Source organism: Staurois parvus, unplaced genomic scaffold (genome assembly GCF_062004578.1).
Source record: "Staurois parvus isolate SC_StPar_1 unplaced genomic scaffold, SC_StPar_1.0 ptg001574l, whole genome shotgun sequence".
NCBI lineage: Eukaryota > Metazoa > Chordata > Amphibia > Anura > Ranidae > Staurois > Staurois parvus.
Genome location: NW_028319370.1, coordinates 156,111 through 299,251, shown reverse-complemented (window position 1 = coordinate 299,251; position 143,141 = coordinate 156,111).

Here is a 143,141-nt window from a genome sequence, read left to right as displayed (position 1 = left end):
ATTCACTGACAACATTCACTCACTGACAACATTCACTGACAACATTCCCTCACTGACAACATTCACTCACTGACAACATTCACTCACTGACAACATTCACTGACAACATTCACTCACTGACAACATTCACTGACAACATTCACTCACTGACAACATTCACTGACAACATTCGCTCACTGACAACATTCACTGACAACATTCACTCTCTGACAACATTCACTCACTGACAACATTCACTCACTGACAACATTCACTGACAACATTCACTCACTGACAACATTCACTGACAACATTCACTCACTGACAACATTCACTGACAACATTCACTCACTGACAACATTCACTCACTGACAACATTCACTGACAACATTCACTCACTGACAACATTCACTGACAACATTCACTCACTGACAACATTCACTGACAACATTCACTGACAACATTCACTGACAACATTCACTCTCTGACAACATTCACTGACAACATTCACTCTCTGACAACATTCACTGACAACATTCACTCACTGACAACATTCACTGACAACATTCACTCTCTGACAACATTTACTGACAACATTCACTCACTGACAACATTCACTGACAACATTCACTCACTGACAACATTCACTGACAACATTCACTCACTGACAACATTCACTGACAACATTCACTGACAACATTCACTCACTGACAACATTCACTGACAACATTCACTCACTGACAACATTCACTCACTGACAACATTCACTGACAACATTCACTCACTGACAACATTCACTCACTGACAACATTCACTGACAACATTCACTCACTGACAACATTCACTCTCTGACAACATTCACTCACTGACAACATTCACTCACTGACAACATTCACTGACAACATTCACTCTCTGACAACATTCACTCACTGACAACATTCACTGACTGACAACATTCACTCTCTGACAACATTCACTCACTGACAACATTCACTCTCTGACAACATTCACTGACAACATTCACTGACAACATTCACTCACTGACAACATTCACTCACTGACAACATTCACTGACAACATTCACTTTCTGACAACATTCACTGACAACATTCACTCACTGACAACATTCACTGACAACATTCGCTCACTGACAACATTCACTCACTGACAACATTCACTGACAACATTCCCTCACTGACAACATTCACTCACTGACAACATTCACTGACAACATTCACTCACTGACAACATTCACTGACAACATTCGCTCACTGACAACATTCACTGACAACATTCACTCTCTGACAACATTCACTCACTGACAACATTCACTGACAACATTCACTCACTGACAACATTCACTGACAACATTCACTCTCTGACAACATTCACTCACTGACAACATTCACTGACAACATTCACTCACTGACAACATTCACTGACAACATTCACTGACAACATTCACTCACTGACAACATTCACTGACAACATTCACTCACTGACAACATTCACTGACAACATTCACTCACTGACAACATTCACTCACTGACAACATTCACTGACAACATTCACTCACTGACAACATTCACTGACAACATTCACTGACAACATTCACTCTCTGACAACATTCACTCACTGACAACATTCACTGACAACATTCACTCACTGACAACATTCACTGACAACATTCACTCACTGACAACATTCACTGACAACATTCACTCACTGACAACATTCACTCACTGACAACATTCACTGACAACATTCACTCACTGACAACATTCACTCACTGACAACATTCACTGACAACATTCACTCACTGACAACATTCACTGACAACATTCACTCTCTGACAACATTCACTCACTGACAACATTCACTGACAACATTCACTCACTGACAGCATTCACTGACAACATTCACTCACTGACAACATTCACTCACTGACAACATTCACTCACTGACAACATTCACTGACAACATTCACTGACAACATTCACTCACTGACAACATTCACTGACAACATTCACTCACTGACAACATTCACTGACAACATTCACTCACTGACAACATTCACTCACTGACAACATTCACTGACAACATTCACTCACTGACAACATTCACTGACAACATTCGCTCACTTACAACATTCACTGACAACATTCACTCCCTGACAACATTCACTCACTGACAACATTCACTCACTGACAACATTCACTGACAACATTCACTCACTGACAACATTCACTGACAACATTCACTCACTGACAACATTCACTCTCTGACAACATTCACTCACTGACAACATTCACTGACAACATTCACTCACTGACAACATTCACTGACAACATTCACTCTCTGACAACATTCACTGACAACATTCACTCACTGACAACATTCACTGACAACATTCACTCACTGACAACATTCACTCACTGACAACATTCACTGACAACATTCACTCACTGACAACATTCACTGACAACATTCACTCACTGACAACATTCACTCACTGACAACATTCACTCACTGACAACATTCACTGACAACATTCACTGACAACATTCACTCACTGACAACATTCACTGACAACATTCACTCACTGACAACATTCACTGACAACATTCACTCACTGACAACATTTTCTGACAACATTCACTCACTGACAACATTCACTGACAACATTCGCTCTCTGACAACATTCACTGACAACATTCACTCTCTGACAACATTCACTCACTGACAACATTCACTGACAACATTCACTTACTGACAACATTCACTCACTGACAACATTCACTGACAACATTCACTCACTGACAACATTCACTGACAACATTCGCTCACTGACAACATTCACTGACAACATTCACTCCCTGACAACATTCACTCACTGACAACATTCACTGACAACATTCCCTCACTGACAACATTCACTGACAACATTCCCTCACTGACAACATTCCCTCACTGACAACATTCACTCACTGACAACATTCACTGACAACATTCACTGACAACATTCACTCACTGACAACATTCACTGACAACATTCACTCACTGACAACATTCACTCACTGACAACATTCACTGACAACATTCACTTACTGACAACATTCACTCACTGACAACATTCACTGACAACATTCACTCACTGACAACATTCACTGACAACATTCGCTCACTGACAACATTCACTGACAACATTCACTCCCTGACAACATTCACTCACTGACAACATTCACTGACAACATTCCCTCACTGACAACATTCACTCACTGACAACATTCACTGACAACATTCACTCACTGACAACATTCACTCTCTGACAACATTCACTCACTGACAACATTCACTGACAACATTCACTCACTGACAACATTCACTGACAACATTCACTCACTGACAACATTCACTCACTGACAACATTCACTGACAACATTCACTCACTGACAACATTCACTCACTGACAACATTCACTGACAACATTCACTGACAACATTCACTCACTGACAACATTCACTGACAACATTCACTCACTGACAACATTCACTGACAACATTCACTCACTGACAACATTCACTCACTGACAACATTCACTGACAACATTCACTCACTGACAACATTCACTGACAACATTCACTCACTGACAACATTCACTGACAACATTCACTCACTGACAACATTCACTGACAACATTCACTCACTGACAACATTCACTGACAACATTCACTCACTGACAACATTCACTGACAACATTCGCTCACTGACAACATTCACTCTCTGACAACATTCACTCACTAACAACATTCACTGACAACATTCACTCACTGACAACATTCACTGACAACATTCACTCACTGACAACATTCACTCACTGACAACATTCACTGACAACATTCACTGACAACATTCACTCACTGACAACATTCACTGACAACATTCACTCACTGACAACATTCACTCACTGACAACATTCACTGACAACATTCACTCACTGACAACATTCACTCTCTGACATTCACTCACTGACAACATTCACTGACAACATTCACTCACTGACAACATTCACTGACAACATTCACTCACTATCAACATTCACTGACAACATTCAGTCTCTGACAACATTCACTGACAACATTCACTGACAACATTCGCTCACTGACAACATTCACTGACAACATTCGCTCACTGACAACATTCACTGACAACATTCACTCTCTGACAACATTCACTCACTGACAACATTCACTCACTGACAACATTCACTGACAACATTCACTCACTGACAACATTCACTGACAACATTCACTCACTGACAACATTCACTCACTGACAACATTCACTGACAACATTCACTCACTGACAACATTCACTGACAACATTCACTCACTGACAACATTCACTCACTGACAACATTCACTGACAACATTCACTGACAACATTCACTCACTGACAACATTCACTGACAACATTCACTCACTGACAACATTCACTGACAACATTCACTCACTGACAACATTTTCTGACAACATTCACTCACTGACAACATTCACTGACAACATTCGCTCACTGACAACATTCACTGACAACATTCACTCTCTGACAACATTCACTCACTGACAACATTCACTGACAACATTCACTTACTGACAACATTCACTCACTGACAACATTCACTGACAACATTCACTCACTGACAACATTCACTGACAACATTCGCTCACTGACAACATTCACTGACAACATTCACTCCCTGACAACATTCACTCACTGACAACATTCACTGACAACATTCCCTCACTGACAACATTCACTCACTGACAACATTCACTGACAACATTCCCTCACTGACAACATTCACTCACTGACAACATTCACTGACAACATTCACTGACAACATTCACTCACTGACAACATTCACTGACAACATTCACTCACTGACAACATTCACTCACTGACAACATTCACTGACAACATTCACTTACTGACAACATTCACTCACTGACAACATTCACTGACAACATTCACTCACTGACAACATTCACTGACAACATTCGCTCACTGACAACATTCACTGACAACATTCACTCCCTGACAACATTCACTCACTGACAACATTCACTGACAACATTCCCTCACTGACAACATTCACTCACTGACAACATTCACTGACAACATTCACTCACTGACAACATTCACTCTCTGACAACATTCACTCACTGACAACATTCACTGACAACATTCACTCACTGACAACATTCACTGACAACATTCACTCACTGACAACATTCACTCACTGACAACATTCACTGACAACATTCACTCACTGACAACATTCACTGACAACATTCACTCACTGACAACATTCACTCACTGACAACATTCACTGACAACATTCACTGACAACATTCACTCACTGACAACATTCACTGACAACATTCACTCACTGACAACATTCACTGACAACATTCACTCACTGACAACATTCACTCACTGACAACATTCACTGACAACATTCACTCACTGACAACATTCACTGACAACATTCACTCACTGACAACATTCACTGACAACATTCACTCACTGACAACATTCACTCACTGACAACATTCACTGACAACATTCACTGACAACATTCACTCACTGACAACATTCACTGACAACATTCACTCACTGACAACATTCACTCACTGACAACATTCACTGACAACATTCACTCACTGACAACATTCACTCTCTGACATTCACTCACTGACAACATTCACTGACAACATTCACTCACTGACAACATTCACTGACAACATTCACTCACTATCAACATTCACTGACAACATTCAGTCTCTGACAACATTCACTGACAACATTCACTGACAACATTCGCTCACTGACAACATTCACTGACAACATTCGCTCACTGACAACATTCACTGACAACATTCACTCTCTGACAACATTCACTCACTGACAACATTCACTCACTGACAACATTCACTGACAACATTCACTCACTGACAACATTCACTGACAACATTCACTCACTGACAACATTCACTCACTGACAACATTCACTGACAACATTCACTCACTGACAACATTCACTGACAACATTCACTCACTGACAACATTCACTCACTGACAACATTCACTGACAACATTCACTCACTGACAACATTCACTCACTGACAACATTCACTGACAACATTCACTCACTGACAACATTCACTGACAACATTCACTCACTGACAACATTTTCTGACAACATTCACTCACTGACAACATTCACTGACAACATTCGCTCACTGACAACATTCACTGACAACATTCACTCTCTGACAACATTCACTCACTGACAACATTCACTGACAACATTCACTTACTGACAACATTCACTCACTGACAACATTCACTGACAACATTCACTCACTGACAACATTCACTGACAACATTCGCTCACTGACAACATTCACTGACAACATTCACTCCCTGACAACATTCACTCACTGACAACATTCACTGACAACATTCCCTCACTGACAACATTCACTCACTGACAACATTCACTGACAACATTCCCTCACTGACAACATTCACTCACTGACAACATTCACTGACAACATTCACTGACAACATTCACTCACTGACAACATTCACTGACAACATTCACTCACTGACAACATTCACTCACTGACAACATTCACTGACAACATTCACTTACTGACAACATTCACTCACTGACAACATTCACTGACAACATTCACTCACTGACAACATTCACTGACAACATTCGCTCACTGACAACATTCACTGACAACATTCACTCCCTGACAACATTCACTCACTGACAACATTCACTGACAACATTCCCTCACTGACAACATTCACTCACTGACAACATTCACTGACAACATTCACTCACTGACAACATTCACTCTCTGACAACATTCACTCACTGACAACATTCACTGACAACATTCACTCACTGACAACATTCACTGACAACATTCACTCACTGACAACATTCACTCACTGACAACATTCACTGACAACATTCACTCACTGACAACATTCACTGACAACATTCACTCACTGACAACATTCACTCACTGACAACATTCACTGACAACATTCACTGACAACATTCACTCACTGACAACATTCACTGACAACATTCACTCACTGACAACATTCACTGACAACATTCACTCACTGACAACATTCACTCACTGACAACATTCACTGACAACATTCACTCACTGACAACATTCACTGACAACATTCACTCACTGACAACATTCACTGACAACATTCACTCACTGACAACATTCACTCACTGACAACATTCACTGACAACATTCACTGACAACATTCACTCACTGACAACATTCACTGACAACATTCACTCACTGACAACATTCACTCACTGACAACATTCACTGACAACATTCACTCACTGACAACATTCACTCTCTGACATTCACTCACTGACAACATTCACTGACAACATTCACTCACTGACAACATTCACTGACAACATTCACTCACTATCAACATTCACTGACAACATTCAGTCTCTGACAACATTCACTGACAACATTCACTGACAACATTCGCTCACTGACAACATTCACTGACAACATTCGCTCACTGACAACATTCACTGACAACATTCACTCTCTGACAACATTCACTCACTGACAACATTCACTCACTGACAACATTCACTGACAACATTCACTCACTGACAACATTCACTGACAACATTCACTCACTGACAACATTCACTCACTGACAACATTCACTGACAACATTCACTCACTGACAACATTCACTGACAACATTCACTCACTGACAACATTCACTCACTGACAACATTCACTGACAACATTCACTGACAACATTCACTCACTGACAACATTCACTGACAACATTCACTCCCTGACAACATTCACTCACTGACAACATTCACTGACAATATTCACTCACTGACAACATTCACTGACAACATTCACTCACTGACAACATTCACTGACAACATTCACTCACTGACAACATTCACTCACTGACAACATTCACTCACTGACAACATTCACTGACAACATTCACTCACTGACAACATTCACTGACAACATTCACTCTCTGACAACATTCACTCACTGACAACATTCACTGACAACATTCACTCACTGACAGCATTCACTGACAACATTCACTCACTGACAACATTCACTCACTGACAACATTCACTGACAACATTCACTCACTGACAACATTCACTGACAACATTCACTCACTGACAACATTCACTCACTGACAACATTCACTCCCTGACAACATTCACTCACTGACAACATTCACTGACAACATTCACTCACTGACAACATTCACTGACAACATTCACTCTCTGACAACATTCACTCACTGACAACATTCACTGACAACATTCACTCACTGACAGCATTCACTGACAACATTCACTCACTGACAACATTCACTCACTGACAACATTCACTGACAACATTCACTCACTGACAACATTCACTCACTGACAACATTCACTGACAACATTCACTCACTGACAACATTCACTGACAACATTCACTCACTGACAACATTTTCTGACAACATTCACTCACTGACAACATTCACTGACAACATTCGCTCACTGACAACATTCACTGACAACATTCACTGACAACATTCACTCACTGACAACATTCACTGACAACATTCACTGACAACATTCACTCACTGACAACATTCACTGACAACATTCACTCACTGACAACATTCACTGACAACATTCACTCACTGACAACATTCACTCACTGACAACATTCACTGACAACATTCACTCACTGACAACATTCACTGACAACATTCACTCACTGACAACATTCACTGACAACATTCGCTCACTGACAACATTCACTGACAACATTCACTCCCTGACAACATTCACTCACTGACAACATTCACTCACTGACAACATTCACTGACAACATTCACTCACTGACAACATTCACTGACAACATTCACTCACTGACAACATTCACTCTCTGACAACATTCACTCACTGACAACATTCACTGACAACATTCACTCACTGACAACATTCACTGACAACATTCACTCTCTGACAACATTCACTGACAACATTCACTCACTGACAACATTCACTGACAACATTCACTCACTGACAACATTCACTCACTGACAACATTCACTGACAACATTCACTCACTGACAACATTCACTGACAACATTCACTCACTGACAACATTCACTGACAACATTCACTCACTGACAACATTCACTGACAACATTCACTCACTGACAACATTCACTGACAACATTCACTCACTGACAACATTCACTGACAACATTCACTCACTGACAACATTCACTGACAACATTCGCTCACTGACAACATTCACTGACAACATTCACTCTCTGACAACATTCACTCACTGACAACATTCACTGACAACATTCACTCACTGACAACATTCACTGACAACATTCACTGACAACATTCACTCACTGACAACATTCACTGACAACATTCACTCACTGACAACATTCACTCACTGACAACATTCACTGACAACATTCAGTCTCTGACAACATTCACTGACAACATTCACTGACAACATTCGCTCACTGACAACATTCACTGACAACATTCACTCTCTGACAACATTCACTCACTGACAACATTCACTGACAACATTCACTCACTGACAACATTCACTGACAACATTCACTCACTGACAACATTCACTCACTGACAACATTCACTGACAACATTCACTCACTGACAACATTTTCTGACAACATTCACTCACTGACAACATTCACTCACTGACAATATTCACTGACAACATTCACTCACTGACAACATTCACTGACAACATTCACTCACTGACAACATTCACTCACTGACAACATTCACTGACAACATTCACTCACTGACAACATTCACTGACAACATTCACTCACTGACAACATCCACTCTCTGACAACATTCACTCACTGACAACATTCACTGACAACATTCACTGACAACATTCACTCACTGACAACATTCACTGACAACATTCACTCCCTGACAACATTCACTCACTGACAACATTCACTGACAACATTCACTCACTGACAACATTCACTCACTGACAACATTCACTGACAACATTCACTCACTGACAACATTCACTGACAACATTCACTGCCAACATTCACTGACAACATTCACTCACTGACAACATTTTCTGACAACATTCACTCACTGACAACATTCACTGACAACATTCGCTCACTGACATCATTCACTGACAACATTCACTCTCTGACAACATTCACTCACTGACAACATTCACTGACAACATTCACTGACAACAGTCACTCACTGACAACATTCACTGACAACATTCACTCACTGACAACATTCACTCACTGACAACATTCACTGACAACATTCACTCACTGACAACATTCACTTACAACATTCACTCACTGACAACATTCACTGACAACATTCGCTCACTGACAACATTCACTGACAACATTCACTCCCTGACAACATTCACTCACTGACAACATTCACTCACTGACAACATTCACTGACAACATTCACTCACTGACAACATTCACTGACAACATTCACTCACTGACAACATTCACTGACAACATTCACTCTCTGACAACATTCACTCACTGACAACATTCACTCTCTGAAAACATTCACTCACTGACAACATTCACTGACAACATTCACTCACTGACAACATTCACTGACAACATTCACTGACAACATTCACTCACTGACAACATTCACTGACAACATTCACTCACTGACAACATTCACTGACAACATTCACTCACTGACAACATTCACTCACTGACAACATTCACTGACAACATTAACTCACTGACAACATTCACTGACAACATTCACTCACTGACAACATTCACTGACAACATTCGCTCACTGACAACATTCACTGACAACATTCACTCTCTGACAACATTCACTCACTGACAACATTCTCTCACTGACAACATTCACTGACAACATTCACTCACTGACAACATTCACTGACAACATTCCCTCACTGACAACATTCACTCACTGACAACATTCACTGACAACATTCACTCACTGACAACATTCACTGACAACATTCACTCACTGACAACATTCACTGACAACATTCACTCACTGACAACATTCACTCTCTGACAACATTCACTCACTGACAACATTCACTGACAACATTCACTCACTGACAACATTCACTGACAACATTCACTCTCTGACAACATTCACTGACAACATTCACTCACTGACAACATTCACTGACAACATTAACTCACTGACAACATTCACTGACAACATTCGCTCACTGACAACATTCACTGACAACATTCACTCACTGACAACATTCACTGACAACATTCTTTCACTGACAACATTCACTGACAACATTCACTCACTGACAACATTCACTGACAACATTCACTCTCTGACAACATTCACTCACTGACAACATTCACTCACTGACAACATTCACTGACAACATTCACTCACTGACAACATTCACTCACTGACAACATTCACTGACAACATTCACTCACTGACAACATTTTCTGACAACATTCACTCACTGACAACATTCACTGACAACATTCGCTCACTGACAAGATTCACTGACAACATTCACTCACTGACAACATTCACTCACTGACAACATTCACTGACAACATTCACTCACTGACAACATTCACTGACAACATTCACTCACTGACAACATTCACTGACAACATTCACTGACAACATTCACTCACTGACAACATTCACTGACAACATTCACTGACAACATTCACTCTCTGACAACATTCACTCTCTGACAACATTCACTCACTGACAACATTCACTCACTGACAACATTCACTGACAACATTCACTCACTGACAACATTCACTCTCTGACATTCACCCACTGACAACATTCACTGACAACATTCACTGACAACATTCACTCACTGACAACATTCACTGACAACATTCACTCACTGACAACATTCACTGACAACATTCACTCACTATCAACATTCACTGACAACATTCACTCTCTGACAACATTCACTGACAACATTCACTCACTGACAACATTCACTGACAACATTCACTCACTGACAACATTCACTGACAACATTCACTGACAACATTCACTCACTGACAACATTCACTCTCTGACAACATTCACTGACTGACAACATTCACTGACAACATTCACTGACAACATTCACTCACTGACAACATTCACTGACAACATTCACTCACTGACAACATTCACTGACAACATTCACTCACTGACAACATTCACTCTCTGACAACATTCACTGACTGACAACATTCACTGACAACATTCACTGACAACATTCACTCACTGACAACATTCACTGACAACATTCACTCACTGACAACATTCACTGACAACATTCACTCACTGACAACATTCACTGACAACATTCGCTCACTGACAACATTCACTGACAACATTCACTCTCTGAAAACATTCACTCTCTGACAACATTCACTCACTGACAACATTCACTCTCTGAAAACATTCACTCACTGACAACATTCACTGACAACATTCACTCACTGACAACATTCACTGACAACATTCACTGACAACATTCACTCACTGACAACATTCACTGACAACATTCACTCACTGACAACATTCACTCTCTGACAACATTCACTAACTGACAACATTCACTGACAACATTCACTGACAACATTCACTGACAACATTCACTCACTGACAACATTCACTGACAACATTCACTCACTGACAACATTCACTCACTGACAACATTCACTGACAACATTCACTCACTGACAACATTCACTGACAACATTCACTCACTGACAACATTTTCTGACAACATTCCCTCACTGACAACATTCACTCACTGACAACATTCACTGACAACATTCACTCACTAACAACATTCACTGACTACATTCACTCACTGACAACATTCACTGACAACATTCGCTCACTGACAACATTCACTGACAACATTCACTCTCTGACAACATTCACTCACTGACAACATTCACTGACAACATTCACTCACTGACAACATTCACTGACAACATTCACTCACTGACAACATTCACTCTCTGACAACATTCACTGACTGACAACATTCACTGACAACATTCACTGACAACATTCACTCACTGACAACATTCACTGACAACATTCACTCACTGACAACATTCACTGACAACATTCGCTCACTGACAACATTCACTGACAACATTCACTCACTGACAACATTCACTCACTGACAACATTCACTGACAACATTCACTCACTGACAACATTCACTGACAACATTCCCTCACTGACAACATTCACTCACTGACAACATTCACTCACTGACAACATTCACTGACAACATTCACTTTCTGACAACATTCACTGACAACATTCACTCACTGACAACATTCACTCACTGACAACATTCACTGACAACATTCACTCACTGACAACATTCACTGACAACATTCACTCACTGACAACATTCACTGACAACATTCGCTCACTGACAACATTCACTGACAACATTCACTCCCTGACAACATTCACTCACTGACAACATTCACTGACAACATTCACTCACTGACAACATTCACTGACAACATTCACTCACTGACAACATTCACTCACTGACAACATTCACTGACAACATTCACTCACTGACAACATTCACTGACAACATTCGCTCACTGACAACATTCACTGACAACATTCACTCCCTGACAACATTCACTCACTGACAACATTCACTCACTGACAACATTCACTGACAACATTCACTCACTGACAACATTCACTGACAACATTCACTCACTGACAACATTCACTGACAACATTCACTCACTGACAACATTCACTCACTGACAACATTCACTGACAACATTCACTCACTGACAACATTCACTGACAACATTCACTCACTGACAACATTCACTCTCTGACAACATTCACTCACTGACAACATTCACTGACAACATTCACTGACAACATTCACTCACTGACAACATTCACTGACAACATTCACTCACTGACAACATTCACTGACAACATTCACTCACTGACAACATTCACTCACTGACAACATTCACTGACAACATTCACTCACTGACAACATTTTCTGACAACATTCACTCACTGACAACATTCACTGACAACATTCGCTCACTGACAACATTCACTGACAACATTCACTCTCTGACAACATTCACTCACTGACAACATTCACTGACAACATTCACTCACTGACAACATTCACTGACAACATTCACTGACAACATTCACTCACTGACAACATTCACTGACAACATTCACTCACTGACAACATTCACTCACTGACAACATTCACTGACAACATTCACTCTCTGACAACATTCACTCACTGACAACATTCACTGACAACATTCACTCACTGACAACATTCACTGACAACATTCACTCACTGACAACATTCACTGACAACATTCACTCACTGACAACATTCACTGACAACATTCACTCACTGACAACATTCACTCTCTGACAACATTCACTGACTGACAACATTCACTGACAACATTCACTGACAACATTCACTCACTGACAACATTCACTGACAACATTCACTCACTGACAACATTCACTGACAACATTCACTGACAACATTCACTCACTGACAACATTCACTGACAACATTCACTCACTGACAACATTCACTCTCTGACAACATTCACTCACTGACAACATTCACTGACAACATTCACTGACAACATTCACTCACTGACAACATTCACTGACAACATTCACTCACTGACAACATTCACTGACAACATTCACTCACTGACAACATTCACTCTCTGACAACATTCACTCACTGACAACATTCACTGACAACATTCACTCACTGACAACATTCACTGACAACATTCGCTCACTGACAACATTCACTGACAACATTCACTCCCTGACAACATTCACTCACTGACAACATTCACTCACTGACAACATTCACTGACAACATTCACTCACTGACAACATTCACTGACAACATTCACTCACTGACAACATTCACTGACAACATTCACTCACTGACAACATTCACTGACAACATTCACTCACTGACAACATTCACTGACAACATTCGCTCACTGACAACATTCACTGACAACATTCACTCTCTGACAACATTCACTCACTGACAACATTCACTGACAACATTCACTCACTGACAACATTCACTGACAACATTCACTCACTGACAACATTCACTCTCTGACAACATTCACTGACAACATTCACTGACAACATTCACTCACTGACAACATTCACTGACAACATTCACTGACAACATTCACTGACAACATTCACTCACTGACAACATTCACTGACAACATTCACTCTCTGACAACATTCACTGACAACATTCACTCACTGACAACATTCACTGACAACATTCACTCACTGACAACATTCACTGACAACATTCGCTCACTGACAACATTCACTGACAACATTCACTCCCTGACAACATTCACTCACTGACAACATTCACTGACAACATTCACTCTCTGACAACATTCACTGACAACATTCACTCACTGTCAACATTCACTGACAACATTCACTCACTGACAACATTCACTCACTGACAACATTCACTGACAACATTCACTCACTGACAACATTCACTGACAACATTCACTCACTGACAACATTCACTGACAACATTCACTCACTGACAACATTCACTCACTGACAACATTCACTGACAACATTCACTCACTGACAACATTCACTGACAACATTCACTCACTGACAACATTCACTGACAACATTCACTCACTGACAACATTCACTGACAACATTCGCTCACAGACAACATTCACTGACAACATTCACTCTCTGACAACATTCACTCACTGACAACATTCACTGACAACATTCACTCACTGACAACATTCACTGACAACATTCACTCACTGACAACATTCACTGACAACATTCACTCACTGACAACATTTTCTGACAACATTCACTCACTGACAACATTCACTGACAACATTCGCTCACTGACAACATTCACTGACAACATTCACTCTCTGACAACATTCACTCACTGACAACATTCACTGACAACATTCACTCACTGACAACATTCACTGACAACATTCACTGACAACATTCACTCACTGACAACATTCACTGACAACATTCACTCACTGACAACATTCACTCACTGACAACATTCACTGACAACATTCACTTACTGACAACATTCACTCACTGACAACATTCACTGACAACATTCACTCACTGACAACATTCACTGACAACATTCGCTCACTGACAACATTCACTGACAACATTCACTCCCTGACAACATTCACTCACTGACAACATTCACTCACTGACAAAATTCACTGACAACATTCACTCACTGACAACATTCACTGACAACATTCACTCACTGATAACATTCACTGACAACATTCGCTCACTGACAACATTCACTGACAACATTCACTCTCTGACAACATTCACTCACTGACAACATTCACTCACTGACAACATTCACTGACAACATTCACTCACTGACAACATTCACTGACAACATTCACTCACTGACAACATTCACTGACAACATTCACTCACTGACAACATTCACTCACTGACAACATTCACTGACAACATTCACTCACTGACAACATTCACTCACTGACAACATTCACTGACAACATTCACTCACTGACAACATTCACTGACAACATTCGCTCACTGACAACATTCACTGACAACATTCACTCTCTGACAACATTCACTCACTGACAACATTCACTGACAACATTCACTCACTGACAACATTCACTGACAACATTCACTCACTGACAACATTCACTCACTGACAACATTCACTGACAACATTCACTGACAACATTCACTCACTGACAACATTCACTGACAACATTCACTCACTGACAACATTCACTGACAACATTCACTCACTGACAACATTCACTGACAACATTCACTCACTGACAACATTCACTGACAACATTCACTCACTGACAACATTCACTGACAACATTCACTCACTGACAACATTCACTGACAACATTCACTCACTGACAACATTCACTGACAACATTCACTCACTGACAACATTCACTGACAACATTCGCTCACTGACAACATTCACTCTCTGACAACATTCACTCACTAACAACATTCACTGACAACATTCACTCACTGACAACATTCACTGACAACATTCACTCACTGACAACATTCACTCACTGACAACATTCACTGACAACATTCACTGACAACATTCACTCACTGACAACATTCACTGACAACATTCACTCACTGACAACATTCACTCACTGACAACATTCACTGACAACATTCACTCACTGACAACATTCACTCACTGACAACATTCACTGACAACATTCACTCACTGACAACATTCACTCTCTGACATTCACTCACTGACAACATTCACTGACAACATTCACTCACTGACAACATTCACTGACAACATTCACTCACTATCAACATTCACTGACAACATTCACTCACTGACAACATTCACTCTCTGACAACATTCACTGACTGACAACATTCACTGACAACATTCACTGACAACATTCACTCACTGACAACATTCACTGACAACATTCACTCTCTGACAACATTCACTGACAACATTCACTCACTGACAACATTCACTGACAACATTCACTCACTGACAACATTCACTGACAACATTCGCTCACTGACAACATTCACTGACAACATTCACTCTCTGACAACATTCACTGACAACATTCACTCACTGACAACATTCACTGACAACATTCACTCACTGACAACATTCACTCACTGACAACATTCACTGACAACATTCACTCACTGACAACATTCACTGACAACATTCACTCTCTGACAACATTCACTCACTGACAACATTCACTGACAACATTCACTGACAACATTCACTCACTGACAACATTCACTGACAACATTCACTCACTGACAACATTCACTGACAACATTCACTCACTGACAACATTCACTCACTGACAACATTCACTGACAACATTCACTCACTGACAACATTCACTGACAACATTCACTCACTGACAACATTCACTGACAACATTCGCTCACTGACAACATTCACTGACAACATTCACTCCCTGACAACATTCACTCACTGACAACATTCACTCACTGACAACATTCACTGACAACATTCACTCACTGACAACATTCACTGACAACATTCACTCACTGACAACATTCACTCTCTGACAACATTCACTCACTGACAACATTCACTGACAACATTCACTCACTGACAACATTCACTGACAACATTCACTCTCTGACAACATTCACTGACAACATTCACTCACTGACAACATTCACTGACAACATTCACTCACTGACAACATTCACTCACTGACAACATTCACTGACAACATTCACTCACTGACAACATTCACTGACAACATTCACTCACTGACAACATTCACTGACAACATTCACTCACTGACAACATTCACTGACAACATTCACTCACTGACAACATTCACTGACAACATTCACTCACTGACAACATTCACTGACAACATTCACTCACTGACAACATTCACTGACAACATTCGCTCACTGACAACATTCACTGACAACATTCACTCTCTGACAACATTCACTCACTGACAACATTCACTGACAACATTCACTCACTGACAACATTCACTCACTGTCAACATTCACTGACAACATTCACTGACAACATTCACTCACTGACAACATTCACTGACAACATTCACTCACTGACAACATTCACTCACTGACAACATTCACTGACAACATTCACTCTCTGACAACATTCACTCACTGACAACATTCACTCACTGACAACATTCACTCACTGACAACATTCACTGACAACATTCACTCACTGACAACATTCACTCACTGACAACATTCACTGACAACATTCACTCACTGACAACATTGTCAGTGAATGTTGTCAGTGAGTGAATGTTGTCAGAGAGTGAATGTTGTCAGTGAGTGAATGTTGTCAGTGAATGTTGTCAGTGAGTGAATGTTGTCAGTGAATGTTGTCAGTGAGTGAATGTTGTCAGTGAGTGAATGTTGTCAGGGAGTGAATGTTGTCAGTGAATGTTGTCAGTGAGCGAATGTTGTCAGTGAATGTTGTCAGTGAGTGAATGTTGTCAGTGAATGTTGTCAGTGAGTGAATGTTGTCAGTGAATGTTGTCAGTGAGTGAATGTTGTCAGTGAGTGAATGTTGTCAGTGAATGTTGTCAGTGAGTGAATGTTGTCAGTGAATGTTGTCAGTGAGTGAATGTTGTCAGTGAATGTTGTCAGTGAATGTTGTCAGTGAGTGAATGTTGTCAGAGAGTGAATGTTGTCAGTGAGTGAATGTTGTCAGTGAATGTTGTCAGTGAGTGAATGTTGTCAGTGAGTGAATGTTGTCAGTGAATGTTGTCAGTGAGTGAATGTTGTCAGTGAATGTTGTCAGAGAGTGAATGTTGTCAGTGAATGTTGTCAGTGAGTGAATGTTGTCAGTGAATGTTGTCAGAGAGTGAATGTTGTCAGTGAATGTTGTCAGTGAGTGAATGTTGTCAGTGAATGTTGTCAGTGAATGTTGTCAGTCAGTGAATGTTGTCAGAGAGTGAATGTTGTCAGTGAGTGAATGTTGTCAGTGAATGTTGATAGTGAGTGAATGTTGTCAGTGAATGTTGTCAGGGAGTGAATGTTGTCAGTGAATGTTGTCAGTGAGTGAATGTCAGAGAGTGAATGTTGTCAGTGAGTGAATGTTGTCAGTGAATGTTGTCAGTGAGTGAATGTTGTCAGTAAGTGAATGTTGTCAGTGAATGTTGTCAGTGAGTGAATGTTGTCAGTGAGTGAATGTTGTCAGTGAATGTTGTCAGTGAGTGAATGTTGTCAGTGAATGTTGTCAGTGAATGTTGTCAGTGAGTGAATGTTGTCAGTGAATGTTGTCAGTGAGTGAATGTTGTCAGAGAGTGAATGTTGTCAGTGAATGTTGTCAGTGAGCGAATGTTGTCAGTGAATGTTTGTCAGTGAGTGAATGTTGTCAGAAAATGTTGTCAGTGAGTGAATGTTGTCAGTGAATGTTGTCAGTGAGTGAATGTTGTCAGTGAATGTTGTCAGTGAGTGAATGTTGTCAGTGAATGTTGTCAGTGAGTGAATGTTGTCAGAGAGTGAATGTTGTCAGTGAATGTTGTCTGTGAGCGAATGTTGTCAGTGAATGTTGTCAGTGAGTGAATGTTGTCAGTGAATGTTGTCAGTGAGTGAATGTTGTCAGTGAATGTTGTCAGTGAGTGAATGTTGTCAGTGAATGTTGTCAGTGAGTGAATGTTGTCAGTGAATGTTGTCAGTGAGTGAATGTTGTCAGTGAGTGAATGTTGTCAGTGAATGTTGTCAGTGAGTGAATGTTGTCAGTGAATGTTGTCAGTGAGTGAATGTTGTCAGTGAATGTTGTCAGTGAGTGAATGTTGTCAGTGAGTGAATGTTGTCAGTGAATGTTGACAGTGAGTGAATGTTGTCAGTGAATGTTGTCAGTGAGTGAATGTTGTCAGTGAATGTTGTCAGGGAGTGAATGTTGTCAGTGAATGTTGTCAGTGAGCGAATGTTGTCAGTGAATGTTGTCAGTGAGTGAATGTTGTCAGTGAATGTTGTCAGTGAGTGAATGTTGTCAGTGAATGTTGTCAGAGAGTGAATGTTGTCAGTGAATGTTGTCAGTGAGTGAATGTTGTCAGTGAATGTTGTCAGTGAATGTTGTCAGTCACATTGTCAGTGAGTGAATGTTGTCAGAGAGTGAATGTTGTCAGTGAATGTTGTCAGTGAGCGAATGTTGTCAGTGAATGTTGTCAGTGAGTGAATGTTGTCAGTGAATGTTGTCAGTGAGTTAATGTTGTCAGTGAATGTTGTCAGTGAGTGAATGTTGTCAGTGAGTGAATGTTGTCAGTGAATGTTGTCAGTGAGTGAATGTTGTCAGTGAATGTTGTCAGTGAGTGAATGTTGTCAGTGAATGTTGTCAGTGAATGTTGTCAGTGAGTGAATGTCAGTGAATGTTGTCAGTGAGCGAATGTTGTCAGTGAATGTTGTCAGTGAGTGAATGTTGTCAGTGAATGTTGTCAGTGAGTGAATGTTGTCAGTGAATGTTGTCAGTGAGTGAATGTTGTCAGTGAGTGAATGTTGTCAGTGAATGTTGTCAGAAAGTGAATGTTGTCAGTGAATGTTGTCAGTGAGTGAATGTTGTCAGTGAGTGAATGTTGTCAGTGAGGGAATGTTGTCAGTGAATGTTGTCAGTGAGTGAATGTTGTCAGTGAATGTTGTCAGTGAGTGAATGTTGTCAGTGAGTGAATGTTGTCAGTGAATGTTGTCAGTGAATGTTGTCAGAGAGTGAATGTTGTCAGTAAATGTTGTCAGTGAGTGAATGTTGTCAGTGAATGTTGTCAGTCAGTGAATGTTGTCAGAGAGTGAATGTTGTCAGTGAGTGAATGTTGTCAGTGAATGTTGTCAGTGAGTGAATGTTGTCAGTGAGTGAATGTTGTCAGAGAGTGAATGTTGTCAGTGAATGTTGTCAGTGAGCGAATGTTGTCAGTGAATGTTGTCAGTGAGTGAATGTTGTCAGTGAATGTTGTCAGTGAGTTAATGTTGTCAGTGAATGTTGTCAGTGAGTGAATGTTGTCAGTGAGTGAATGTTGTCAGAGAGTGAATGTTGTCAGTGAATGTTGCCAGTGAGCGAATGTTGTCAGTGAATGTTGTCAGAGAGTGAATGTTGTCAGTGAATGTTTTCAGTGAGTGAATGTTGTCAGTGAATGTTGTCAGTGAATGTTGTCAGAGAGTGAATGTTGTCAGTGAGTGAATGTTGTCAGTGAGTGAATGTTGTCAGTGAATGTTGTCAGTGAATGTTGTCAGTGAGTGAATGTTGTCAGTGAATGTTGTCAGTGAGTGAATGTTGTCAGTGAATGTTGTCAGTGAGTGAATGTTCTCAGTGAGTGAATGTTGTCAGTGAATGTTGTCAGTGAGCGAATGTTGTCAGTGAATGTTGTCAGAGAGTGAATGTTGTCAGTGAATGTTGTCAGTGAGTGAATGTTGTCAGTGAATATTGTCAGTGAATGTTGTCAGTCAGTGAATGTTGTCAGAGAGTGAATGTTGTCAGTGAGTGAATGTTGTCAGTGAATGTTGTCAGTGAGTGAATGTTGTCAGTGAATGTTGTCAGTGAGTGAATGTTGTCAGAGAGTGAATGTTGTCAGTGAATGTTGTCAGTGAGCGAATGTTGTCAGTGAATGTTGTCAGTGAGTGAATGTTGTCAGTGAATGTTGTCAGTGAGTGAATGTTGTCAGTGAATGTTGTCAGTGAGTGAATGTTGTCAGTGAGGGAATGTTGTCAGAAAATGTTGTCAGTGAGTGAATGTTGTCAGTGAATGTTGTCAGTGAGTGAATGTTGTCAGTGAGTGAATGTTGTCAGTGAATGTTGTCAGTGAGTGAATGTTGTCAGTGAATATTGTCAGTGAATGTTGTCAGTTAGTGAATGTTGTCAGAGAGTGAATGTTGTCAGTGAATGTTGTCAGTGAGTGAATGTTGTCAGTGAATGTTGTCAGTGAATGTTGTCAGTGAGTGAATGTTGTCAGTGAATGTTGTCAGTGAGTGAATGTTTTCAGAGAGTGAATGTTGTCAGTGAGTGAATGTTGTCAGAGAGTGAATGTTGTCAGTGAATGTTGTCAGTGAGCGAATGTTGTCAGTGAATGTTGTCAGTGAGTGAATGTTGTCAGTGAATGTTGTCAGTGAGTGAATGTTGTCAGTGAATGTTGTCAGTGAGTGAATGTTGTCAGTGAGTGAATGTTGTCAGGGAGTGAATGTTGTCAGTGAATGTTGTCAGTGAGCGAATGTTGTCAGTGAATGTTGTCAGTGAGTGAATGTTGTAAGTGAATGTTGTCAGTGAGTGAATGTTGTCAGTGAATGTTGTAAGTGAGTGAATGTTGTCAGTGAGTGAATGTTGTCAGTGAATGTTGTCAGTGAGTGAATGTTGTCAGTGAATGTTGTCAGTGAGTGACTGTTGTCAGTGAATGTTGTCAGTGAGTGAATGTTGTCAGTGAATGTTGTCAGTGAGTGAATGTTGTCAGAGAGTGAATGTTGTCAGTGAATGTTGTCAGTGAGCGAATGTTGTCAGTGAATGTTGTCAGTGAGTGAATGTTGTCAGAAAATGTTGTCAGTGAGTGAATGTTGTCAGTGAATGTTGTCAGTGAGTGAATGTTGTCAGTGAATGTTGTCAGTGAGTGAATGTTGTCAGTGAGTGAATGTTGTCAGTGAATGTTGTCAGTGAGTGAATGTTGTCAGTGAATGTTGTCAGTGAGTGAATGTTGTCAGTGAATGTTGTCAGTGAATGTTGTCAGTGAGTGAATGTTGTCAGAGAGTGAATGTTGTCAGTGAGTGAATGTTGTCAGTGAATGTTGTCAGTGAGTGAATGTTGTCAGTGAATGTTGTCAGTGAGTGAATGTTGTCAGTGAGTGAATGTTGTCAGTGAATGTTGTCAGTGAGTGAATGTTGTCAGTGAATGTTGTCAGTGAGTGAATGTTGTCAGTGAATGTTGTCAGTGAGTGAATGTTGTCAGTGAATGTTGTCAGTGAGTGAATGTTGTCAGTGAATGTTGTCAGTGAGTGAATGTTGTCAGGGAGTGAATGTTGTCAGTGAATGTTGTCAGTGAGTGAATGTTGTCAGTGAATGTTGTCAGTGAGTGAATGTTGTCAGTGAGTGAATGTTGTCAGAGAGTGAATGTTGTCAGTGAGCGAATGTTGTCAGTGAATGTTGTCAGTGAGTGAATGTTGTCAGTGAATGTTGTCAGTGAGTGAATGTTGTCAGTGAATGTTGTCAGTGAGTGAATGTTGTCAGTGAATGTTGTCAGTGAGTGAATGTTGTCAGTGAATGTTGTCAGTGAATGTTGTCAGTGAGTGAATGTTGTCAGTGAATGTTGTCAGTGAGTGAATGTTTTCAGAGAGTGAATGTTGTCAGTGAATGTTGTCAGTGAGCGAATGTTGTCAGTGAATGTTGTCAGTGAGTGAATGTTGTCAGTGAATGTTGTCAGTGAGTGAATGTTGTCAGAGAGTGAATGTTGTCAGTGAATGTTGTCAGTGAGCGAATGTTGTCAGTGAATGTTGTCAGAGAGTGAATGTTGTCAGTGAATGTTGTCAGTGAGTGAATGTTGTCAGTGAATGTTGTCAGTGAATGTTGTCAGTCAGTGAATGTTGTCAGAGAGTGAATGTTGTCAGTGAGTGAATGTTGTCAGTGAATGTTGTCAGTGAGTGAATGTTGTCAGTGAATGTTGTCAGTGAGTGGATGTTGTCAGTGAATGTTGTCAGTGAGTGAATGTTGTCAGTGAATGTTGTCAGTGAGCGAATGTTGTCAGTGAATGTTGTCAGAGAGTGAATGTTGTCAGTGAATGTTGTCAGTGAGTGAATGTTGTCAGTGAATGTTGTCAGTGAATGTTGTCAGTCAGTGAATGTTGTCAGAGAGTGAATGTTGTCAGTGAGTGAATGTTGTCAGTGAATGTTGTCAGTGAGTGAATGTTGTCAGTGAATGTTGTCAGAGAGTGAATGTTGTCAGTGAATGTTGTCAGTGAATGTTGTCAGAGAGTGAATGTTGTCAGTGAATGTTGATAGTGAGTGAATGTTGTCAGTGAATGTTGTCAGTGAGTGAATGTTGTCAGTGAATGTTGTCAGTGAGTGAATGTTGTCAGTGAATGTTGTCAGTGAATGTTGTCAGTGGGTGAATGTCAGAGAGTGAATGTTGTCAGTGAGTGAATGTTGTCAGTGAATGTTGTCAGTGAGTGAATGTTGTCAGTGAGTGAATGTTGTCAGTGAATGTTGTCAGTGAGCGAATGTTGTCAGTGAATGTTGTCAGTGAGTGAATGTTGTCAGAAAATGTTGTCAGTGAGTGAATGTTGTCAGTGAATGTTGTCAGTGAGTGAATGTTGTCAGTGAGTGAATGTTGTCAGTGAATGTTGTCAGTGAGTGAATGTTGTCAGTGAGTGAATGTTGTCAGAGAGTGAATGTTGTCAGTGAATGTTGTCAGTGAGTGAATGTTGTCAGTGAATGTTGTCAGTGAGTGAATGTTGTCAGTGAATGTTGTCAGTGAGCGAATGTTGTCAGTGAATGTTGTCAGTGAGTGAATGTTGTCAGTGAATGTTGTCAGAGAGTGAATGTTGTCAGTGAATGTTGTCAGTGAGTGAATGTTGTCAGTGAATGTTGTCAGTGAGTGAATGTTGTCAGAGAGTGAATGTTGTCAGTGAGTGAATGTTGTCAGTGAATGTTGTCAGTGAGTGAATGTTGTCAGTGAATGTTGTCAGTGAGTGAATGTTGTCAGTGAATGTTGTCAGTGAGTGAATGTTGTCAGTGAGGGAATGTTGTCAGTGAATGTTGTCAGTGAGTGAATGTTGTCAGTGAATGTTGTCAGTGAGAGAATGTTGTCAGTGAGTGAATGTTGTCAGAGAGTGAATGTTGTCAGTGAATGTTGTCAGTGAGCGAATGTTGTCAGTGAATGTTGTCAGTGAGTGAATGTTGTCAGTGAATGTTGTCAGTGAGTGAATGTTGTCAGTGAATGTTGTCAGTGAGTGAATGTTGTCAGTGAGTGAATGTTGTCAGTGAATGTTGTCAGTGAGTGAATGTTGTCAGTGAATGTTGTCAGTGAGTGAATGTTGTCAGTGAATGTTGTCAGTGAATGTTGTCAGTGAGTGAATGTTGTCAGTGAATGTTGTCAGTGAGTGAATGTTTTCAGAGAGTGAATGTTGTCAGTGAGTGAATGTTGTCAGAGAGTGAATGTTGTCAGTGAATGTTGTCAGTGAGTGAATGTTGTCAGTGAATGTTGTCAGTGAGTGAATGTTGTCAGTGAATGTTGTCAGTGAGTGAATGTTGTCAGTGAGTGAATGTTGTCAGGGAGTGAATGTTGTCAGTGAATGTTGTCAGTGAGCGAATGTTGTCAGTGAATGTTGTCAGTGAGTGAATGTTGTAAGTGAATGTTGTCAGTGAGTGAATGTTGTCAGTGAATGTTGTCAGTGAGTGAATGTTGTCAGTGAGTGAATGTTGTCAGTGAGTGAATGTTGTCAGTGAATGTTGTCAGTGAGTGACTGTTGTCAGTGAATGTTGTCAGTGAATGTTGTCAGTGAGTGAATGTTGTCAGAGAGTGAATGTTGTCAGTGAATGTTGTCAGTGAGCGAATGTTGTCAGTGAATGTTGTCAGTGAGTGAATGTTGTCAGAAAATGTTGTCAGTGAGTGAATGTTGTCAGTGAATGTTGGCAGTGAATGTTGTCAGTGAATGTTGTCAGTGAGTGAATGTTGTCAGTGAATGTTGTCAGTGAGTGAATGTTGTCAGTGAGTGAATGTTGTCAGTGAATGTTGTCAGTGAGTGAATGTTGTCAGTGAATGTTGTCAGTGAGTGAATGTTGTCAGTGAATGTTGTCAGTGAGTGAATGTTGTCAGGGAGTGAATGTTGTCAGTGAATGTTGTCAGTGAGTGAATGTTGTCAGTGAATGTTGTCAGTGAATGTTGTCAGTGAGTGAATGTTGTCAGAGAGTGAATGTTGTCAGTGAGTGAATGTTGTCAGTGAATGTTGTCAGTGAGTGAATGTTGTCAGTGAATGTTGTCAGTGAGTGAATGTTGTCAGTGAGTGAATGTTGTCAGTGAATGTTGTCAGTGAGTGAATGTTGTCAGTGAAAGTTGTCAGTGAGTGAATGTTGTCAGTGAATGTTGTCAGTGAGTGAATGTTGTCAGTGAATGTTGTCAGTGAGTGAATGTTGTCAGTGAATGTTGTCAGTGAGTGAATGCTGTCAGGGAGTGAATGTTGTCAGTGAATGTTGTCAGTGAGTGAATGTTGTCAGTGAATGTTGTCAGTGAGTGAATGTTGTCAGTGAGTGAATGTTGTCAGAGAGTGAATGTTGTCAGTGAGCGAATGTTGTCAGTGAATGTTGTCAGTGAGTGAATGTTGTCAGTGAATGTTGTCAGTGAGTGAATGTTTTCAGAGAGTGAATGTTGTCAGTGAATGTTGTCAGTGAATGTTGTCAGTGAATGTTGTCAGTGAGTGAATGTTGTCAGAGAGTGAATGTTGTCAGTGAGTGAATGTTGTCAGTGAATGTTGTCAGTGAGTGAATGTTGTCAGTGAATGTTGTCAGTGAGTGAATGTTGTCAGTGAGTGAATGTTGTCAGTGAATGTTGTCAGTGAGTGAATGTTGTCAGTGAATGTTGTCAGTGAGTGAATGTTGTCAGTGAATGTTGTCAGTGAGTGAATGTTGTCAGTGAGTGAATGTTGTCAGAGAGTGAATGTTGTCAGTGAATGTTGTCAGTGAGCGAATGTTGTCAGTGAATGTTGTCAGTGAGTGAATGTTGTCAGTGAATGTTGTCAGTGAGTGAATGTTGTCAGTGAATGTTGTCAGTGAGTGAATGTTGTCAGTGAGTGAATGTTGTCAGTGAATGTTGTCAGTGAGCGAATGTTGTCAGTGAATGTTGTCAGTGAGTGAATGTTGTCAGTGAATGTTGTCAGTGAGTGAATGTTGTCAGTGAGTGAATGTTGTCAGTGAATGTTGTCAGTGAGTGAATGTTGTCAGTGAATGTTGTCAGTGAGTGAATGTTGTCAGTGAATGTTGTCAGTGAGTGAATGTTGTCAGTGAGTGAATGTTGTCAGTGAATGTTGTCAGTGAGTGAATGTTGTCAGTGAATGTTGTCAGTGAGTGAATGTTGTCAGTGAATGTTGTCAGTGAGTGAATGTTGTCAGAGAGTGAATGTTGTCAGTGAATGTTGTCAGTGAGTGAATGTTGTCAGTGAATGTTGTCAGTGAGTGAATGTTGTCAGTGAGTGAATGTTGTCAGAGAGTGAATGTTGTCAGTGAGCGAATGTTGTCAGTGAATGTTGTCAGTGAGTGAATGTTGTCAGTGAATGTTGTCAGTGAGTGAATGTTGTCAGTGAGTGAATGTTGTCAGTGAATGTTGTCAGTGAGTGAATGTTTTCAGAGAGTGAATGTTGTCAGTGAATGTTGTCAGTGAGCGAATGTTGTCAGTGAATGTTGTCAGTGAGTGAATGTTGTCAGTGAATGTTGTCAGTGAGTGAATGTTGTCAGTGAATGTTGTCAGTGAGTGAATGTTGTCAGTGAGGGAATGTTGTCAGTGAATGTTGTCAGTGAGTGAATGTTGTCAGTGAATGTTGTCAGTGAGTGAATGTTGTCAGAGAGTGAATGTTGTCAGTGAATGTTGTCAGTGAGCGAATGTTGTCAGTGAATGTTGTCAGAGAGTGAATGTTGTCAGTGAATGTTGTCAGTGAGTGAATATTGTCAGTGAATGTTGTCAGTCAGTGAATGTTGTCAGAGAGTGAATGTTGTCAGTGAGTGAATGTTGTCAGTGAATGTTGTCAGTGAGTGAATGTTGTCAGTGAATGTTGTCAGTGAGTGAATGTTGTCAGTGAATGTTGTCAGTGAGCGAATGTTGTCAGTGAATGTTGTCAGAGAGTGAATGTTGTCAGTGAATGTTGTCAGTGAGTGAATGTTGTCAGTGAATGTTGTCAGTGAATGTTGTCAGTCAGTGAATGTTGTCAGAGAGTGAATGTTGTCAGTGAGTGAATGTTGTCAGTGAGTGAATGTTGTCAGTGAATGTTGTCAGTGAGTGAATGTTGTCAGTGAGTGAATGTTGTCAGTGAATGTTGTCAGTGAGTGAATGTTGTCAGAGAGTGAATGTTGTCAGTGAATGTTGTCAGTGAATGTTGTCAGTGAATGTTGTCAGAGAGTGAATGTTGTCAGTGAATGTTGATAGTGAGTGAATGTTGTCAGTGAATGTTGTCAGTGAGTGAATGTTGTCAGTGAATGTTGTCAGTGAGTGAATGTTGTCAGTGAATGTTGTCAGTGAATGTTGTCAGTGGGTGAATGTCAGAGAGTGAATGTTGTCAGTGAGTGAATGTTGTCAGTGAATGTTGTCAGTGAGTGAATGTTGTCAGTGAGTGAATGTTGTCAGAGAGTGAATGTTGTCAGAGAGTGAATGTTGTCAGTGAATGTTGTCAGTGAATGTTGTCAGTGAGTGAATGTTGTCAGTGAATGTTGTCAGTGAATGTTGTCAGTGAGTGAATATTGTCAGTGAATGTTGTCAGTGAGTGAATGTTGTCAGTGAATGTTGTCAGTGAGTGAATGTTGTCAGTGAGTGAATGTTGTCAGTGAATGTTGTCAGTGAGCGAATGTTGTCAGTGAATGTTGTCAGTGAGTGAATGTTGTCAGAAAATGTTGTCAGTGAGTGAATGTTGTCAGTGAATGTTGTCAGTGAGTGAATGTTGTCAGTGAGTGAATGTTGTCAGTGAATGTTGTCAGTGAGTGAATGTTGTCAGTGAGTGAATGTTGTCAGAGAGTGAATGTTGTCAGTGAATGTTGTCAGTGAGTGAATGTTGTCAGTGAATGTTGTCAGTGAGTGAATGTTGTCAGTGAGTGAATGTTGTCAGTGAATGTTGTCAGTGAGCGAATGTTGTCAGTGAATGTTGTCAGTGAGTGAATGTTGTCAGTGAATGTTGATAGTGAGTGAATGTTGTCAGTGAATGTTGTCAGTGAGTGAATGTTGTCAGTGAATGTTGTCAGTGAGTGAATGTTGTCAGTGAATGTTGTCAGTGAATGTTGTCAGTGAGTGAATGTTGTCAGTGAGTGAATGTTGTCAGAGAGTGAATGTTGTCAGAGAGTGAATGTTGTCAGTGAATGTTGTCAGTGAATGTTGTCAGTGAGTGAATGTTGTCAGTGAGTGAATGTTGTCAGTGAATGTTGTCAGTGAATGTTGTCAGTGAGTGAATATTGTCAGTGAATGTTGTCAGTGAGTGAATGTTGTCAGTGAATGTTGTCAGTGAGTGAATGTTGTCAGTGAGTGAATGTTGTCAGTGAATGTTGTCAGTGAGCGAATGTTGTCAGTGAATGTTGTCAGTGAGTGAATGTTGTCAGAAAATGTTGTCAGTGAGTGAATGTTGTCAGTGAATGTTGTCAGTGAGTGAATGTTGTCAGTGAGTGAATGTTGTCAGTGAATGTTGTCAGTGAGTGAATGTTGTCAGTGAGTGAATGTTGTCAGAGAGTGAATGTTGTCAGTGAATGTTGTCAGTGAGTGAATGTTGTCAGTGAATGTTGTCAGTGAGTGAATGTTGTCAGTGAATGTTGTCAGTGAGTGAATGTTGTCAGTGAATGTTGTCAGTGAGCGAATGTTGTCAGTGAATGTTGTCAGTGAGTGAATGTTGTCAGTGAATGTTGTCAGTGAGTGAATGTTGTCAGTGAATGTTGTCAGAGAGTGAATGTTGTCAGTGAATGTTGTCAGTGAGTGAATGTTGTCAGAGAGTGAATGTTGTCAGTGAGTGAATGTTGTCAGTGAATGTTGTCAGTGAGTGAATGTTGTCAGTGAATGTTGTCAGTGAGTGAATGTTGTCAGTTAATGTTGTCAGTGAGTGAATGTTGTCAGTGAGGGAATGTTGTCAGTGAATGTTGTCAGTGAGTGAATGTTGTCAGTGAATGTTGTCAGTGAGAGAATGTTGTCAGTGAGTGAATGTTGTCAGTGAGCGAATGTTGTCAGTGAATGTTGTCAGTGAGTGAATGTTGTCAGTGAATGTTGTCATTGAGTGAATGTTGTCAGTGAATGTTGTCAGTGAGTGAATGTTGTCAGTGAGTGAATGTTGTCAGTGAATGTTGTCAGTGAGTGAATGTTGTCAGTGAATGTTGTCAGTGAGTGAATGTTGTCAGTGAATGTTGTCAGTGAGTGAATGTTGTCAGTGAATGTTGTCAGTGAGTGAATGTTTTCAGAGAGTGAATGTTGTCAGTGAGTGAATGTTGTCAGAGAGTGAATGTTGTCAGTGAATGTTGTCAGTGAGTGAATGTTGTCAGTGAATGTTGTCAGTGAGTGAATGTTGTCAGTGAATGTTGTCAGTGAGTGAATGTTGTCAGTGAATGTTGTCAGTGAGTGAATGCTGTCAGTGAATGTTGTCAGTGAGTGAATGTTGTCAGTGAGTGAATGTTGTCAGTGAATGTTGTCAGTGAGTGAATGTTGTCAGTGAATGTTGTCAGTGAGTGAATGTTGTCAGTGAATGTTGTCAGTGAGTGAATGTTGTCAGGGAGTGAATGTTGTCAGTGAATGTTGTCAGTGAGTGAATGTTGTCAGTGAATGTTGTCAGTGAGTGAATGTTGTCAGAGAGTGAATGTTGTCAGTGAGCGAATGTTGTCAGTGAATGTTGTCAGTGAGTGAATGTTGTCAGTGAATGTTGTCAGTGAGTGAATGTTGTCAGTGAATGTTGTCAGTGAGTGAATGTTGTCAGTGAGTGAATGTTGTCAGTGAATGTTGTCAGTGAGTGAATGTTGTCAGTGAATGTTGTCAGTGAATGTTGTCAGTGAGTGAATGTTGTCAGTGAATGTTGTCAGTGAGTGAATGTTTTCAGAGAGTGAATGTTGTCAGTGAATGTTGTCAGTGAGCGAATGTTGTCAGTGAATGTTGTCAGTGAGTGAATGTTGTCAGTGAATTTTGTCAGTGAGTGAATGTTGTCAGTGAATGTTGTCAGTGAGTGAATGTTGTCAGTGAGGGAATGTTGTCAGTGAATGTTGTCAGTGAGTGAATGTTGTCAGTGAATGTTGTCAGTGAGTGAATGTTGTCAGAGAGTGAATGTTGTCAGTGAATGTTGTCAGTGAGCGAATGTTGTCAGTGAATGTTGTCAGAGAGTGAATGTTGTCAGTGAATGTTGTCAGTGAGTGAATGTTGTCAGTGAATGTTGTCAGTGAATGTTGTCAGTCAGTGAATGTTGTCAGAGAGTGAATGTTGTCAGTGAGTGAATGTTGTCAGTGAATGTTGTCAGTGAGTGAATGTTGTCAGTGAATGTTGTCAGTGAGTGAATGTTGTCAGAGAGTGAATGTTGTCAGTGAGCGAATGTTGTCTGTGAATGTTGTCAGAGAGTGAATGTTGTCAGTGAATGTTGTCAGTGAGTGAATGTTGTCAGTGAATGTTGTCAGTCAGTGAATGTTGTCAGAGAGTGAATGTTGTCAGTGAGTGAATGTTGTCAGTGAGTGAATGTTGTCAGTGAATGTTGTCAGTGAGTGAATGTTGTCAGTGAATGTTGTCAGTGAGTGAATGTTGTCAGAGAGTGAATGTTGTCAGTGAATGTTGTCAGTGAATGTTGTCAGTGAATGTTGTCAGAGAGTGAATGTTGTCAGTGAATGTTGATAGTGAGTGAATGTTGTCAGTGAATGTTGTCAGTGAGTGAATGTTGTCAGTGAATGTTGTCAGTGAGTGAATGTTGTCAGTGAATGTTGTCAGTGAATGTTGTCAGTGGGTGAATGTCAGAGAGTGAATGTTGTCAGTGAGTGAATGTTGTCAGAGAGTGAATGTTGTCAGTGAATGTTGTCAGTGAGTGAATGTTGTCAGTGAATGTTGTCAGTGAGTGAATGTTGTCAGTGAATGTTGTCAGTGAGTGAATGTTGTCAGTGAATGTTGTCAGTGAGTGAATGCTGTCAGTGAATGTTGTCAGTGAGTGAATGTTGTCAGTGAGTGAATGTTGTCAGTGAATGTTGTCAGTGAGTGAATGTTGTCAGTGAATGTTGTCAGTGAGTGAATGTTGTCAGTGAATGTTGTCAGTGAGTGAATGTTGTCAGGGAGTGAATGTTGTCAGTGAATGTTGTCAGTGAGTGAATGTTGTCAGTGAGTGAATGTTGTCAGAGAGTGAATGTTGTCAGTGAGCGAATGTTGTCAGTGAATGTTGTCAGTGAGTGAATGTTGTCAGTGAATGTTGTCAGTGAGTGAATGTTGTCAGTGAGTGAATGTTGTCAGTGAATGTTGTCAGTGAGTGAATGTTGTCAGTGAATGTTGTCAGTGAATGTTGTCAGTGAGTGAATGTTGTCAGTGAATGTTGTCAGTGAGTGAATGTTTTCAGAGAGTGAATGTTGTCAGTGAATGTTGTCAGTGAGCGAATGTTGTCAGTGAATGTTGTCAGTGAGTGAATGTTGTCAGTGAATTTTGTCAGTGAGTGAATGTTGTCAGTGAATGTTGTCAGTGAGTGAATGTTGTCAGTGAGGGAATGTTGTCAGTGAATGTTGTCAGTGAGTGAATGTTGTCAGTGAATGTTGTCAGTGAGTGAATGTTGTCAGAGAGTGAATGTTGTCAGTGAATGTTGTCAGTGAGCGAATGTTGTCAGTGAATGTTGTCAGAGAGTGAATGTTGTCAGTGAATGTTGTCAGTGAGTGAATGTTGTCAGTGAATGTTGTCAGTGAATGTTGTCAGTGAGTGAATGTTGTCAGTGAATGTTGTCAGTGAGTGAATGTTTTCAGAGAGTGAATGTTGTCAGTGAGTGAATGTTGTCAGAGAGTGAATGTTGTCAGTGAATGTTGTCAGTGAGTGAATGTTGTCAGTGAATGTTGTCAGTGAGTGAATGTTGTCAGTGAATGTTGTCAGTGAGTGAATGCTGTCAGTGAATGTTGTCAGTGAGTGAATGTTGTCAGTGAGTGAATGTTGTCAGTGAATGTTGTCAGTGAGTGAATGTTGTCAGTGAATGTTGTCAGTGAGTGAATGTTGTCAGTGAATGTTGTCAGTGAGTGAATGTTGTCAGGGAGTGAATGTTGTCAGTGAATGTTGTCAGTGAGTGAATGTTGTCAGTGAATGTTGTCAGTGAGTGAATGTTGTCAGTGAGTGAATGTTGTCAGAGAGTGAATGTTGTCAGTGAGCGAATGTTGTCAGTGAATGTTGTCAGTGAGTGAATGTTGTCAGTGAATGTTGTCAGTGAGTGAATGTTGTCAGTGAATGTTATCAGTGAGTGAATGTTGTCAGTGAGTGAATGTTGTCAGTGAATGTTGTCAGTGAGTGAATGTTGTCAGTGAATGTTGTCAGTGAATGTTGTCAGTGAGTGAATGTTGTCAGTGAATGTTGTCAGTGAGTGAATGTTTTCAGAGAGTGAATGTTGTCAGTGAATGTTGTCAGTGAGCGAATGTTGTCAGTGAATGTTGTCAGTGAGTGAATGTTGTCAGTGAATTTTGTCAGTGAGTGAATGTTGTCAGTGAATGTTGTCAGTGAGTGAATGTTGTCAGTGAGGGAATGTTGTCAGTGAATGTTGTCAGTGAGTGAATGTTGTCAGTGAATGTTGTCAGTGAGTGAATGTTGTCAGAGAGTGAATGTTGTCAGTGAATGTTGTCAGTGAGCGAATGTTGTCAGTGAATGTTGTCAGAGAGTGAATGTTGTCAGTGAATGTTGTCAGTGAGTGAATGTTGTCAGTGAATGTTGTCAGTGAATGTTGTCAGTCAGTGAATGTTGTCAGAGAGTGAATGTTGTCAGTGAGTGAATGTTGTCAGTGAATGTTCTCAGTGAGTGAATGTTCTCAGTGAATGTTGTCAGTGAGTGAATGTTGTCAGAGAGTGAATGTTGTCAGTGAGCGAATGTTGTCTGTGAATGTTGTCAGTGAATGTTGTCAGTGAGTGAATGTTGTCAGTGAATGTTGTCAGTGAATGTTGTCAGTCAGTGAATGTTGTCAGAGAGTGAATGTTGTCAGTGAGTGAATGTTGTCAGTGAGTGAATGTTGTCAGTGAATGTTGTCAGTGAGTGAATGTTGTCAGTGAATGTTGTCAGTGAGTGAATGTTGTCAGAGAGTGAATGTTGTCAGTGAATGTTGTCAGTGAATGTTGTCAGAGAGTGAATGTTGTCAGTGAATGTTGATAGTGAGTGAATGTTGTCAGTGAATGTTGTCAGTGAGTGAATGTTGTCAGTGAATGTTGTCAGTGAGTGAATGTTGTCAGTGAATGTTGTCAGTGAATGTTGTCAGTGGGTGAATGTCAGAGAGTGAATGTTGTCAGTGAGTGAATGTTGTCAGTGAATGTTGTCAGTGAGTGAATGTTGTCAGTGAGTGAATGTTGTCAGAGAGTGAATGTTGTCAGAGAGTGAATGTTGTCAGTGAATGTTGTCAGTGAGTGAATGTTGTCAGTGAATGTTGTCAGTGAATGTTGTCAGTGAGTGAATGTTGTCAGTGAATGTTGTCAGTGAGTGAATGTTGTCAGTGAATGTTGTCAGTGAGTGAATGTTGTCAGTGAATGTTGTCAGTGAGTGAATGTTGTCAGTGAGTGAATGTTGTCAGTGAATGTTGTCAGTGAGCGAATGTTGTCAGTGAATGTTGTCAGTGAGTGAATGTTGTCAGAAAATGTTGTCAGTGAGTGAATGTTGTCAGTGAATGTTGTCAGTGAGTGAATGTTGTCAGTGAGTGAATGTTGTCAGTGAATGTTGTCAGAGAGTGAATTTTGTCAGTGAATGTTGTCAGTGAGCGAATGTTGTCAGTGAATGTTGTCAGTGAGTGAATGTTGTCAGTGAGTGAATGTTGTCAGTGAATGTTGTCAGTGAGTGAATGTTGTCAGTGAATATTGTCAGTGAGTGAATGTTGTCAGTGAATGTTGTCAGTGAGTGAATGTTGTCAGTGAATGTTGTCAGAGAGTGAATGTTGTCAGTGAATGTTGTCAGTGAGTGAATGTTGTCAGTGAATGTTGTCAGTGAGTGAATGTTGTCAGAGAGTGAATGTTGTCAGTGAGTGAATGTTGTCAGTGAATGTTGTCAGTGAGTGAATGTTGTCAGTGAATGTTGTCAGTGAGTGAATGTTGTCAGTGAATGTTGTCAGTGAGGGAATGTTGTCAGTGAGGGAATGTTGTCAGTGAATGTTGTCAGTGAGTGAATGTTGTCAGTGAATGTTGTCAGTGAGAGAATGTTGTCAGTGAGTGAATGTTGTCAGAGAGTGAATGTTGTCAGTGAATGTTGTCAGTGAGCGAATGTTGTCAGTGAATGTTGTCAGTGAGTGAATGTTGTCAGTGAATGTTGTCAGTGAGTGAATGTTGTCAGTGAATGTTGTCAGTGAGTGAATGTTGTCAGTGAGTGAATGTTGTCAGAGAGTGAATGTTGTCAGTGAATGTTGTCAGTGAGCGAATGTTGTCAGTGAATGTTGTCAGTGAGTGAATGTTGTCAGTGAATGTTGTCAGTGAGTGAATGTTGTCAGTGAATGTTGTCAGTGAGTGAATGTTGTCAGTGAGTGAATGTTGTCAGTGAGGGAATGTTGTCAGTGAATGTTGTCAGTGAGTGAATGTTGTCAGTGAATGTTGTCAGTGAGTGAATGTTGTCAGTGAATGTTGTCAGTGAATGTTGTCAGTGAGCGAATGTTGTCAGTGAATGTTGTCAGTGAGTGAATGTTGTCAGAAAATGTTGTCAGTGAGTGAATGTTGTCAGTGAATGTTGTCAGTGAGTGAATGTTGTCAGTGAATGTTGTCAGTGAGTGAATGTTGTCAGTGAGTGAATGTTGTCAGTGAATGTTGTCAGTGAGTGAATGTTGTCAGTGAATGTTGTCAGTGAGTGAATGTTGTCAGTGAATGTTGTCAGTGAGTGAATGTTGTCAGGGAGTGAATGTTGTCAGTGAATGTTGTCAGTGAGTGAATGTTGTCAGTGAATGTTGTCAGTGAATGTTGTCAGTGAGTGAATGTTGTCAGAGAGTGAATGTTGTCAGTGAGTGAATGTTGTCAGTGAGTGAATGTTGTCAGTGAATGTTGTCAGTGAGTGAATGTTGTCAGTGAATGTTGTCAGTGAGTGAATGTTGTCAGTGAATGTTGTCAGTGAGTGAATGTTGTCAGTGAGTGAATGTTGTCAGAGAGTGAATGTTGTCAGTGAATGTTGTCAGTGAGCGAATGTTGTCAGTGAATGTTGTCAGTGAGTGAATGTTGTCAGTGAATGTTGTCAGTGAGTGAATGTTGTCAGTGAATGTTGTCAGTGAATGTTGTCAGTGAGTGAATGTTGTCAGTGAGTGAATGTTGTCAGTGAATGTTGTCAGTGAGTGAATGTTGTCAGTGAATGTTGTCAGTGAGTGAATGTTGTCAGTGAATGTTGTCAGTGAGTGAATGTTGTCAGAGAGTGAATGTTGTCAGTGAATGTTGTCAGTGAGCGAATGTTGTCAGTGAATGTTGTCAGTGAGTGAATGTTGTCAGTGAATGTTGTCAGTGAGTGAATGTTGTCAGTGATTGTTGTCAGTGAGTGAATGTTGTCAGTGAATGTTGTCAGTGAGTGAATGTTGTCAGTGAATGTTGTCAGTGAGTGAATGTTGTCAGTGAATGTTGTCAGTGAGTGAATGTTGTCAGTGAGTGAATGTTGTCAGTGAATGTTGTCAGTGAGTGAATGTTGTCAGTGAATGTTGTCAGAGAGTGAATGTTGTCAGTGAATGTTGTCAGTGAGTGAATGTTGTCAGTGAATGTTGTCAGTGAGTGAATGTTGTCAGAGAGTGAATGTTGTCAGTGAGTGGATGTTGTCAGTGAATGTTGTCAGTGAGTGAATGTTGTCAGTGAATGTTGTCAGTGAGTGAATGTTGTCAGTGAGCGAATGTTGTCAGTGAATGTTGTCAGTGAGTGAATGTTGTCAGTGAATGTTGTCAGTGAGTGAATGTTGTCAGTGAATGTTGTCAGTGAGTGAATGTTGTCAGTGAGTGAATGTTGTCAGTGAATGTTGTCAGTGAGTGAATGTTGTCAGTGAATGTTGTCAGTGAGTGAATGTTGTCAGTGAATGTTGTCAGTGAGTGAATGTTGTCAGTGAATGTTGTCAGTGAGTGAATGTTGTCAGTGAATGTTGTCAGTGAGCGAATGTTGTCAGTGAATGTTGTCAGTGAGTGAATGTTGTCAGAAAATGTTGTCAGTGAGTGAATGTTGTCAGTGAATGTTGTCAGTGAGTGAATGTTGTCAGTGAATGTTGTCAGTGAGTGAATGTTGTCAGTGAGTGAATGTTGTCAGTGAATGTTGTCAGTGAGTGAATGTTGTCAGTGAGTGAATGTTGTCAGTGAATGCTGTCAGTGAGTGAATGTTGTCAGTGAATGTTGTCAGTGAGTGAATGTTGTCAGAGAGTGAATGTTGTCAGTGAATGTTGTCAGTGAGTGAATGTTGTCAGTGAATGTTGTCAGTGAGTGAATGTTGTCAGTGAGTGAATGTTGTCAGTGAATGTTGTCAGTGAGTGAATGTTGTCAGTGAGTGAATGTTGTCAGTGAATGTTGTCAGTGAGTGAATGTTGTCAGTGAGTGAATGTTGTCAGTGAATGTTGTCAGTGAGTGAATGTTGTCAGTGAGTGAATGTTGTCAGTGAATGTTGTCAGTGAGTGAATGTTGTCAGAGAGTGAATGTTGTCAGTGAATGTTGTCAGTGAATGTTGTCAGTGAGTGAATGTTGTCAGTGAATGTTGTCAGTGAGTGAATGTTGTCAGTGAGTGAATGTTGTCAGTGAATGTTGTCAGTGAGTGAATGTTGTCAGTGAATGTTGTCAGTGAGTGAATGTTGTCAGTGAATGTTGTCAGTGAATGTTGTCAGTGAGTGAATGTTGTCAGTGAATGTTGTCAGTGAGTGAATGTTGTCAGAGAGTGAATGTTGTCAGTGAATGTTGTCAGTGAGTGAATGTTGTCAGTGAATGTTGTCAGTGAGTGAATGTTGTCAGAGAGTGAATGTTGTCAGTGAATGTTGTCAGTGAGCGAATGTTGTCAGTGAATGTTGTCAGTGACTGAATGTTGTCAGAAAATGTTGTCAGTGAGTGAATGTTGTCAGTGAGGGAATGTTGTCAGTGAATGTTGTCAGTGAGTGAATGTTGTCAGTGAATGTTGTCAGTGAGTGAATGTTGTCAGTGAGCGAATGTTGTCAGTGAATGTTGTCAGTGAGTGAATGTTGTCAGTGAATGTTGTCAGAAAGTGAATGTTGTCAGTGAATGTTGTCAGTGAGTGAATGTTGTCAGTGAGTGAATGTTGTCAGTGAATGTTGTCAGAGAGTGAATGTTGTCAGTGAATGTTGTCAGAGAGTGAATGTTGTCAGTGAGTGAATGTTGTCAGAGAGTGAATGTTGTCAGTCAGTGAATGTTGTCAGTGAGTGAATGTTGTCAGAGAGTGAATGTTGTCAGTGAATGTTGTCAGTGAGTGAATGTTGTCAGTGAATGTTGTCAGTGAGCGAATGTTGTCAGTGAATGTTGTCAGTGAGTGAATGTTGTCAGTGAATGTTGTCAGTGAATGTTGTCAGTGAGTGAATGTTGTCAGTGAGTGAATGTTGTCAGTGAATGTTGTCAGTGAGTGAATGTTGTCAGTGAATGTTGTCAGTGAGTGAATGTTGTCAGAGAGTGAATGTTGTCAGTGAGTGAATGTTGTCAGTGAATGTTGTCAGTGAGTGAATGTTGTCAGTGAGGGAATGTTGTCAGTGAATGTTGTCAGTGAGTGAATGTTGTCAGTGAATGTTGTCAGTGAGTGAATGTTGTCAGTGAGTGAATGTTGTCAGTGAATGTTGTCAGTGAGGGAATGTTGTCAGTGAATGTTGTCAGTGAGTGAATGTTGTCAGTGAATGTTGTCAGTGAATGTTGTCAGTGAGCGAATGTTGTCAGTGAATGTTGTCAGTGAGTGAATGTTGTCAGAACATGTTGTCAGTGAGTGAATGTTGTCAGTGAATGTTGTCAGTGAGTGAATGTTGTCAGTGAATGTTGTCAGTGAGTGAATGTTGTCAGTGAGTGAATGTTGTCAGTGAATGTTGTCAGTGAGTGAATGTTGTCAGTGAATGTTGTCAGTGAGTGAATGTTGTCAGTGAGTGAATGTTGTCAGAGAGTGAATGTTGTCAGTGAATGTTGTCAGTGAGCGAATGTTGTCAGTGAATGTTGTCAGTGAGTGAATGTTGTCAGTGAATGTTGTCAGTGAGTGAATGTTGTCAGTGAATGTTGTCAGTGAGCGAATGTTGTCAGTGAATGTTGTCAGTGAGTGAATGTTGTCAGTGAATGTTGTCAGTGAGTGAATGTTGTCAGTGAATGTTGTCAGTGAGTGAATGTTGTCAGTGAGTGAATGTTGTCAGTGAATGTTGTCAGTGAGTGAATGTTGTCAGTGAATGTTGTCAGTGAGTGAATGTTGTCAGTGAATGTTGTCAGTGAGTGAATGTTGTCAGTGAGTGAATGTTGTCAGTGAATGTTGACAGTGAGTGAATGTTGTCTGTGAATGTTGTCAGTGAGTGAATGTTGTCAGTGAATGTTGTCAGTGAGTGAATGTTGTCAGTGAGTGAATGTTGTCAGGGAGTGAATGTTGTCAGTGAATGTTGTCAGTGAGCGAATGTTGTCAGTGAATGTTGTCAGTGAGTGAATGTTGTCAGTGAATGTTGTCAGTGAGTGAATGTTGTCAGTGAATGTTGTCAGAGAGTGAATGTTGTCAGTGAATGTTGTCAGTGAGTGAATGTTGTCAGTGAATGTTGTCAGTGAATGTTGTCAGTCAGTGAATGTTGTCAGAGAGTGAATGTTGTCAGTGAGTGAATGTTGTCAGTGAATGTTGTCAGTGAGTGAATGTTGTCAGTGAATGTTGTCAGTGAGTGAATGTTGTCAGAGAGTGAATGTTGTCAGTGAATGTTGTCAGTGAGTGAATGTTGTCAGTGAGTGAATGTTGTCAGTGAATGTTGTCAGTGAGTGAATGTTGTCAGTGAATGTTGTCAGTGAGTGAATGTTGTCAGTGAATGTTGTCAGTGAGTGAATGTTGTCAGTGAATGTTGTCAGTGAATGTTGTCAGTGAGTGAATGTTGTCAGTGAATGTTGTCAGTGAGTGAATGTTGTCAGAGAGTGAATGTTGTCAGTGAATGTTGTCAGTGAGTGAATGTTGTCAGTGAATGTTGTCAGTGAGTGAATGTTGTCAGGGAGTGAATGTTGTCAGTGAATGTTGTCAGTGAGCGAATGTTGTCAGTGAATGTTGTCAGTGAGTGAATGTTGTCAGTGAATGTTGTCAGTGAGTGAATGTTGTCAGTGAATGTTGTCAGTGAGTGAATGTTGTCAGTGAGTGAATGTTGTCAGTGAGTGAATGTTGTCAGTGAATGTTGTCAGTGAATGTTGTCAGTGAGTGAATGTTGTCAGTGAATGTTGTCAGTGAGTGAATGTTGTCAGTGAGTGAATGTTGTCAGTGAATGCTGTCAGTGAGTGAATGTTGTCAGTGAATGTTGTCAGTGAGTGAATGTTGTCAGAGAGTGAATGTTGTCAGTGAATGTTGTCAGTGAGTGAATGTTGTCAGTGAATGTTGTCAGTGAGTGAATGTTGTCAGTGAGTGAATGTTGTCAGTGAATGTTGTCAGTGAGTGAATGTTGTCAGTGAGTGAATGTTGTCAGTGAATGTTGTCAGTGAGTGAATGTTGTCAGTGAGTGAATGTTGTCAGTGAATGTTGTCAGTGAGTGAATGTTGTCAGTGAATGTTGTCAGTGAGTGAATGTTGTCAGTGAGTGAATGTTGTCAGTGAATGTTGTCAGTGAGTGAATGTTGTCAGTGAATGTTGTCAGTGAGTGAATGTTGTCAGAGAGTGAATGTTGTCAGTGAATGTTGTCAGTGAATGTTGTCAGTGAGTGAATGTTGTCAGTGAATGTTGTCAGTGAGTGAATGTTGTCAGTGAATGTTGTCAGTGAGTGAATGTTGTCAGTGAATGTTGTCAGTGAGTGAATGTTGTCAGTGAATGTTGTCAGTGAGTGAATGTTGTCAGTGAATGTTGTCAGTGAGTGAAAGTTGTCAGTGAGTGAATGTTGTCAGTGAGTGAATGTTGTCAGTGAATGTTGTCAGTGAGTGAATGTTGTCAGTGAATGTTGTCAGTGAGTGAATGTTGTCAGAGAGTGAATGTTGTCAGTGAATGTTGTCAGTGAGTGAATGTTGTCAGTGAATGTTGTCAGTCAGTGAATGTTGTCAGTGAATGTTGTCAGTGAGTGAATGTTGTCAGTGAATGTTGTCAGTGAGTGAATGTTGTCAGAAAATGTTGTCAGTGAGTGAATGTTGTCAGTGATTGTTGTCAGTGAGTGAATGTTGTCAGTGAGTGAATGTTGTCAGTGAATGTTGTCAGTGAGTGAATGTTGTCAGTGAGTGAATGTTGTCAGTGAATGTTGTCAGTGAGTGAATGTTGTCAGTGAATGTTGTCAGTGAGTGAATGTTGTCAGAGAGTGAATGTTGTCAGTGAATGTTGTCAGTGAGTGAATGTTGTCAGTGAGTGAATGTTGTCAGTGAATGTTGTCAGAAAGTGAATGTTGTCAGTGAATGTTGTCAGTGAGTGAATGTTGTCAGTGAATGTTGTCAGTGAGTGAATGTTGTCAGTGAGTGAATGTTGTCAGAGAGTGAATGTTGTCAGTCAGTGAATGTTGTCAGTGAGTGAATGTTGTCAGTGAATGTTGTCAGTGAGTGAATGTTGTCAGTGAATGTTGTCAGTGAGTGAATGTTGTCAGTGAATGTTGTCAGTGAGTGAATGTTGTCAGTGAATGTTGTCCTGTGAGTGAATGTTGTCAGTGAGTGAATGTTGTCAGTGAGTGAATGTTGTCAGTGAGTGAATGTTGTCAGAGAGTGAATGTTGTCAGTCAGTGAATGTTGTCAGTGAATGTTGTCAGTGAGTGAATGTTGTCAGTGAATGTTGTCAGTGAGTGAATGTTGTCAGTGAATGTTGTCAGTGAGTGAATGTTGTCAGTGAATGTTGTCCTGTGAGTGAATGTTGTCAGTGAGTGAATGTTGTCAGTGAATGTTGTCAGTGAGTGAATGTTGTCAGTGAGTGAATGTTGTCAGTGAATGTTGTCAGTGAGTGAATGTTGTCAGTGAATGTTGTCAGTGAATGTTGTCAGTGAGTGAATGTTGTCAGTGAATGTTGTCAGTGAGTGAATGTTGTCAGAGAGTGAATGTTGTCAGTGAGTGAATGTTGTCAGTGAATGTTGTCAGTGAGTGAATGTTGTCAGAGAGTGAATGTTGTCAGTGAATGTTGTCAGTGAGTGAATGTTGTCAGTGAATGTTGTCAGTGAGTGAATGTTGTCAGTGAATGTTGTCCTGTGAGTGAATGTTGTCAGTGAGTGAATGTTGTCAGTGAATGTTGTCAGTGAGTGAATGTTGTCAGTGAATGTTGTCAGTGAGTGAATGTTGTCAGTGAATGTTGTCAGTGAGTGAATGTTGTCAGAGAGTGAATGTTGTCAGTGAATGTTGTCAGTGAGCGAATGTTGTCAGAGAGTGAATGTTGTCAGTGAATGTTGTCAGTGAGTGAATGTTGTCAGAGAGTGAATGTTGTCAGTGAATGTTGTCAGTGAGTGAATGTTGTCAGTGAATGTTGTCAGTGAGTGAATGTTGTCAGTGAATGTTGTCAGTGAGTGAATGTTGTCAGTGAGTGAATGTTGTCAGTGAATGTTGTCAGTGAGTGAATGTTGTCAGTGAATGTTGTCAGTGAATGTTGTCAGTGAGTGAATGTTGTCAGTGAATGTTGTCAGTGAGTGAATGTTGTCAGTGAGTGAATGTTGTCAGTGAATGCTGTCAGTGAGTGAATGTTGTCAGTGAATGTTGTCAGTGAGTGAATGTTGTCAGTGAGTGAATGTTGTCAGTGAATGTTGTCAGTGAGTGAATGTTGTCAGTGAGTGAATGTTGTCAGTGAATGTTGTCAGTGAGTGAATGTTGTCAGTGAGTGAATGTTGTCAGTGAATGTTGTCAGTGAGTGAATGTTGTCAGTGAATGTTGTCAGTGAGTGAATGTTGTCAGTGAGTGAATGTTGTCAGTGAATGTTGTCAGTGAGTGAATGTTGTCAGTGAATGTTGTCAGTGAGTGAATGTTGTCAGAGAGTGAATGTTGTCAGTGAATGTTGTCAGTGAATGTTGTCAGTGAGTGAATGTTGTCAGTGAATGTTGTCAGTGAGTGAATGTTGTCAGTGAATGTTGTCAGTGAGTGAATGTTGTCAGTGAATGTTGTCAGTGAGTGAATGTTGTCAGTGAATGTTGTCAGTGAGTGAATGTTGTCAGTGAATGTTGTCAGTGAGTGAAAGTTGTCAGTGAGTGAATGTTGTCAGTGAGTGAATGTTGTCAGTGAATGTTGTCAGTGAGTGAATGTTGTCAGTGAATGTTGTCAGTGAGTGAATGTTGTCAGTGAATGTTGTCAGTGAGTGAATGTTGTCAGTGAATGTTGTCAGTGAGTGAATGTTGTCAGTGAATGTTGTCAGTGAGTGAATGTTGTCAGTGAATGTTGTCAGTGAGTGAATGTTGTCAGAGAGTGAATGTTGTCAGTGAATGTTGTCAGTGAGTGAATGTTGTCAGAGAGTGAATGTTGTCAGTGAATGTTGTCAGTGAGTGAATGTTGTCAGTGAATGTTGTCAGTGAGTGAATGTTGTCAGTGAATGTTGTCAGTGAGTGAATGTTGTCAGTGAATGTTGTCAGTGAGTGAATGTTGTCAGTGAATGTTGTCAGTGAATGTTGTCAGTGAGCGAATGTTGTCAGTGAATGTTGTCAGTGAGTGAATGTTGTCAGAAAATGTTGTCAGTGAGTGAATGTTGTCAGTGAATGTTGTCAGTGAGTGAATGTTGTCAGTGAGTGAATGTTGTCAGTGAATGTTGTCAGTGAGTGAATGTTGTCAGTGAGTGAATGTTGTCAGTGAATGTTGTCAGTGAGTGAATGTTGTCAGTGAATGTTGTCAGTGAGTGAATGTTGTCAGTGAATGTTGTCAGTGAGTGAATGTTGTCAGTGAATGTTGTCAGTGAATGTTGTCAGTGAGTGAATGTTGTCAGTGAATGTTGTCAGTGAGTGAATGTTGTCAGAGAGTGAATGTTGTCAGTGAATGTTGTCAGTGAGTGAATGTTGTCAGTGAATGTTGTCAGTGAGTGAATGTTGTCAGGGAGTGAATGTTGTCAGTGAATGTTGTCAGTGAGCGAATGTTGTCAGTGAATGTTGTCAGTGAGTGAATGTTGTCAGTGAATGTTGTCAGTGAGTGAATGTTGTCAGTGAATGTTGTCAGTGAGTGAATGTTGTCAGTGAGTGAATGTTGTCAGTGAGTGAATGTTGTCAGTGAATGTTGTCAGTGAATGTTGTCAGTGAGTGAATGTTGTCAGTGAATGTTGTCAGTGAGTGAATGTTGTCAGTGAGTGAATGTTGTCAGTGAATGCTGTCAGTGAGTGAATGTTGTCAGTGAATGTTGTCAGTGAGTGAATGTTGTCAGAGAGTGAATGTTGTCAGTGAATGTTGTCAGTGAGTGAATGTTGTCAGTGAATGTTGTCAGTGAGTGAATGTTGTCAGTGAGTGAATGTTGTCAGTGAATGTTGTCAGTGAGTGAATGTTGTCAGTGAGTGAATGTTGTCAGTGAATGTTGTCAGTGAGTGAATGTTGTCAGTGAGTGAATGTTGTCAGTGAATGTTGTCAGTGAGTGAATGTTGTCAGTGAATGTTGTCAGTGAGTGAATGTTGTCAGTGAGTGAATGTTGTCAGTGAATGTTGTCAGTGAGTGAATGTTGTCAGTGAATGTTGTCAGTGAGTGAATGTTGTCAGAGAGTGAATGTTGTCAGTGAATGTTGTCAGTGAATGTTGTCAGTGAGTGAATGTTGTCAGTGAATGTTGTCAGTGAGTGAATGTTGTCAGTGAATGTTGTCAGTGAGTGAATGTTGTCAGTGAATGTTGTCAGTGAGTGAATGTTGTCAGTGAATGTTGTCAGTGAGTGAATGTTGTCAGTGAATGTTGTCAGTGAGTGAAAGTTGTCAGTGAGTGAATGTTGTCAGTGAGTGAATGTTGTCAGTGAATGTTGTCAGTGAGTGAATGTTGTCAGTGAATGTTGTCAGTGAGTGAATGTTGTCAGAGAGTGAATGTTGTCAGTGAATGTTGTCAGTGAGTGAATGTTGTCAGTGAATGTTGTCAGTCAGTGAATGTTGTCAGTGAATGTTGTCAGTGAGTGAATGTTGTCAGTGAATGTTGTCAGTGAGTGAATGTTGTCAGAAAATGTTGTCAGTGAGTGAATGTTGTCAGTGATTGTTGTCAGTGAGTGAATGTTGTCAGTGAGTGAATGTTGTCAGTGAATGTTGTCAGTGAGTGAATGTTGTCAGTGAGTGAATGTTGTCAGTGAATGTTGTCAGTGAGTGAATGTTGTCAGTGAATGTTGTCAGTGAGTGAATGTTGTCAGAGAGTGAATGTTGTCAGTGAATGTTGTCAGTGAGTGAATGTTGTCAGTGAGTGAATGTTGTCAGTGAATGTTGTCAGAAAGTGAATGTTGTCAGTGAATGTTGTCAGTGAGTGAATGTTGTCAGTGAATGTTGTCAGTGAGTGAATGTTGTCAGTGAGTGAATGTTGTCAGAGAGTGAATGTTGTCAGTCAGTGAATGTTGTCAGTGAGTGAATGTTGTCAGTGAATGTTGTCAGTGAGTGAATGTTGTCAGTGAATGTTGTCAGTGAGTGAATGTTGTCAGTGAATGTTGTCAGTGAGTGAATGTTGTCAGTGAATGTTGTCCTGTGAGTGAATGTTGTCAGTGAGTGAATGTTGTCAGTGAGTGAATGTTGTCAGTGAGTGAATGTTGTCAGAGAGTGAATGTTGTCAGTCAGTGAATGTTGTCAGTGAATGTTGTCAGTGAGTGAATGTTGTCAGTGAATGTTGTCAGTGAGTGAATGTTGTCAGTGAATGTTGTCAGTGAGTGAATGTTGTCAGTGAATGTTGTCCTGTGAGTGAATGTTGTCAGTGAGTGAATGTTGTCAGTGAATGTTGTCAGTGAGTGAATGTTGTCAGTGAGTGAATGTTGTCAGTGAATGTTGTCAGTGAGTGAATGTTGTCAGTGAATGTTGTCAGTGAATGTTGTCAGTGAGTGAATGTTGTCAGTGAATGTTGTCAGTGAGTGAATGTTGTCAGAGAGTGAATGTTGTCAGTGAGTGAATGTTGTCAGTGAATGTTGTCAGTGAGTGAATGTTGTCAGAGAGTGAATGTTGTCAGTGAATGTTGTCAGTGAGTGAATGTTGTCAGTGAATGTTGTCAGTGAGTGAATGTTGTCAGTGAATGTTGTCCTGTGAGTGAATGTTGTCAGTGAGTGAATGTTGTCAGTGAATGTTGTCAGTGAGTGAATGTTGTCAGTGAATGTTGTCAGTGAGTGAATGTTGTCAGTGAATGTTGTCAGTGAGTGAATGTTGTCAGAGAGTGAATGTTGTCAGTGAATGTTGTCAGTGAGCGAATGTTGTCAGAGAGTGAATGTTGTCAGTGAATGTTGTCAGTGAGTGAATGTTGTCAGAGAGTGAATGTTGTCAGTGAATGTTGTCAGTGAGTGAATGTTGTCAGTGAATGTTGTCAGTGAGTGAATGTTGTCAGTGAATGTTGTCAGTGAGTGAATGTTGTCAGTGAGTGAATGTTGTCAGTGAATGTTGTCAGTGAGTGAATGTTGTCAGTGAATGTTGTCAGTGAATGTTGTCAGTGAGTGAATGTTGTCAGTGAATGTTGTCAGTGAGTGAATGTTGTCAGTGAGTGAATGTTGTCAGTGAATGCTGTCAGTGAGTGAATGTTGTCAGTGAATGTTGTCAGTGAGTGAATGTTGTCAGTGAGTGAATGTTGTCAGTGAATGTTGTCAGTGAGTGAATGTTGTCAGTGAGTGAATGTTGTCAGTGAATGTTGTCAGTGAGTGAATGTTGTCAGTGAGTGAATGTTGTCAGTGAATGTTGTCAGTGAGTGAATGTTGTCAGTGAATGTTGTCAGTGAGTGAATGTTGTCAGTGAGTGAATGTTGTCAGTGAATGTTGTCAGTGAGTGAATGTTGTCAGTGAATGTTGTCAGTGAGTGAATGTTGTCAGAGAGTGAATGTTGTCAGTGAATGTTGTCAGTGAATGTTGTCAGTGAGTGAATGTTGTCAGTGAATGTTGTCAGTGAGTGAATGTTGTCAGTGAATGTTGTCAGTGAGTGAATGTTGTCAGTGAATGTTGTCAGTGAGTGAATGTTGTCAGTGAATGTTGTCAGTGAGTGAATGTTGTCAGTGAATGTTGTCAGTGAGTGAAAGTTGTCAGTGAGTGAATGTTGTCAGTGAGTGAATGTTGTCAGTGAATGTTGTCAGTGAGTGAATGTTGTCAGTGAATGTTGTCAGTGAGTGAATGTTGTCAGTGAATGTTGTCAGTGAGTGAATGTTGTCAGTGAATGTTGTCAGTGAGTGAATGTTGTCAGTGAATGTTGTCAGTGAGTGAATGTTGTCAGTGAATGTTGTCAGTGAGTGAATGTTGTCAGAGAGTGAATGTTGTCAGTGAATGTTGTCAGTGAGTGAATGTTGTCAGAGAGTGAATGTTGTCAGTGAATGTTGTCAGTGAGTGAATGTTGTCAGTGAATGTTGTCAGTGAGTGAATGTTGTCAGTGAATGTTGTCAGTGAGTGAATGTTGTCAGTGAATGTTGTCAGTGAGTGAATGTTGTCAGTGAATGTTGTCAGTGAATGTTGTCAGTGAGCGAATGTTGTCAGTGAATGTTGTCAGTGAGTGAATGTTGTCAGAAAATGTTGTCAGTGAGTGAATGTTGTCAGTGAATGTTGTCAGTGAGTGAATGTTGTCAGTGAGTGAATGTTGTCAGTGAATGTTGTCAGTGAGTGAATGTTGTCAGTGAGTGAATGTTGTCAGTGAATGTTGTCAGTGAGTGAATGTTGTCAGTGAATGTTGTCAGTGAGTGAATGTTGTCAGTGAATGTTGTCAGTGAGTGAATGTTGTCAGTGAATGTTGTCAGTGAATGTTGTCAGTGAGTGAATGTTGTCAGTGAATGTTGTCAGTGAGTGAATGTTGTCAGAGAGTGAATGTTGTCAGTGAATGTTGTCAGTGAGTGAATGTTGTCAGTGAATGTTGTCAGTGAGTGAATGTTGTCAGGGAGTGAATGTTGTCAGTGAATGTTGTCAGTGAGCGAATGTTGTCAGTGAATGTTGTCAGTGAGTGAATGTTGTCAGTGAATGTTGTCAGTGAGTGAATGTTGTCAGTGAATGTTGTCAGTGAGTGAATGTTGTCAGTGAGTGAATGTTGTCAGTGAGTGAATGTTGTCAGTGAATGTTGTCAGTGAGTGAATGTTGTCAGTGAATGTTGTCAGTGAGTGAATGTTGTCAGTGAGTGAATGTTGTCAGTGAATGCTGTCAGTGAGTGAATGTTGTCAGTGAATGTTGTCAGTGAGTGAATGTTGTCAGAGAGTGAATGTTGTCAGTGAATGTTGTCAGTGAGTGAATGTTGTCAGTGAATGTTGTCAGTGAGTGAATGTTGTCAGTGAGTGAATGTTGTCAGTGAATGTTGTCAGTGAGTGAATGTTGTCAGTGAGTGAATGTTGTCAGTGAATGTTGTCAGTGAGTGAATGTTGTCAGTGAGTGAATGTTGTCAGTGAATGTTGTCAGTGAGTGAATGTTGTCAGTGAATGTTGTCAGTGAGTGAATGTTGTCAGTGAGTGAATGTTGTCAGTGAATGTTGTCAGTGAGTGAATGTTGTCAGTGAATGTTGTCAGTGAGTGAATGTTGTCAGAGAGTGAATGTTGTCAGTGAATGTTGTCAGTGAATGTTGTCAGTGAGTGAATGTTGTCAGTGAATGTTGTCAGTGAGTGAATGTTGTCAGTGAATGTTGTCAGTGAGTGAATGTTGTCAGTGAATGTTGTCAGTGAGTGAATGTTGTCAGTGAATGTTGTCAGTGAGTGAATGTTGTCAGTGAATGTTGTCAGTGAGTGAAAGTTGTCAGTGAGTGAATGTTGTCAGTGAGTGAATGTTGTCAGTGAATGTTGTCAGTGAGTGAATGTTGTCAGTGAATGTTGTCAGTGAGTGAATGTTGTCAGTGAATGTTGTCAGTGAGTGAATGTTGTCAGTGAATGTTGTCAGTGAGTGAATGTTGTCAGAGAGTGAGTGTTGTCAGTGAATGTTGTCAGTGAGTGAATGTTGTCAGAGAGTGAATGTTGTCAGTGAATGTTGTCAGTGAGTGAATGTTGTCAGTGAATGTTGTCAGTGAGTGAATGTTGTCAGTGAATGTTGTCAGTGAGTGAATGTTGTCAGTGAATGTTGTCAGTGAATGTTGTCAGTGAGCGAATGTTGTCAGTGAATGTTGTCAGTGAGTGAATGTTGTCAGAAAATGTTGTCAGTGAGTGAATGTTGTCAGTGAATGTTGTCAGTGAGTGAATGTTGTCAGTGAGTGAATGTTGTCAGTGAATGTTGTCAGTGAGTGAATGTTGTCAGTGAATGTTGTCAGTGAGTGAATGTTGTCAGTGAGTGAATGTTGTCAGTGAATGTTGTCAGTGAGTGAATGTTGTCAGTGAGTGAATGTTGTCAGTGAATGCTGTCAGTGAGTGAATGTTGTCAGTGAATGTTTGTCAGTGAGTGAATGTTGTCAGAGAGTGAATGTTGTCAGTGAATGTTGTCAGTGAGTGAATGTTGTCAGTGAATGTTGTCAGTGAGTGAATGTTGTCAGTGAGTGAATGTTGTCAGTGAATGTTGTCAGAGAGTGAATGTTGTCAGTGAGTGAATGTTGTCAGTGAATGTTGTCAGTGAGTGAATGTTGTCAGTGAATGTTGTCAGTGAGTGAATGTTGTCAGTGAATGTTGTCAGTGAGTGAATGTTGTCAGTGAATGTTGTCAGTGAGTGAATGTTGTCAGTGAATGTTGTCAGTGAGTGAATGTTGTCAGAGAGTGAATGTTGTCAGTGAATGTTGTCAGTGAGCGAATGTTGTCAGTGAATGTTGTCAGTGAGTGAATGTTGTCAGAAAATGTTGTCAGTGAGTGAATGTTGTCAGTGAATGTTGTCAGTGAGTGAATGTTGTCAGTGAATGTTGTCAGTGAATGTTGTCAGTGAGCGAATGTTGTCAGTGAATGTTGTCAGTGAGTGAATGTTGTCAGAAAATGTTGTCAGTGAGTGAATGTTGTCAGTGAGGGAATGTTGTCAGTGAATGTTGTCAGTGAGTGAATGTTGTCAGTGAGCGAATGTTGTCAGTGAATGTTGTCAGTGAGTGAATGTTGTCAGTGAATGTTGTCAGAAAGTGAATGTTGTCAGTGAATGTTGTCAGTGAGTGAATGTTGTCAGTGAGTGAATGTTGTCAGTGAATGTTGTCAGTGAATGTTGTCAGAGAGTGAATGTTGTCAGTGAGTGAATGTTGTCAGAGAGTGAATGTTGTCACTGAGTGAATGTTGTCAGTGAATGTTGTCAGTGAGCGAATGTTGTCAGTGAATGTTGTCAGTGAGTGAATGTTGTCAGTGAATGTTGTCAGTGAGTGAATGTTGTCAGTGAATGTTGTCAGTGAGTGAATGTTGTCAGTGAATGTTGTCAGTGAGTGAATGTTGTCAGTGAATGTTGTCAGTGAGTGAATGTTGTCAGAGAGTGAATGTTGTCAGTGAGTGAATGTTGTCAGTGAGTGAATGTTGTCAGTGAATGTTGTCAGTGAGTGAATGTTGTCAGTGAATGTTGTCAGTGAGTGAATGTTGTCAGGGAGTGAATGTTGTCAGTGAATGTTGTCAGTGAGTGAATGTTGTCAGTGAATGTTGTCAGTGAATGTTGTCAGTGAGTGAATGTTGTCAGAGAGTGAATGTTGTCAGTGAGTGAATGTTGTCAGTGAATGTTGTCAGTGAGTGAATGTTGTCAGTGAATGTTGTCAGTGAGTGAATGTTGTCAGTGAGTGAATTCAGTGAGTGAATGTTGTCAGTGAGTGAATGTTGTCAGTGAGTGAATGTTGTCAGTGAATGTTGTCAGTGAGGGAATGTTGTCAGTGAATGTTGTCAGTGAGTGAATGTTGTCAGAAAATGTTGTCAGTGAGTGAATGTTGTCAGTGAATGTTGTCAGTGAGTGAATGTTGTCAGTGAGTGAATGTTGTCAGTGAATGTTGTCAGTGAGTGAAGGTTGTCAGTGAATGTTGTCAGTGAGTGAATGTTGTCAGTGAATGTTGTCAGAGAGTGAATGTTGTCAGTGAATGTTGTCAGTGAATGTTGTCAGTGAGTGAATGTTGTCAGAGAGTGAATGTTGTCAGTGAGTGAATGTTGTCAGTGAATGTTGTCAGTGAGTGAATGTTGTCAGTGAATGTTGTCAGTGAGTGAATGTTGTCAGTGAATGTTGTCAGTGAGTGAATGTTGTCAGTGAGCGAATGTTGTCAGTGAATGTTGTCAGTGAGTGAATGTTGTCAGTGAATGTTGTCAGTGAGTGAATGTTGTCAGTGAATGTTGTCAGTGAGTGAATGTTGTCAGTGAATGTTGTCAGTGAGTGAATGTTGTCAGTGAATGTTGTCAGTGAGTGAATGTTGTCAGTGAATGTTGTCAGTGAGTGAATGTTGTCAGTGAGGGAATGTTGTCAGTGAATGTTGTCAGAAAGTGAATGTTGTCAGTGAATGTTGTCAGTGAGTGAATGTTGTCAGTGAATGTTGTCAGAGAGTGAATGTTGTCAGTGAATGTTGTCAGAGAGTGAATGTTGTCAGTGAGTGAATGTTGTCAGAGAGTGAATGTTGTCAGTCAGTGAATGTTGTCAGTGAGTGAATGTTGTCAGAGAGTGAATGTTGTCAGTGAATGTTGTCAGTGAGTGAATGTTGTCAGTGAATGTTGTCAGTGAGTGAATGTTGTCAGTGAATGTTGTCAGTGAATGTTGTCAGTGAGTGAATGTTGTCAGTGAATGTTGTCAGTGAGTGAATGTTGTCAGAGAGTGAATGTTGTCAGTGAATGTTGTCAGTGAGTGAATGTTGTCAGTGAATGTTGTCAGTGAGCGAATGTTGTCAGTGAATGTTGTCAGTGAGTGAATGTTGTCAGAAAATGTTGTCAGTGAGTGAATGTTGTCAGTGAGGGAATGTTGTCAGTGAATGTTGTCAGTGAGTGAATGTTGTCAGTGAATGTTGTCAGTGAGTGAATGTTGTCAGTGAGCGAATGTTGTCAGTGAATGTTGTCAGTGAGTGAATGTTGTCAGTGAATGTTGTCAGAAAGTGAATGTTGTCAGTGAATGTTGTCAGTGAGTGAATGTTGTCAGTGAGTGAATGTTGTCAGTGAATGTTGTCAGTGAATGTTGTCAGAGAGTGAATGTTGTCAGTGAGTGAATGTTGTCAGAGAGTGAATGTTGTCAGTCAGTGAATGTTGTCAGTGAGTGAATGTTGTCAGAGAGTGAATGTTGTCAGTGAATGTTGTCAGTGAGTGAATGTTGTCAGTGAATGTTGTCAGTGAGTGAATGTTGTCAGTGAATGTTGTCAGTGAGTGAATGTTGTCAGTGAGTGTATGTTGTCAGTGAGTGAATGTTGTCAGTGAATGTTGTCAGTGAGTGAATGTTGTCAGTGAATGTTGTCAGTGAGTGAATGTTGTCAGTGAATGTTTTCAGTGAGTGAATGTTGTCAGTGAATGTTGTCAGTGAGTGAATGTTGTCAGAAAATGTTGTCAGTGAGTGAATGTTGTCAGTGAATGTTGTCAGTGAGTGAATGTTGTCAGTGAGTGAATGTTGTCAGTGAATGTTGTCAGTGAGTGAATGTTGTCAGTGAATGTTGTCAGTGAGTGAATGTTGTCAGTGAATGTTGTCAGTGAGTGAATGTTGTCAGTGAGTGAATGTTGTCAGTGAATGTTGTCAGTGAGTGAATGTTGTCAGTGAGTGAATGTTGTCAGTGAATGTTGTCAGTGAGTGAAGGTTGTCAGTGAATGTTGTCAGTGAGTGAATGTTGTCAGTGAATGTTGTCAGAGAGTGAAAGTTGTCAGTGAATGTTGTCAGTGAATGTTGTCAGTGAGTGAATGTTGTCAGAGAGTGAATGTTGTCAGTGAGTGAATGTTGTCAGTGAATGTTGTCAGTGAGTGAATGTTGTCAGTGAATGTTGTCAGTGAGTGAATGTTGTCAGTGAGCGAATGTTGTCAGTGAATGTTGTCAGTGAGTGAATGTTGTCAGTGAATGTTGTCAGTGAGTGAATGTTGTCAGTGAATGTTGTCAGTGAGTGAATGTTGTCAGTGAATGTTGTCAGTGAGTGAATGTTGTCAGTGAATGTTGTCAGTGAGCGAATGTTGTCAGTGAATGTTGTCAGTGAGTGAATGTTGTCAGTGAATGTTGTCAGTGAGTGAATGTTGTCAGTGAATGTTGTCAGTGAGTGAATGTTGTCAGTGAGGGAATGTTGTCAGTGAATGTTGTCAGTGAGTGAATGTTGTCAGTGAATGTTGTCAGTGAGTGAATGTTGTCAGAGAGTGAATGATGTCAGTGAATGTTGTCAGTGAGCGAATGTTGTCAGTGAATGTTGTCAGAGAGTGAATGTTGTCAGTGAATGTTTTCAGTGAGTGAATGTTGTCAGTGAATGTTGTCAGTCAGTGAATGTTGTCAGAGAGTGAATGTTGTCAGTGAGTGAATGTTGTCAGTGAGTGAATGTTGTCAGTGAATGTTGTCAGTGAGTGAATGTTGTCAGTGAATGTTGTCAGTGAGTGAATGTTGTCAGTGAATGTTGTCAGTGAGTGAATGTTGTCAGTGAGTGAATGTTGTCAGTGAATGTTGTCAGTGAGTGAATGTTGTCAGTGAGTGAATGTTGTCAGTGAATGTTGTCAGTGAGTGAAGGTTGTCAGTGAATGTTGTCAGTGAGTGAATGTTGTCAGTGAATGTTGTCAGAGAGTGAATGTTGTCAGTGAATGTTGTCAGTGAATGTTGTCAGTGAGTGAATGTTGTCAGAGAGTGAATGTTGTCAGTGAGTGAATGTTGTCAGTGAATGTTGTCAGTGAGTGAATGTTGTCAGTGAATGTTGTCAGTGAGTGAATGTTGTCAGTGAATGTTGTCAGTGAGTGAATGTTGTCAGTGAGCGAATGTTGTCAGTGAATGTTGTCAGTGAGTGAATGTTGTCAGTGAATGTTGTCAGTGAGTGAATGTTGTCAGTGAATGTTGTCAGTGAGTGAATGTTGTCAGTGAATGTTGTCAGTGAGTGAATGTTGTCAGTGAATGTTGTCAGTGAGTGAATGTTGTCAGTGAGGGAATGTTGTCAGTGAATGTTGTCAGTGAGTGAATGTTGTCAGTGAATGTTGTCAGTGAGTGAATGTTGTCAGTGAGCGAATGTTGTCAGTGAATGTTGTCAGTGAGTGAATGTTGTCAGTGAATGTTGTCAGAAAGTGAATGTTGTCAGTGAATGTTGTCAGTGAGTGAATGTTGTCAGTGAGTGAATGTTGTCAGTGAATGTTGTCAGTGAATGTTGTCAGAGAGTGAATGTTGTCAGTGAGTGAATGTTGTCAGAGAGTGAATGTTGTCAGTCAGTGAATGTTGTCAGTGAGTGAATGTTGTCAGAGAGTGAATGTTGTCAGTGAATGTTGTCAGTGAGTGAATGTTGTCAGTGAATGTTGTCAGTGATTGAATGTTGTCAGTGAATGTTGTCAGTGAGTGAATGTTGTCAGTGAGTGTATGTTGTCAGTGAGTGAATGTTGTCAGTGAATGTTGTCAGTGAGTGAATGTTGTCAGTGAATGTTGTCAGTGAGTGAATGTTGTCAGTGAATGTTGTCAGTGAGTGAATGTTGTCAGTGAATGTTGTCAGTGAGTGAATGTTGTCAGAAAATGTTGTCAGTGAGTGAATGTTGTCAGTGAATGTTGTCAGTGAGTGAATGTTGTCAGTGAGTGAATGTTGTCAGTGAATGTTGTCAGTGAGTGAATGTTGTCAGTGAATGTTGTCAGTGAGTGAATGTTGTCAGTGAATGTTGTCAGTGAGTGAATGTTGTCAGAGAGTGAATGTTGTCAGTGAATGTTGTCAGTGAGTGAATGTTGTCAGTGAGTGAATGTTGTCAGTGAATGTTGTCAGTGAGTGAAGGTTGTCAGTGAATGTTGTCAGTGAGTGAATGTTGTCAGTGAATGTTGTCAGAGAGTGAATGTTGTCAGTGAATGTTGTCAGTGAATGTTGTCAGTGAGTGAATGTTGTCAGAGAGTGAATGTTGTCAGTGAGTGAATGTTGTCAGTGAATGTTGTCAGTGAGTGAATGTTGTCAGTGAATGTTGTCAGTGAGTGAATGTTGTCAGTGAGCGAATGTTGTCAGTGAATGTTGTCAGTGAGTGAATGTTGTCAGTGAATGTTGTCAGTGAGTGAATGTTGTCAGTGAATGTTGTCAGTGAGTGAATGTTGTCAGTGAATGTTGTCAGTGAGTGAATGTTGTCAGTGAATGTTGTCAGTGAGTGAATGTTGTCAGTGAATGTTGTCAGTGAGTGAATGTTGTCAGTGAATGTTGTCAGTGAGTGAATGTTGTCAGTGAGGGAATGTTGTCAGTGAATGTTGTCAGTGAGTGAATGTTGTCAGTGAATGTTGTCAGTGAGTGAATGTTGTCAGAGAGTGAATGATGTCAGTGAATGTTGTCAGTGAGCGAATGTTGTCAGTGAATGTTGTCAGAGAGTGAATGTTGTCAGTGAATGTTTTCAGTGAGTGAATGTTGTCAGTGAATGTTGTCAGTCAGTGAATGTTGTCAGAGAGTGAATGTTGTCAGTGAGTGAATGTTGTCAGTGAGTGAATGTTGTCAGTGAATATTGTCAGTGAGTGAATGTTGTCAGTGAATGTTGTCAGTGAGTGAATGTTGTCAGTGAATGTTGTCAGTGAGTGAATGTTGTCAGTGAGTGAATGTTGTCAGTGAATGTTGTCAGTGAGTGAATGTTGTCAGTGAGTGAATGTTGTCAGTGAATGTTGTCAGTGAGTGAAGGTTGTCAGTGAATGTTGTCAGTGAGTGAATGTTGTCAGTGAATGTTGTCAGAGAGTGAATGTTGTCAGTGAATGTTGTCAGTGAATGTTGTCAGTGAGTGAATGTTGTCAGAGAGTGAATGTTGTCAGTGAGTGAATGTTGTCAGTGAATGTTGTCAGTGAGTGAATGTTGTCAGTGAATGTTGTCAGTGAGTGAATGTTGTCAGTGAGCGAATGTTGTCAGTGAATGTTGTCAGTGAGTGAATGTTGTCAGTGAATGTTGTCAGTGAGTGAATGTTGTCAGTGAATGTTGTCAGTGAGTGAATGTTGTCAGTGAATGTTGTCAGTGAGTGAATGTTGTCAGTGAGGGAATGTTGTCAGTGAATGTTGTCAGTGAGTGAATGTTGTCAGTGAATGTTGTCAGTGAGTGAATGTTGTCAGAGAGTGAATGATGTCAGTGAATGTTGTCAGTGAGCAAATGTTGTCAGTGAATGTTGTCAGAGAGTGAATGTTGTCAGTGAATGTTTTCAGTGAGTGAATGTTGTCAGTGAATGTTGTCAGTGAATGTTGTCAGTCAGTGAATGTTGTCAGAGAGTGAATGTTGTCAGTGAGTGAATGTTGTCAGTGAGTGAATGTTGTCAGTGAGTGAATGTTGTCAGTGAATGTTGTCAGTGAGTGAATGTTGTCAGTGAATGTTGTCAGTGAGTGAATGTTGTCAGTGAATGTTGTCAGTGAGTGAATGTTGTCAGTGAGTGAATGTTGTCAGTGAATGTTGTCAGTGAGTGAATGTTGTCAGTGAGTGAATGTTGTCAGTGAATGTTGTCAGTGAATGTTGTCAGTGAATGTTGTCAGTGAGTGAATGTTGTCAGAGAGTGAATGTTGTCAGTGAGTGAATGTTGTCAGTGAATGTTGTCAGTGAGTGAATGTTGTCAGTGAATGTTGTCAGTGAGTGAATGTTGTCAGTGAATGTTGTCAGTGAGTGAATGTTGTCAGTGAGTGAATGTTGTTAGAGAGTGAATGTTGTCAGTGAATGTTGTCAGTGAGCGAATGTTGTCAGTGAATGTTATCAGTGAGTGAATGTTGTCAGTGAATGTTGTCAGTGAGTGAATGTTGTCAGTGAATGTTGTCAGTGAGTGAATGTTGTCAGTGAGTGAATGTTGTCAGGGAGTGAATGTTGTCAGTGAATGTTGTCAGTGAGCGAATGTTGTCAGTGAATGTTGTCAGTGAGTGAATGTTGTCAGTGAATGATTGTCAGTGAGTGAATGTTGTCAGTGAATGTTGTCAGTGAGTGAATGTTGTCAGTGAGTGAATGTTGTCAGTGAATGTTGTCAGTGAATGTTGTCAGTGAATGTTGTCAGTGAGTGAATGTTGTCAGTGAATGTTGTCAGTGAGTGAATGTTGTCAGAGAGTGAATGTTGTCAGTGAATGTTGTCAGTGAGCGAATGTTGTCAGTGAATGTTGTCAGTGAGTGAATGTTGTCAGAAAATGTTGTCAGTGAGTGAATGTTGTCAGTGAGTGAATGTTGTCAGTGAATGTTGTCAGTGAGTGAATGTTGTCAGTGAATGTTGTCAGTGAATGTTGTCAGTGAGTGAATGTTGTCAGAGAGTGAATGTTGTCAGTGAGTGAATGTTGTCAGTGAATGTTGTCAGTGAGTGAATGTTGTCAGTGAGTGAATGTTGTCAGTGAATGTTGTCAGTGAGTGAATGTTGTCAGTGAATGTTGTCAGTGAGTGAATGTTGTCAGTGAGTGAATGTTGTCAGAGAGTGAATGTTGTCAGTGAATGTTGTCAGTGAGCGAATGTTGTCAGTGAATGTTATCAGTGAGTGAATGTTGTCAGTGAATGTTGTCAGTGAGTGAATGTTGTCAGTGAATGTTGTCAGTGAGTGAATGTTGTCAGGGAGTGAATGTTGTCAGGGAGTGAATGTTGTCAATGAATGTTGTCAGTGAGCGAATGTTGTCAGTGAATGTTGTCAGTGAGTGAATGTTGTCAGTGAATGTTGTCAGTGAGTGAATGTTGTCAGTGAGTGAATGTTGTCAGTGAATGTTGTCAGTGAGTGAATGTTGTCAGTGAGTGAATGTTGTCAGTGAATGTTGTCAGTGAGTGAATGTTGTCAGTGAATGTTGTCAGTGAATGTTGTCAGTGAGTGAATGTTGTCAGTGAATGTTGTCAGTGAGTGAATGTTGTCAGAGAGTGAATGTTGTCAGTGAATGTTGTCAGTGAGCGAATGTTGTCAGTGAATGTTGTCAGTGAGTGAATGTTGTCAGAAAATGTTGTCAGTGAGTGAATGTTGTCAGTGAATGTTGTCAGTGAGTGAATGTTGTCAGTGAATGTTGTCAGTGAGTGAATGTTGTCAGAGAGTGAATGTTGTCAGTGAATGTTGTCAGTGAGTGAATGTTGTCAGTGAATGTTGTCAGTGAGTGAATGTTGTCAGTGAATGTTGTCAGTGAGTGAATGTTGTCAGTGAATGTTGTCAGTGAGTGAATGTTGTCAGTGAATGTTGTCAGTGAGTGAATGTTGTCAGTGAGTGAATGTTGTCAGTGAATGTTGTCAGTGAGTGAATGTTGTCAGTGAATGTTGTCAGTGAGTGAATGTTGTCAGTGAATGTTGTCAGTGAGTGAATGTTGTCAGTGAGTGAATGTTGTCAGTGAATGTTGACAGTGAGTGAATGTTGTCAGTGAATGTTGTCAGTGAGTGAATGTTGTCAGTGAATGTTGTCAGTGAGTGAATGTTGTCAGTGAGTGAATGTTGTCAGGGAGTGAATGTTGTCAGTGAATGTTGTCAGTGAGCGAATGTTGTCAGTGAATGTTGTCAGTGAGTGAATGTTGTCAGTGAATGTTGTCAGTGAGTGAATGTTGTCAGTGAATGTTGTCAGTGAGTGAATGTTGTCAGTGAATGTTGTCAGTGAATGTTGTCAGTCAGTGAATGTTGTCAGAGAGTGAATGTTGTCAGTGAGTGAATGTTGTCAGTGAATGTTGTCAGTGAGTGAATGTTGTCAGTGAATGTTGTCAGTGAGTGAATGTCAGAGAGTGAATGTTGTCAGTGAGTGAATGTTGTCAGTGAATGTTGTCAGTGAGTGAATGTTGTCAGTGAGTGAATGTTGTCAGTGAATGTTGTCAGTGAGTGAATGTTGTCAGTGAATGTTGTCAGTGAATGTTGTCAGTGAGTGAATGTTGTCAGTGAATGTTGTCAGTGAGTGAATGTTGTCAGTGAATGTTGTCAGTGAGTGAATGTTGTCAGTGAATGTTGTCAGTGAGTGAATGTTGTCAGAGAGTGAATGTTGTCAGTGAATGTTGTCAGTGAGCGAATGTTGTCAGTGAATGTTGTCAGTGAGTGAATGTTGTCAGAAAATGTTGTCAGTGAGTGAATGTTGTCAGTGAATGTTGTCAGTGAGTGAATGTTGTCAGTGAATGTTGTCAGTGAATGTTGTCAGTGAGTGAATGTTGTCAGTGAATGTTGTCAGTGAGTGAATGTTGTCAGTGAGTGAATGTTGTCAGTGAATGTTGTCAGTGAGTGAATGTTGTCAGTGAATGTTGTCAGTGAGTGAATGTTGTCAGTGAATGTTGTCAGTGAGTGAATGTTGTCAGAGAGTGAATGTTGTCAGTGAATGTTGTCAGTGAGCGAATGTTGTCAGTGAATGTTGTCAGTGAGTGAATGTTGTCAGTGAATGTTGTCAGTGAGTGAATGTTGTCAGTGAATGTTGTCAGTGAGTGAATGTTGTCAGTGAATGTTGTCAGTGAATGTTGTCAGTGAGTGAATGTTGTCAGTGAATGTTGTCAGTGAGTGAATGTTGTCAGTGAATGTTGTCAGTGAGTGAATGTTGTCAGAGAGAGAATGTTGTCAGTGAGTGAATGTTGTCAGGGAGTGAATGTTGTCAGTGAATGTTGTCAGTGAGTGAATGTTGTCAGTGAATGTTGTCAGTGAGTGAATGTTGTCAGTGAGTGAATGTTGTCAGTGAATGTTGTCAGTGAGTGAATGTTGTCAGTGAATGTTGTCAGTGAGTGAATGTTGTCAGTGAATGTTGTCAGTGAATGTTGTCAGTGAGTGAATGTTGTCAGTGAATGTTGTCAGTGAGTGAATGTTGTCAGAGAGTGAATGTTGTCAGTGAATGTTGTCAGTGAGTGAATGTTGTCAGTGAATGTTGTCAGTGAATGTTGTCAGTGAGTGAATGTTGTCAGTGAGTGAATGTTGTCAGTGAGTGAATCTTGTCAGTGAGTGAATGTTGTCAGTGAATGCTGTCAGTGAGTGAATGTTGTCAGTGAATGTTGTCAGTGAGTGAATGTTGTCAGTGAGCGAATGTTGTCAGTGAATGTTGTCAGTGAGTGAATGTTGTCAGTGAATGTTGTCAGTGAGTGAATGTTGTCAGTGAATGTTGTCAGTGAGTGAATGTTGTCAGAGAGTGAATGTTGTCAGTGAATGTTGTCAGTGAGCGAATGTTGTCAGTGAATGTTGTCAGTGAGTGAATGTTGTCAGAAAATGTTGTTAGTGAGTGAATGTTGTCAGTGAATGTTGTCAGTGAGTGAATGTTGTCAGTGAATGTTGTCAGTGAGTGAATGTTGTCAGTGAATGTTGTCAGTGAATGTTGTCAGTGAGTGAATGTTGTCAGTGAATGTTGTCAGTGAGTGAATGTTGTCAGTGAATGTTGTCAGTGAGTGAATGTTGTCAGTGAGTGAATGTTGTCAGTGAATGTTGTCAGTGAATGTTGTCAGTGAATGTTGTCAGTGAGTGAATGTTGTCAGAGAGTGAATGTTGTCAGTGAGTGAATGTTGTCAGTGAATGTTGTCAGTGAGTGAATGTTGTCAGTGAATGTTGTCAGTGAGTGAATGTTGTCAGTGAATGTTGTCAGTGAGTGAATGTTGTCAGTGAGTGAATGTTGTTAGAGAGTGAATGTTGTCAGTGAATGTTGTCAGTGAGCGAATGTTGTCAGTGAATGTTATCAGTGAGTGAATGTTGTCAGTGAATGTTGTCAGTGAGTGAATGTTGTCAGTGAATGTTGTCAGTGAGTGAATGTTGTCAGTGAGTGAATGTTGTCAGGGAGTGAATGTTGTCAGTGAATGTTGTCAGTGAGCGAATGTTGTCAGTGAATGTTGTCAGTGAGTGAATGTTGTCTGTGAATGATTGTCAGTGAGTGAATGTTGTCAGTGAATGTTGTCAGTGAGTGAATGTTGTCAGTGAGTGAATGTTGTCAGTGAATGTTGTCAGTGAATGTTGTCAGTGAATGTTGTCAGTGAGTGAATGTTGTCAGTGAATGTTGTCAGTGAGTGAATGTTGTCAGAGAGTGAATGTTGTCAGTGAATGTTGTCAGTGAGCGAATGTTGTCAGTGAATGTTGTCAGTGAGTGAATGTTGTCAGAAAATGTTGTCAGTGAGTGAATGTTGTCAGTGAGTGAATGTTGTCAGTGAATGTTGTCAGTGAGTGAATGTTGTCAGTGAATGTTGTCAGTGAATGTTGTCAGTGAGTGAATGTTGTCAGAGAGTGAATGTTGTCAGTGAGTGAATGTTGTCAGTGAATGTTGTCAGTGAGTGAATGTTGTCAGTGAGTGAATGTTGTCAGTGAATGTTGTCAGTGAGTGAATGTTGTCAGTGAATGTTGTCAGTGAGTGAATGTTGTCAGTGAGTGAATGTTGTCAGAGAGTGAATGTTGTCAGTGAATGTTGTCAGTGAGCGAATGTTGTCAGTGAATGTTATCAGTGAGTGAATGTTGTCAGTGAATGTTGTCAGTGAGTGAATGTTGTCAGTGAATGTTGTCAGTGAGTGAATGTTGTCAGGGAGTGAATGTTGTCAGGGAGTGAATGTTGTCAATGAATGTTGTCAGTGAGCGAATGTTGTCAGTGAATGTTGTCAGTGAGTGAATGTTGTCAGTGAATGTTGTCAGTGAGTGAATGTTGTCAGTGAGTGAATGTTGTCAGTGAATGTTGTCAGTGAGTGAATGTTGTCAGTGAGTGAATGTTGTCAGTGAATGTTGTCAGTGAGTGAATGTTGTCAGTGAATGTTGTCAGTGAATGTTGTCAGTGAGTGAATGTTGTCAGTGAATGTTGTCAGTGAGTGAATGTTGTCAGAGAGTGAATGTTGTCAGTGAATGTTGTCAGTGAGCGAATGTTGTCAGTGAATGTTGTCAGTGAGTGAATGTTGTCAGAAAATGTTGTCAGTGAGTGAATGTTGTCAGTGAATGTTGTCAGTGAGTGAATGTTGTCAGTGAATGTTGTCAGTGAGTGAATGTTGTCAGTGAATGTTGTCAGTGAGTGAATGTTGTCAGAGAGTGAATGTTGTCAGTGAATGTTGTCAGTGAGTGAATGTTGTCAGTGAATGTTGTCAGTGAGTGAATGTTGTCAGTGAATGTTGTCAGTGAGTGAATGTTGTCAGTGAATGTTGTCAGTGAGTGAATGTTGTCAGTGAATGTTGTCAGTGAGTGAATGTTGTCAGTGAGTGAATGTTGTCAGTGAATGTTGTCAGTGAGTGAATGTTGTCAGTGAATGTTGTCAGTGAGTGAATGTTGTCAGTGAATGTTGTCAGTGAGTGAATGTTGTCAGTGAGTGAATGTTGTCAGTGAATGTTGACAGTGAGTGAATGTTGTCAGTGAATGTTGTCAGTGAGTGAATGTTGTCAGTGAATGTTGTCAGTGAGTGAATGTTGTCAGTGAGTGAATGTTGTCAGGGAGTGAATGTTGTCAGTGAATGTTGTCAGTGAGCGAATGTTGTCAGTGAATGTTGTCAGTGAGTGAATGTTGTCAGTGAATGTTGTCAGTGAGTGAATGTTGTCAGTGAATGTTGTCAGTGAGTGAATGTTGTCAGTGAATGTTGTCAGTGAATGTTGTCAGTCAGTGAATGTTGTCAGAGAGTGAATGTTGTCAGTGAGTGAATGTTGTCAGTGAATGTTGTCAGTGAGTGAATGTTGTCAGTGAATGTTGTCAGTGAGTGAATGTCAGAGAGTGAATGTTGTCAGTGAGTGAATGTTGTCAGTGAATGTTGTCAGTGAGTGAATGTTGTCAGTGAGTGAATGTTGTCAGTGAATGTTGTCAGTGAGTGAATGTTGTCAGTGAATGTTGTCAGTGAATGTTGTCAGTGAGTGAATGTTGTCAGTGAATGTTGTCAGTGAGTGAATGTTGTCAGTGAATGTTGTCAGTGAGTGAATGTTGTCAGTGAATGTTGTCAGTGAGTGAATGTTGTCAGAGAGTGAATGTTGTCAGTGAATGTTGTCAGTGAGCGAATGTTGTCAGTGAATGTTGTCAGTGAGTGAATGTTGTCAGAAAATGTTGTCAGTGAGTGAATGTTGTCAGTGAATGTTGTCAGTGAGTGAATGTTGTCAGTGAATGTTGTCAGTGAATGTTGTCAGTGAGTGAATGTTGTCAGTGAATGTTGTCAGTGAGTGAATGTTGTCAGTGAGTGAATGTTGTCAGTGAATGTTGTCAGTGAGTGAATGTTGTCAGTGAATGTTGTCAGTGAGTGAATGTTGTCAGTGAATGTTGTCAGTGAGTGAATGTTGTCAGAGAGTGAATGTTGTCAGTGAATGTTGTCAGTGAGCGAATGTTGTCAGTGAATGTTGTCAGTGAGTGAATGTTGTCAGTGAATGTTGTCAGTGAGTGAATGTTGTCAGTGAATGTTGTCAGTGAGTGAATGTTGTCAGTGAATGTTGTCAGTGAATGTTGTCAGTGAGTGAATGTTGTCAGTGAATGTTGTCAGTGAGTGAATGTTGTCAGTGAATGTTGTCAGTGAGTGAATGTTGTCAGAGAGAGAATGTTGTCAGTGAGTGAATGTTGTCAGGGAGTGAATGTTGTCAGTGAATGTTGTCAGTGAGTGAATGTTGTCAGTGAATGTTGTCAGTGAGTGAATGTTGTCAGTGAGTGAATGTTGTCAGTGAATGTTGTCAGTGAGTGAATGTTGTCAGTGAATGTTGTCAGTGAGTGAATGTTGTCAGTGAATGTTGTCAGTGAATGTTGTCAGTGAGTGAATGTTGTCAGTGAATGTTGTCAGTGAGTGAATGTTGTCAGAGAGTGAATGTTGTCAGTGAATGTTGTCAGTGAGTGAATGTTGTCAGTGAATGTTGTCAGTGAATGTTGTCAGTGAGTGAATGTTGTCAGTGAGTGAATGTTGTCAGTGAGTGAATCTTGTCAGTGAGTGAATGTTGTCAGTGAATGCTGTCAGTGAGTGAATGTTGTCAGTGAATGTTGTCAGTGAGTGAATGTTGTCAGTGAGCGAATGTTGTCAGTGAATGTTGTCAGTGAGTGAATGTTGTCAGTGAATGTTGTCAGTGAGTGAATGTTGTCAGTGAATGTTGTCAGTGAGTGAATGTTGTCAGAGAGTGAATGTTGTCAGTGAATGTTGTCAGTGAGCGAATGTTGTCAGTGAATGTTGTCAGTGAGTGAATGTTGTCAGAAAATGTTGTTAGTGAGTGAATGTTGTCAGTGAATGTTGTCAGTGAGTGAATGTTGTCAGTGAATGTTGTCAGTGAGTGAATGTTGTCAGTGAATGTTGTCAGTGAATGTTGTCAGTGAGTGAATGTTGTCAGTGAATGTTGTCAGTGAGTGAATGTTGTCAGTGAATGTTGTCAGTGAGTGAATGTTGTCAGTGAGTGAATGTTGTCAGAGAGTGAATGTTGTCAGTGAATGTTGTCAGTGAGTGATTGTTGTCAGTGAATGTTGTCAGTGAGTGAATGTTGTCAGAGAGTGAATGTTGTCAGTGAATGTTGTCAGTGAGCGAATGTTGTCAGTGAATGTTGTCAGTGAGTGAATGTTGTCAGTGAATGTTGTCAGTGAGTGAATGTTGTCAGTGAATGTTGTCAGTGAGTGAATGTTGTCAGTGAATGTTGTCAGTGAGTGAATGTTGTCAGTGAGTGAATGTTGTCAGAGAGTGAATGTTGTCAGTGAATGTTGTCAGTGAGAGAATTTTGTCAGTGAATGTTGTCAGTGAGTGAATGTTGTCAGTGAATGTTGTCAGTGAGTGAATGTTGTCAGTGAATGTTGTCAGTGAGTGAATGTTGTCAGTGAGTGAATGTTGTCAGGGAGTGAATGTTGTCAATGAATGTTGTCAGTGAGCGAATGTTGTCAGTGAATGTTGTCAGTGAGTGAATGTTGTCAGTGAGTGAATGTTGTCAGTGAATGTTGTCAGTGAGTGAATGTTGTCAGGGAGTGAATGTTGTCAGTGAATGTTGTCAGTGAGTGAATGTTGTCAGTGAATGTTGTCAGTGAGTGAATGTTGTCAGTGAATGCTGTCAGTGAGTGAATGTTGTCAGTGAATGTTGTGAGTGAGTGAATGTTGTCAGAGAGTGAATGTTGTCAGTGAATGTTGTCAGTGAGTGAATGTTGTCAGTGAATGTTGTCAGTGAGTGAATGTTGTCAGTGAGTGAATGTTGTCAGTGAATGTTGTCAGTGAGTGAATGTTGTCAGTGAGTGAATGTTGTCAGTGAATGTTGTCAGTGAGTGAATGTTGTCAGTGAGTGAATGTTGTCAGTGAATGTTGTCAGTGAGTGAATGTTGTCAGTGAATGTTGTCAGTGAGTGAATGTTGTCAGTGAGTGAATGTTGTCAGTGAATGTTGTCAGTGAGTGAATGTTGTCAGTGAATGTTGTCAGTGAGTGAATGTTGTCAGAGAGTGAATGTTGTCAGTGAATGTTGTCAGTGAATGTTGTCAGTGAGTGAATGTTGTCAGTGAATGTTGTCAGTGAGTGAATGTTGTCAGTGAATGTTGTCAGTGAGTGAATGTTGTCAGTGAATGTTGTCAGTGAGTGAATGTTGTCAGTGAATGTTGTCAGTGAGTGAATGTTGTCAGTGAGTGAATGTTGTCAGTGAATGTTGTCAGAGAGTGAATGTTGTCAGTGAATGTTGTCAGAGAGTGAATGTTGTCAGTGAGTGAATGTTGTCAGAGAGTGAATGTTGTCAGTCAGTGAATGTTGTCAGTGAGTGAATGTTGTCAGAGAGTGAATGTTGTCAGTGAATGTTGTCAGTGAGCGAATGTTGTCAGTGAATGTTGTCAGTGAGTGAATGTTGTCAGTGAATGTTGTCAGTGAGTGAATGTTGTCAGTGAGTGAATGTTGTCAGTGAATGTTGTCAGTGAGTGAATGTTGTCAGTGAATGTTGTCAGTGAGTGAATGTTGTCAGTGAATGTTGTCAGAGAGTGAATGTTGTCAGTGAATGTTGTCAGTGAGTGAATGTTGTCAGTGAGGGAATGTTGTCAGTGAATGTTGTCAGTGAATGTTGTCAGTGAGTGAATGTTGTCAGTGAGTGAATGTTGTCAGAGAGTGAATGTTGTCAGTGAATGTTGTCAGTGAGCGAATGTTGTCAGTGAATGTTGTCAGTGAGTGAATGTTGTCAGTGAATGTTGTCAGTGAGTGAATGTTGTCAGTGAATGTTGTCAGTGAGTGAATGTTGTCAGAGAGTGAATGTTGTCAGTGAGCGAATGTTGTCAGTGAATGTTGTCAGAGAGTGAATGTTGTCAGTGAATGTTGTCAGTGAGTGAATGTTGTCAGTGAATGTTGTCAGTCAGTGAATGTTGTGAGAGAGTGAATGTTGTCAGTGAGTGAATGTTGTCAGTGAGTGAATGTTGTCAGTGAATGTTGTCAGTGAGTGAATGTTGTCAGAGAGTGAATGTTGTCAGAGAGTGAATGAAGTCAGTGAATGTTGTCAGTGAGTGAATGTTGTCAGTGAATGTTGTCAGTGAATGTTGTCAGTGAGCGAATGTTGTCAGTGAATGTTGTCAGAGAGTGAATGTTGTCAGTGAATGTTGTCAGTGAGTGAATGTTGTCAGTGAATGTTGTCAGTCAGTGAATGTTGTCAGAGAGTGAATGTTGTCAGTGAGTGAATGTTGTCAGTGAATGTTGTCAGTGAGTGAATGTTGTCAGTGAATGTTGTCAGTGAGTGAATGTTGTCAGAGAGTGAATGTTGTCAGTGAATGTAGTCAGTGAGCGAATGTTGTCAGTGAATGTTGTCAGTGAATGTTGTCAGAGAGTGAATGTTGTCAGTGAATGTTGATAGTGAGTGAACGTTGTCAGTGAATGTTGTCAGTGAGTGAATGTTGTCAGTGAATGTTGTCAGTGAGTGAATGTTGTCAGTGAATGTTGTCAGTGAATGTTGTCAGTGAGTGAATGTCAGAGAGTGAATGTTGTCAGTGAGTGAATGTTGTCAGTGAATGTTGTCAGTGAGTGAATGTTGTCAGAGAGTGAATGTTGTCAGTGAATGTTGTCAGTGAGTGAATGTTGTCAGTGAATGTTGTCAGTGAGTGAATGTTGTCAGTGAGTGAATGTTGTCAGGGAGTGAATGTTGTCAGTGAATGTTGTCAGTGAGCGAATGTTGTCAGTGAGTGAATGTTGTCAGTGAATGTTGTCAGTGAGTGAATGTTGTCAGTGAATGTTGTCAGTGAGTGAATGTTGTCAGTGAGTGAATGTTGTCAGTGAATGTTGTCAGAAAGTGAATGTTGTCAGTGAATGTTGTCAGTGAGTGAATGTTGTCAGTGAATGTTGTCAGTGAGTGAATGTTGTCAGTGAATGTTGTCAGAAAGTGAATGTTGTCAGTGAATGTTGTCAGTGAGTGAATGTTGTCAGTGAGTGAATGTTGTCAGTGAGTGAATGTTGTCAGAGAGTGAATGTTGTCAGTCAGTGAATGTTGTCAGTGAGTGAATGTTGTCAGTGAATGTTGTCAGTGAGTGAATGTTGTCAGTGAATGTTGTCAGTGAGTGAATGTTGTCAGAGAGTGAATGTTGTCAGTGAATGTTGTCAGTGAGTGAATGTTGTCAGTGAATGTTGTCAGTGAGTGAATGTTGTCAGTGAATGTTGTCCTGTGAGTGAATGTTGTCAGTGAGTGAATGTTGTCAGTGAATGTTGTCAGTGAGTGAATGTTGTCAGTGAATGTTGTCAGTGAGTGAATGTTGTCAGTGAATGTTGTCAGTGAGTGAATGTTGTCAGAGAGTGAATGTTGTCAGTGAATGTTGTCAGTGAGCGAATGTTGTCAGTGAATGTTGTCAGTGAGTGAATGTTGTCAGAAAATGTTGTCAGTGAGTGAATGTTGTCAGTGAATGTTGTCAGTGAGTGAATGTTGTCAGTGAGTGAATGTTGTCAGTGAATGTTGTCAGTGAGTGAATGTTGTCAGTGAGTGAATGTTGTCAGTGAATGTTGTCAGTGAGTGAATGTTGTCAGTGAATGTTGTCAGTGAGTGAATGTTGTCAGTGAATGTTGTCAGTGAGTGAATGTTGTCAGTGAATGTTGTCAGTGAATGTTGTCAGAGAGTGAATGTTGTCAGTGAATGTTGTCAGTGAGTGAATGTTGTCAGAGAGTGAATGTTGTCAGTGAATGTTGTCAGAGAGTGAATGTTGTCAGTGAGTGAATGTTGTCAGAGAGTGAATGTTGTCAGTCAGTGAATGTTGTCAGTGAGTGAATGTTGTCAGAGAGTGAATGTTGTCAGTGAATGTTGTCAGTGAGCGAATGTTGTCAGTGAATGTTGTCAGTGAGTGAATGTTGTCAGTGAATGTTGTCAGTGAGTGAATGTTGTCAGTGAGTGAATGTTGTCAGTGAATGTTGTCAGTGAGTGAATGTTGTCAGTGAATGTTGTCAGTGAGTGAATGTTGTCAGTGAATGTTGTCAGAGAGTGAATGTTGTCAGTGAATGTTGTCAGTGAGTGAATGTTGTCAGTGAAGGAATGTTGTCAGTGAATGTTGTCAGTGAATGTTGTCAGTGAGTGAATGTTGTCAGTGAGTGAATGTTGTCAGAGAGTGAATGTTGTCAGTGAATGTTGTCAGTGAGCGAATGTTGTCAGTGAATGTTGTCAGTGAGTGAATGTTGTCAGTGAATGTTGTCAGTGAGTGAATGTTGTCAGAGAGTGAATGTTGTCAGTGAGCGAATGTTGTCAGTGAATGTTGTCAGAGAGTGAATGTTGTCAGTGAATGTTGTCAGTGAGTGAATGTTGTCAGTGAATGTTGTCAGTCAGTGAATGTTGTGAGAGAGTGAATGTTGTCAGTGAGTGAATGTTGTCAGTGAGTGAATGTTGTCAGTGAATGTTGTCAGTGAGTGAATGTTGTCAGTGAATGTTGTCAGTGAGTGAATGTTGTCAGTGAATGTTGTCAGTGAGTGAATGTTGTCAGTGAATGTTGTCAGTGAGTGAATGTTGTCAGAGAGTGAATGTTGTCAGTGAATGTTGTCAGTGAGTGAATGTTGTCAGTGAATGTTGTCAGTGAGTGAATGTTGTCAGTGAATGTTGTCCTGTGAGTGAATGTTGTCAGTGAGTGAATGTTGTCAGTGAATGTTGTCAGTGAGTGAATGTTGTCAGGGAATGTTGTCAGTGAGTGAATGTTGTCAGTGAATGTTGTCAGTGAGTGAATGTTGTCAGAGAGTGAATGTTGTCAGTGAATGTTGTCAGTGAGCGAATGTTGTCAGTGAATGTTGTCAGTGAGTGAATGTTGTCAGAAAATGTTGTCAGTGAGTGAATGTTGTCAGTGAATGTTGTCAGTGAGTGAATGTTGTCAGTGAGTGAATGTTGTCAGTGAATGTTGTCAGTGAGTGAATGTTGTCAGTGAGTGAATGTTGTCAGTGAATGTTGTCAGTGAGTGAATGTTGTCAGTGAATGTTGTCAGTGAGTGAATGTTGTCAGTGAATGTTGTCAGTGAATGTTGTCAGTGAGAGAATGTTGTCAGTGAATGTTGTCAGTGAGTGAATGTTGTCAGAGAGTGAATGTTGTCAGTGAATGTTGTCAGAGAGTGAATGTTGTCAGTGAGTGAATGTTGTCAGAGAGTGAATATTGTCAGTCAGTGAATGTTGTCAGTGAGTGAATGTTGTCAGAGAGTGAATGTTGTCAGTGAATGTTGTCAGTGAGCGAATGTTGTCAGTGAATGTTGTCAGTGAGTGAATGTTGTCAGTGAATGTTGTCAGTGAGTGAATGTTGTCAGTGAGTGAATGTTGTCAGTGAATGTTGTCAATGAGTGAATGTTGTCAGTGAATGTTGTCAGTGAGTGAATGTTGTCAGTGAATGTTGTCAGAGAGTGAATGTTGTCAGTGAGTGAATGTTGTCAGTGAGGGAATGTTGTCAGTGAATGTTGTCAGTGAATGTTGTCAGTGAGTGAATGTTGTCAGTGAGTGAATGTTGTCAGAGAGTGAATGTTGTCAGTGAATGTTGTCAGTGAGCGAATGTTGTCAGTGAATGTTGTCAGTGAGTGAATGTTGTCAGTGAATGTTGTCAGTGAGTGAATGTTGTCAGTGAATGTTGTCAGTGAGTGAATGTTGTCAGAGAGTGAATGTTGTCAGTGAGCGAATGTTGTCAGTGAATGTTGTCAGAGAGTGAATGTTGTCAGTGAATGTTGTCAGTGAGTGAATGTTGTCAGAGAGTGAATGTTGTCAGAGAGTGAATGAAGTCAGTGAATGTTGTCAGTGAGTGAATGTTGTCAGTGAATGTTGTCAGTGAATGTTGTCAGTGAGCGAATGTTGTCAGTGAATGTTGTCAGAGAGTGAATGTTGTCAGTGAATGTTGTCAGTGAGTGAATGTTGTCAGTGAATGTTGTCAGTCAGTGAATGTTGTCAGAGAGTGAATGTTGTCAGTGAGTGAATGTTGTCAGTGAATGTTGTCAGTGAGTGAATGTTGTCAGTGAATGTTGTCAGTCAGTGAATGTTGTCAGTGAGTGAATGTTGTCAGTGAATGTTGTCAGTCAGTGAATGTTGTCAGTGAGTGAATGTTGTCAGTGAATGTTGTCAGTGAGTGAATGTTGTCAGTGAGTGAATGTTGTCAGGGAGTGAATGTTGTCAGTGAATGTTGTCAGTGAGCGAATGTTGTCAGTGAATGTTGTCAGTGAGTGAATGTTGTCAGTGAATGTTGTCAGTGAGTGAATGTTGTCAGTGAATGTTGTCAGTGAGTGAATGTTGTCAGTGAGTGAATGTTGTCAGTGAATGTTGTCAGAAAGTGAATGTTGTCAGTGAATGTTGTCAGTGAGTGAATGTTGTCAGTGAATGTTGTCAGTGAGTGAATGTTGTCAGTGAGTGAATGTTGTCAGTGAATGTTGTCAGAAAGTGAATGTTGTCAGTGAATGTTGTCAGTGAGTGAATGTTGTCAGTGAATGTTGTCAGTGAGTGAATGTTGTCAGTGAGTGAATGTTGTCAGAGAGTGAATGTTGTCAGTCAGTGAATGTTGTCAGTGAGTGAATGTTGTCAGTGAATGTTGTCAGTGAGTGAATGTTGTCAGTGAATGTTGTCAGTGAGTGAATGTTGTCAGTGAATGTTGTCAGTGAGTGAATGTTGTCAGAGAGTGAATGTTGTCAGTGAATGTTGTCAGTGAGTGAATGTTGTCAGTGAATGTTGTCAGTGAGTGAATGTTGTCAGTGAATGTTGTCCTGTGAGTGAATGTTGTCAGTGAGTGAATGTTGTCAGTGAATGTTGTCAGTGAGTGAATGTTGTCAGTGAATGTTGTCAGTGAGTGAATGTTGTCAGTGAATGTTGTCAGTGAGTGAATGTTGTCAGAGAGTGAATGTTGTCAGTGAATGTTGTCAGTGAGCGAATGTTGTCAGTGAATGTTGTCAGTGAGTGAATGTTGTCAGAAAATGTTGTCAGTGAGTGAATGTTGTCAGTGAATGTTGTCAGTGAGTGAATGTTGTCAGTGAGTGAATGTTGTCAGTGAATGTTGTCAGTGAGTGAATGTTGTCAGTGAATGTTGTCAGTGAGTGAATGTTGTCAGTGAATGTTGTCAGTGAGTGAATGTTGTCAGTGAATGTTGTCAGTGAGTGAATGTTGTCAGTGAATGTTGTCAGTGAGTGAATGTTGTCAGAGAGTGAATGTTGTCAGTGAATGTTGTCAGTGAGTGAATGTTGTCAGTGAATGTTGTCAGTCAGTGAATGTTGTCAGTGAATGTTGTCAGTGAGTGAATGTTGTCAGTGAATGTTGTCAGTGAGTGAATGTTGTCAGAAAATGTTGTCAGTGAGTGAATGTTGTCAGTGATTGTTGTCAGTGAGTGAATGTTGTCAGTGAGTGAATGTTGTCAGTGAATGTTGTCAGTGAGTGAATGTTGTCAGTGAGTGAATGTTGTCAGTGAATGTTGTCAGTGAGTGAATGTTGTCAGTGAATGTTGTCAGTGAGTGAATGTTGTCAGAGAGTGAAAGTTGTCAGTGAATGTTGTCAGTGAGTGAATGTTGTCAGTGAGTGAATGTTGTCAGTGAATGTTGTCAGAAAGTGAATGTTGTCAGTGAATGTTGTCAGTGAGTGAATGTTGTCAGTGAATGTTGTCAGTGAGTGAATGTTGTCAGTGAGTGAATGTTGTCAGAGAGTGAATGTTGTCAGTCAGTGAATGTTGTCAGTGAGTGAATGTTGTCAGTGAATGTTGTCAGTGAGTGAATGTTGTCAGTGAATGTTGTCAGTGAGTGAATGTTGTCAGTGAATGTTGTCAGTGAGTGAATGTTGTCAGTGAATGTTGTCCTGTGAGTGAATGTTGTCAGTGAGTGAATGTTGTCAGTGAATGTTGTCAGTGAGTGAATGTTGTCAGTGAGTGAATGTTGTCAGTGAATGTTGTCAGTGAGTGAATGTTGTCAGTGAATGTTGTCAGTGAATGTTGTCAGTGAGTGAATGTTGTCAGTGAATGTTGTCAGTGAGTGAATGTTGTCAGAGAGTGAATGTTGTCAGTGAGTGAATGTTGTCAGTGAATGTTGTCAGTGAGTGAATGTTGTCAGAGAGTGAATGTTGTCAGTGAATGTTGTCAGTGAGTGAATGTTGTCAGTGAATGTTGTCAGTGAGTGAATGTTGTCAGTGAATGTTGTCCTATGAGTGAATGTTGTCAGTGAGTGAATGTTGTCAGTGAATGTTGTCAGTGAGTGAATGTTGTCAGTGAATGTTGTCAGTGAGTGAATGTTGTCAGTGAATGTTGTCAGTGAGTGAATGTTGTCAGAGAGTGAATGTTGTCAGTGAATGTTGTCAGTGAGCGAATGTTGTCAGTGAATGTTGTCAGTGAGTGAATGTTGTCAGAAAATGTTGTCAGTGAGTGAATGTTGTCAGTGAATGTTGTCAGTGAGTGAATGTTGTCAGTGAGTGAATGTTGTCAGTGAATGTTGTCAGTGAGTGAATGTTGTCAGTGAATGTTGTCAGTGAGTGAATGTTGTCAGTGAATGTTGTCAGTGAGTGAATGTTGTCAGTGAATGTTGTCAGTGAGTGAATGTTGTCAGTGAATGTTGTCAGTGAATGTTGTCAGTGAGTGAATGTTGTCAGTGAATGTTGTCAGTGAGTGAATGTTGTCAGAGAGTGAATGTTGTCAGTGAATGTTGTCAGAGAGTGAATGTTGTCAGTGAGTGAATGTTGTCAGAGAGTGAATGTTGTCAGTCAGTGAATGTTGTCAGTGAGTGAATGTTGTCAGAGAGTGAATGTTGTCAGTGAATGTTGTCAGTGAGCGAATGTTGTCAGTGAATGTTGTCAGTGAGTGAATGTTGTCAGTGAATGTTGTCAGTGAGTGAATGTTGTCAGTGAGTGAATGTTGTCAGTGAATGTTGTCAGTGAGTGAATGTTGTCAGTGAATGTTGTCAGTGAGTGAATGTTGTCAGTGAATGTTGTCAGAGAGTGAATGTTGTCAGTGAATGTTGTCAGTGAGTGAATGTTGTCAGTGAAGGAAAGTTGTCAGTGAATGTTGTCAGTGAATGTTGTCAGTGAGTGAATGTTGTCAGTGAGTGAATGTTGTCAGAGAGTGAATGTTGTCAGTGAATGTTGTCAGTGAGCGAATGTTGTCAGTGAATGTTGTCAGTGAGTGAATGTTGTCAGTGAATGTTGTCAGTGAGTGAATGTTGTCAGAGAGTGAATGTTGTCAGTGAGCGAATGTTGTCAGTGAATGTTGTCAGAGAGTGAATGTTGTCAGTGAATGTTGTCAGTGAGTGAATGTTGTCAGTGAATGTTGTCAGTCAGTGAATGTTGTGAGAGAGTGAATGTTGTCAGTGAGTGAATGTTGTCAGTGAGTGAATGTTGTCAGTGAATGTTGTCAGTGAGTGAATGTTGTCAGTGAATGTTGTCAGTGAGTGAATGTTGTCAGTGAATGTTGTCAGTGAGTGAATGTTGTCAGTGAATGTTGTCCTGTGAGTGAATGTTGTCAGTGAGTGAATGTTGTCAGTGAATGTTGTCAGTGAGTGAATGTTGTCAGGGAATGTTGTCAGTGAGTGAATGTTGTCAGTGAATGTTGTCAGTGAGTGAATGTTGTCAGAGAGTGAATGTTGTCAGTGAATGTTGTCAGTGAGCGAATGTTGTCAGTGAATGTTGTCAGTGAGTGAATGTTGTCAGAAAATGTTGTCAGTGAGTGAATGTTGTCAGTGAATGTTGTCAGTGAGTGAATGTTGTCAGTGAGTGAATGTTGTCAGTGAATGTTGTCAGTGAGTGAATGTTGTCAGTGAGTGAATGTTGTCAGTGAATGTTGTCAGTGAGTGAATGTTGTCAGTGAATGTTGTCAGTGAGTGAATGTTGTCAGTGAATGTTGTCAGTGAATGTTGTCAGTGAGTGAATGTTGTCAGTGAATGTTGTCAGTGAGTGAATGTTGTCAGAGAGTGAATGTTGTCAGTGAATGTTGTCAGAGAGTGAATGTTGTCAGTGAGTGAATGTTGTCAGAGAGTGAATGTTGTCAGTGAATGTTGTCAGTGAGCGAATGTTGTCAGTGAATGTTGTCAGTGAGTGAATGTTGTCAGTGAATGTTGTCAGTGAGTGAATGTTGTCAGTGAGTGAATGTTGTCAGTGAATGTTGTCAATGAGTGAATGTTGTCAGTGAATGTTGTCAGTGAGTGAATGTTGTCAGTGAATGTTGTCAGAGAGTGAATGTTGTCAGTGAGTGAATGTTGTCAGTGAGGGAATGTTGTCAGTGAATGTTGTCAGTGAATGTTGTCAGTGAGTGAATGTTGTCAGTGAGTGAATGTTGTCAGAGAGTGAATGTTGTCAGTGAATGTTGTCAGTGAGCGAATGTTGTCAGTGAATGTTGTCAGTGAGTGAATGTTGTCAGTGAATGTTGTCAGTGAGTGAATGTTGTCAGTGAATGTTGTCAGTGAGTGAATGTTGTCAGAGAGTGAATGTTGTCAGTGAGCGAATGTTGTCAGTGAATGTTGTCAGAGAGTGAATGTTGTCAGTGAATGTTGTCAGTGAGTGAATGTTGTCAGTGAATGTTGTCAGTCAGTGAATGTTGTGAGAGAGTGAATGTTGTCAGTGAGTGAATGTTGTCAGTGAGTGAATGTTGTCAGTGAATGTTGTCAGTGAGTGAATGTTGTCAGTGAGTGAATGTTGTCAGAAAATGTTGTCAGTGAGTGAATGTTGTCAGTGAGTGAATGTTGTCAGTGAATGTTGTCAGTGAGTGAATGTTGTCAGTGAATGTTGTCAGTGAATGTTGTCAGTGAGTGAATGTTGTCAGAGAGTGAATGTTGTCAGTGAGTGAATGTTGTCAGTGAATGTTGTCAGTGAGTGAATGTTGTCAGTGAGTGAATGTTGTCAGTGAATGTTGTCAGTGAGTGAATGTTGTCAGTGAATGTTGTCAGTGAGTGAATGTTGTCAGTGAGTGAATGTTGTCAGAGAGTGAATGTTGTCAGTGAATGTTGTCAGTGAGCGAATGTTGTCAGTGAATGTTATCAGTGAGTGAATGTTGTCAGTGAATGTTGTCAGTGAGTGAATGTTGTCAGTGAATGTTGTCAGTGAGTGAATGTTGTCAGGGAGTGAATGTTGTCAGTGAATGTTGTCAGTGAGCGAATGTTGTCAGTGAATGTTGTCAGTGAGTGAATGTTGTCAGTGAATGTTGTCAGTGAGTGAATGTTGTCAGTGAGTGAATGTTGTCAGTGAATGTTGTCAGTGAGTGAATGTTGTCAGTGAGTGAATGTTGTCAGTGAATGTTGTCAGTGAGTGAATGTTGTCAGTGAATGTTGTCAGTGAGTGAATGTTGTCAGAGAGTGAATGTTGTCAGTGAATGTTGTCAGTGAGCGAATGTTGTCAGTGAATGTTGTCAGTGAGTGAATGTTGTCAGAAAATGTTGTCAGTGAGTGAATGTTGTCAGTGAGTGAATGTTGTCAGTGAATGTTGTCAGTGAGTGAATGTTGTCAGTGAATGTTGTCAGTGAGTGAATGTTGTCAGAGAGTGAATGTTGTCAGTGAATGTTGTCAGTGAGCGAATGTTGTCAGTGAATGTTGTCAGTGAGTGAATGTTGCCAGAAAATGTTGTCAGTGAGTGAATGTTGTCAGTGAATGTTGTCAGTGAGTGAATGTTGTCAGTGAATGTTGTCAGTGAATGTTGTCAGTGAATGTTGTCAGTGAGTGAATGTTGTCAGTGAATGTTGTCAGTGAGTGAATGTTGTCAGTGAATGTTGTCAGTGAGTGAATGTTGTCAGAGAGTGAATGTTGTCAGTGAATGTTGTCAGTGAGCGAATGTTGTCAGTGAATGTTGTCAGTGAGTGAATGTTGTCAGAAAATGTTGTCAGTGAGTGAATGTTGTCAGTGAATGTTGTCAGTGAGTGAATGTTGTCAGTGAATGTTGTCAGTGAATGTTGTCAGTGAGTGAATGTTGTCAGTGAATGTTGTCAGTGAGTGAATGTTGTCAGTGAGTGAATGTTGTCAGTGAATGTTGTCAGTGAGTGAATGTTGTCAGTGAATGTTGTCAGTGAGTGAATGTTGTCAGTGAATGTTGTCAGTGAGTGAATGTTGTCAGTGAATGTTGTCAGTGAGTGAATGTTGTCAGTGAATGTTGTCAGTGAGTGAATGTTGTCAGTGAATGTTGTCAGTGAGTGAATGTTGTCAGAGAGTGAATGTTGTCAGTGAATGTTGTCAGTGAATGTTGTCAGTGAGTGAATGTTGTCAGTGAATGTTGTCAGTGAGTGAATGTTGTCAGTGAGTGAATGTTGTCAGTGAATGTTGTCAGTGAGTGAATGTTGTCAGTGAATGTTGTCAGTGAGTGAATGTTGTCAGTGAATGTTGTCAGTGAATGTTGTCAGTGAGTGAATGTTGTCAGTGAATGTTGTCAGTGAGTGAATGTTGTCAGAGAGTGAATGTTGTCAGTGAATGTTGTCAGTGAGTGAATGTTGTCAGTGAATGTTGTCAGTGAGTGAATGTTGTCAGTGAATGTTGTCAGTGAGTGAATATTGTCAGTGAATGTTGTCAGTGAGTGAATGTTGTCAGGGAGTGAATGTTGTCAGTGAATGTTGTCAGTGAGTGAATGTTGTCAGTGAATGTTGTCAGTGAATGTTGTCAGTGAGTGAATGTTGTCAGTGAGTGAATGTTGTCAGTGAATGTTGTCAGTGAGTGAATGTTGTCAGTGAATGTTGTCAGTGAGTGAATGTTGTCAGTGAGTGAATGTTGTCAGTGAATGTTGTCAGTGAGTGAATGTTGTCAGTGAATGTTGTCAGTGAGTGAATGTTGTCAGTGAATGTTGTCAGTGAGTGAATGTTGTCAGTGAATGTTGTCAGTGAGTGAATGTTGTCAGTGAGTGAATGTTGTCAGAGAGTGAATGTTGTCAGTGAATGTTGTCAGTGAGCGAATGTTGTCAGTGAATGTTATCAGTGAGTGAATGTTGTCAGTGAATGTTGTCAGTGAGTGAATGTTGTCAGTGAATTTTGTCAGTGAGTGAATGTTGTCAGTGAGTGAATGTTGTCAGGGAGTGAATGTTGTCAGTGAATGTTGTCAGTGAGCGAATGTTGTCAGTGAATGTTGTCAGTGAGTGAATGTTGTCAGTGAATGTTGTCAGTGAGTGAATGTTGTCAGTAAGTGAATGTTGTCAGTGAATGTTGTCAGTGAGTGAATGTTGTCAGTGAGTGAATGTTGTCAGTGAATGTTGTCAGTGAGTGAATGTTGTCAGTGAATGTTGTCAGTGAATGTTGTCAGTGAGTGAATGTTGTCAGTGAATGTTGTCAGTGAGTGAATGTTGTCAGAGAGTGAATGTTGTCAGTGAATGTTGTCAGTGAGCGAATGTTGTCAGTGAATGTTGTCAGTGAGTGAATGTTGTCAGAAAATGTTGTCAGTGAGTGAATGTTGTCAGTGAATGTTGTCAGTGAGTGAATGTTGTCAGTGAACGTTGTCAGTGAGTGAATGTTGTCAGTGAATGTTGTCAGTGAGTGAATGTTGTCAGAGAGTGAATGTTGTCAGTGAATGTTGTCTGTGAGCGAATGTTGTCAGTGAATGTTGTCAGTGAGTGAATGTTGTCAGTGAATGTTGTCAGTGAGTGAATGTTGTCAGTGAATGTTGTCAGTGAGTGAATGTTGTCAGTGAATGTTGTCAGTGAGTGAATGTTGTCAGTGAGTGAATGTTGTCAGTGAATGTTGTCAGTGAGTGAATGTTGTCAGTGAATGTTGTCAGTGAGTGAATGTTGTCAGTGAATGTTGTCAGTGAGTGAATGTTGTCAGTGAGTGAATGTTGTCAGTGAATGTTGACAGTGAGTGAATGTTGTCAGTGAATGTTGTCAGTGAGTGAATGTTGTCAGTGAATGTTGTCAGGGAGTGAATGTTGTCAGTGAATGTTGTCAGTGAGCGAATGTTGTCAGTGAATGTTGTCAGTGAGTGAATGTTGTCAGTGAATGTTGTCAGTGAGTGAATGTTGTCAGTGAATGTTGTCAGAGAGTGAATGTTGTCAGTGAATGTTGTCAGTGAGTGAATGTTGTCAGTGAATGTTGTCAGTGAATGTTGTCAGTCAGTGAATGTTGTCAGAGAGTGAATGTTGTCAGTGAGTGAATGTTGTCAGTGAATGTTGTCAGTGAGTGAATGTTGTCAGTGAATGTTGTCAGTGAGTGAATGTTGTCAGAGAGTGAATGTTGTCAGTGAATGTTGTCAGTGAGCGAATGTTGTCAGTGAATGTTGTCAGTGAATGTTGTCAGAGACTGAATGTTGTCAGTGAATGTTGTCAGTGAGTGAATGTTGTCAGTGAGTGAATGTTGTCAGTGAATGTTGTCAGTGAGTGAATGTTGTCAGTGAATGTTGTCAGTGAGTGAATGTTGTCAGTGAGTGAATGTTGTCAGTGAATGTTGTCAGTGAGTGAATGTTGTCAGTGAATGTTGTCAGTGAGTGAATGTTGTCAGAGAGTGAATGTTGTCAGTGAGCGAATGTTGTCAGTGAATGTTGTCAGTGAGTGAATGTTGTCAGTGAATGTTGTCAGTGAGTGAATGTTGTCAGTGAATGTTGTCAGTGAGTGAATGTTGTCAGTGAATGTTGTCAGTGAGCGAATGTTGTCAGTGAATGTTGTCAGTGAGTGAATGTTGTCAGTGAATGTTGTCAGTGAGTGAATGTTGTCAGTGAATGTTGTCAGTGAGTGAATGTTGTCAGTGAGTGAATGTTGTCAGTGAATGTTGTCAGTGAGTGAATGTTGTCAGTGAATGTTGTCAGAGAGTGAATGTTGTCAGTGAATGTTGTCAGTGAGTGAATGTTGTCAGTGAATGTTGTCAGTGAGTGAATGTTGTCAGAGAGTGAATGTTGTCAGTGAGTGAATGTTGTCAGTGAATGTTGTCAGTGAGTGAATGTTGTCAGTGAATGTTGTCAGTGAGTGAATGTTGTCAGTGAGTGAATGTTGTCAGGGAGTGAATGTTGTCAGTGAATGTTGTCAGTGAGCGAATGTTGTCAGTGAATGTTGTCAGTGAGTGAATGTTGTCAGTGAATGTTGTCAGTGAGTGAATGTTGTCAGTGAATGTTGTCAGTGAGTGAATGTTGTCAGTGAGTGAATGTTGTCAGTGAATGTTGTCAGTGAGTGAATGTTGTCAGTGAATGTTGTCAGTGAATGTTGTCAGTCAGTGAATGTTGTCAGAGAGTGAATGTTGTCAGTGAGTGAATGTTGTCAGTGAATGTTGTCAGTGAGTGAATGTTGTCAGTGAATGTTGTCAGTGAGTGAATGTTGTCAGAGAGTGAATGTTGTCAGTGAATGTTGTCAGTGAGTGAATGTTGTCAGTGAATGTTGTCAGTGAGTGAATGTTGTCAGAGAGTGAATGTTGTCAGTGAGTGAATGTTGTCAGTGAGTGAATGTTGTCAGTGAATGTTGTCAGTGAGTGAATGTTGTCAGTGAGTGAATGTTGTCAGGGAGTGAATGTTGTCAGTGAATGTTGTCAGTGAGCGAATGTTGTCAGTGAATGTTGTCAGTGAGTGAATGTTGTCAGAGAGTGAATGTTGTCAGTGAATGTTGTCAGTGAGTGAATGTTGTCAGTGAATGTTGTCAGTGAGTGAATGTTGTCAGAGAGTGAATGTTGTCAGTGAATGTTGTCAGTGAGCGAATGTTGTCAGTGAATGTTGTCAGTGAGTGAATGTTGTCAGAAAATGTTGTCAGTGAGTGAATGTTGTCAGTGAGGGAATGTTGTCAGTGAATGTTGTCAGTGAGTGAATGTTGTCAGTGAATGTTGTCAGTGAGTGAATGTTGTCTGTGAGCGAATGTTGTCAGTGAATGTTGTCAGTGAGTGAATGTTGTCAGTGAGTGAATGTTGTCAGTGAATGTTGTCAGTGAGTGAATGTTGTCAGTGAATGTTGTCAGTGAGCGAATGTTGTCAGTGAATGTTGTCAGTGAGTGAATGTTGTCAGTGAGGGAATGTTGTCAGTGAATGTTGTCAGTGAGTGAATGTTGTCAGTGAATGTTGTCAGTGAGTGAATGTTGTCAGTGAGTGAATGTTGTCAGTGAATGTTGTCAGTGAGTGAATGTTGTCAGTGAATGTTGTCAGTGAATGTTGTCAGTGAGTGAATGTTGTCAGTGAATGTTGTCAGTGAGTGAATGTTGTCAGAGAGTGAATGTTGTCAGTGAATGTTGTCAGTGAGTGAATGTTGTCAGTGAATGTTGTCAGTCAGTGAATGTTGTCAGTGAATGTTGTCAGTGAGTGAATGTTGTCAGTGAATGTTGTCAGTGAGTGAATGTTGTCAGAAAATGTTGTCAGTGAGTGAATGTTGTCAGTGATTGTTGTCAGTGAGTGAATGTTGTCAGTGAGTGAATGTTGTCAGTGAATGTTGTCAGTGAGTGAATGTTGTCAGTGAGTGAATGTTGTCAGTGAATGTTGTCAGTGAGTGAATGTTGTCAGTGAATGTTGTCAGTGAGTGAATGTTGTCAGAGAGTGAATGTTGTCAGTGAATGTTGTCAGTGAGTGAATGTTGTCAGTGAGTGAATGTTGTCAGTGAATGTTGTCAGAAAGTGAATGTTGTCAGTGAATGTTGTCAGTGAGTGAATGTTGTCAGTGAATGTTGTCAGTGAGTGAATGTTGTCAGTGAGTGAATGTTGTCAGAGAGTGAATGTTGTCAGTCAGTGAATGTTGTCAGTGAGTGAATGTTGTCAGTGAATGTTGTCAGTGAGTGAATGTTGTCAGTGAATGTTGTCAGTGAGTGAATGTTGTCAGTGAATGTTGTCAGTGAGTGAATGTTGTCAGTGAATGTTGTCCTGTGAGTGAATGTTGTCAGTGAGTGAATGTTGTCAGTGAGTGAATGTTGTCAGTGAGTGAATGTTGTCAGAGAGTGAATGTTGTCAGTCAGTGAATGTTGTCAGTGAATGTTGTCAGTGAGTGAATGTTGTCAGTGAATGTTGTCAGTGAGTGAATGTTGTCAGTGAATGTTGTCCTGTGAGTGAATGTTGTCAGTGAGTGAATGTTGTCAGTGAATGTTGTCAGTGAGTGAATGTTGTCAGTGAGTGAATGTTGTCAGTGAATGTTGTCAGTGAGTGAATGTTGTCAGTGAATGTTGTCAGTGAATGTTGTCAGTGAGTGAATGTTGTCAGTGAATGTTGTCAGTGAGTGAATGTTGTCAGAGAGTGAATGTTGTCAGTGAGTGAATGTTGTCAGTGAATGTTGTCAGTGAGTGAATGTTGTCAGAGAGTGAATGTTGTCAGTGAATGTTGTCAGTGAGTGAATGTTGTCAGTGAATGTTGTCAGTGAGTGAATGTTGTCAGTGAATGTTGTCCTGTGAGTGAATGTTGTCAGTGAGTGAATGTTGTCAGTGAATGTTGTCAGTGAGTGAATGTTGTCAGTGAATGTTGTCAGTGAGTGAATGTTGTCAGTGAATGTTGTCAGTGAGTGAATGTTGTCAGAGAGTGAATGTTGTCAGTGAATGTTGTCAGTGAGCGAATGTTGTCAGTGAATGTTGTCAGTGAGTGAATGTTGTCAGAAAATGTTGTCAGTGAGTGAATGTTGTCAGTGAATGTTGTCAGTGAGTGAATGTTGTCAGTGAGTGAATGTTGTCAGTGAATGTTGTCAGTGAGTGAATGTTGTCAGTGAGTGAATGTTGTCAGTGAATGTTGTCAGTGAGTGAATGTTGTCAGTGAATGTTGTCAGTGAGTGAATGTTGTCAGTGAATGTTGTCAGTGAGTGAATGTTGTCAGTGAATGTTGTCAGTGAATGTTGTCAGTGAGTGAATGTTGTCAGTGAATGTTGTCAGTGAGTGAATGTTGTCAGAGAGTGAATGTTGTCAGTGAATGTTGTCAGAGAGTGAATGTTGTCAGTGAGTGAATGTTGTCAGAGAGTGAATGTTGTCAGTCAGTGAATGTTGTCAGTGAGTGAATGTTGTCAGAGAGTGAATGTTGTCAGTGAATGTTGTCAGTGAGCGAATGTTGTCAGTGAATGTTGTCAGTGAGTGAATGTTGTCAGTGAATGTTGTCAGTGAGTGAATGTTGTCAGTGAGTGAATGTTGTCAGTGAATGTTGTCAGTGAGTGAATGTTGTCAGTGAATGTTGTCAGTGAGTGAATGTTGTCAGTGAATGTTGTCAGAGAGTGAATGTTGTCAGTGAATGTTGTCAGTGAGTGAATGTTGTCAGTGAAGGAATGTTGTCAGTGAATGTTGTCAGTGAATGTTGTCAGTGAGTGAATGTTGTCAGTGAGTGAATGTTGTCAGAGAGTGAATGTTGTCAGTGAATGTTGTCAGTGAGCGAATGTTGTCAGTGAATGTTGTCAGTGAGTGAATGTTGTCAGTGAATGTTGTCAGTGAGTGAATGTTGTCAGTGAATGTTGTCAGTGAGTGAATGTTGTCAGAGAGTGAATGTTGTCAGTGAGCGAATGTTGTCAGTGAATGTTGTCAGTGAGTGAATGTTGTCAGTGAATGTTGTCAGTGAGTGAATGTTGTCAGTGAGTGAATGTTGTCAGTGAATGTTGTCAATGAGTGAATGTTGTCAGTGAATGTTGTCAGTGAGTGAATGTTGTCAGTGAATGTTGTCAGAGAGTGAATGTTGTCAGTGAGTGAATGTTGTCAGTGAGGGAATGTTGTCAGTGAATGTTGTCAGTGAATGTTGTCAGTGAGTGAATGTTGTCAGTGAGTGAATGTTGTCAGAGAGTGAATGTTGTCAGTGAATGTTGTCAGTGAGCGAATGTTGTCAGTGAATGTTGTCAGTGAGTGAATGTTGTCAGTGAATGTTGTCAGTGAGTGAATGTTGTCAGTGAATGTTGTCAGTGAGTGAATGTTGTCAGAGAGTGAATGTTGTCAGTGAGCGAATGTTGTCAGTGAATGTTGTCAGAGAGTGAATGTTGTCAGTGAATGTTGTCAGTGAGTGAATGTTGTCAGTGAATGTTGTCAGTCAGTGAATGTTGTGAGAGAGTGAATGTTGTCAGTGAGTGAATGTTGTCAGTGAATGTTGTCAGTGAGTGAATGTTGTCAGAGAGTGAATGTTGTCAGAGAGTGAATGAAGTCAGTGAATGTTGTCAGTGAGTGAATGTTGTCAGTGAATGTTGTCAGTGAATGTTGTCAGTGAGCGAATGTTGTCAGTGAATGTTGTCAGAGAGTGAATGTTGTCAGTGAATGTTGTCAGTGAGTGAATGTTGTCAGTGAATGTTGTCAGTCAGTGAATGTTGTCAGAGAGTGAATGTTGTCAGTGAGTGAATGTTGTCAGTGAATGTTGTCAGTGAGTGAATGTTGTCAGTGAATGTTGTCAGTCAGTGAATGTTGTCAGTGAGTGAATGTTGTCAGTGAATGTTGTCAGTCAGTGAATGTTGTCAGTGAGTGAATGTTGTCAGTGAATGTTGTCAGTGAGTGAATGTTGTCAGTGAGTGAATGTTGTCAGGGAGTGAATGTTGTCAGTGAATGTTGTCAGTGAGTGAATGTTGTCAGTGAATGTTGTCAGTGAGTGAATGTTGTCAGTGAATGTTGTCAGTGAGTGAATGTTGTCAGTGAATGTTGTCAGTGAGTGAATGTTGTCAGTGAGTGAATGTTGTCAGTGAATGTTGTCAGAAAGTGAATGTTGTCAGTGAATGTTGTCAGTGAGTGAATGTTGTCAGTGAATGTTGTCAGTGAGTGAATGTTGTCAGTGAGTGAATGTTGTCAGTGAATGTTGTCAGAAAGTGAATGTTGTCAGTGAATGTTGTCAGTGAGTGAATGTTGTCAGTGAATGTTGTCAGTGAGTGAATGTTGTCAGTGAGTGAATGTTGTCAGAGAGTGAATGTTGTCAGTCAGTGAATGTTGTCAGTGAGTGAATGTTGTCAGTGAATGTTGTCAGTGAGTGAATGTTGTCAGTGAATGTTGTCCTGTGAGTGAATGTTGTCAGTGAGTGAATGTTGTCAGTGAATGTTGTCAGTGAGTGAATGTTGTCAGTGAATGTTGTCAGTGAGTGAATGTTGTCAGTGAATGTTGTCAGTGAGTGAATGTTGTCAGAGAGTGAATGTTGTCAGTGAATGTTGTCAGTGAGCGAATGTTGTCAGTGAATGTTGTCAGTGAGTGAATGTTGTCAGAAAATGTTGTCAGTGAGTGAATGTTGTCAGTGAATGTTGTCAGTGAGTGAATGTTGTCAGTGAGTGAATGTTGTCAGTGAATGTTGTCAGTGAGTGAATGTTGTCAGTGAATGTTGTCAGTGAGTGAATGTTGTCAGTGAGTGAATGTTGTCAGTGAATGTTGTCAGTGAGTGAATGTTGTCAGTGAATGTTGTCAGTCAGTGAATGTTGTCAGTGAGTGAATGTTGTCAGTGAATGTTGTCAGTCAGTGAATGTTGTCAGTGAGTGAATGTTGTCAGTGAATGTTGTCAGTGAGTGAATGTTGTCAGTGAGTGAATGTTGTCAGGGAGTGAATGTTGTCAGTGAATGTTGTCAGTGAGCGAATGTTGTCAGTGAATGTTGTCAGTGAGTGAATGTTGTCAGTGAATGTTGTCAGTGAGTGAATGTTGTCAGTGAATGTTGTCAGTGAGTGAATGTTGTCAGTGAGTGAATGTTGTCAGTGAATGTTGTCAGAAAGTGAATGTTGTCAGTGAATGTTGTCAGTGAGTGAATGTTGTCAGTGAATGTTGTCAGTGAGTGAATGTTGTCAGTGAGTGAATGTTGTCAGTGAATGTTGTCAGAAAGTGAATGTTGTCAGTGAATGTTGTCAGTGAGTGAATGTTGTCAGTGAATGTTGTCAGTGAGTGAATGTTGTCAGTGAGTGAATGTTGTCAGAGAGTGAATGTTGTCAGTCAGTGAATGTTGTCAGTGAGTGAATGTTGTCAGTGAATGTTGTCAGTGAGTGAATGTTGTCAGTGAATGTTGTCAGTGAGTGAATGTTGTCAGTGAATGTTGTCAGTGAGTGAATGTTGTCAGAGAGTGAATGTTGTCAGTGAATGTTGTCAGTGAGTGAATGTTGTCAGTGAATGTTGTCAGTGAGTGAATGTTGTCAGTGAATGTTGTCCTGTGAGTGAATGTTGTCAGTGAGTGAATGTTGTCAGTGAATGTTGTCAGTGAGTGAATGTTGTCAGTGAATGTTGTCAGTGAGTGAATGTTGTCAGTGAATGTTGTCAGTGAGTGAATGTTGTCAGAGAGTGAATGTTGTCAGTGAATGTTGTCAGTGAGCGAATGTTGTCAGTGAATGTTGTCAGTGAGTGAATGTTGTCAGAAAATGTTGTCAGTGAGTGAATGTTGTCAGTGAATGTTGTCAGTGAGTGAATGTTGTCAGTGAGTGAATGTTGTCAGTGAATGTTGTCAGTGAGTGAATGTTGTCAGTGAATGTTGTCAGTGAGTGAATGTTGTCAGTGAATGTTGTCAGTGAGTGAATGTTGTCAGTGAATGTTGTCAGTGAGTGAATGTTGTCAGTGAATGTTGTCAGTGAGTGAATGTTGTCAGTGAATGTTGTCAGTGAGTGAATGTTGTCAGAGAGTGAATGTTGTCAGTGAATGTTGTCAGTGAGTGAATGTTGTCAGTGAATGTTGTCAGTCAGTGAATGTTGTCAGTGAATGTTGTCAGTGAGTGAATGTTGTCAGTGAATGTTGTCAGTGAGTGAATGTTGTCAGAAAATGTTGTCAGTGAGTGAATGTTGTCAGTGATTGTTGTCAGTGAGTGAATGTTGTCAGTGAGTGAATGTTGTCAGTGAATGTTGTCAGTGAGTGAATGTTGTCAGTGAATGTTGTCAGTGAGTGAATGTTGTCAGTGAATGTTGTCAGTGAGTGAATGTTGTCAGAGAGTGAATGTTGTCAGTGAATGTTGTCAGTGAGTGAATGTTGTCAGTGAGTGAATGTTGTCAGTGAATGTTGTCAGAAAGTGAATGTTGTCAGTGAATGTTGTCAGTGAGTGAATGTTGTCAGTGAATGTTGTCAGTGAGTGAATGTTGTCAGTGAGTGAATGTTGTCAGAGAGTGAATGTTGTCAGTCAGTGAATGTTGTCAGTGAGTGAATGTTGTCAGTGAGTGAATGTTGTCAGTGAATGCTGTCAGTGAGTGAATGTTGTCAGTGAATGTTGTGAGTGAGTGAATGTTGTCAGAGAGTGAATGTTGTCAGTGAATGTTGTCAGTGAGTGAATGTTGTCAGTGAATGTTGTCAGTGAGTGAATGTTGTCAGTGAGTGAATGTTGTCAGTGAATGTTGTCAGTGAGTGAATGTTGTCAGTGAGTGAATGTTGTCAGTGAATGTTGTCAGTGAGTGAATGTTGTCAGTGAGTGAATGTTGTCAGTGAATGTTGTCAGTGAGTGAATGTTGTCAGTGAATGTTGTCAGTGAGTGAATGTTGTCAGTGAGTGAATGTTGTCAGTGAATGTTGTCAGTGAGTGAATGTTGTCAGTGAATGTTGTCAGTGAGTGAATGTTGTCAGAGAGTGAATGTTGTCAGTGAATGTTGTCAGTGAATGTTGTCAGTGAGTGAATGTTGTCAGTGAATGTTGTCAGTGAGTGAATGTTGTCAGTGAATGTTGTCAGTGAGTGAATGTTGTCAGTGAATGTTGTCAGTGAGTGAATGTTGTCAGTGAATGTTGTCAGTGAGTGAATGTTGTCAGTGAGTGAATGTTGTCAGTGAATGTTGTCAGAGAGTGAATGTTGTCAGTGAATGTTGTCAGAGAGTGAATGTTGTCAGTGAGTGAATGTTGTCAGAGAGTGAATGTTGTCAGTCAGTGAATGTTGTCAGTGAGTGAATGTTGTCAGAGAGTGAATGTTGTCAGTGAATGTTGTCAGTGAGCGAATGTTGTCAGTGAATGTTGTCAGTGAGTGAATGTTGTCAGTGAATGTTGTCAGTGAGTGAATGTTGTCAGTGAGTGAATGTTGTCAGTGAATGTTGTCAGTGAGTGAATGTTGTCAGTGAATGTTGTCAGTGAGTGAATGTTGTCAGTGAATGTTGTCAGTGAGTGAATGTTGTCAGAGAGTGAATGTTGTCAGTGAATGTTGTCAGTGAGCGAATGTTGTCAGTGAATGTTGTCAGTGAGTGAATGTTGTCAGAAAATGTTGTCAGTGAGTGAATGTTGTCAGTGAATGTTGTCAGTGAGTGAATGTTGTCAGTGAATGTTGTCAGAGAGTGAATGTTGTCAGTGAATGTTGTCAGTGAGTGAATGTTGTCAGTGAATGTTGTCAGTGAATGTTGTCAGTGAGTGAATGTTGTCAGTGAGTGAATGTTGTCAGTGAGTGAATCTTGTCAGTGAGTGAATGTTGTCAGTGAATGCTGTCAGTGAGTGAATGTTGTCAGTGAATGTTGTCAGTGAGTGAATGTTGTCAGTGAGCGAATGTTGTCAGTGAATGTTGTCAGTGAGTGAATGTTGTCAGTGAATGTTGTCAGTGAGTGAATGTTGTCAGTGAATGTTGTCAGTGAGTGAATGTTGTCAGAGAGTGAATGTTGTCAGTGAATGTTGTCAGTGAGCGAATGTTGTCAGTGAATGTTGTCAGTGAGTGAATGTTGTCAGAAAATGTTGTTAGTGAGTGAATGTTGTCAGTGAATGTTGTCAGTGAGTGAATGTTGTCAGTGAATGTTGTCAGTGAGTGAATGTTGTCAGTGAATGTTGTCAGTGAATGTTGTCAGTGAGTGAATGTTGTCAGTGAATGTTGTCAGTGAGTGAATGTTGTCAGTGAATGTTGTCAGTGAGTGAATGTTGTCAGTGAGTGAATGTTGTCAGAGAGTGAATGTTGTCAGTGAATGTTGTCAGTGAGCGAATGTTGTCAGTGAGTGAATGTTGTCAGTGAATGTTGTCAGTGAGTGAATGTTGTCAGTGAGTGAATGTTGTCAGTGAGTGAATGTTGTCAGTGAATGTTGTCAGTGAGTGAATGTTGTCAGTGAATGTTGTCAGTGAGTGAATGTTGTCAGAGAGTGAATGTTGTCAGTGAATGTTGTCAGTGAGCGAATGTTGTCAGTGAATGTTGTCAGTGAGTGAATGTTGTCAGTGAATGTTGTCAGTGAGTGAATGTTGTCAGTGAGTGAATGTTGTCAGGGAGTGAATGTTGTCAGTGAATGTTGTCAGTGAGCGAATGTTGTCAGTGAATGTTGTCAGTGAGTGAATGTTGTCAGTGAGTGAATGTTGTCAGTGAATGTTGTCAGTGAGTGAATGTTGTCAGGGAGTGAATGTTGTCAGTGAATGTTGTCAGTGAGTGAATGTTGTCAGTGAATGTTGTCAGTGAGTGAATGTTGTCAGTGAGTGAATGTTGTCAGTGAATGCTGTCAGTGAGTGAATGTTGTCAGTGAATGTTGTGAGTGAGTGAATGTTGTCAGAGAGTGAATGTTGTCAGTGAATGTTGTCAGTGAGTGAATGTTGTCAGTGAATGTTGTCAGTGAGTGAATGTTGTCAGTGAGTGAATGTTGTCAGTGAATGTTGTCAGTGAGTGAATGTTGTCAGTGAGTGAATGTTGTCAGTGAATGTTGTCAGTGAGTGAATGTTGTCAGTGAGTGAATGTTGTCAGTGAATGTTGTCAGTGAGTGAATGTTGTCAGTGAATGTTGTCAGTGAGTGAATGTTGTCAGTGAGTGAATGTTGTCAGTGAATGTTGTCAGTGAGTGAATGTTGTCAGTGAATGTTGTCAGTGAGTGAATGTTGTCAGAGAGTGAATGTTGTCAGTGAATGTTGTCAGTGAATGTTGTCAGTGAGTGAATGTTGTCAGTGAATGTTGTCAGTGAGTGAATGTTGTCAGTGAGTGAATGTTGTCAGTGAATGTTGTCAGTGAGTGAATGTTGTCAGTGAGTGAATGTTGTCAGTGAATGTTGTCAGTGAGTGAATGTTGTCAGTGAATGTTGTCAGTGAGTGAATGTTGTCAGTGAGTGAATGTTGTCAGTGAATGTTGTCAGTGAGTGAATGTTGTCAGTGAATGTTGTCAGTGAGTGAATGTTGTCAGAGAGTGAATGTTGTCAGTGAATGTTGTCAGTGAATGTTGTCAGTGAGTGAATGTTGTCAGTGAATGTTGTCAGTGAGTGAATGTTGTCAGTGAATGTTGTCAGTGAGTGAATGTTGTCAGTGAATGTTGTCAGTGAGTGAATGTTGTCAGTGAATGTTGTCAGTGAGTGAATGTTGTCAGTGAGTGAATGTTGTCAGTGAATGTTGTCAGAGAGTGAATGTTGTCAGTGAATGTTGTCAGAGAGTGAATGTTGTCAGTGAGTGAATGTTGTCAGAGAGTGAATGTTGTCAGTCAGTGAATGTTGTCAGTGAGTGAATGTTGTCAGAGAGTGAATGTTGTCAGTGAATGTTGTCAGTGAGCGAATGTTGTCAGTGAATGTTGTCAGTGAGTGAATGTTGTCAGTGAAAGTTGTCAGTGAGTGAATGTTGTCAGTGAGTGAATGTTGTCAGTGAATGTTGTCAGTGAGTGAATGTTGTCAGTGAATGTTGTCAGTGAGTGAATGTTGTCAGTGAATGTTGTCAGAGAGTGAATGTTGTCAGTGAATGTTGTCAGTGAGTGAATGTTGTCAGTGAGGGAATGTTGTCAGTGAATGTTGTCAGTGAATGTTGTCAGTGAGTGAATGTTGTCAGTGAGTGAATGTTGTCAGAGAGTGAATGTTGTCAGTGAATGTTGTCAGTGAGCGAATGTTGTCAGTGAATGTTGTCAGTGAGTGAATGTTGTCAGTGAATGTTGTCAGTGAGTGAATGTTGTCAGTGAATGTTGTCAGTGAGTGAATGTTGTCAGAGAGTGAATGTTGTCAGTGAGCGAATGTTGTCAGTGAATGTTGTCAGAGAGTGAATGTTGTCAGTGAATGTTGTCAGTGAGTGAATGTTGTCAGTGAATGTTGTCAGTCAGTGAATGTTGTGAGAGAGTGAATGTTGTCAGTGAGTGAATGTTGTCAGTGAGTGAATGTTGTCAGTGAATGTTGTCAGTGAGTGAATGTTGTCAGAGAGTGAATGTTGTCAGAGAGTGAATGAAGTCAGTGAATGTTGTCAGTGAGTGAATGTTGTCAGTGAATGTTGTCAGTGAATGTTGTCAGTGAGCGAATGTTGTCAGTGAATGTTGTCAGAGAGTGAATGTTGTCAGTGAATGTTGTCAGTGAGTGAATGTTGTCAGTGAATGTTGTCAGTCAGTGAATGTTGTCAGAGAGTGAATGTTGTCAGTGAGTGAATGTTGTCAGTGAATGTTGTCAGTGAGTGAATGTTGTCAGTGAATGTTGTCAGTCAGTGAATGTTGTCAGTGAGTGAATGTTGTCAGTGAATGTTGTCAGTCAGTGAATGTTGTCAGTGAGTGAATGTTGTCAGTGAATGTTGTCAGTGAGTGAATGTTGTCAGTGAGTGAATGTTGTCAGGGAGTGAATGTTGTCAGTGAATGTTGTCAGTGAGCGAATGTTGTCAGTGAATGTTGTCAGTGAGTGAATGTTGTCAGTGAATGTTGTCAGTGAGTGAATGTTGTCAGTGAATGTTGTCAGTGAGTGAATGTTGTCAGTGAGTGAATGTTGTCAGTGAATGTTGTCAGAAAGTGAATGTTGTCAGTGAATGTTGTCAGTGAGTGAATGTTGTCAGTGAATGTTGTCAGTGAGTGAATGTTGTCAGTGAGTGAATGTTGTCAGTGAATGTTGTCAGAAAGTGAATGTTGTCAGTGAATGTTGTCAGTGAGTGAATGTTGTCAGTGAATGTTGTCAGTGAGTGAATGTTGTCAGTGAGTGAATGTTGTCAGAGAGTGAATGTTGTCAGTCAGTGAATGTTGTCAGTGAGTGAATGTTGTCAGTGAATGTTGTCAGTGAGTGAATGTTGTCAGTGAATGTTGTCAGAAAGTGAATGTTGTCAGTGAATGTTGTCAGTGAGTGAATGTTGTCAGTGAATGTTGTCAGTGAGTGAATGTTGTCAGTGAATGTTGTCAGTGAGTGAATGTTGTCAGTGAATGTTGTCAGTGAGTGAATGTTGTCAGTGAGTGAATGTTGTCAGTGAATGTTGTCAGAGAGTGAATGTTGTCAGTGAATGTTGTCAGAGAGTGAATGTTGTCAGTGAGTGAATGTTGTCAGAGAGTGAATGTTGTCAGTCAGTGAATGTTGTCAGTGAGTGAATGTTGTCAGAGAGTGAATGTTGTCAGTGAATGTTGTCAGTGAGCGAATGTTGTCAGTGAATGTTGTCAGTGAGTGAATGTTGTCAGTGAATGTTGTCAGTGAGTGAATGTTGTCAGTGAGTGAATGTTGTCAGTGAATGTTGTCAGTGAGTGAATGTTGTCAGTGAATGTTGTCAGTGAGTGAATGTTGTCAGTGAATGTTGTCAGAGAGTGAATGTTGTCAGTGAATGTTGTCAGTGAGTGAATGTTGTCAGTGAGGGAATGTTGTCAGTGAATGTTGTCAGTGAATGTTGTCAGTGAGTGAATGTTGTCAGTGAGTGAATGTTGTCAGAGAGTGAATGTTGTCAGTGAATGTTGTCAGTGAGCGAATGTTGTCAGTGAATGTTGTCAGTGAGTGAATGTTGTCAGTGAATGTTGTCAGTGAGTGAATGTTGTCAGTGAATGTTGTCAGTGAGTGAATGTTGTCAGAGAGTGAATGTTGTCAGTGAGCGAATGTTGTCAGTGAATGTTGTCAGAGAGTGAATGTTGTCAGTGAATGTTGTCAGTGAGTGAATGTTGTCAGTGAATGTTGTCAGTCAGTGAATGTTGTGAGAGAGTGAATGTTGTCAGTGAGTGAATGTTGTCAGTGAGTGAATGTTGTCAGTGAATGTTGTCAGTGAGTGAATGTTGTCAGAGAGTGAATGTTGTCAGAGAGTGAATGAAGTCAGTGAATGTTGTCAGTGAGTGAATGTTGTCAGTGAATGTTGTCAGTGAATGTTGTCAGTGAGCGAATGTTGTCAGTGAATGTTGTCAGAGAGTGAATGTTGTCAGTGAATGTTGTCAGTGAGTGAATGTTGTCAGTGAATGTTGTCAGTCAGTGAATGTTGTCAGAGAGTGAATGTTGTCAGTGAGTGAATGTTGTCAGTGAATGTTGTCAGTGAGTGAATGTTGTCAGTGAATGTTGTCAGTCAGTGAATGTTGTCAGAGAGTGAATGTTGTCAGTGAGTGAATGTTGTCAGTGAATGTTGTCAGTGAGTGAATGTTGTCAGTGAATGTTGTCAGTGAGTGAATGTTGTCAGAGAGTGAATGTTGTCAGTGAATGTAGTCAGTGAGCGAATGTTGTCAGTGAATGTTGTCAGTGAATGTTGTCAGAGAGTGAATGTTGTCAGTGAATGTTGATAGTGAGTGAACGTTGTCAGTGAATGTTGTCAGTGAGTGAATGTTGTCAGTGAATGTTGTCAGTGAGTGAATGTTGTCAGTGAATGTTGTCAGTGAATGTTGTCAGTGAGTGAATGTCAGAGAGTGAATGTTGTCAGTGAGTGAATGTTGTCAGTGAATGTTGTCAGTGAGTGAATGTTGTCAGAGAGTGAATGTTGTCAGTGAATGTTGTCAGTGAGTGAATGTTGTCAGTGAATGTTGTCAGTGAGTGAATGTTGTCAGTGAGTGAATGTTGTCAGGGAGTGAATGTTGTCAGTGAATGTTGTCAGTGAGCGAATGTTGTCAGTGAGTGAATGTTGTCAGTGAATGTTGTCAGTGAGTGAATGTTGTCAGTGAATGTTGTCAGTGAGTGAATGTTGTCAGTGAGTGAATGTTGTCAGTGAATGTTGTCAGAAAGTGAATGTTGTCAGTGAATGTTGTCAGTGAGTGAATGTTGTCAGTGAATGTTGTCAGTGAGTGAATGTTGTCAGTGAGTGAATGTTGTCAGTGAATGTTGTCAGAAAGTGAATGTTGTCAGTGAATGTTGTCAGTGAGTGAATGTTGTCAGTGAGTGAATGTTGTCAGTGAGTGAATGTTGTCAGAGAGTGAATGTTGTCAGTCAGTGAATGTTGTCAGTGAGTGAATGTTGTCAGTGAATGTTGTCAGTGAGTGAATGTTGTCAGTGAATGTTGTCAGTGAGTGAATGTTGTCAGTGAATGTTGTCAGTGAGTGAATGTTGTCAGAGAGTGAATGTTGTCAGTGAATGTTGTCAGTGAGTGAATGTTGTCAGTGAATGTTGTCAGTGAGTGAATGTTGTCAGTGAATGTTGTCCTGTGAGTGAATGTTGTCAGTGAGTGAATGTTGTCAGTGAATGTTGTCAGTGAGTGAATGTTGTCAGTGAATGTTGTCAGTGAGTGAATGTTGTCAGTGAATGTTGTCAGTGAGTGAATGTTGTCAGAGAGTGAATGTTGTCAGTGAATGTTGTCAGTGAGCGAATGTTGTCAGTGAATGTTGTCAGTGAGTGAATGTTGTCAGTGAATGTTGTCAGTGAGTGAATGTTGTCAGTGAATGTTGTCAGTGAGTGAATGTTGTCAGTGAATGTTGTCAGTGAATGTTGTCAGTGAGTGAATGTTGTCAGTGAATGTTGTCAGTGAGTGAATGTTGTCAGAGAGTGAATGTTGTCAGTGAATGTTGTCAGAGAGTGAATGTTGTCAGTGAGTGAATGTTGTCAGAGAGTGAATGTTGTCAGTCAGTGAATGTTGTCAGTGAGTGAATGTTGTCAGAGAGTGAATGTTGTCAGTGAATGTTGTCAGTGAGCGAATGTTGTCAGTGAATGTTGTCAGTGAGTGAATGTTGTCAGTGAATGTTGTCAGTGAGTGAATGTTGTCAGTGAGTGAATGTTGTCAGTGAATGTTGTCAGTGAGTGAATGTTGTCAGTGAATGTTGTCAGTGAGTGAATGTTGTCAGTGAATGTTGTCAGAGAGTGAATGTTGTCAGTGAATGTTGTCAGTGAGTGAATGTTGTCAGTGAAGGAATGTTGTCAGTGAATGTTGTCAGTGAATGTTGTCAGTGAGTGAATGTTGTCAGTGAGTGAATGTTGTCAGAGAGTGAATGTTGTCAGTGAATGTTGTCAGTGAGCGAATGTTGTCAGTGAATGTTGTCAGTGAGTGAATGTTGTCAGTGAATGTTGTCAGTGAGTGAATGTTGTCAGTGAATGTTGTCAGTGAGTGAATGTTGTCAGAGAGTGAATGTTGTCAGTGAGCGAATGTTGTCAGTGAATGTTGTCAGAGAGTGAATGTTGTCAGTGAATGTTGTCAGTGAGTGAATGTTGTCAGTGAATGTTGTCAGTCAGTGAATGTTGTGAGAGAGTGAATGTTGTCAGTGAGTGAATGTTGTCAGTGAGTGAATGTTGTCAGTGAATGTTGTCAGTGAGTGAATGTTGTCAGTGAATGTTGTCAGTGAGTGAATGTTGTCAGTGAATGTTGTCAGTGAGTGAATGTTGTCAGAGAGTAAATGTTGTCAGTGAATGTTGTCAGTGAGTGAATGTTGTCAGTGAATGTTGTCAGTGAGTGAATGTTGTCAGTGAATGTTGTCCTGTGAGTGAATGTAGTCAGTGAGTGAATGTTGTCAGTGAATGTTGTCAGTGAGTGAATGTTGTCAGGGAATGTTGTCAGTGAGTGAATGTTGTCAGTGAATGTTGTCAGTGAGTGAATGTTGTCAGAGAGTGAATGTTGTCAGTGAATGTTGTCAGTGAGCGAATGTTGTCAGTGAATGTTGTCAGTGAGTGAATGTTGTCAGAAAATGTTGTCAGTGAGTGAATGTTGTCAGTGAATGTTGTCAGTGAGTGAATGTTGTCAGTGAGTGAATGTTGTCAGTGAATGTTGTCAGTGAGTGAATGTTGTCAGTGAGTGAATGTTGTCAGTGAATGTTGTCAGTGAGTGAATGTTGTCAGTGAATGTTGTCAGTGAGTGAATGTTGTCAGTGAATGTTGTCAGTGAGTGAATGTTGTCAGTGAATGTTGTCAGTGAATGTTGTCAGTGAGTGAATGTTGTCAGTGAGTGAATGTTGTCAGTGAATGTTGTCAGTGAGTGAATGTTGTCAGTGAAGGAATGTTGTCAGTGAATGTTGTCAGTGAATGTTGTCAGAGAGTGAATGTTGTCAGTGAATGTTGTCAGTGAGCGAATGTTGTCAGTGAATGTTGTCAGTGAGTGAATGTTGTCAGTGAATGTTGTCAGTGAGTGAATGTTGTCAGTGAATGTTGTCAGTGAATGTTGTCAGTGAGTGAATGTTGTCAGTGAATGTTGTCAGTGAGTGAATGTTGTCAGAGAGTGAATGTTGTCAGTGAATGTTGTCAGAGAGTGAATGTTGTCAGTGAGTGAATGTTGTCAGAGAGTGAATGTTGTCAGTCAGTGAATGTTGTCAGTGAGTGAATGTTGTCAGAGAGTGAATGTTGTCAGTGAATGTTGTCAGTGAGCGAATGTTGTCAGTGAATGTTGTCAGTGAGTGAATGTTGTCAGTGAATGTTGTCAGTGAGTGAATGTTGTCAGTGAGTGAATGTTGTCAGTGAATGTTGTCAGTGAGTGAATGTTGTCAGTGAATGTTGTCAGTGAGTGAATGTTGTCAGTGAATGTTGTCAGAGAGTGAATGTTGTCAGTGAATGTTGTCAGTGAGTGAATGTTGTCAGTGAAGGAATGTTGTCAGTGAATGTTGTCAGTGAATGTTGTCAGTGAGTGAATGTTGTCAGTGAGTGAATGTTGTCAGAGAGTGAATGTTGTCAGTGAGCGAATGTTGTCAGTGAATGTTGTCAGAGAGTGAATGTTGTCAGTGAATGTTGTCAGTGAGTGAATGTTGTCAGTGAATGTTGTCAGTCAGTGAATGTTGTGAGAGAGTGAATGTTGTCAGTGAGTGAATGTTGTCAGTGAATGTTGTCAGTGAGTGAATGTTGTCAGAGAGTGAATGTTGTCAGTGAATGTTGTCAGTGAGTGAATGTTGTCAGTGAATGTTGTCAGTGAGTGAATGTTGTCAGTGAATGTTGTCCTGTGAGTGAATGTAGTCAGTGAGTGAATGTTGTCAGTGAATGTTGTCAGTGAGTGAATGTTGTCAGGGAATGTTGTCAGTGAGTGAATGTTGTCAGTGAATGTTGTCAGTGAGTGAATGTTGTCAGAGAGTGAATGTTGTCAGTGAATGTTGTCAGTGAGCGAATGTTGTCAGTGAATGTTGTCAGTGAGTGAATGTTGTCAGTGAGTGAATGTTGTCAGTGAATGTTGTCAGTGAGTGAATGTTGTCAGTGAGTGAATGTTGTCAGTGAATGTTGTCAGTGAGTGAATGTTGTCAGTGAATGTTGTCAGTGAGTGAATGTTGTCAGTGAATGTTGTCAGTGAGTGAATGTTGTCAGAGAGTGAATGTTGTCAGTGAATGTTGTCAGAGAGTGAATGTTGTCAGTGAGTGAATGTTGTCAGAGAGTGAATGTTGTCAGTCAGTGAATGTTGTCAGTGAGTGAATGTTGTCAGAGAGTGAATGTTGTCAGTGAATGTTGTCAGTGAGCGAATGTTGTCAGTGAATGTTGTCAGTGAGTGAATGTTGTCAGTGAATGTTGTCAGTGAGTGAATGTTGTCAGTGAGTGAATGTTGTCAGTGAATGTTGTCAATGAGTGAATGTTGTCAGTGAATGTTGTCAGTGAGTGAATGTTGTCAGTGAATGTTGTCAGAGAGTGAATGTTGTCAGTGAGTGAATGTTGTCAGTGAGGGAATGTTGTCAGTGAATGTTGTCAGTGAATGTTGTCAGTGAGTGAATGTTGTCAGTGAGTGAATGTTGTCAGAGAGTGAATGTTGTCAGTGAATGTTGTCAGTGAGCGAATGTTGTCAGTGAATGTTGTCAGTGAGTGAATGTTGTCAGTGAATGTTGTCAGTGAGTGAATGTTGTCAGTGAATGTTGTCAGTGAGTGAATGTTGTCAGAGAGTGAATGTTGTCAGTGAGCGAATGTTGTCAGTGAATGTTGTCAGAGAGTGAATGTTGTCAGTGAATGTTGTCAGTGAGTGAATGTTGTCAGTGAATGTTGTCAGTCAGTGAATGTTGTGAGAGAGTGAATGTTGTCAGTGAGTGAATGTTGTCAGTGAGTGAATGTTGTCAGTGAATGTTGTCAGTGAGTGAATGTTGTCAGAGAGTGAATGTTGTCAGAGAGTGAATGAAGTCAGTGAATGTTGTCAGTGAGTGAATGTTGTCAGTGAATGTTGTCAGTGAATGTTGTCAGTGAGCGAATGTTGTCAGTGAATGTTGTCAGAGAGTGAATGTTGTCAGTGAATGTTGTCAGTGAGTGAATGTTGTCAGTGAATGTTGTCAGTCAGTGAATGTTGTCAGAGAGTGAATGTTGTCAGTGAGTGAATGTTGTCAGTGAATGTTGTCAGTGAGTGAATGTTGTCAGTGAATGTTGTCAGTCAGTGAATGTTGTCAGTGAGTGAATGTTGTCAGTGAATGTTGTCAGTCAGTGAATGTTGTCAGTGAGTGAATGTTGTCAGTGAATGTTGTCAGTGAGTGAATGTTGTCAGTGAGTGAATGTTGTCAGTGAATGTTGTCAGTGAGTGAATGTTGTCAGTGAATGTTGTCAGTGAGTGAATGTTGTCAGAGAGTGAATGTTGTCAGTGAATGTTGTCAGTGAGTGAATGTTGTCAGTGAATGTTGTCAGAAAGTGAATGTTGTCAGTGAATGTTGTCAGTGAGTGAATGTTGTCAGTGAATGTTGTCAGTGAGTGAATGTTGTCAGTGAGTGAATGTTGTCAGAGAGTGAATGTTGTCAGTCAGTGAATGTTGTCAGTGAGTGAATGTTGTCAGTGAATGTTGTCAGTGAGTGAATGTTGTCAGTGAATGTTGTCAGTGAGTGAATGTTGTCAGTGAATGTTGTCAGTGAGTGAATGTTGTCAGTGAATGTTGTCCTGTGAGTGAATGTTGTCAGTGAGTGAATGTTGTCAGTGAGTGAATGTTGTCAGTGAGTGAATGTTGTCAGAGAGTGAATGTTGTCAGTCAGTGAATGTTGTCAGTGAATGTTGTCAGTGAGTGAATGTTGTCAGTGAATGTTGTCAGTGAGTGAATGTTGTCAGTGAATGTTGTCAGTGAGTGAATGTTGTCAGTGAATGTTGTCCTGTGAGTGAATGTTGTCAGTGAGTGAATGTTGTCAGTGAATGTTGTCAGTGAGTGAATGTTGTCAGTGAGTGAATGTTGTCAGTGAATGTTGTCAGTGAGTGAATGTTGTCAGTGAATGTTGTCAGTGAATGTTGTCAGTGAGTGAATGTTGTCAGTGAATGTTGTCAGTGAGTGAATGTTGTCAGAGAGTGAATGTTGTCAGTGAGTGAATGTTGTCAGTGAATGTTGTCAGTGAGTGAATGTTGTCAGAGAGTGAATGTTGTCAGTGAATGTTGTCAGTGAGTGAATGTTGTCAGTGAATGTTGTCAGTGAGTGAATGTTGTCAGTGAATGTTGTCCTGTGAGTGAATGTTGTCAGTGAGTGAATGTTGTCAGTGAATGTTGTCAGTGAGTGAATGTTGTCAGTGAATGTTGTCAGTGAGTGAATGTTGTCAGTGAATGTTGTCAGTGAGTGAATGTTGTCAGAGAGTGAATGTTGTCAGTGAATGTTGTCAGTGAGCGAATGTTGTCAGTGAATGTTGTCAGTGAGTGAATGTTGTCAGAAAATGTTGTCAGTGAGTGAATGTTGTCAGTGAATGTTGTCAGTGAGTGAATGTTGTCAGTGAGTGAATGTTGTCAGTGAATGTTGTCAGTGAGTGAATGTTGTCAGTGAGTGAATGTTGTCAGTGAATGTTGTCAGTGAGTGAATGTTGTCAGTGAATGTTGTCAGTGAGTGAATGTTGTCAGTGAATGTTGTCAGTGAGTGAATGTTGTCAGTGAATGTTGTCAGTGAATGTTGTCAGTGAGTGAATGTTGTCAGTGAATGTTGTCAGTGAGTGAATGTTGTCAGAGAGTGAATGTTGTCAGTGAATGTTGTCAGAGAGTGAATGTTGTCAGTGAGTGAATGTTGTCAGAGAGTGAATGTTGTCAGTCAGTGAATGTTGTCAGTGAGTGAATGTTGTCAGAGAGTGAATGTTGTCAGTGAATGTTGTCAGTGAGCGAATGTTGTCAGTGAATGTTGTCAGTGAGTGAATGTTGTCAGTGAATGTTGTCAGTGAGTGAATGTTGTCAGTGAGTGAATGTTGTCAGTGAATGTTGTCAGTGAGTGAATGTTGTCAGTGAATGTTGTCAATGAGTGAATGTTGTCAGTGAATGTTGTCAGAGAGTGAATGTTGTCAGTGAATGTTGTCAGTGAGTGAATGTTGTCAGTGAAGGAATGTTGTCAGTGAATGTTGTCAGTGAATGTTGTCAGTGAGTGAATGTTGTCAGAGAGTGAATGTTGTCAGTGAATGTTGTCAGTGAGCGAATGTTGTCAGTGAATGTTGTCAGTGAGTGAATGTTGTCAGTGAATGTTGTCAGTGAGTGAATGTTGTCAGTGAATGTTGTCAGTGAGTGAATGTTGTCAGAGAGTGAATGTTGTCAGTGAGCGAATGTTGTCAGTGAATGTTGTCAGAGAGTGAATGTTGTCAGTGAATGTTGTCAGTGAGTGAATGTTGTCAGTGAATGTTGTCAGTCAGTGAATGTTGTGAGAGAGTGAATGTTGTCAGTGAGTGAATGTTGTCAGTGAGTGAATGTTGTCAGTGAATGTTGTCAGTGAGTGAATGTTGTCAGTGAATGTTGTCAGTGAGTGAATGTTGTCAGTGAATGTTGTCAGTGAGTGAATGTTGTCAGTGAATGTTGTCAGTGAGTGAATGTTGTCAGAGAGTGAATGTTGTCAGTGAATGTTGTCAGTGAGTGAATGTTGTCAGTGAATGTTGTCAGTGAGTGAATGTTGTCAGTGAATGTTGTCCTGTGAGTGAATGTTGTCAGTGAGTGAATGTTGTCAGTGAATGTTGTCAGTGAGTGAATGTTGTCAGGGAATGTTGTCAGTGAGTGAATGTTGTCAGTGAATGTTGTCAGTGAGTGAATGTTGTCAGAGAGTGAATGTTGTCAGTGAATGTTGTCAGTGAGCGAATGTTGTCAGTGAATGTTGTCAGTGAGTGAATGTTGTCAGAAAATGTTGTCAGTGAGTGAATGTTGTCAGTGAATGTTGTCAGTGAGTGAATGTTGTCAGTGAGTGAATGTTGTCAGTGAATGTTGTCAGTGAGTGAATGTTGTCAGTGAGTGAATGTTGTCAGTGAATGTTGTCAGTGAGTGAATGTTGTCAGTGAGTGAATGTTGTCAGTGAATGTTGTCAGTGAATGTTGTCAGTGAATGTTGTCAGTGAGTGAATGTTGTCAGAGAGTGAATGTTGTCAGTGAATGTTGTCAGAGAGTGAATGTTGTCAGTGAGTGAATGTTGTCAGAGAGTGAATGTTGTCAGTCAGTGAATGTTGTCAGTGAGTGAATGTTGTCAGAGAGTGAATGTTGTCAGTGAATGTTGTCAGTGAGCGAATGTTGTCAGTGAATGTTGTCAGTGAGTGAATGTTGTCAGTGAATGTTGTCAGTGAGTGAATGTTGTCAGTGAGTGAATGTTGTCAGTGAATGTTGTCAATGAGTGAATGTTGTCAGTGAATGTTGTCAGTGAGTGAATGTTGTCAGTGAATGTTGTCAGAGAGTGAATGTTGTCAGTGAGTGAATGTTGTCAGTGAGGGAATGTTGTCAGTGAATGTTGTCAGTGAATGTTGTCAGTGAGTGAATGTTGTCAGTGAGTGAATGTTGTCAGAGAGTGAATGTTGTCAGTGAATGTTGTCAGTGAGCGAATGTTGTCAGTGAATGTTGTCAGTGAGTGAATGTTGTCAGTGAATGTTGTCAGTGAGTGAATGTTGTCAGTGAATGTTGTCAGTGAGTGAATGTTGTCAGAGAGTGAATGTTGTCAGTGAGCGAATGTTGTCAGTGAATGTTGTCAGAGAGTGAATGTTGTCAGTGAATGTTGTCAGTGAGTGAATGTTGTCAGTGAATGTTGTCAGTCAGTGAATGTTGTGAGAGAGTGAATGTTGTCAGTGAGTGAATGTTGTCAGTGAGTGAATGTTGTCAGTGAATGTTGTCAGTGAGTGAATGTTGTCAGAGAGTGAATGTTGTCAGAGAGTGAATGAAGTCAGTGAATGTTGTCAGTGAGTGAATGTTGTCAGTGAATGTTGTCAGTGAATGTTGTCAGTGAGCGAATGTTGTCAGTGAATGTTGTCAGAGAGTGAATGTTGTCAGTGAATGTTGTCAGTGAGTGAATGTTGTCAGTGAATGTTGTCAGTCAGTGAATGTTGTCAGAGAGTGAATGTTGTCAGTGAGTGAATGTTGTCAGTGAATGTTGTCAGTGAGTGAATGTTGTCAGTGAATGTTGTCAGTCAGTGAATGTTGTCAGTGAGTGAATGTTGTCAGTGAATGTTGTCAGTCAGTGAATGTTGTCAGTGAGTGAATGTTGTCAGGGAGTGAATGTTGTCAGTGAATGTTGTCAGTGAGCGAATGTTGTCAGTGAATGTTGTCAGTGAGTGAATGTTGTCAGTGAATGTTGTCAGTGAGTGAATGTTGTCAGTGAGTGAATGTTGTCAGTGAATGTTGTCAGAAAGTGAATGTTGTCAGTGAATGTTGTCAGTGAGTGAATGTTGTCAGTGAATGTTGTCAGTGAGTGAATGTTGTCAGTGAATGTTGTCAGTGAGTGAATGTTGTCAGTGAGTGAATGTTGTCAGTGAATGTTGTCAGAAAGTGAATGTTGTCAGTGAATGTTGTCAGTGAGTGAATGTTGTCAGTGAATGTTGTCAGTGAGTGAATGTTGTCAGTGAGTGAATGTTGTCAGTGAATGTTGTCAGAAAGTGAATGTTGTCAGTGAATGTTGTCAGTGAGTGAATGTTGTCAGTGAATGTTGTCAGTGAGTGAATGTTGTCAGTGAGTGAATGTTGTCAGAGAGTGAATGTTGTCAGTCAGTGAATGTTGTCAGTGAGTGAATGTTGTCAGTGAATGTTGTCAGTGAGTGAATGTTGTCAGTGAATGTTGTCAGTGAGTGAATGTTGTCAGTGAATGTTGTCAGTGAGTGAATGTTGTCAGAGAGTGAATGTTGTCAGTGAATGTTGTCAGTGAGTGAATGTTGTCAGTGAATGTTGTCAGTGAGTGAATGTTGTCAGTGAATGTTGTCCTGTGAGTGAATGTTGTCAGTGAGTGAATGTTGTCAGTGAATGTTGTCAGTGAGTGAATGTTGTCAGTGAATGTTGTCAGTGAGTGAATGTTGTCAGTGAATGTTGTCAGTGAGTGAATGTTGTCAGAGAGTGAATGTTGTCAGTGAATGTTGTCAGTGAGCGAATGTTGTCAGTGAATGTTGTCAGTGAGTGAATGTTGTCAGAAAATGTTGTCAGTGAGTGAATGTTGTCAGTGAATGTTGTCAGTGAGTGAATGTTGTCAGTGAGTGAATGTTGTCAGTGAATGTTGTCAGTGAGTGAATGTTGTCAGTGAATGTTGTCAGTGAGTGAATGTTGTCAGTGAATGTTGTCAGTGAGTGAATGTTGTCAGAGAGTGAATGTTGTCAGTGAATGTTGTCAGTGAGTGAATGTTGTCAGTGAATGTTGTCAGTGAGTGAATGTTGTCAGTGAATGTTGTCAGTGAGCGAATGTTGTCAGTGAATGTTGTCAGTGAGTGAATGTTGTCAGAAAATGTTGTCAGTGAGTGAATGTTGTCAGTGATTGTTGTCAGTGAGTGAATGTTGTCAGTGAGTGAATGTTGTCAGTGAATGTTGTCAGTGAGTGAATGTTGTCAGTGAATGTTGTCAGTGAGTGAATGTTGTCAGTGAATGTTGTCAGTGAGTGAATGTTGTCAGTGAATGTTGTCAGTGAGTGAATGTTGTCAGAGAGTGAATGTTGTCAGTGAATGTTGTCAGTGAGTGAATGTTGTCAGTGAATGTTGTCAGTGAGTGAATGTTGTCAGTGAATGTTGTCAGTGAGTGAATGTTGTCAGTGAATGTTGTCAGAGAGTGAATGTTGTCAGTGAATGTTGATAGTGAGTGAATGTTGTCAGTGAATGTTGTCAGTGAGTGAATGTCAGTGAATGTTGTCAGTGAGTGAATGTTGTCAGTGAATGTTGTCAGTGAATGTTGTCAGTGGGTGAATGTCAGAGAGTGAATGTTGTCAGTGAGTGAATGTTGTCAGTGAATGTTGTCAGTGAGTGAATGTTGTCAGTGAGTGAATGTTGTCAGAGAGTGAATGTTGTCAGAGAGTGAATGTTGTCAGTGAATGTTGTCAGTGAATGTTGTCAGTGAGTGAATGTTGTCAGTGAATGTTGTCAGTGAATGTTGTCAGTGAGTGAATGTTGTCAGTGAGTGAATGTTGTCAGTGAATGTTGTCAGTGAGTGAATGTTGTCAGTGAATGTTGTCAGTGAGTGAATGTTGTCAGTGAGTGAATGTTGTCAGTGAATGTTGTCAGTGAGCGAATGTTGTCAGTGAATGTTGTCAGTGAGTGAATGTTGTCAGTGAATGTTGTCAGTGAATGTTGTCAGTCAGTGAATGTTGTCAGAGAGTGAATGTTGTCAGTGAGTGAATGTTGTCAGTGAATGTTGTCAGTGAGTGAATGTTGTCAGTGAATGTTGTCAGTGAGTGAATGTTGTCAGAGAGTGAATGTTGTCAGTGAATGTTGTCAGTGAGCGAATGTTGTCAGTGAATGTTGTCAGTGAGTGAATGTTGTCAGTGAATGTTGTTAGTGAATGTTGTCAGTGAGTGAATGTTGTCAGTGAATGTTGTCAGTGAGTGAATGTTGTCAGTGAGTGAATGTTGTCAGTGAATGTTGTCAGAAAGTGAATGTTGTGAGTGAATGATGTCAGTGAGTGAATGTTGTCAGTGAGTGAATGTTGTCAGTGAATGTTGTCAGAGAGTGAATGTTGTCAGTGAATGTTGTCAGAGAGTGAATGTTGTCAGTGAGTGAATGTTGTCAGAGAGTGAATGTTGTCAGTCAGTGAATGTTGTCAGTGAGTGAATGTTGTCAGAGAGTGAATGTTGTCAGTGAATGTTGTCAGTGAGTGAATGTTGTCAGTGAATGTTGTCAGTGAGCGAATGTTGTCAGTGAATGTTGTCAGTGAGTGAATGTTGTGAGTGAATGTTGTCAGTGAATGTTGTCAGTGAGTGAATGTTGTCAGTGAGTGAATGTTGTCAGTGAATGTTGTCAGTGAGTGAATGTTGTCAGTGAGTGAATGTTGTCAGTGAATGTTGACAGTGAGTGAATGTTGTCAGTGAATGTTGTCAGTGAGTGAATTTCAGAGAGTGAATGTTGTCAGTGAGTGAATGTTGTCAGTGAATGTTGTCAGTGAGTGAATGTTGTCAGAGAGTGAATGTTGTCAGTGAATGTTGTCAGTGAGTGAATGTTGTCAGTGAATGTTGTCAGTGAGTGAATGTTGTCAGGGAGTGAATGTTGTCAGTGAATGTTGTCAGTGAGCGAATGTTGTCAGTGAATGTTGTCAGTGAGTGAATGTTGTCACTGAATGTTGTCAGTGAGTGAATGTTGTCAGTGAATGTTGTCAGTGAGTGAATGTTGTCAGTGAGTGAATGTTGTCAGTGAATGTTGTCAGAAAGTGAATGTTGTCAGTGAATGTTGTCAGTGAGTGAATGTTGTCAGTGAGTGAATGTTGTCAGTGAATGTTGTCAGAGAGTGAATGTTGTCAGTGAATGTTGTCAGAGAGTGAATGTTGTCAGTGAGTGAATGTTGTCAGAGAGTGAATGTTGTCAGTCAGTGAATGTTGTCAGTGAGTGAATGTTGTCAGAGAGTGAATGTTGTCAGTGAATGTTGTCAGTGAGTGAATGTTGTCAGTGAATGTTGTCAGTGAGCGAATGTTGTCAGTGAATGTTGTCAGTGAGTGAATGTTGTCAGTGAGTGAATGTTCTCAGTGAATGTTGTCAGTGAGTGAATGTTGTCAGTGAGTGAATGTTGTCAGTGAATGTTGTCAGTGAGTGAATGTTGTCAGTGAATGTTGTCAGTGAGTGAATGTCAGAGAGTGAATGTTGTCAGTGAGTGAATGTTGTCAGTGAATGTTGTCAGTGAGTGAATGTTGTCAGAGAGTGAATGTTGTCAGTGAATGTTGTCAGTGAGTGAATGTTGTCAGTGAATGTTGTCAGTGAGTGAATGTTGTCAGGGAGTGAATGTTGTCAGTGAATGTTGTCAGTGAGCGAATGTTGTCAGTGAATGTTGTCAGTGAGTGAATGTTGTCAGTGAATGTTGTCAGTGAGTGAATGTTGTCAGTGAATGTTGTCAGTGAGTGAATGTTGTCAGTGAGTGAATGTTGTCAGTGAATGTTGTCAGAAAGTGAATGTTGTCAGTGAATGTTGTCAGTGAGTGAATGTTGTCAGTGAGTGAATGTTGTCAGTGAATGTTGTCAGAGAGTGAATGTTGTCAGTGAATATTGTCAGAGAGTGAATGTTGTCAGTGAGTGAATGTTGTCAGAGAGTGAATGTTGTCAGTCAGTGAATGTTGTCAGTGAGTGAATGTTGTCAGAGAGTGAATGTTGTCAGTGAATGTTGTCAGTGAGTGAATGTTGTCAGTGAATGTTGTCAGTGAGCGAATGTTGTCAGTGAATGTTGTCAGTGAGTGAATGTTGTCAGTGAATGTTGTCAGTGAATGTTGTCAGTGAGTGAATGTTGTCAGTGAGTGAATGTTGTCAGTGAATGTTGTCAGTGAGTGAATGTTGTCAGTGAGTGAATGTTGTCAGTGAATGTTGTCAGTGAGTGAATGTTGTCAGTGAATGTTGTCAGTGAGTGAATGTCAGAGAGTGAATGTTGTCAGTGAGTGAATGTTGTCAGTGAATGTTGTCAGAGAGTGAATGTTGTCAGTGAATGTTGTCAGTGAGTGAATGTTGTCAGTGAATGTTGTCAGTGAGTGAATGTTGTCAGTGAGTGAATGTTGTCAGTGAATGTTGTCAGTGAGCGAATGTTGTCAGTGAATGTTGTCAGTGAGTGAATGTTGTCAGTGAATGTTGTCAGTGAGTGAATGTTGTCAGTGAATGTTGTCAGTGAGTGAATGTTGTCAGTGAGTGAATGTTGTCAGTGAATGTTGTCAGTGAGTGAATGTTGTCAGTGAATGTTGTCAGTGAGTGAATGTTGTCAGTGAATGTTGTCAGTGAGTGAATGTTGTCAGTGAGTGAATGTTGTCAGGGAGTGAATGTTGTCAGTGAATGTTGTCAGTGAGCGAATGTTGTCAGTGAATGTTGTCAGTGAGTGAATGTTGTCAGTGAGTGAATGTTGTCAGTGAATGTTGTCAGTGAGTGAATGTTGTCAGTGAATGTTGTCAGTGAATGTTGTCAGTGAGTGAATGTTGTCAGTGAATGTTGTCAGTGAATGTTGTCAGTGAGTGAATGTTGTCAGAGAGTGAATGTTGTCAGTGAGTGAATGTTGTCAGTGAATGTTGTCAGTGAGTGAATGTTGTCAGTGAATGTTGTCAGTGAATGTTGTCAGTGAGTGAATGTTGTCAGTGAATGTTGTCAGTGAATGTTGTCAGTGAATGTTGTCAGTGAGTGAATGTTGTCAGAGAGTGAATGTTGTCAGTGAGTGAATGTTGTCAGTTAGTGAATGTTGTCAGGGAGTGAATGTTGTCAGTGAATGTTGTCAGTGAGTGAATGTTGTCAGTGAATGTTGTCAGTGAGTGAATGTTGTCAGTGAGTGAATGTTGTCAGTGAATGTTGTCAGTGAGTGAATGTTGTCAGTGAATGTTGTCAGTGAGTGAATGTTGTCAGTGAATGTTGTCAGTGAATGTTGTCAGTGAGTGAATGTTGTCAGTGAATGTTGTCAGTGAGTGAATGTTGTCAGAGAGTGAATGTTGTCAGTGAATGTTGTCATTGAGTGAATGTTGTCAGTGAATGTTGTCAGTGAATGTTGTCAGTGAGTGAATGTTGTCAGAGAGTGAATGTTGTCAGTGAGTGAATGTTGTCAGTGAGTGAATGTTGTCAGGGAGTGAATGTTGTCAGTGAATGTTGTCAGTGAGTGAATGTTGTCAGTGAATGTTGTCAGTGAGTGAATGTTGTCAGTGAGTGAATGTTGTCAGTGAATGTTGTCAGTGAGTGAATGTTGTCAGTGAATGTTGTCAGTGAGTGAATGTTGTCAGTGAATGTTGTCAGTGAGTGAATGTTGTCAGAGAGTGAATGTTGTCAGTGAATGTTGTCAGTGAGCGAATGTTGTCAGTGAATGTTGTCAGTGAGTGAATGTTGTCAGAAAATGTTGTTAGTGAGTGAATGTTGTCAGTGAATGTTGTCAGTGAGTGAATGTTGTCAGTGAATGTTGTCAGTGAGTGAATGTTGTCAGTGAATGTTGTCAGTGAGTGAATGTTGTCAGTGAATGTTGTCAGTGAGTGAATGTTGTCAGTGAATGTTGTCAGTGAGTGAATGTTGTCAGTGAGTGAATGTTGTCAGAGAGTGAATGTTGTCAGTGAATGTTGTCAGTGAGCGAATGTTGTCAGTGAGTGAATGTTGTCAGTGAATGTTGTCAGTGAGTGAATGTTGTCAGTGAGTGTATGTTGTCAGTGAGTGAATGTTGTCAGTGAATGTTGTCAGTGAGTGAATGTTGTCAGTGAATGTTGTCAGTGAGTGAATGTTGTCAGTGAGTGAATGTTGTCAGAGAGTGAATGTTGTCAGTGAATGTTGTCAGTGAGCGAATGTTGTCAGTGAATGTTGTCAGTGAGTGAATGTTGTCAGTGAATGTTGTCAGTGAGTGAATGTTGTCAGTGAATGTTGTCAGTGAGTGAATGTTGTCAGTGAATGTTGTCAGTGAGTGAATGTTGTCAGTGAGTGAATGTTGTCAGAGAGTGAATGTTGTCAGTGAATGTTGTCAGTGAGCGAATGTTGTCAGTGAATGTTGTCAGTGAGTGAATGTTGTCAGTGAATGTTGTCAGTGAGTGAATGTTGTCAGTGAATGTTGTCAGTGAGTGAATGTTGTCAGTGAGTGAATGTTGTCAGGGAGTGAATGTTGTCAGTGAATGTTGTCAGTGAGCGAATGTTGTCAGTGAATGTTGTCAGTGAGTGAATGTTGTCAGTGAGTGAATGTTGTCAGTGAATGTTGTCAGTGAGTGAATGTTGTCAGTGAATGTTGTCAGTGAATGTTGTCAGTGAGTGAATGTTGTCAGTGAATGTTGTCAGTGAGTGAATGTTGTCAGTGAGTGAATGTTGTCAGTGAATGCTGTCAGTGAGTGAATGTTGTCAGTGAATGTTGTCAGTGAGTGAATGTTGTCAGAGAGTGAATGTTGTCAGTGAATGTTGTCAGTGAGTGAATGTTGTCAGTGAATGTTGTCAGTGAGTGAATGTTGTCAGTGAGTGAATGTTGTCAGTGAATGTTGTCAGTGAGTGAATGTTGTCAGTGAGTGAATGTTGTCAGTGAATGTTGTCAGTGAGTGAATGTTGTCAGTGAATGTTGTCAGTGAGTGAATGTTGTCAGTGAATGTTGTCAGTGAGTGAATGTTGTCAGTGAGTGAATGTTGTCAGTGAATGTTGTCAGTGAGTGAATGTTGTCAGTGAATGTTGTCAGTGAGTGAATGTTGTCAGAGAGTGAATGTTGTCAGTGAATGTTGTCAGTGAATGTTGTCAGTGAGTGAATGTTGTCAGTGAATGTTGTCAGTGAGTGAATGTTGTCAGTGAATGTTGTCAGTGAGTGAATGTTGTCAGTGAATGTTGTCAGAGAGTGAATGTTGTCAGTGAATGTTGTCAGTGAGTGAATGTTGTCAGTGAATGTTGTCAGTGAGTGAATGTTGTCAGAGAGTGAATGTTGTCAGTGAATGTTGTCAGTGAGCGAATGTTGTCAGTGAATGTTGTCAGTGAGTGAATGTTGTCAGAAAATGTTGTCAGTGAGTGAATGTTGTCAGTGAATGTTGTCAGTGAGTGAATGTTGTCAGTGAGTGAATGTTGTCAGTGAATGTTGTCAGTGAGTGAATGTTGTCAGTGAGTGAATGTTGTCAGTGAATGTTGTCAGTGAGTGAATGTTGTCAGTGAATGTTGTCAGTGAGTGAATGTTGTCAGAGAGTGAATGTTGTCAGTGAATGTTGTCAGTGAGTGAATATTGTCAGTGAATGTTGTCAGTGAGTGAATGTTGTCAGTGAATGTTGTCAGTGAGTGAATGTTGTCAGTGAATGTTGTCAGTGAGTGAATGTTGTCAGTGAATGTTGTCAGTGAGTGAATGTTGTCAGTGAATGTTGTCAGTGAATGTTGTCAGTGAGTGAATGTTGTCAGAGAGTGAATGTTGTCAGTGAGTGAATGTTGTCAGTGAGTGAATGTTGTCAGTGAATGTTGTCAGTGAGTGAATGTTGTCAGTGAATGTTGTCAGTGAGTGAATGTTGTCAGTGAGTGAATGTTGTCAGAGAGTGAATGTTGTCAGTGAATGTTGTCAGTGAGCGAATGTTGTCAGTGAGTGAATGTTGTCAGTGAATGTTGTCAGTGAGTGAATGTTGTCAGTGAATGTTGTCAGTGAGTGAATGTTGTCAGTGAATGTTGTCAGTGAATGTTGTCAGTGAGTGAATGTTGTCAGTGAGTGAATGTTGTCAGTGAATGTTGTCAGTGAGTGAATGTTGTCAGTGAATGTTGTCAGTGAGTGAATGTTGTCAGAGAGTGAATGTTGTCAGTGAATGTTGTCAGTGAGCGAATGTTGTCAGTGAATGTTGTCAGTGAGTGAATGTTGTCAGTGAGTGAATGTTGTCAGTGAGTGAATGTTGTCAGTGAATGTTGTCAGTGAGTGAATGTTGTCAGTGAATGTTGTCAGTGAGTGAATGTTGTCAGAGAGTGAATGTTGTCAGTGAGTGAATGTTGTCAGTGAATGTTGTCAGTGAGTGAATGTTGTCAGTGAATGTTGTCAGTGAGTGAATGTTGTCAGTGAGTGAATGTTGTCAGGGAGTGAATGTTGTCAGTGAATGTTGTCAGTGAGTGAATGTTGTCAGTGAATGTTGTCAGTGAGTGAATGTTGTCAGTGAGTGAATGTTGTCAGTGAATGTTGTCAGTGAGTGAATGTTGTCAGTGAATGTTGTCAGTGAGTGAATGTTGTCAGTGAATGTTGTCAGTGAATGTTGTCAGTGAGTGAATGTTGTCAGTGAATGTTGTCAGTGAGTGAATGTTGTCAGAGAGTGAATGTTGTCAGTGAATGTTGTCAGTGAGTGAATGTTGTCAGTGAATGTTGTCAGTGAATGTTGTCAGTGAGTGAATGTTGTCAGTGAGTGAATGTTGTCAGTGAGTGAATCTTGTCAGTGAGTGAATGTTGTCAGTGAATGCTGTCAGTGAGTGAATGTTGTCAGTGAATGTTGTCAGTGAGTGAATGTTGTCAGTGAGCGAATGTTGTCAGTGAATGTTGTCAGTGAGTGAATGTTGTCAGTGAATGTTGTCAGTGAGTGAATGTTGTCAGTGAATGTTGTCAGTGAGTGAATGTTGTCAGAGAGTGAATGTTGTCAGTGAGTGAATGTTGTCAGTGAATGTTGTCAGTGAGTGAATGTTGTCAGAGAGTGAATGTTGTCAGTGAATGTTGTCAGTGAGTGAATGTTGTCAGTGAATGTTGTCAGTGAGTGAATGTTGTCAGTGAATGTTGTCCTATGAGTGAATGTTGTCAGTGAGTGAATGTTGTCAGTGAATGTTGTCAGTGAATGTTGTCAGTGAGTGAATGTTGTCAGTGAATGTTGTCAGTGAGTGAATGTTGTCAGTGAATGTTGTCAGTGAGTGAATGTTGTCAGTGAGTGAATGTTGTCAGTGAATGTTGTCAGTGAGTGAATGTTGTCAGTGAGTGAATGTTGTCAGTGAATGTTGTCAGTGAGTGAATGTTGTCAGTGAATGTTGTCAGTGAGTGAATGTTGTCAGTGAGTGAATGTTGTCAGTGAATGTTGTCAGTGAGTGAATGTTGTCAGTGAGTGAATGTTGTCAGTGAATGTTGTCAGTGAGTGAATGTTGTCAGTGAGTGAATGTTGTCAGTGAATGTTGTCAGTGAGTGAATGTTGTCAGTGAGTGAATGTTGTCAGAGAGTGAATGTTGTCAGTGAATGTTGTCAGTGAGCGAATGTTGTCAGTGAATGTTGTCAGTGAGTGAATGTTGTCAGTGAATGTTGTCAGTGAGTGAATGTTGTCAGTGAGTGAATGTTGTCAGTGAATGTTGTCAGTGAGTGAATGTTGTCAGTGAATGTTGTCAGTGAGTGAATGTTGTCAGTGAATGTTGTCAGTGAATGTTGTCAGTGAGTGAATGTTGTCAGTGAATGTTGTCAGTGAGTGAATGTTGTCAGAGAGTGAATGTTGTCAGTGAGTGAATGTTGTCAGTGAATGTTGTCAGTGAGTGAATGTTGTCAGTGAGTGAATGTTGTCAGAGAGTGAATGTTGTCAGTGAATGTTGTCAGTGAGCGAATGTTGTCAGTGAATGTTGTCAGTGAGTGAATGTTGTCAGTGAATGTTGTCAGAGAGTGAATGTTGTCAGAGAGTGAATGTTGTCAGTGAATGTTGTCAGTGAGTGAATGTTGTCAGGGAGTGAATGTTGTCAGTGAATGTTGTCAGTGAGCGAATGTTGTCAGTGAATGTTGTCAGTGAGTGAATGTTGTCAGTGAATGTTGTCAGTGAGTGAATGTTGTCAGTGAATGTTGTCAGTGAGTGAATGTTGTCAGTGAGTGAATGTTGTCAGTGAATGTTGTCAGTGAGTGAATGTTGTCAGTGAATGTTGTCAGTGAATGTTGTCAGTGAGTGAATGTTGTCAGTGAATGTTGTCAGTGAGTGAATGTTGTCAGTGAGTGAATGTTGTCAGTGAATGCTGTCAGTGAGTGAATGTTGTCAGTGAATGTTGTCAGTGAGTGAATGTTGTCAGAGAGTGAATGTTGTCAGTGAATGTTGTCAGTGAGTGAATGTTGTCAGTGAATGTTGTCAGTGAGTGAATGTTGTCAGTGAATGTTGTCAGTGAGTGAATGTTGTCAGTGAGTGAATGTTGTCAGTGAATGTTGTCAGTGAGTGAATGTTGTCAGTGAGTGAATGTTGTCAGTGAATGTTGTCAGTGAGTGAATGTTGTCAGTGAGTGAATGTTGTCAGTGAATGTTGTCAGTGAGTGAATGTTGTCAGTGAATGTTGTCAGTGAGTGAATGTTGTCAGAGAGTGAATGTTGTCAGTGAATGTTGTCAGTGAATGTTGTCAGTGAGTGAATGTTGTCAGTGAATGTTGTCAGTGAGTGAATGTTGTCAGTGAATGTTGTCAGTGAGTGAATGTTGTCAGTGAATGTTGTCAGTGAGTGAATGTTGTCAGTGAATGTTGTCAGTGAGTGAAAGTTGTCAGTGAGTGAATGTTGTCAGTGAGTGAATGTTGTCAGTGAATGTTGTCAGTGAGTGAATGTTGTCAGTGAATGTTGTCAGTGAGTGAATGTTGTCAGTGAATGTTGTCAGTGAGTGAATGTTGTCAGTGAATGTTGTCAGTGAGTGAATGTTGTCAGTGAATGTTGTCAGTGAGTGAATGTTGTCAGAGAGTGAGTGTTGTCAGTGAATGTTGTCAGTGAGTGAATGTTGTCAGTGAGTGAATGTTGTCAGTGAATGTTGTCAGTGAGTGAATGTTGTCAGTGAATGTTGTCAGTGAGTGAATGTTGTCAGTGAATGTTGTCAGTGAGTGAATGTTGTCAGTGAATGTTGTCAGTGAATGTTGTCAGTGAGCGAATGTTGTCAGTGAATGTTGTCAGTGAGTGAATGTTGTCAGAAAATGTTGTCAGTGAGTGAATGTTGTCAGTGAATGTTGTCAGTGAGTGAATGTTGTCAGTGAGTGAATGTTGTCAGTGAATGTTGTCAGTGAGTGAATGTTGTCAGTGAATGAATGTTGTCAGTGAATGTTGTCAGTGAGTGAATGTTGTCAGTGAATGTTGTCAGTGAGTGAATGTTGTCAGTGAATGTTGTCAGTGAGTGAATGTTGTCAGTGAGTGAATGTTGTCAGTGAGTGAATGTTGTCAGTGAATGTTGTCAGTGAGTGAATGTTGTCAGTGAATGTTGTCAGTGAATGTTGTCAGTGAGTGAATGTTGTCAGTGAATGTTGTCAGTGAGTGAATGTTGTCAGTGAATGTTGTCAGTGAATGTTGTCAGTGAGTGAATGTTGTCAGTGAATGTTGTCAGTGAGTGAATGTTGTCAGAGAGTGAATGTTGTCAGTGAATGTTGTCAGTGAGTGAATGTTGTCAGTGAATGTTGTCAGTGAGTGAATGTTGTCAGTGAGTGAATGTTGTCAGTGAATGTTGTCAGTGAGTGAATGTTGTCAGTGAGTGAATGTTGTCAGTGAATGCTGTCAGTGAGTGAATGTTGTCAGTGAATGTTGTCAGTGAGTGAATGTTGTCAGAGAGTGAATGTTGTCAGTGAGTGAATGTTGTCAGTGAGTGAATGTTGTCAGTGAATGTTGTCAGAGAGTGAATGTTGTCAGTGAATGTTGTCAGAGAGTGAATGTTGTCAGTGAGTGAATGTTGTCAGTGAGTGAATGTTGTCAGTGAATGTTGTCAGAGAGTGAATGTTGTCAGTGAATGTTGTCAGAGAGTGAATGTTGTCAGTGAGTGAATGTTGTCAGAGAGTGAATGTTGTCAGTCAGTGAATGTTGTCAGTGAGTGAATGTTGTCAGAGAGTGAATGTTGTCAGTGAATGTTGTCAGTGAGCGAATGTTGTCAGTGAATGTTGTCAGTGAATGTTGTCAGTGAGTGAATGTTGTCAGTGAATGTTGTCAGTGAGTGAATGTTGTCAGTGAATGTTGTCAGTGAGTGAATGTTGTCAGTGAAAGTTGTCAGTGAGTGAATGTTGTCAGTGAATGCTGTCAGTGAGTGAATGTTGTCAGTGAATGTTGTCAGTGAGTAAATGTTGTCAGTGAGTGAATGTTGTCAGTGAATGAATGTTGTCAGAGAGTGAATGTTGTCAGTGAATGTTGTCAGAGAGCGAATGTTGTCAGTGAATGTTGTCAGAGAGTGAATGTTGTCAGTGAATGTTGTCAGTGAGTGAATGTTGTCAGTGAATGTTGTCAGTGAATGTTGTCAGTCAGTGAATGTTGTCAGAGAGTGAATGTTGTCAGTGAGTGAATGTTGTCAGTGAATGTTGTCAGTGAGTGAATGTTGTCAGTGAATGTTGTCAGTGAGTGAATGTTGTCAGTGAATGTTGTCAGTCAGTGAATGTTGTCAGAGAGTGAATGTTGTCAGTGAATGTTGTCAGTGAGCGAATGTTGTCAGTGAATGTTGTCAGTGAATGTTGTCAGAGACTGAATGTTGTCAGTGAATGTTGATAGTGAGTGAATGTTGTCAGTGAATGTTGTCAGTGAGTGAATGTTGTCAGTGAATGTTGTCAGTGAGTGAATGTTGTCAGTGAATGTTGTCAGTGAATGTTGTCAGTGAGTGAATGTCAGAGAGTGAATGTTGTCAGTGAGTGAATGTTGTCAGTGAATGTTGTCAGTGAGTGAATGTTGTCAGAGAGTGAATGTTGTCAGTGAATGTTGTCAGTGAGTGAATGTTGTCAGTGAATGTTGTCAGTGAGTGAATGTTGTCAGGGAGTGAATGTTGTCAGTGAATGTTGTCAGTGAGCGAATGTTGTCAGTGAATGTTGTCAGTGAGTGAATGTTGTCAGTGAATGTTGTCAGTGAGTGAATGTTGTCAGTGAATGTTGTCAGAAAGTGAATGTTGTCAGTGAATGTTGTCAGTGAGTGAATGTTGTCAGTGAGTGAATGTTGTCAGTGAATGTTGTCAGAGAGTGAATGTTGTCAGTGAATGTTGTCAGAGAGTGAATGTTGTCAGTGAGTGAATGTTGTCAGAGAGTGAATGTTGTCAGTGAGTGAATGTTGTCAGTGAGTGAATGTTGTCAGAGAGTGAATGTTGTCAGTGAATGTTGTCAGTGAGCGAATGTTGTCAGTGAATGTTGTCAGTGAGTGAATGTTGTCAGTGAATGTTGTCAGTGAGTGAATGTTGTCAGTGAGTTAATGTTGTCAGTGAATGTTGTCAGTGAGTGAATGTTGTCAGTGAATGTTGTCAGTGAGTGAATGTTGTCAGTGAATGTTGTCAGAGAGTGAATGTTGCCAGTGAATGTTGTCAGTGAGTGAATGTTGTCAGTGAGGGAATGTTGTCAGTGAATGTTGTCAGTGAATGTTGTCAGTGAGTGAATGTTGTCAGTGAGTGAATGTTGTCAGAGAGTGAATGTTGTCAGTGAATGTTGTCAGTGAGCGAATGTTGTCAGTGAATGTTGTCAGTGAGTGAATGTTGTCAGTGAATGTTGTCAGTGAGTGAATGTTGTCAGAGAGTGAATGTTGTCAGTGAGCGAATGTTGTCAGTGAATGTTGTCAGAGAGTGAATGTTGTCAGTGAATGTTGTCAGTGAGTGAATGTTGTCAGTGAATGTTGTCAGTCAGTGAATGTTGTCAGAGAGTGAATGTTGTCAGTGAGTGAATGTTGTCAGTGAGTGAATGTTGTCAGTGAATGTTGTCAGTGAGTGAATGTTGTCAGAGAGTGAATGTTGTCAGAGAGTGAATGAAGTCAGTGAATGTTGTCAGTGAGTGAATGTTGTCAGTGAATGTTGTCAGTGAGCGAATGTTGTCAGTGAATGTTGTCAGAGAGTGAATGTTGTCAGTGAATGTTGTCAGTGAGTGAATGTTGTCAGTGAATGTTGTCAGTCAGTGAATGTTGTCAGAGAGTGAATGTTGTCAGTGAGTGAATGTTGTCAGTGAATGTTGTCAGTGAGTGAATGTTGTCAGTGAATGTTGTCAGAAAGTGAATGTTGTCAGTGAATGTTGTCAGTGAGTGAATGTTGTCAGTGAATGTTGTCAGTGAGTGAATGTTGTCAGTGAATGTTGTCAGAAAGTGAATGTTGTCAGTGAATGTTGTCAGTGAGTGAATGTTGTCAGTGAATGTTGTCAGTGAGTGAATGTTGTCAGTGAGTGAATGTTGTCAGAGAGTGAATGTTGTCAGTCAGTGAATGTTGTCAGTGAGTGAATGTTGTCAGTGAATGTTGTCAGTGAGTGAATGTTGTCAGTGAATGTTGTCAGTGAGTGAATGTTGTCAGTGAATGTTGTCAGTGAGTGAATGTTGTCAGAGAGTGAATGTTGTCAGTGAATGTTGTCAGTGAGTGAATGTTGTCAGTGAATGTTGTCAGTGAGTGAATGTTGTCAGGGAGTGAATGTTGTCAGTGAATGTTGTCAGTGAGCGAATGTTGTCAGTGAATGTTGTCAGTGAGTGAATGTTGTCAGTGAATGTTGTCAGTGAGTGAATGTTGTCAGTGAGTGAATGTTGTCAGTGAATGTTGTCAGAAAGTGAATGTTGTCAGTGAATGTTGTCAGTGAGTGAATGTTGTCAGTGAGTGAATGTTGTCAGTGAATGTTGTCAGAGAGTGAATGTTGTCAGAGAGTGAATGTTGTCAGTGAATGTTGTCAGAGAGTGAATGTTGTCAGTGAGTGAATGTTGTCAGAGAGTGAATGTTGTCAGTCAGTGAATGTTGTCAGTGAGTGAATGTTGTCAGAGAGTGAATGTTGTCAGTGAATGTTGTCAGTGAGCGAATGTTGTCAGTGAATGTTGTCAGTGAATGTTGTCAGTGAGTGAATGTTGTCAGTGAATGTTGTCAGTGAGTGAATGTTGTCAGTGAATGTTGTCAGTGAGCGAATGTTGTCAGTGAATGTTGTCAGTGAGTGAATGTTGTCAGTGAATGTTGTCAGTGAGTGAATGTTGTCAGTGAATGTTGTCAGTGAGTGAATGTTGTCAGTGAGTGAATGTTGTCAGTGAAAGTTGTCAGTGAGTGAATGTTGTCAGTGAATGCTGTCAGTGAGTGAATGTTGTCAGTGAATGTTGTCAGTGAGTAAATGTTGTCAGTGAGTGAATGTTGTCAGTGAATGAATGTTGTCAGAGAGTGAATGTTGTCAGTGAATGTTGTCAGAGAGCGAATGTTGTCAGTGAATGTTGTCAGAGAGTGAATGTTGTCAGTGAATGTTGTCAGTGAGTGAATGTTGTCAGTGAATGTTGTCAGTGAATGTTGTCAGTCAGTGAATGTTGTCAGAGAGTGAATGTTGTCAGTGAGTGAATGTTGTCAGTGAATGTTGTCAGTGAGTGAATGTTGTCAGTGAATGTTGTCAGTGAGTGAATGTTGTCAGAGAGTGAATGTTGTCAGTGAATGTTGTCAGTGAGCGAATGTTGTCAGTGAATGTTGTCAGTGAATGTTGTCAGAGACTGAATGTTGTCAGTGAATGTTGATAGTGAGTGAATGTTGTCAGTGAATGTTGTCAGTGAGTGAATGTTGTCAGTGAATGTTGTCAGTGAGTGAATGTTGTCAGTGAATGTTGTCAGTGAATGTTGTCAGTGAGTGAATGTCAGAGAGTGAATGTTGTCAGTGAGTGAATGTTGTCAGTGAATGTTGTCAGTGAGTGAATGTTGTCAGAGAGTGAATGTTGTCAGTGAATGTTGTCAGTGAGTGAATGTTGTCAGTGAATGTTGTCAGTGAGTGAATGTTGTCAGGGAGTGAATGTTGTCAGTGAATGTTGTCAGTGAGCGAATGTTGTCAGTGAATGTTGTCAGTGAGTGAATGTTGTCAGTGAATGTTGTCAGTGAGTGAATGTTGTCAGTGAATGTTGTCAGTGAGTGAATGTTGTCAGTGAATGTTGTCAGAAAGTGAATGTTGTCAGTGAATGTTGTCAGTGAGTGAATGTTGTCAGTGAGTGAATGTTGTCAGTGAATGTTGTCAGAGAGTGAATGTTGTCAGTGAATGTTGTCAGAGAGTGAATGTTGTCAGTGAGTGAATGTTGTCAGAGAGTGAATGTTGTCAGTCAGTGAATGTTGTCAGTGAGTGAATGTTGTCAGAGAGTGAATGTTGTCAGTGAATGTTGTCAGTGAGCGAATGTTGTCAGTGAATGTTGTCAGTGAGTGAATGTTGTCAGTGAATGTTGTCAGTGAGTGAATGTTGTCAGTGAGTGAATGTTGTCAGTGAATGTTGTCAGTGAGTGAATGTTGTCAGTGAATGTTGTCAGTGAGTGAATGTTGTCAGTGAATGTTGTCAGAGAGTGAATGTTGTCAGTGAATGTTGTCAGTGAGTGAATGTTGTCAGTGAGGGAATGTTGTCAGTGAATGTTGTCAGTGAATGTTGTCAGTGAGTGAATGTTGTCAGTGAGTGAATGTTGTCAGAGAGTGAATGTTGTCAGTGAATGTTGTCAGTGAGCGAATGTTGTCAGTGAATGTTGTCAGTGAGTGAATGTTGTCAGTGAATGTTGTCAGTGAGTGAATGTTGTCAGTGAATGTTGTCAGTGAGTGAATGTTGTCATAGAGTGAATGTTGTCAGTGAATGTTGTCAGTGAGCGAATGTTGTCAGTGAATGTTGTCAGTGAGTGAATGTTGTCAGAAAATGTTGTCAGAGAGTGAATGTTGTCAGAGAGTGAATGTTGTCAGTGAGTGAATGTTGTCAGAGAGTGAATGTTGTCAGTCAGTGAATGTTGTCAGTGAATGTTGTCAGTGAGTGAATGTTGTCAGTGAATGTTGTCAGTGAGTGAATGTTGTCAGTTAGTGAATGTTGTCAGTGAATGTTGTCAGTGAGTGAATGTTGTCAGTGAGTGAATGTTGTCAGTGAATGTTGTCAGTGAGTGAATGTTGTCAGTGAGTGAATGTTGTCAGTGAATGTTGTCAGTGAGTGAATGCTGTCAGAGAGTGAATGTTGTCAGTGAATGTTGTCAGTGAGTGAATGTTGTCAGTGAATGTTGTCAGTGAATGTTGTCAGTGAGTGAATGTCAGAGAGTGAATGTTGTCAGTGAGTGAATGTTGTCAGTGAATGTTGTCAGTGAGTGAATGTTGTCAGAGAGTGAATGTTGTCAGTGAATGTTGTCAGTGAGTGAATGTTGTCAGTGAATGTTGTCAGTGAGTGAATGTTGTCAGGGAGTGAATGTTGTCAGTGAATGTTGTCAGTGAGCGAATGTTGTCAGTGAATGTTGTCAGTGAGTGAATGTTGTGAGTGAATGTTGTCAGTGAGTGAATGTTGTCAGAGAGTGAATGTTGTCAGTGAATGTTGTCAGTGAGTGAATGTTGTCAGTGAATGTTGTCAGTGAGTGAATGTTGTCAGGGAGTGAATGTTGTCAGTGAATGTTGTCAGTGAGCGAATGTTGTCAGTGAATGTTGTCAGTGAGTGAATGTTGTCAGTGAATGTTGTCAGTGAGTGAATGTTGTCAGTGAGTGAATGTTGTCAGTGAATGTTGTCAGAAAGTGAATGTTGTCAGTGAATGTTGTCAGTGAGTGAATGTTGTCAGTGAGTGAATGTTGTCAGTGAATGTTGTCAGAGAGTGAATGTTGTCAGAGAGTGAATGTTGTCAGTGAATGTTGTCAGAGAGTGAATGTTGTCTGAGTGAATGTTGTCAGAGAGTGAATGTTGTCAGTCAGTGAATGTTGTCAGTGAGTGAATGTTGTCAGAGAGTGAATGTTGTCAGTGAATGTTGTCAGTGAGCGAATGTTGTCAGTGAATGTTGTCAGTGAATGTTGTCAGTGAGTGAATGTTGTCAGTGAATGTTGTCAGTGAGTGAATGTTGTCAGTGAATGTTGTCAGTGAGCGAATGTTGTCAGTGAATGTTGTCAGTGAGTGAATGTTGTCAGTGAATGTTGTCAGTGAGTGAATGTTGTCAGTGAATGTTGTCAGTGAGTGAATGTTGTCAGTGAGTGAATGTTGTCAGTGAAAGTTGTCAGTGAGTGAATGTTGTCAGTGAATGCTGTCAGTGAGTGAATGTTGTCAGTGAATGTTGTCAGTGAGTAAATGTTGTCAGTGAGTGAATGTTGTCAGTGAATGAATGTTGTCAGAGAGTGAATGTTGTCAGTGAATGTTGTCAGAGAGCGAATGTTGTCAGTGAATGTTGTCAGAGAGTGAATGTTGTCATTGAATGTTGTCAGTGAGTGAATGTTGTCAGTGAATGTTGTCAGTGAATGTTGTCAGTCAGTGAATGTTGTCAGAGAGTGAATGTTGTCAGTGAGTGAATGTTGTCAGTGAATGTTGTCAGTGAGTGAATGTTGTCAGTGAATGTTGTCAGTGAGTGAATGTTGTCAGAGAGTGAATGTTGTCAGTGAATGTTGTCAGTGAGCGAATGTTGTCAGTGAATGTTGTCAGTGAATGTTGTCAGAGACTGAATGTTGTCAGTGAATGTTGATAGTGAGTGAATGTTGTCAGTGAATGTTGTCAGTGAGTGAATGTTGTCAGTGAATGTTGTCAGTGAGTGAATGTTGTCAGTGAATGTTGTCAGTGAATGTTGTCAGTGAGTGAATGTCAGAGAGTGAATGTTGTCAGTGAGTGAATGTTGTCAGTGAATGTTGTCAGTGAGTGAATGTTGTCAGAGAGTGAATGTTGTCAGTGAATGTTGTCAGTGAGTGAATGTTGTCAGTGAATGTTGTCAGTGAGTGAATGTTGTCAGGGAGTGAATGTTGTCAGTGAATGTTGTCAGTGAGCGAATGTTGTCAGTGAATGTTGTCAGTGAGTGAATGTTGTCAGTGAATGTTGTCAGTGAGTGAATGTTGTCAGTGAATGTTGTCAGTGAGTGAATGTTGTCAGTGAATGTTGTCAGAAAGTGAATGTTGTCAGTGAATGTTGTCAGTGAGTGAATGTTGTCAGTGAGTGAATGTTGTCAGTGAATGTTGTCAGAGAGTGAATGTTGTCAGTGAATGTTGTCAGAGAGTGAATGTTGTCAGTGAGTGAATGTTGTCAGAGAGTGAATGTTGTCAGTCAGTGAATGTTGTCAGTGAGTGAATGTTGTCAGAGAGTGAATGTTGTCAGTGAATGTTGTCAGTGAGCGAATGTTGTCAGTGAATGTTGTCAGTGAGTGAATGTTGTCAGTGAATGTTGTCAGTGAGTGAATGTTGTCAGTGAGTGAATGTTGTCAGTGAATGTTGTCAGTGAGTGAATGTTGTCAGTGAATGTTGTCAGTGAGTGAATGTTGTCAGTGAATGTTGTCAGAGAGTGAATGTTGTCAGTGAATGTTGTCAGTGAGTGAATGTTGTCAGTGAGGGAATGTTGTCAGTGAATGTTGTCAGTGAATGTTGTCAGTGAGTGAATGTTGTCAGTGAGTGAATGTTGTCAGAGAGTGAATGTTGTCAGTGAATGTTGTCAGTGAGCGAATGTTGTCAGTGAATGTTGTCAGTGAGTGAATGTTGTCAGTGAATGCTGTCAGTGAGTGAATGTTGTCAGAGAGTGAATGTTGTCAGTGAGCGAATGTTGTCAGTGAATGTTGTCAGAGAGTGAATGTTGTCAGTGAATGTTGTCAGTGAGTGAATGTTGTCAGTGAATGTTGTCAGTCAGTGAATGTTGTCAGAGAGTGAATGTTGTCAGTGAGTGAATGTTGTCAGTGAGTGAATGTTGTCAGTGAATGTTGTCAGTGAGTGAATGTTGTCAGAGAGTGAATGTTGTCAGAGAGTGAATGAAGTCAGTGAATGTTGTCAGTGAGTGAATGTTGTCAGTGAATGTTGTCAGTGAGCGAATGTTGTCAGTGAATGATGTCAGAGAGTGAATGTTGTCAGTGAATGTTGTCAGTGAGTGAATGTTGTCAGTGAATGTTGTCAGTCAGTGAATGTTGTCAGAGAGTGAATGTTGTCAGTGAGTGAATGTTGTCAGTGAATGTTGTCAGTGAGTGAATGTTGTCAGTGAATGTTGTCAGTGAGTGAATGTTGTCAGAGAGTGAATGTTGTCAGTGAATGTTGTCAGTGAGCGAATGTTGTCAGTGAATGTTGTCAGTGAATGTTGTCAGAGAGTGAATGTTGTCAGTGAATGTTGATAGTGAGTGAACGTTGTCAGTGAATGTTGTAAGTGAGTGAATGTTGTCAGTGAATGTTGTCAGTGAGTGAATGTTGTCAGTGAATGTTGTCAGTGAATGTTGTCAGTGAGTGAATGTTGTCAGTGAATGTTGTCAGTGAGTGAATGTTGTCAGTGAATGTTGTCAGTGAGTGAATGTTGTCAGTGAATGTTGTCAGTGAGTGAATGTTGTCAGTGAGTGAATGTTGTCAGGGAGTGAATGTTGTCAGTGAATGTTGTCAGTGAGCGAATGTTGTCAGTGAATGTTGTCAGTGAGTGAATGTTGTCAGTGAATGTTGTCAGTGAGTGAATGTTGTCAGTGAATGTTGTCAGTGAGTGAATGTTGTCAGTGAATGTTGTCAGAAAGTGAATGTTGTCAGTGAATGTTGTCAGTGAGTGAATGTTGTCAGTGAATGTTGTCAGTGAGTGAATGTTGTCAGTGAGTGAATGTTGTCAGTGAATGTTGTCAGAAAGTGAATGTTGTCAGTGAATGTTGTCAGTGAGTGAATGTTGTCAGTGAATGTTGTCAGTGAGTGAATGTTGTCAGTGAGTGAATGTTGTCAGAGAGTGAATGTTGTCAGTCAGTGAATGTTGTCAGTGAGTGAATGTTGTCAGTGAATGTTGTCAGTGAGTGAATGTTGTCAGTGAATGTTGTCAGTGAGTGAATGTTGTCAGAGAGTGAATGTTGTCAGTGAATGTTGTCAGTGAGTGAATGTTGTCAGTGAATGTTGTCAGTGAGTGAATGTTGTCAGTGAATGTTGTCCTGTGAGTGAATGTTGTCAGTGAGTGAATGTTGTCAGTGAATGTTGTCAGTGAGTGAATGTTGTCAGTGAATGTTGTCAGTGAGTGAATGTTGTCAGTGAATGTTGTCAGTGAGTGAATGTTGTCAGAGAGTGAATGTTGTCAGTGAATGTTGTCAGTGAGCGAATGTTGTCAGTGAATGTTGTCAGTGAGTGAATGTTGTCAGAAAATGTTGTCAGTGAGTGAATGTTGTCAGTGAATGTTTTCAGTGAGTGAATGTTGTCAGTGAGTGAATGTTGTCAGTGAATGTTGTCAGTGAGTGAATGTTGTCAGTGAGTGAATGTTGTCAGTGAATGTTGTCAGTGAGTGAATGTTGTCAGTGAATGTTGTCAGTGAGTGAATGTTGTCAGTGAATGTTGTCAGTGAGTGAATGTTGTCAGTGAATGTTGTCAGTGAATGTTGTCAGTGAGTGAATGTTGTCAGTGAATGTTGTCAGTGAGTGAATGTTGTCAGAGAGTGAATGTTGTCAGTGAATGTTGTCAGTGAGTGAATGTTGTCAGTGAATGTTGTCAGTCAGTGAATGTTGTCAGTGAATGTTGTCAGTGAGTGAATGTTGTCAGTGAATGTTGTCAGTGAGTGAATGTTGTCAGAAAATGTTGTCAGTGAGTGAATGTTGTCAGTGATTGTTGTCAGTGAGTGAATGTTGTCAGTGAGTGAATGTTGTCAGTGAATGTTGTCAGTGAGTGAATGTTGTCAGTGAGTGAATGTTGTCAGTGAATGTTGTCAGTGAGTGAATGTTGTCAGTGAATGTTGTCAGTGAGTGAATGTTGTCAGAGAGTGAATGTTGTCAGTGAATGTTGTCAGTGAGTGAATGTTGTCAGTGAGTGAATGTTGTCAGTGAATGTTGTCAGTGAGTGAATGTTGTCAGTGAATGTTGTCAGTGAGTGAATGTTGTCAGTGAATGTTGTCAGTGAGTGAATGTTGTCAGAGAGTGAATGTTGTCAGTGAATGTTGTCAGTGAGTGAATGTTGTCAGAGAGTGAATGTTGTCAGTGAATGTTGTCAGTGAGTGAATGTTGTCAGTGAATGTTGTCAGTCAGTGAATGTTGTCAGTGAATGTTGTCAGTGAGTGAATGTTGTCAGTGAATGTTGTCAGTGAGTGAATGTTGTCAGAAAATGTTGTCAGTGAGTGAATGTTGTCAGTGATTGTTGTCAGTGAGTGAATGTTGACAGTGAGTGAATGTTGTCAGTGAATGTTGTCAGTGAGTGAATGTTGTCAGTGAGTGAATGTTGTCAGTGAATGTTGTCAGTGAGTGAATGTTGTCAGTGAATGTTGTCAGTGAGTGAATGTTGTCAGAGAGTGAATGTTGTCAGTGAATGTTGTCAGTGAGTGAATGTTGTCAGTGAGTGAATGTTGTCAGTGAATGTTGTCAGAAAGTGAATGTTGTCAGTGAATGTTGTCAGTGAGTGAATGTTGTCAGTGAATGTTGTCAGTGAGTGAATGTTGTCAGTGAGTGAATGTTGTCAGAGAGTGAATGTTGTCAGTCAGTGAATGTTGTCAGTGAGTGAATGTTGTCAGTGAGTGAATGTTGTCAGTGAATGTTGTCAGTGAGTGAATGTTGTCAGAGAGTGAATGTTGTCAGTGAATGTTGTCAGTGAGTGAATGTTGTCAGTGAATGTTGTCAGTGAGTGAATGTTGTCAGTGAATGTTGTCCTGTGAGTGAATGTTGTCAGTGAGTGAATGTTGTCAGTGAATGTTGTCAGTGAGTGAATGTTGTCAGTGAATGTTGTCAGTGAATGTTGTCAGTGAGTGAATGTTGTCAGTGAATGTTGTCAGTGAGTGAATGTTGTCAGAGAGTGAATGTTGTCAGTGAATGTTGTCAGTGAGCGAATGTTGTCAGTGAATGTTGTCAGTGAATGTTGTCAGAGACTGAATGTTGTCAGTGAATGTTGATAGTGAGTGAATGTTGTCAGTGAATGTTGTCAGTGAGTGAATGTTGTCAGTGAATGTTGTCAGTGAGTGAATGTTGTCAGTGAATGTTGTCAGTGAATGTTGTCAGTGAGTGAATGTCAGAGAGTGAATGTTGTCAGTGAGTGAATGTTGTCAGTGAATGTTGTCAGTGAGTGAATGTTGTCAGAGAGTGAATGTTGTCAGTGAATGTTGTCAGTGAGTGAATGTTGTCAGTGAATGTTGTCAGTGAGTGAATGTTGTCAGGGAGTGAATGTTGTCAGTGAATGTTGTCAGTGAGCGAATGTTGTCAGTGAATGTTGTCAGTGAGTGAATGTTGTCAGAGAGTGAATGTTGTCAGTGAGCAAATGTTGTCAGTGAATGTTGTCAGAGAGTGAATGTTGTCAGTGAATGTTGTCAGTGAGTGAATGTTGTCAGTGAATGTTGTCAGTCAGTGAATGTTGTCAGAGAGTGAATGTTGTCAGTGAGTGAATGTTGTCAGTGAGTGAATGTTGTCAGTGAATGTTGTCAGTGAGTGAATGTTGTCAGAGAGTGAATGTTGTCAGAGAGTGAATGAAGTCAGTGAATGTTGTCAGTGAGTGAATGTTGTCAGTGAATGTTGTCAGTGAGTGAATGTTGTCAGTGAATGTTGTCAGTGAGTGAATGTTGTCAGTGAGTGAATGTTGTCAGAGAGTGAATGTTGTCAGTGAATGTTGTCAGTGAGCGAATGTTGTCAGTGAATGTTGTCAGTGAGTGAATGTTGTCAGTGAATGTTGTCAGTGAGTGAATGTTGTCAGTGAATGTTGTCAGTGAGTGAATGTTGTCATAGAGTGAATGTTGTCAGTGAATGTTGTCAGTGAGCGAATGTTGTCAGTGAATGTTGTCAGTGAGTGAATGTTGTCAGAAAATGTTGTCAGAGAGTGAATGTTGTCAGAGAGTGAATGTTGTCAGTGAGTGAATGTTGTCAGAGAGTGAATGTTGTCAGTCAGTGAATGTTGTCAGTGAATGTTGTCAGTGAGTGAATGTTGTCAGTGAATGTTGTCAGTGAGTGAATGTTGTCAGTTAGTGAATGTTGTCAGTGAATGTTGTCAGTGAGTGAATGTTGTCAGTGAGTGAATGTTGTCAGTGAATGTTGTCAGTGAGTGAATGTTGTCAGTGAGTGAATGTTGTCAGTGAATGTTGTCAGTGAGTGAATGCTGTCAGAGAGTGAATGTTGTCAGTGAATGTTGTCAGTGAGTGAATGTTGTCAGTGAATGTTGTCAGTGAATGTTGTCAGTGAGTGAATGTCAGAGAGTGAATGTTGTCAGTGAGTGAATGTTGTCAGTGAATGTTGTCAGTGAGTGAATGTTGTCAGAGAGTGAATGTTGTCAGTGAATGTTGTCAGTGAGTGAATGTTGTCAGTGAATGTTGTCAGTGAGTGAATGTTGTCAGGGAGTGAATGTTGTCAGTGAATGTTGTCAGTGAGCGAATGTTGTCAGTGAATGTTGTCAGTGAGTGAATGTTGTCAGTGAATGTTGTCAGTGAGTGAATGTTGTCAGAGAGTGAATGTTGTCAGTGAATGTTGTCAGTGAGTGAATGTTGTCAGTGAATGTTGTCAGTGAGTGAATGTTGTCAGGGAGTGAATGTTGTCAGTGAATGTTGTCAGTGAGCGAATGTTGTCAGTGAATGTTGTCAGTGAGTGAATGTTGTCAGTGAATGTTGTCAGTGAGTGAATGTTGTCAGTGAGTGAATGTTGTCAGTGAATGTTGTCAGAAAGTGAATGTTGTCAGTGAATGTTGTCAGTGAGTGAATGTTGTCAGTGAGTGAATGTTGTCAGTGAATGTTGTCAGAGAGTGAATGTTGTCAGTGAATGTTGTCAGAGAGTGAATGTTGTCAGTGAGTGAATGTTGTCAGAGAGTGAATGTTGTCAGTCAGTGAATGTTGTCAGTGAGTGAATGTTGTCAGAGAGTGAATGTTGTCAGTGAATGTTGTCAGTGAGCGAATGTTGTCAGTGAATGTTGTCAGTGAATGTTGTCAGTGAGTGAATGTTGTCAGTGAATGTTGTCAGTGAGTGAATGTTGTCAGTGAATGTTGTCAGTGAGTGAATGTTGTCAGTGAAAGTTGTCAGTGAGTGAATGTTGTCAGTGAATGCTGTCAGTGAGTGAATGTTGTCAGTGAATGTTGTCAGTGAGTAAATGTTGTCAGTGAGTGAATGTTGTCAGTGAATGAATGTTGTCAGAGAGTGAATGTTGTCAGTGAATGTTGTCAGAGAGCGAATGTTGTCAGTGAATGTTGTCAGAGAGTGAATGTTGTCAGTGAATGTTGTCAGTGAGTGAATGTTGTCAGTGAATGTTGTCAGTGAATGTTGTCAGTCAGTGAATGTTGTCAGAGAGTGAATGTTGTCAGTGAGTGAATGTTGTCAGTGAATGTTGTCAGTGAGTGAATGTTGTCAGTGAATGTTGTCAGTGAGTGAAGGTTGTCAGTGAATGTTGTCAGTCAGTGAATGTTGTCAGAGAGTGAATGTTGTCAGTGAATGTTGTCAGTGAGCGAATGTTGTCAGTGAATGTTGTCAGTGAATGTTGTCAGAGACTGAATGTTGTCAGTGAATGTTGATAGTGAGTGAATGTTGTCAGTGAATGTTGTCAGTGAGTGAATGTTGTCAGTGAATGTTGTCAGTGAGTGAATGTTGTCAGTGAATGTTGTCAGTGAATGTTGTCAGTGAGTGAATGTCAGAGAGTGAATGTTGTCAGTGAGTGAATGTTGTCAGTGAATGTTGTCAGTGAGTGAATGTTGTCAGAGAGTGAATGTTGTCAGTGAATGTTGTCAGTGAGTGAATGTTGTCAGTGAATGTTGTCAGTGAGTGAATGTTGTCAGGGAGTGAATGTTGTCAGTGAATGTTGTCAGTGAGCGAATGTTGTCAGTGAATGTTGTCAGTGAGTGAATGTTGTCAGTGAATGTTGTCAGTGAGTGAATGTTGTCAGTGAATGTTGTCAGAAAGTGAATGTTGTCAGTGAATGTTGTCAGTGAGTGAATGTTGTCAGTGAGTGAATGTTGTCAGTGAATGTTGTCAGAGAGTGAATGTTGTCAGTGAATGTTGTCAGAGAGTGAATGTTGTCAGTGAGTGAATGTTGTCAGAGAGTGAATGTTGTCAGTGAGTGAATGTTGTCAGTGAGTGAATGTTGTCAGAGAGTGAATGTTGTCAGTGAATGTTGTCAGTGAGCGAATGTTGTCAGTGAATGTTGTCAGTGAGTGAATGTTGTCAGTGAATGTTGTCAGTGAGTGAATGTTGTCAGTGAGTGAATGTTGTCAGTGAATGTTGTCAGTGAGTGAATGTTGTCAGTGAATGTTGTCAGTGAGTGAATGTTGTCAGTGAATGTTGTCAGAGAGTGAATGTTGCCAGTGAATGTTGTCAGTGAGTGAATGTTGTCAGTGAGGGAATGTTGTCAGTGAATGTTGTCAGTGAATGTTGTCAGTGAGTGAATGTTGTCAGTGAGTGAATGTTGTCAGAGAGTGAATGTTGTCAGTGAATGTTGTCAGTGAGCGAATGTTGTCAGTGAATGTTGTCAGTGAGTGAATGTTGTCAGTGAATGTTGTCAGTGAGTGAATGTTGTCAGAGAGTGAATGTTGTCAGTGAGCGAATGTTGTCAGTGAATGTTGTCAGAGAGTGAATGTTGTCAGTGAATGTTGTCAGTGAGTGAATGTTGTCAGTGAATGTTGTCAGTCAGTGAATGTTGTCAGAGAGTGAATGTTGTCAGTGAGTGAATGTTGTCAGTGAGTGAATGTTGTCAGTGAATGTTGTCAGTGAGTGAATGTTGTCAGAGAGTGAATGTTGTCAGAGAGTGAATGAAGTCAGTGAATGTTGTCAGTGAGTGAATGTTGTCAGTGAATGTTGTCAGTGAGCGAATGTTGTCAGTGAATGTTGTCAGAGAGTGAATGTTGTCAGTGAATGTTGTCAGTGAGTGAATGTTGTCAGTGAATGTTGTCAGTCAGTGAATGTTGTCAGAGAGTGAATGTTGTCAGTGAGTGAATGTTGTCAGTGAATGTTGTCAGTGAGTGAATGTTGTCAGTGAATGTTGTCAGAAAGTGAATGTTGTCAGTGAATGTTGTCAGTGAGTGAATGTTGTCAGTGAATGTTGTCAGTGAGTGAATGTTGTCAGTGAATGTTGTCAGAAAGTGAATGTTGTCAGTGAATGTTGTCAGTGAGTGAATGTTGTCAGTGAATGTTGTCAGTGAGTGAATGTTGTCAGTGAGTGAATGTTGTCAGAGAGTGAATGTTGTCAGTCAGTGAATGTTGTCAGTGAGTGAATGTTGTCAGTGAATGTTGTCAGTGAGTGAATGTTGTCAGTGAATGTTGTCAGTGAGTGAATGTTGTCAGTGAATGTTGTCAGTGAGTGAATGTTGTCAGAGAGTGAATGTTGTCAGTGAATGTTGTCAGTGAGTGAATGTTGTCAGTGAATGTTGTCAGTGAGTGAATGTTGTCAGGGAGTGAATGTTGTCAGTGAATGTTGTCAGTGAGCGAATGTTGTCAGTGAATGTTGTCAGTGAGTGAATGTTGTCAGTGAATGTTGTCAGTGAGTGAATGTTGTCAGTGAGTGAATGTTGTCAGTGAATGTTGTCAGAAAGTGAATGTTGTCAGTGAATGTTGTCAGTGAGTGAATGTTGTCAGTGAGTGAATGTTGTCAGTGAATGTTGTCAGAGAGTGAATGTTGTCAGAGAGTGAATGTTGTCAGTGAATGTTGTCAGAGAGTGAATGTTGTCAGTGAGTGAATGTTGTCAGAGAGTGAATGTTGTCAGTCAGTGAATGTTGTCAGTGAGTGAATGTTGTCAGAGAGTGAATGTTGTCAGTGAATGTTGTCAGTGAGCGAATGTTGTCAGTGAATGTTGTCAGTGAATGTTGTCAGTGAGTGAATGTTGTCAGTGAATGTTGTCAGTGAGTGAATGTTGTCAGTGAATGTTGTCAGTGAGCGAATGTTGTCAGTGAATGTTGTCAGTGAGTGAATGTTGTCAGTGAATGTTGTCAGTGAGTGAATGTTGTCAGTGAATGTTGTCAGTGAGTGAATGTTGTCAGTGAGTGAATGTTGTCAGTGAAAGTTGTCAGTGAGTGAATGTTGTCAGTGAATGCTGTCAGTGAGTGAATGTTGTCAGTGAATGTTGTCAGTGAGTAAATGTTGTCAGTGAGTGAATGTTGTCAGTGAATGAATGTTGTCAGAGAGTGAATGTTGTCAGTGAATGTTGTCAGAGAGCGAATGTTGTCAGTGAATGTTGTCAGAGAGTGAATGTTGTCAGTGAATGTTGTCAGTGAGTGAATGTTGTCAGTGAATGTTGTCAGTGAATGTTGTCAGTCAGTGAATGTTGTCAGAGAGTGAATGTTGTCAGTGAGTGAATGTTGTCAGTGAATGTTGTCAGTGAGTGAATGTTGTCAGTGAATGTTGTCAGTGAGTGAATGTTGTCAGAGAGTGAATGTTGTCAGTGAATGTTGTCAGTGAGCGAATGTTGTCAGTGAATGTTGTCAGTGAATGTTGTCAGAGACTGAATGTTGTCAGTGAATGTTGATAGTGAGTGAATGTTGTCAGTGAATGTTGTCAGTGAGTGAATGTTGTCAGTGAATGTTGTCAGTGAGTGAATGTTGTCAGTGAATGTTGTCAGTGAATGTTGTCAGTGAGTGAATGTCAGAGAGTGAATGTTGTCAGTGAGTGAATGTTGTCAGTGAATGTTGTCAGTGAGTGAATGTTGTCAGAGAGTGAATGTTGTCAGTGAATGTTGTCAGTGAGTGAATGTTGTCAGTGAATGTTGTCAGTGAGTGAATGTTGTCAGGGAGTGAATGTTGTCAGTGAATGTTGTCAGTGAGCGAATGTTGTCAGTGAATGTTGTCAGTGAGTGAATGTTGTCAGTGAATGTTGTCAGTGAGTGAATGTTGTCAGTGAATGTTGTCAGTGAGTGAATGTTGTCAGTGAATGTTGTCAGAAAGTGAATGTTGTCAGTGAATGTTGTCAGTGAGTGAATGTTGTCAGTGAGTGAATGTTGTCAGTGAATGTTGTCAGAGAGTGAATGTTGTCAGTGAATGTTGTCAGAGAGTGAATGTTGTCAGTGAGTGAATGTTGTCAGAGAGTGAATGTTGTCAGTCAGTGAATGTTGTCAGTGAGTGAATGTTGTCAGAGAGTGAATGTTGTCAGTGAATGTTGTCAGTGAGCGAATGTTGTCAGTGAATGTTGTCAGTGAGTGAATGTTGTCAGTGAATGTTGTCAGTGAGTGAATGTTGTCAGTGAGTGAATGTTGTCAGTGAATGTTGTCAGTGAGTGAATGTTGTCAGTGAATGTTGTCAGTGAGTGAATGTTGTCAGTGAATGTTGTCAGAGAGTGAATGTTGTCAGTGAATGTTGTCAGTGAGTGAATGTTGTCAGTGAGGGAATGTTGTCAGTGAATGTTGTCAGTGAATGTTGTCAGTGAGTGAATGTTGTCAGTGAGTGAATGTTGTCAGAGAGTGAATGTTGTCAGTGAATGTTGTCAGTGAGCGAATGTTGTCAGTGAATGTTGTCAGTGAGTGAATGTTGTCAGTGAATGTTGTCAGTGAGTGAATGTTGTCAGTGAATGTTGTCAGTGAGTGAATGTTGTCATAGAGTGAATGTTGTCAGTGAATGTTGTCAGTGAGCGAATGTTGTCAGTGAATGTTGTCAGTGAGTGAATGTTGTCAGAAAATGTTGTCAGAGAGTGAATGTTGTCAGAGAGTGAATGTTGTCAGTGAGTGAATGTTGTCAGAGAGTGAATGTTGTCAGTCAGTGAATGTTGTCAGTGAATGTTGTCAGTGAGTGAATGTTGTCAGTGAATGTTGTCAGTGAGTGAATGTTGTCAGTTAGTGAATGTTGTCAGTGAATGTTGTCAGTGAGTGAATGTTGTCAGTGAGTGAATGTTGTCAGTGAATGTTGTCAGTGAGTGAATGTTGTCAGTGAGTGAATGTTGTCAGTGAATGTTGTCAGTGAGTGAATGCTGTCAGAGAGTGAATGTTGTCAGTGAATGTTGTCAGTGAGTGAATGTTGTCAGTGAATGTTGTCAGTGAATGTTGTCAGTGAGTGAATGTCAGAGAGTGAATGTTGTCAGTGAGTGAATGTTGTCAGTGAATGTTGTCAGTGAGTGAATGTTGTCAGAGAGTGAATGTTGTCAGTGAATGTTGTCAGTGAGTGAATGTTGTCAGTGAATGTTGTCAGTGAGTGAATGTTGTCAGGGAGTGAATGTTGTCAGTGAATGTTGTCAGTGAGTGAATGTTGTGAGTGAATGTTGTCAGTGAGTGAATGTTGTCAGAGAGTGAATGTTGTCAGTGAATGTTGTCAGTGAGTGAATGTTGTCAGTGAATGTTGTCAGTGAGTGAATGTTGTCAGTGAATGTTGTCAGTGAGTGAATGTTGTCAGGGAGTGAATGTTGTCAGTGAATGTTGTCAGTGAGCGAATGTTGTCAGTGAATGTTGTCAGTGAGTGAATGTTGTCAGTGAATGTTGTCAGTGAGTGAATGTTGTCAGTGAGTGAATGTTGTCAGTGAATGTTGTCAGAAAGTGAATGTTGTCAGTGAATGTTGTCAGTGAGTGAATGTTGTCAGTGAGTGAATGTTGTCAGTGAATGTTGTCAGAGAGTGAATGTTGTCAGAGAGTGAATGTTGTCAGTGAATGTTGTCAGAGAGTGAATGTTGTCTGAGTGAATGTTGTCAGAGAGTGAATGTTGTCAGTCAGTGAATGTTGTCAGTGAGTGAATGTTGTCAGAGAGTGAATGTTGTCAGTGAATGTTGTCAGTGAGCGAATGTTGTCAGTGAATGTTGTCAGTGAATGTTGTCAGTGAGTGAATGTTGTCAGTGAATGTTGTCAGTGAGTGAATGTTGTCAGTGAATGTTGTCAGTGAGCGAATGTTGTCAGTGAATGTTGTCAGTGAGTGAATGTTGTCAGTGAATGTTGTCAGTGAGTGAATGTTGTCAGTGAATGTTGTCAGTGAGTGAATGTTGTCAGTGAGTGAATGTTGTCAGTGAAAGTTGTCAGTGAGTGAATGTTGTCAGTGAATGCTGTCAGTGAGTGAATGTTGTCAGTGAATGTTGTCAGTGAGTAAATGTTGTCAGTGAGTGAATGTTGTCAGTGAATGAATGTTGTCAGAGAGTGAATGTTGTCAGTGAATGTTGTCAGAGAGCGAATGTTGTCAGTGAATGTTGTCAGAGAGTGAATGTTGTCATTGAATGTTGTCAGTGAGTGAATGTTGTCAGTGAATGTTGTCAGTGAATGTTGTCAGTCAGTGAATGTTGTCAGAGAGTGAATGTTGTCAGTGAGTGAATGTTGTCAGTGAATGTTGTCAGTCAGTGAATGTTGTCAGTGAATGTTGTCAGTGAGTGAATGTTGTCAGAGAGTGAATGTTGTCAGTGAATGTTGTCAGTGAGCGAATGTTGTCAGTGAATGTTGTCAGTGAATGTTGTCAGAGACTGAATGTTGTCAGTGAATGTTGATAGTGAGTGAATGTTGTCAGTGAATGTTGTCAGTGAGTGAATGTTGTCAGTGAATGTTGTCAGTGAGTGAATGTTGTCAGTGAATGTTGTCAGTGAATGTTGTCAGTGAGTGAATGTCAGAGAGTGAATGTTGTCAGTGAGTGAATGTTGTCAGTGAATGTTGTCAGTGAGTGAATGTTGTCAGAGAGTGAATGTTGTCAGTGAATGTTGTCAGTGAGTGAATGTTGTCAGTGAATGTTGTCAGTGAGTGAATGTTGTCAGGGAGTGAATGTTGTCAGTGAATGTTGTCAGTGAGCGAATGTTGTCAGTGAATGTTGTCAGTGAGTGAATGTTGTCAGTGAATGTTGTCAGTGAGTGAATGTTGTCAGTGAATGTTGTCAGAAAGTGAATGTTGTCAGTGAATGTTGTCAGTGAGTGAATGTTGTCAGTGAGTGAATGTTGTCAGTGAATGTTGTCAGAGAGTGAATGTTGTCAGTGAATGTTGTCAGAGAGTGAATGTTGTCAGTGAGTGAATGTTGTCAGAGAGTGAATGTTGTCAGTCAGTGAATGTTGTCAGTGAGTGAATGTTGTCAGAGAGTGAATGTTGTCAGTGAATGTTGTCAGTGAGCGAATGTTGTCAGTGAATGTTGTCAGTGAGTGAATGTTGTCAGTGAATGTTGTCAGTGAGTGAATGTTGTCAGTGAGTGAATGTTGTCAGTGAATGTTGTCAGTGAGTGAATGTTGTCAGTGAATGTTGTCAGTGAGTGAATGTTGTCAGTGAATGTTGTCAGAGAGTGAATGTTGTCAGTGAATGTTGTCAGTGAGTGAATGTTGTCAGTGAGGGAATGTTGTCAGTGAATGTTGTCAGTGAATGTTGTCAGTGAGTGAATGTTGTCAGTGAGTGAATGTTGTCAGAGAGTGAATGTTGTCAGTGAATGTTGTCAGTGAGCGAATGTTGTCAGTGAATGTTGTCAGTGAGTGAATGTTGTCAGTGAATGCTGTCAGTGAGTGAATGTTGTCAGAGAGTGAATGTTGTCAGTGAGCGAATGTTGTCAGTGAATGTTGTCAGAGAGTGAATGTTGTCAGTGAATGTTGTCAGTGAGTGAATGTTGTCAGTGAATGTTGTCAGTCAGTGAATGTTGTCAGAGAGTGAATGTTGTCAGTGAGTGAATGTTGTCAGTGAGTGAATGTTGTCAGTGAATGTTGTCAGTGAGTGAATGTTGTCAGAGAGTGAATGTTGTCAGAGAGTGAATGAAGTCAGTGAATGTTGTCAGTGAGTGAATGTTGTCAGTGAATGTTGTCAGTGAGCGAATGTTGTCAGTGAATGATGTCAGAGAGTGAATGTTGTCAGTGAATGTTGTCAGTGAGTGAATGTTGTCAGTGAATGTTGTCAGTCAGTGAATGTTGTCAGAGAGTGAATGTTGTCAGTGAGTGAATGTTGTCAGTGAATGTTGTCAGTGAGTGAATGTTGTCAGTGAATGTTGTCAGTGAGTGAATGTTGTCAGAGAGTGAATGTTGTCAGTGAATGTTGTCAGTGAGCGAATGTTGTCAGTGAATGTTGTCAGTGAATGTTGTCAGAGAGTGAATGTTGTCAGTGAATGTTGATAGTGAGTGAACGTTGTCAGTGAATGTTGTAAGTGAGTGAATGTTGTCAGTGAATGTTGTCAGTGAGTGAATGTTGTCAGTGAATGTTGTCAGTGAATGTTGTCAGTGAGTGAATGTCAGAGAGTGAATGTTGTCAGTGAGTGAATGTTGTCAGTGAATGTTGTCAGTGAGTGAATGTTGTCAGTGAATGTTGTCAGTGAGTGAATGTTGTCAGTGAGTGAATGTTGTCAGGGAGTGAATGTTGTCAGTGAATGTTGTCAGTGAGCGAATGTTGTCAGTGAATGTTGTCAGTGAGTGAATGTTGTCAGTGAATGTTGTCAGTGAGTGAATGTTGTCAGTGAATGTTGTCAGTGAGTGAATGTTGTCAGTGAATGTTGTCAGAAAGTGAATGTTGTCAGTGAATGTTGTCAGTGAGTGAATGTTGTCAGTGAATGTTGTCAGTGAGTGAATGTTGTCAGTGAGTGAATGTTGTCAGTGAATGTTGTCAGAAAGTGAATGTTGTCAGTGAATGTTGTCAGTGAGTGAATGTTGTCAGTGAATGTTGTCAGTGAGTGAATGTTGTCAGTGAGTGAATGTTGTCAGAGAGTGAATGTTGTCAGTCAGTGAATGTTGTCAGTGAGTGAATGTTGTCAGTGAATGTTGTCAGTGAGTGAATGTTGTCAGTGAATGTTGTCAGTGAGTGAATGTTGTCAGAGAGTGAATGTTGTCAGTGAATGTTGTCAGTGAGTGAATGTTGTCAGTGAATGTTGTCAGTGAGTGAATGTTGTCAGTGAATGTTGTCCTGTGAGTGAATGTTGTCAGTGAGTGAAGGTTGTCAGTGAATGTTGTCAGTGAGTGAATGTTGTCAGTGAATGTTGTCAGTGAGTGAATGTTGTCAGTGAATGTTGTCAGTGAGTGAATGTTGTCAGAGAGTGAATGTTGTCAGTGAATGTTGTCAGTGAGCGAATGTTGTCAGTGAATGTTGTCAGTGAGTGAATGTTGTCAGAAAATGTTGTCAGTGAGTGAATGTTGTCAGTGAATGTTTTCAGTGAGTGAATGTTGTCAGTGAGTGAATGTTGTCAGTGAATGTTGTCAGTGAGTGAATGTTGTCAGTGAGTGAATGTTGTCAGTGAATGTTGTCAGTGAGTGAATGTTGTCAGTGAATGTTGTCAGTGAGTGAATGTTGTCAGTGAATGTTGTCAGTGAGTGAATGTTGTCAGTGAATGTTGTCAGTGAATGTTGTCAGTGAGTGAATGTTGTCAGTGAATGTTGTCAGTGAGTGAATGTTGTCAGAGAGTGAATGTTGTCAGTGAATGTTGTCAGTGAGTGAATGTTGTCAGTGAATGTTGTCAGTCAGTGAATGTTGTCAGTGAATGTTGTCAGTGAGTGAATGTTGTCAGTGAATGTTGTCAGTGAGTGAATGTTGTCAGAAAATGTTGTCAGTGAGTGAATGTTGTCAGTGATTGTTGTCAGTGAGTGAATGTTGTCAGTGAGTGAATGTTGTCAGTGAATGTTGTCAGTGAGTGAATGTTGTCAGTGAGTGAATGTTGTCAGTGAATGTTGTCAGTGAGTGAATGTTGTCAGTGAATGTTGTCAGTGAGTGAATGTTGTCAGAGAGTGAATGTTGTCAGTGAATGTTGTCAGTGAGTGAATGTTGTCAGTGAGTGAATGTTGTCAGTGAATGTTGTCAGTGAGTGAATGTTGTCAGTGAATGTTGTCAGTGAGTGAATGTTGTCAGTGAATGTTGTCAGTGAGTGAATGTTGTCAGAGAGTGAATGTTGTCAGTGAATGTTGTCAGTGAGTGAATGTTGTCAGAGAGTGAATGTTGTCAGTGAATGTTGTCAGTGAGTGAATGTTGTCAGTGAATGTTGTCAGTCAGTGAATGTTGTCAGTGAATGTTGTCAGTGAGTGAATGTTGTCAGTGAATGTTGTCAGTGAGTGAATGTTGTCAGAAAATGTTGTCAGTGAGTGAATGTTGTCAGTGATTGTTGTCAGTGAGTGAATGTTGACAGTGAGTGAATGTTGTCAGTGAATGTTGTCAGTGAGTGAATGTTGTCAGTGAGTGAATGTTGTCAGTGAATGTTGTCAGTGAGTGAATGTTGTCAGTGAATGTTGTCAGTGAGTGAATGTTGTCAGAGAGTGAATGTTGTCAGTGAATGTTGTCAGTGAGTGAATGTTGTCAGTGAGTGAATGTTGTCAGTGAATGTTGTCAGAAAGTGAATGTTGTCAGTGAATGTTGTCAGTGAGTGAATGTTGTCAGTGAATGTTGTCAGTGAGTGAATGTTGTCAGTGAGTGAATGTTGTCAGAGAGTGAATGTTGTCAGTCAGTGAATGTTGTCAGTGAGTGAATGTTGTCAGTGAGTGAATGTTGTCAGTGAATGTTGTCAGTGAGTGAATGTTGTCAGAGAGTGAATGTTGTCAGTGAATGTTGTCAGTGAGTGAATGTTGTCAGTGAATGTTGTCAGTGAGTGAATGTTGTCAGTGAATGTTGTCCTGTGAGTGAATGTTGTCAGTGAGTGAATGTTGTCAGTGAATGTTGTCAGTGAGTGAATGTTGTCAGTGAATGTTGTCAGTGAATGTTGTCAGTGAGTGAATGTTGTCAGTGAATGTTGTCAGTGAGTGAATGTTGTCAGAGAGTGAATGTTGTCAGTGAATGTTGTCAGTGAGCGAATGTTGTCAGTGAATGTTGTCAGTGAGTGAATGTTGTCAGAAAATGTTGTCAGTGAGTGAATGTTGTCAGTGAATGTTGTCAGTGAGTGAATGTTGTCAGAGAGTGAATGTTGTCAGTGAATGTTGTCAGTGAGTGAATGTTGTCAGTGAATGTTGTCAGTGAGTGAATGTTGTCAGTGAATGTTGTCAGTGAGTGAATGTTGTCAGAGAGTGAATGTTGTCAGTGAATGTTGTCAGTGAGCGAATGTTGTCAGTGAATGTTGTCAGTGAGTGAATGTTGTCAGTGAGTGAATGTTGTCAGTGATTGTTGTCAGTGAGTGAATGTTGTCAGTGAGTGAATGTTGTCAGTGAATGTTGTCAGTGAGTGAATGTTGTCAGTGAGTGAATGTTGTCAGTGAGTGAATGTTGTCAGAGAGTGAATGTTGTCAGTGAATGTTGTCAGTGAGTGAATGTTGTCAGTGAATGTTGTCAGTGAGTGAATGTTGTCAGTGAATGTTGTCAGAGAGTGAATTTTGTCAGTGAGTGAATGTTGTCAGTGAATGTTGTCAGTGAGTGAATGTTGTCAGTGAATGTTGTCAGTGAGTGAATGTTGTCAGTGAATGTTGTCAGTGAGTGAATGTTGTCAGTAAGGGAATGTTGTCAGTGAATGTTGTCAGTGAGTGAATGTTGTCAGTGAATGTTGTCAGTGAGTGAATGTTGTCAGAGAGTGAATGTTGTCAGTGAGCGAATGTTGTCAGTGAATGTTGTCAGTGAGTGAATGTTGTCAGTGAATGTTGTCAGTGAGTGAATGTTGTCAGTGAATGTTGTCAGTGAGTGAATGTTGTCAGTGAGTGAATGTTGTCAGTGAATGTTGTCAGTGAGTGAATGTTGTCAGTGAATGTTGTCAGTGAATGTTGTCAGTGAGTGAATGTTGTCAGTGAATGTTGTCAGTGAGTGAATGTTTTCAGAGAGTGAATGTTGTTAGTGAATGTTGTCAGTGAGCGAATGTTGTCAGTGAATGTTGTCAGTGAGTGAATGTTGTCAGTGAGGGAATGTTGTCAGTGAATGTTGTCAGTGAGTGAATGTTGTCAGTGAATGTTGTCAGTGAGTGAATGTTGTCAGTGAATGTTGTCAGTGAGTGAATGTTGTCAGAGAGTGAATGTTGTCAGTGAATGTTGTCAGTGAGCGAATGTTGTCAGTGAATGTTGTCAGTGAGTGAATGTTTTCAGAGAGTGAATGTTGTCAGTGAATGTTGTCAGTGAGCGAATGTTGTCAGTGAATGTTGTCAGTGAGTGAATGTTGTCAGTGAATGTTGTCAGTGAGTGAATGTTGTCAGTGAGTGAATGTTGTCAGTGAATGTTGTCAGAGAGTGAATGTAGTCAGAGAGTGAATGTTGTCAGTGAATGTTGTCAGAGAGTGAATGTTGTCAGTGAGTGAATGTTGTCAGAGAGTGAATGTTGTCAGTCAGTGAATGTTGTCAGTGAGTGAATGTTGTCAGAGAGTGAATGTTGTCAGTGAATGTTGTCAGTGAGCGAATGTTGTCAGTGAATGTTGTCAGTGAATGTTGTCAGTGAGTGAATGTTGTCAGTGAATGTTGTCAGTGAGTGAATGTTGTCAGTGAATGTTGTCAGTGAGCGAATGTTGTCAGTGAATGTTGTCAGTGAGTGAATGTTGTCAGTGAATGTTGTCAGTGAGTGAATGTTGTCAGTGAATGTTGTCAGTGAGTGAATGTTGTCAGTGAGTGAATGTTGTCAGTGAAAGTTGTCAGTGAGTGAATGTTGTCAGTGAATGTTGTCAGTGAGTGAATGTTGTCAGTGAATGTTGTCAGTGAGTAAATGTTGTCAGTGAGTGAATGTTGTCAGTGAATGAATGTTGTCAGAGAGTGAATGTTGTCAGTGAATGTTGTCAGTGAGCGAATGTTGTCAGTGAATGTTGTCAGAGAGTGAATGTTGTCAGTGAATGTTGTCAGTGAGTGAATGTTGTCAGTGAATGTTGTCAGTGAGTGAATGTTGTCAGAGAGTGAATGTTGTCAGTGAATGTTGTCAGTGAGCGAATGTTGTCAGTGAATGTTGTCAGTGAATGTTGTCAGAGACTGAATGTTGTCAGTGAATGTTGATAGTGAGTGAATGTTGTCAGTGAATGTTGTCAGTGAGTGAATGTTGTCAGTGAATGTTGTCAGTGAGTGAATGTTGTCAGTGAATGTTGATAGTGAGTGAATGTTGTCAGTGAATGTTGTCAGTGAGTGAATGTTGTCAGTGAATGTTGTCAGTGAGTGAATGTTGTCAGTGAATGTTGTCAGTGAGTGAATGTTGTCAGTGAGTGAATGTTGTCAGGGAGTGAATGTTGTCAGTGAATGTTGTCAGTGAGCGAATGTTGTCAGTGAATGTTGTCAGTGAGTGAATGTTGTCAGTGAATGTTGTCAGTGAGTGAATGTTGTCAGTGATTGTTGTCAGTGAGTGAATGTTGTCAGTGAATGTTGTCAGTGAGTGAATGTTGTCAGTGAATGTTGTCAGTGAGTGAATGTTGTCAGTGAATGTTGTCAGTGAGTGAATGTTGTCAGTGAGTGAATGTTGTCAGTGAATGTTGTCAGTGAGTGAATGTTGTCAGTGAATGTTGTCAGTGAGTGAATGTTGTCAGTGAATGTTGTCAGTGAATGTTGTCAGTGAATGTTGTCAGTGAGTGAATGTTGTCAGAGAGTGAATGTTGTCAGTGAGTGAATGTTGTCAGTGAATGTTGTCAGTGAGTGAATGTTGTCAGTGAATGTTGTCAGTGAGTGAATGTTGTCAGTGAGTGAATGTTGTCAGTGAATGTTGTCAGTGAGTGAATGTTGTCAGTGAATGTTGTCAGTGAGTGAATGTTGTCAGTGAGTGAATGTTGTCAGAGAGTGAATGTTGTCAGTGAATGTTGTCAGTGAGCGAATGTTGTCAGTGAATGTTGTCAGTGAGTGAATGTTGTCAGTGAATGTTGTCAGTGAGTGAATGTTGTCAGTGAATGTTGTCAGTGAGTGAATGTTGTCAGTGAGTGAATGTTGTCAGGGAGTGAATGTTGTCAGTGAATGTTGTCAGTGAGCGAATGTTGTCAGTGAATGTTGTCAGTGAGTGAATGTTGTCAGTGAATGTTGTCAGTGAGTGAATGTTGTCAGTGAATGTTGTCAGTGAGTGAATGTTGTCAGTGAATGTTGTCAGTGAGTGAATGTTGTCAGTGAATGTTGTCAGTGAGTGAATGTTGTCAGTGAATGTTGTCAGTGAGTGAATGTTGTCAGTGAATGTTGTCAGTGAGTGAATGTTGTCAGGGAGTGAATGTTGTCAGTGAATGTTGTCAGTGAGTGAATGTTGTCAGTGAATGTTGTCAGTGAGTGAATGTTGTCAGTGAGTGAATGTTGTCAGAGAGTGAATGTTGTCAGTGAGCGAATGTTGTCAGTGAATGTTGTCAGTGAGTGAATGTTGTCAGTGAATGTTGTCAGTGAATGTTGTCAGTGAGTGAATGTTGTCAGTGAATGTTGTCAGTGAGTGAATGTTGTCAGTGAATGTTGTCAGTGAGTGAATGTTGTCAGTGAATGTTGTCAGTGAATGTTGTCAGTGAGTGAATGTTGTCAGTGAATGTTGTCAGTGAGTGAATGTTTTCAGAGAGTGAATGTTGTCAGTGAATGTTGTCAGTGAGCGAATGTTGTCAGTGAATGTTGTCAGTGAGTGAATGTTGTCAGTGAATGTTGTCAGTGAGTGAATGTTGTCAGTGAATGTTGTCAGTGAGTGAATGTTGTCAGAGAGTGAATGTTGTCAGTGAATGTTGTCAGTGAGCGAATGTTGTCAGTGAATGTTGTCAGAGAGTGAATGTTGTCAGTGAATGTTGTCAGTGAGTGAATGTTGTCAGTGAATGTTGTCAGTGAATGTTGTCAGTCAGTGAATGTTGTCAGAGAGTGAATGTTGTCAGTGAGTGAATGTTGTCAGTGAATGTTGTCAGTGAGTGAATGTTGTCAGTGAATGTTGTCAGTGAGTGAATGTTGTCAGTGAATGTTGTCAGTGAGTGAATGTTGTCAGTGAATGTTGTCAGTGAGCGAATGTTGTCAGTGAATGTTGTCAGAGAGTGAATGTTGTCAGTGAATGTTGTCAGTGAGTGAATGTTGTCAGTGAATGTTGTCAGTGAATGTTGTCAGTCAGTGAATGTTGTCAGAGAGTGAATGTTGTCAGTGAGTGAATGTTGTCAGTGAGTGAATGTTGTCAGTGAATGTTGTCAGTGAGTGAATGTTGTCAGTGAATGTTGTCAGTGAGTGAATGTTGTCAGTGAATGTTGTCAGAGAGTGAATGTTGTCAGTGAATGTTGTCAGTGAATGTTGTCAGTGAATGTTGTCAGAGAGTGAATGTTGTCAGTGAATGTTGATAGTGAGTGAATGTTGTCAGTGAATGTTGTCAGTGAGTGAATGTTGTCAGTGAATGTTGTCAGTGAGTGAATGTTGTCAGTGAATGTTGTCAGTGAATGTTGTCAGTGGGTGAATGTCAGAGAGTGAATGTTGTCAGTGAGTGAATGTTGTCAGTGAATGTTGTCAGTGAGTGAATGTTGTCAGTGAGTGAATGTTGTCAGAGAGTGAATGTTGTCAGAGAGTGAATGTTGTCAGTGAATGTTGTCAGTGAATGTTGTCAGTGAGTGAATGTTGTCAGTGAATGTTGTCAGTGAATGTTGTCAGTGAGTGAATGTTGTCAGTGAGTGAATGTTGTCAGTGAATGTTGTCAGTGAGTGAATGTTGTCAGTGAATGTTGTCAGTGAGTGAATGTTGTCAGTGAGTGAATGTTGTCAGTGAATGTTGTCAGTGAGCGAATGTTGTCAGTGAATGTTGTCAGTGAGTGAATGTTGTCAGAAAATGTTGTCAGTGAGTGAATGTTGTCAGTGAATGTTGTCAGTGAGTGAATGTTGTCAGTGAGTGAATGTTGTCAGTGAATGTTGTCAGTGAGTGAATGTTGTCAGTGAGTGAATGTTGTCAGAGAGTGAATGTTGTCAGTGAATGTTGTCAGTGAGTGAATGTTGTCAGTGAATGTTGTCAGTGAGTGAATGTTGTCAGTGAATGTTGTCAGTGAGCGAATGTTGTCAGTGAATGTTGTCAGTGAGTGAATGTTGTCAGTGAATGTTGTCAGAGAGTGAATGTTGTCAGTGAATGTTGTCAGTGAGTGAATGTTGTCAGTGAATGTTGTCAGTGAGTGAATGTTGTCAGAGAGTGAATGTTGTCAGTGAGTGAATGTTGTCAGTGAATGTTGTCAGTGAGTGAATGTTGTCAGTGAATGTTGTCAGTGAGTGAATGTTGTCAGTGAATGTTGTCAGTGAGTGAATGTTGTCAGTGAGGGAATGTTGTCAGTGAATGTTGTCAGTGAGTGAATGTTGTCAGTGAATGTTGTCAGTGAGAGAATGTTGTCAGTGAGTGAATGTTGTCAGAGAGTGAATGTTGTCAGTGAATGTTGTCAGTGAGCGAATGTTGTCAGTGAATGTTGTCAGTGAGTGAATGTTGTCAGTGAATGTTGTCAGTGAGTGAATGTTGTCAGTGAATGTTGTCAGTGAGTG